This window comes from Scylla paramamosain, chromosome 8 (assembly GCF_035594125.1).
Source record: "Scylla paramamosain isolate STU-SP2022 chromosome 8, ASM3559412v1, whole genome shotgun sequence".
NCBI lineage: Eukaryota > Metazoa > Arthropoda > Malacostraca > Decapoda > Portunidae > Scylla > Scylla paramamosain.
Window position 1 is genome coordinate 16,938,813 of NC_087158.1, and position 141,599 is coordinate 17,080,411.

The 141,599-nt window shown below is 38.7% G+C and overlaps 12 protein-coding genes across 15 annotated transcripts in view; 9 read left to right on the forward strand and 3 right to left on the reverse strand.

Moving 5' to 3' along the window:
• Positions 1–16,028: 16,028 nt before the first annotated feature.
• Positions 16,029–58,817, forward strand: LOC135102874 (uncharacterized). Of its 2 annotated transcripts, XR_010269818.1 has the most exons (8): positions 16,029–16,321; positions 16,510–16,653; positions 50,986–51,044; positions 53,976–54,187; positions 54,641–54,785; positions 55,118–55,274; positions 55,491–55,706; positions 58,463–58,817. XR_010269818.1 is itself a non-coding variant. In XM_064008470.1 (7 exons), the coding sequence occupies exons 4-7, from the start codon at positions 54,093–54,095 to the stop codon at positions 55,499–55,501; spliced, it is 408 nt and encodes a 135-aa protein (XP_063864540.1). In that variant the 5' UTR covers positions 16,029–16,321; positions 16,510–16,653; positions 50,986–51,044; positions 53,976–54,092; the 3' UTR covers positions 55,502–55,916. The 2 variants fall into 2 exon arrangements, 1 of the variants encoding a protein (XP_063864540.1); XM_064008470.1 differs by lacking the exon at positions 58,463–58,817 and having other exon boundaries at positions 55,491–55,916.
• LOC135102550 (uncharacterized) lies at positions 38,437–38,784 on the reverse strand. Its single transcript, XM_064007832.1, has one exon. It carries the CDS (start codon positions 38,782–38,784, stop codon positions 38,437–38,439), a length of 348 nt encoding a protein of 115 aa, XP_063863902.1.
• LOC135102551 (uncharacterized) lies at positions 39,733–40,194 on the reverse strand. The gene has a single exon (XM_064007833.1). The coding sequence runs from the start codon at positions 40,192–40,194 to the stop codon at positions 39,733–39,735; it is 462 nt and encodes a 153-aa protein (XP_063863903.1).
• On the reverse strand, positions 40,438–40,944 carry LOC135102552 (craniofacial development protein 2-like). Its single transcript, XM_064007834.1, has one exon. The coding sequence runs from the start codon at positions 40,942–40,944 to the stop codon at positions 40,438–40,440; it is 507 nt and encodes a 168-aa protein (XP_063863904.1).
• Positions 58,213–63,412, forward strand: LOC135102873 (uncharacterized). Its single transcript, XM_064008469.1, has 5 exons — positions 58,213–58,521; positions 61,469–61,680; positions 62,138–62,280; positions 62,613–62,769; positions 62,986–63,412. The coding sequence occupies exons 2-5, from the start codon at positions 61,586–61,588 to the stop codon at positions 63,014–63,016; spliced, it is 426 nt and encodes a 141-aa protein (XP_063864539.1). The 5' UTR covers positions 58,213–58,521; positions 61,469–61,585; the 3' UTR covers positions 63,017–63,412.
• A 3,833-nt stretch (positions 63,413–67,245) lies between these two features.
• LOC135102877 (uncharacterized) lies at positions 67,246–70,989 on the forward strand. The gene is made up of 5 exons (XM_064008476.1): positions 67,246–67,411; positions 69,046–69,257; positions 69,715–69,857; positions 70,190–70,346; positions 70,563–70,989. The coding sequence occupies exons 1-5, from the start codon at positions 67,391–67,393 to the stop codon at positions 70,657–70,659; spliced, it is 630 nt and encodes a 209-aa protein (XP_063864546.1). The 5' UTR covers positions 67,246–67,390; the 3' UTR covers positions 70,660–70,989.
• On the forward strand, positions 70,754–78,587 carry LOC135102880 (uncharacterized). Its single transcript, XM_064008479.1, has 6 exons — positions 70,754–70,778; positions 73,646–73,704; positions 76,643–76,854; positions 77,313–77,455; positions 77,788–77,944; positions 78,161–78,587. Exons 3-6 carry the CDS (start codon positions 76,760–76,762, stop codon positions 78,255–78,257), a joined length of 492 nt encoding a protein of 163 aa, XP_063864549.1. The 5' UTR covers positions 70,754–70,778; positions 73,646–73,704; positions 76,643–76,759; the 3' UTR covers positions 78,258–78,587.
• LOC135102881 (uncharacterized) lies at positions 78,352–86,157 on the forward strand. The gene is made up of 6 exons (XM_064008481.1): positions 78,352–78,376; positions 81,214–81,272; positions 84,213–84,424; positions 84,883–85,025; positions 85,358–85,514; positions 85,731–86,157. Exons 3-6 carry the CDS (start codon positions 84,330–84,332, stop codon positions 85,825–85,827), a joined length of 492 nt encoding a protein of 163 aa, XP_063864551.1. The 5' UTR covers positions 78,352–78,376; positions 81,214–81,272; positions 84,213–84,329; the 3' UTR covers positions 85,828–86,157.
• A 3,773-nt stretch (positions 86,158–89,930) lies between these two features.
• LOC135102876 (uncharacterized) lies at positions 89,931–96,845 on the forward strand. Of its 2 annotated transcripts, XR_010269819.1 has the most exons (6): positions 89,931–90,258; positions 91,888–92,099; positions 92,558–92,700; positions 93,033–93,189; positions 93,406–93,621; positions 96,491–96,845. XR_010269819.1 is itself a non-coding variant. In XM_064008475.1 (5 exons), exons 1-5 carry the CDS (start codon positions 90,238–90,240, stop codon positions 93,500–93,502), a joined length of 630 nt encoding a protein of 209 aa, XP_063864545.1. In that variant the 5' UTR covers positions 89,931–90,237; the 3' UTR covers positions 93,503–93,832. The 2 variants fall into 2 exon arrangements, 1 of the variants encoding a protein (XP_063864545.1); XM_064008475.1 differs by lacking the exon at positions 96,491–96,845 and having other exon boundaries at positions 93,406–93,832.
• Positions 96,180–116,515, forward strand: LOC135102882 (uncharacterized). Its single transcript, XM_064008482.1, has 15 exons — positions 96,180–96,549; positions 99,483–99,694; positions 100,153–100,295; positions 100,628–100,784; positions 101,001–101,216; positions 104,033–104,091; positions 107,026–107,237; positions 107,696–107,838; positions 108,171–108,327; positions 108,544–108,759; positions 111,584–111,642; positions 114,571–114,782; positions 115,241–115,383; positions 115,716–115,872; positions 116,089–116,515. Exons 12-15 carry the CDS (start codon positions 114,688–114,690, stop codon positions 116,117–116,119), a joined length of 426 nt encoding a protein of 141 aa, XP_063864552.1. The 5' UTR covers positions 96,180–96,549; positions 99,483–99,694; positions 100,153–100,295; positions 100,628–100,784; positions 101,001–101,216; positions 104,033–104,091; positions 107,026–107,237; positions 107,696–107,838; positions 108,171–108,327; positions 108,544–108,759; positions 111,584–111,642; positions 114,571–114,687; the 3' UTR covers positions 116,120–116,515.
• A 7,234-nt stretch (positions 116,516–123,749) lies between these two features.
• Positions 123,750–131,755, forward strand: LOC135102883 (uncharacterized). The gene is made up of 6 exons (XM_064008483.1): positions 123,750–123,873; positions 126,809–126,867; positions 129,811–130,022; positions 130,481–130,623; positions 130,956–131,112; positions 131,329–131,755. The coding sequence occupies exons 3-6, from the start codon at positions 129,928–129,930 to the stop codon at positions 131,357–131,359; spliced, it is 426 nt and encodes a 141-aa protein (XP_063864553.1). The 5' UTR covers positions 123,750–123,873; positions 126,809–126,867; positions 129,811–129,927; the 3' UTR covers positions 131,360–131,755.
• Positions 131,756–135,589: 3,834 nt separating this feature from the next.
• The window catches only part of LOC135102879 (uncharacterized), a 9,428-nt gene continuing 3,418 nt past the window's right edge, over positions 135,590–141,599 (forward strand). Inside the window, exons 1-5 of one of the 2 annotated variants that reach the window (XR_010269820.1) lie at positions 135,590–135,766; positions 137,408–137,619; positions 138,077–138,219; positions 138,552–138,708; positions 138,925–139,140. Coding sequence is in view for 1 of the 2 variants with exons in the window: in XM_064008478.1 (XP_063864548.1) it covers positions 135,746–135,766; positions 137,408–137,619; positions 138,077–138,219; positions 138,552–138,708; positions 138,925–138,955 (564 nt within the window). In the remaining variant the exon portion in view is untranslated. Of the gene's footprint in view, positions 135,767–137,407; positions 137,620–138,076; positions 138,220–138,551; positions 138,709–138,924; positions 139,352–141,599 lie in introns of those variants that run through there. The other variant, XM_064008478.1, reaches the window with a different exon arrangement.

A 141,599-nucleotide genomic window follows, 5' to 3' on the forward strand; every position in this document is an offset into this window, starting at 1 on the left:
GCTGCAGAGAGTGGTCACATCACTCCACCGCGTGTAGGAACACTCACTGGCTTTGTATATACATGTGGCACCCACTATATAGCTATATGAATAGTGCATCAAACCAATCTCATTATGTAACGATGATGATTATACTTTCATAAGCTACATTCAGAATTGTACTACTTTTCTCATTTTTTCCTCATCTTTCCTTTTTATAAATAATCTCCCAAAAATTAGATAGTCAGAAAGACTTTAAATATATATATATATATATATATATATATATATATATATATATATATATATATATATATATATATATATATATATAATCTTTTTTTTGTGTATCAAAAGAAGAGAGAGAGAGAGAGAGAGAGAGAGAGAGAGAGACCTTTCTCTCCATTTCCTTTGCACCTTGGCCCCTCCTCTTCAACTTCAGCTCTGAACCACAGTTGCGCCACCACCGTCTACATCAGTTTGTGCTTAATTCGACACGGACAGGAACAAAATAGCAAAGAACTTAAAATTCCATGGAATGCTGTCTGCCAACATTCACCTTATAAACATCTATAGCCACTTACATTACCATTCGTCAAACATTACACACGTTTGTGCGTGCGCGCATACACATTTTCAGTTTGTTAACTGCCTAAATAATAAACCGTTTATTATCATTATTATTATTACACACACACCGTCTTGACCTCACACGGGAAGGACGTGTGACCTTAGGCGCTCTAGAGCAGCCTCAGTCAGCATGTTGGGCTTTCCCGCCCCCTATTGATAGTGACCTCAGTTTTTTTTTCTGTTTTCAACTTTTAGTTTTTAGTTTTAGGCTCGCCCTGGTGGGATTGTTGTACTTGTGAACACATTTAGCGAGTGCGTGTCGATGCATAAAGAATAATGTGTGCTTCAGTGCAAACGTACGAACGCAACAACGCGACATCTCTGGCCAACAAGATGGACGAGTTGATTGTGACGGTGAGTTCTACTTGTGCGGACATTGTGGCGGTTACTGAGGCGTGGGAGGAGGGGAGGGAGGAGTGGCCGTTTTCTGCCGCTCTGCCCTCAGCCCCTCACACCTCCCTATCGATATTCCTGCCGGAGTAGAAGCCCTGTGGGTGAGAGTTACGTCCCCCTGCCATCCCAGCAACACAGCCTCCATCATCGTGTGCGTAGTGTACCACCCCCCACCCGCGAGCCACCACAGCACAGTTACTCACCTCTCACATCATTGACACTGCTGATGCCCTGAGGGTGAGGTATCCTGCTGCCAAGCTGGTCATCTGTGGGGACTTTAACAGATTAGATATCAGCGATATCCTACACCAGCTACACCTCACCCAGGTCGTGGACTTCCCCACCCACCAGCAAGCCACCCTCGACCTTATATTGACAGACCTGAGCCAGCAGTACTCGTCCCCCAAGCCGCTGCCTCTCATGGGACGGAGCACCCACCTCTCCATACTGTGGACACCCACACCCACCACCTCGATCCCCCGGACAGCTGTTACCAGGACCCACCTTCCCATGCCTGACTCAGCCATGAGGGTGTTTGGGCAGTGGGTGACACAACACCCGTGGACCGAGGTGCTGGATGTGGAGGACGTCCACTTAAAATAGCACAATTACGTCGCCACCATCACAGAAGCCTTCCACCGCTACTTCCCAGCCAAGAGCGTCACAGTGCACCTGTCTGATGCCCCCTGGATGACGCCCCGCATTAAAAGACTCATGCGTCAGTGGACCTGGGCGTTCCACTCCTGCCCGGTCCTATACAGGAAACTAAGAAACAGAGTGATCAGGGAGATTAAGGCTGCCAAGGTAAGCTATTATCCGGACAAGATACACCACCTCAAGCTGACCAACAAAAGACAGTGGTACGCTAAGATCAAAGCTTTGTGTGGCCTACAAAAGCACACTTCATCTCTTCCTTTGCACCTCACACCATCCTGCTAATCTCGCGGCTCCGGAGATGAACGATCACTTTGCCGCTATCTGTCAGACCTTTCATCCCCTCCACACCACTCCGCTTCCTGCATATCTTCCCGTTCCCCTACCCCCATTGTCCAGGCGATGGATGTTTTTAAGAGAATTCTTAAATTTAAACCAAGATCCACCACACCCACTGACCTTCCTATAAAAATTTACAAGGAGTTTGCTGTAGAGCTAGCAACACCGCTATGCTTCATAATAAACGCCTCTCCCAACACTCTTGCCCCGCGGACTGGTAGACATCTTACCCCCCCCATCCCCAAAACTTCCAGTCCACAGTCACTCAATGACCTCAGGCCAGTCTCTATCACCCCTCATCCCTAGCCTTATTTGTGAAGATTTTGTGTATGACTGGGCCTATACCAAAATTTGTAATACAGTGGATATAAAACAGTTTGGTAATATTAAAATCACCTTCACCTCCCATTGCCTGACCAGCTTCCTTGAATTCATCCACAGCCACCTGGACAAGCGAAACACTTCTCTAGCTGTTGCTTTTGTGGACTTCAAAAAGCCTTTGATCTTGTTGATCACATTGTTGTCATCAGTAAGGCAATAAGTCTGGGTCTCCCTCCTAACCTGGTAGCCTGGCTAGCCGACTTCCTCACAGGGAGGCATCAGGCCGTTCGCTATCAGAGTCTCTAATTTCCAACAGCTGACATGTGGGATCCTCCAGGGGACCAAGATGGATCCACTATGCTTCCTCCTCCTCATTGACGACGCCCTCACTGACAGTCCCCCATCGCTGGAAGTATGTGGACGACTGCACCGTGGGCGTCCCAGTCTCCAACAAGAACCCGGACTACTCGCCACTGCAAGCAATTCTGGAATGACTGCAGACGTGGACGGAGGAGAGCAGGATGACCATCAACCACAGCAAAACTGTGGTGATGCATTTCTGTACTCCTCTGTACCAGTGCCCCCTCCTCAACTCACAGTGGACCCTCACCCCCTCCAGGTGGTCCGATGTGCCAGGCTTCTCGGAGTCACGGTGGACGACCAGCTGACCTGGAAGCAGCATGTCGCCAGCACCGTAAGATCCGTTACCTACAGGCTGTACATGCTGCGCAGACTCAGGTCGCTGGGGACGCCGAAAGACGACTTAAGGGGGGTGTACCTCACCTCCATCCTCCCCAAACTCATGTATGCCTCCCCAGCGTGGTCCTCCTCCCTCACACACACTCAACAACTACAGCTGGAGAGTGTGCAGAAAATGGCGTGCAGGGTCATCCTTGGCCCTGCCTACACCACCTATGATGAAGCCCTCACCCCCCCTGAGTCTGTCTAGACTATCCACCAGGCACCGAGAGGCTCTGAAGAAGTTTGGAAGGGGACTGCTGCATCATCCGGTCTCAGACACATGCTGCCGCCTGACGCGCCTCGCCCGGTCCGTGCCACCAGACACCACAACAAGATAACGCCCCTAAAGGCGCCACGCACGGACCGGTACAGACTCAGCGCGATTCCCACCATGGTGCGCGCCATCAATCAATAGTATTTCCCTTCTAGATTAGACTTAGCTTTAGGATTAATGTTAAGTATTTCCCCAACCCCTCCGTACATTTTCAGTTTGTTAACTCCCTTAATAATAAACCGTTTACTATTATTATTATTATTATTACACACATACATCCACTTCTCGATCTAGCTTCCTGACATCAGCGGGTCCTACACTCTCTCTCTCTCTCTCTCTCTCTCTCTCTAGATAAATATATCGATTATCATTATTCTTCATTTTCTTTCCTACTTCATTATTATCAAATGTTACTTAGTTCATATTCGTAACACACCAAATCAGGATCGTCTGTTATCAAAACACTACAATACGATATTTGTTTCATAACCTGAGAACTTCAAGAAAAGCACGAAATTCTGCTAACGGCCTGTTCTCCTCTATCTTGGAATGTTTTTTGTCATATTCCCTTTTCGTGTAGAAGTCGCCGCTCAGTATTGGCTGTAATCACTTCATTTTCTTTACGGTTGTTACATTTACGCCATAAAAATAACTGCCAATCACTGGCAATTAAATTATGTGAAAATAGTAAGCCCTGCTGAGATTCAGCATGGCTTATGAGAAGCATGGCCAGGAGAAGGAGGAAATATAAGGGCAATTACATCAAGGCTGCCGGGGAATCTAATAATTACGAGAAGAACATTTGGAGATGGAAAGTTATTATACAATACACGGAAACGGATAATTTAACATGTCCCGCATACTCTCAAGTGAAAAATTGAGAGACAGATACTGGCTCTAGCTGCGGGAGACAGCGAACGACGTTTTGCTGGAATGGCTTTGATGTGACGGGGAAAAGATTCTTAAAAGTGTGTGTGTGTGTGTGTGTGTGTGTGTGTGTGTGTGTGTGTGCGCGGGCGCCCTTGTACACGTTATCAGTAAATGTCCTCGTCATATCACAAAACGTGCTATACAGGTAAGTTATTATTATTATTATTATTATTATTATTATTATTATTATTATTATTATTATCATTATTATTATTATTATTATTATTATTATTGTTATCATTATTATTATTTTTATTATTAATATTATTATCATTATTATTGTCATTACCATCATTATCATTACTGTTATGGCTGACCGTCACGACCATCGCCACTGCAGCTAAACGACATCCACTCTCCTGGAGATGAGGCTGGACGCTTCAAGGTAAAGCGGAACTAAACAATGCCTCTACGCTGAAGTGATGAATTCATTATTTCCTGTTATACTGCTGTTTCCTGACACTAATTGAACTATTAATTAAATCCTAATATTTCCAGTTTTCATTTCATAATGAATTAAAAGTAATGGCTTCAGAGAGGTCAGCCTAGTTACCATGCCACACGATAAAAAAGAAAAAAAAGTATTGGTGCACTATATGCACGAATCATTCTGACACTACGGAACGAAGGACAGTGAAAAATAATGGCCGACTTAATACACGTTGGTAGCCCAGCTGTCAAGTGAACACGAAGCTGACGGGCAGTATCGATAACGCTGTAACCCCCAGCATGGAGGGCCACGACAGCCCCACGTATCGCATGTGACGTTTCCATGGTGAATGGCATGACCATGCTACGAAGATAACCACGTAAACGTCTTGGCAGTGTATGGCATGTTTTAGGATCGAAGTTAAGAAACAATCGCAGAATGGTTCGAATCTTACGAACAAGTCACAGCCAGGCATGCCATTCCTCCCATAACACCAACGGTTGCTGTAATTTTACTGTAAGGGCATCGGGCACCCTGTGCACCGATACTTTTTTTTACCTTGTGTACATTCGTGGCATTTCTGTCGCTGTCTTGAAGCTGAATGTTAGGCACGTGGCGTATGCGTAACAGTTACATAGGAGACTTCCCTTAAGACCGAAGACCACTTCCACATTCAGAATATTTAAGGTGGTGTAGTGAAAACAGCGTAAATAAATTGACCATGACAGTAATCAGTCTAGTTCAAAGGCACAATTGAGAAGGCTGAGAAAACCTACACAAGAACAGAGTCCTTACAATATTTCCAAACGTGTCACGAAAACGTGTGAAGAGAGAGAGAGAGAGAGAGAGAGAGAGAGAGAGAGAGAGAGAGAGAGAGAGAGAGAGAATTCTTGGAACATTCTCCTCAGGTACGGATTACGTACAATTCCTAAACATCGGACATAGGCACGGACTGTGTATAGAATAGACCATGATCATCGTATAAGTGAACATGAATGCTGCTGTTAATTACACGCAACATTCGTTGATGAAGGAAACAACGTTCTCTCAATAATTGTAGGCTTCAGTTCTGAGGATACGCATGTTAATAAAAACGTTCTCAATTTGCTGTTAAGACCAATTTACGAAGCAAGATAGGGAGACAAAGTTCCTAGATAATCAGAGTCATTTTTTCTTCAATTCTGACAAGAATATTCGCAGTAAAGTCTGGGATTCAAATTCAGGACATTTTTTAAACCTGCCGTGCGCGCTCCTACACCAACGCTCCGCTATATTGAATTGAATTGAACTGAATTTATTGAGTAAGCTCAGACTTTATATAAAATTATGGAGCACAGCTCTCCAGCAAAAGAATACAAACACCATAAATTATATACAGAATTTACATAATATTACATAAGAAAAAAATACATACAAATGAAATACACTGTAAGCAATGGCAAAAAATGAATAAAAAATGTGTATACATATATAATGATACATACTATTACTAATTAAGAAATTAGAAAAACTATTGACCTGTTTTGCACACTATCTAAACATGCGTAGCACCATCCTCAAAAACAAAGATAATTTCTTCATCACACTTGAACTTGTACTTTCCATGAACAAAACATATTTGAATTGTGTTGGCCTATTTGTGTAATAATTTGGTATATACATATTATGTAACCTAACAATTTCCACATCAATACATTCAAAGAGAACATGAAATTCATCTCCTACTACCTTAACATTACACTTGTTACATACCCTATCTTCTTTACTGACACCTTGATACCTACCAACATTTACAGGAAGTCTATTATTACAAGTTCTAAATTTAGTCACTAATAATCTGTCACCCTTTGTTAACTTTTCTAAATATTGTTGTCTGCCAAAATCTGTTTTAAACACCCTATAATTGCTACTTAATGAATTTGCTTCTAAATTATGAAGCCAAGTTACAATCCACTGATCTTTCAATCTCTGTTCCACAGCTTTCTTCATCCATCTTGAATTAGGAACATCTTGCAATAACCACATATCAGACATTCCACAGTCATTGCAAATATTCTTTATACAAGCTAACCATGGAGAAGTATAAAGCCCTAAACTATCCAGCTGCAATAGACATTGGTACATTACATAACACAATTTAGTATTTTTACCTGAAATTAGCCTAGACCAATAACCTAGAATTTTTTTTTCTTTATATAAATATCAAGTGGAAATACACTCAGTTCACCATACACCATGTCATTACAAGTATTCTTATGAACACCCAAAACCTGTTTTAAAAATTTCATGTGCATATACTCTAACTCCCTAGCATTATGATAACCCCAAATTTCAGATGCATAAGTCAATATAGGTAACACTGTGGCAGTAAATAATTCAAGTTGTATATCCACTGGCAAGTCAAACTTCCTACACTTACTTATTAATGAGTACATTGCTCTTGTGGCTGTCTCTTTTAGCTCCAGCTCACCTTTGCGAAACCTCCCATTATAATTTAATAGCACTCCAAGATACTTATACTCTGCCACTACTTCAATTTTTTCACCACCAAATTCAAATTCATAGTTAGATAAATTTTGTCTTCCCCTACTAAACACTCCTACTTTTATTTTGTTACAATTTAACTTCAATTTCCATTCATTACAATATAAATTCAGGGCAACCAATGCCGGCTCCATTCCATCCTCACTGTCACACAAAATAACTGTATCATCTGCATACATAATAACAAATAGTTTAAGATACATGTTTAAGAAATCATCACCAAAATTTACATAACTGCAATTATATTCAATTAATTTACTTTCAATATCATTCACATAAAAAGCAAAAAACAACGGTGATAAATTTTCCCCCTGTCTTACCCCTACATTGCAAACAAAGGTGTCTGAAATCTCCTGGTTAAGCATGACACATGACCTAATATTATTGTACATATTTCTGATTACATTTAGAATTTTCCCTTGCACCTTTTCCTTCACAAGCTTACACCATAAACCCTCACACCATACCATATCAAAGGCTTTTTTTTGTAATCAACAAATGAACAAAATAGCTTTCTCTTCTTCCAGTTAAATAAATCAATTACACATTTCAACAAAAATATGATCCAGAGTGGAATATCCATGTCTGAAGCCTGCTTGTGTTTCATTAATGATAGATAAGGTGTTTGAATAATCATTAAGTCTTTCATTAAGTATGGAAGTAAACAGCTTCCCCATGCAGCTAAGTAAGGTGATGCCCCTGTAATTACTAACATCCTGGATATCTCCTTTTTTTTATAGAGTGGCATTATTGTACCCACCAACCATTCAGCTGGCATAACACCAGTATCAAGTAATTTATTAAACATTTTAACAAAGAGGGGACACAGAAGATGCTTAGTACTTTTAATACATTCATTTAATATCATATCAGATGCTGGGGATTTGTTGTTTTTAACTTCTTAATATTTCTAACTACCTCTTCTTCACTTATAGGATCATTAAGTACTGATAAAATTTCAGCATCCACATGGTCTTCATCATCTGTAATATTCACATCACTATTGTCAGAATTTTTATCACCCACTAGCTGCTCAAAATGCTCATAGAATTTATTTAGTGTTATGGGGATCTGATAAGTTCTTTTCTGACTATCTAAAATTTTCCAATATGCTTCAGGATCATCACTCTTATATTTCCTAAGTTTCTTTATTAAGTTATCCCTCTCCTTATTCTTCAATCTTTTTAGATTTGCTTTATATTTCCTGCTTTTCTCAATCACGTTAAAATTTGCACTACTTCTATGCAAATGATACCTCTGTCTAGTTTTAAGGTATTCCTTTCTAGATGCCCAGCACTCTTTATCATATACCACTGAGGTGGCATTATTGGACTTTTAATGAAAGATATTTTCTTATATGGTGGGAAAGTTGCAAGTGCCGGCTCAATCAGTATTTGTTTTAAATCTAGATTAATATCATCCATGGGTAATTCATCCACTTTTGCAATCAGTTCACTTATCTTAGTTTCATCAATATTACTCACATATAAAAATTGTTTTCCAACATTCCATTTACTTGGCCTTACACTTGATTGTCTTGATTCCTGTGTCTCTCGGTTTACAACAGGCACCGTACTTTGTATCTTACATTTAATTCTTGCATGTAGTCCACAGTGTACATCAGACTACAAAGGTTCATAGTCTAATGTGGCAAAAACTACAACATACTTCATAATCACTGGTGGTCCTAAAAAATAGTCAATAGTTGTATTGTGTGTGGTAGTAGGTTTGCCAATGCTGCAATCCTCCCCTAACCTTCCATTAAATATATAAACTTGGTGTTTCTTACAAACATCCAACAAATTTTTCCCATATGAATTTCTATCTGGGGTTAAGTCTTGGTTTGCTCTAGTCTCAGTTATTCCAAAATCAGTTAAACTTACAGACACAGGGTCCTCAGCAGTATCAGAAGCAACATCAGACATAGTGAGAGTGTGAACATTAAAATCGCCACAAAAAACATGCACATGATCATCATAAGAATAAGTAAGCAAAAAATTGTCCAGCTCATCATAGTGCTCTTCATTACTATATCTAGAGTGTGAGGGGGGAATGTAAACACAGCTTATTACCAGTTCCCTACCAAAATTTACACTACTATCAACTTTAACTGAAAGTAAAGAATCATGTGTTACTAATATGCCTCCACTTAAAACTAATATTTTTCTTGATGGCCATGAATAAACCCCCAGATTTAAACCTGCTTAATTTGCTTCTGTTCTTAAAGAAAATGTCAAAGCCAATATTTTCCATATTATTTTTTACATTAATCATATCAGTATCATCACACTTAGTTTCACATAAACAAGTCACATCATAATCTTTAATAAAGTTAACAAAATCCATAGATAAAAACTTTGACTTGATACAACAGACAGTAAGAGACAACATATTAATATCATCCAAGGGAGGAACAGACTGAACAGTTAATATTATTTACACTAACACCATTATCATGCCCAAGTATGTGCTGTGCCCCAGCACCACCCTAGGCCCTTGTTAAGTTATCTAGATTTAACTTTTTCCAATCAGGAGCAGAAATACCAACCTTTTCTAAGTCATCAGGACAGTTTATAACAACAGGTCTACCCCCATTGTGCAACCATGCAAGAATGCTCCCCTCCCTTGTGGACACATTTTTCACTGTTTCTTGCTCCTTTACCATATTCAACATTTTAGTTCTTAAGGAGGTCATGTCATCATTTATATACACTTTTCTCTGCCTACATTTGAGTTTTTTTTCTTGTTTTGCATAATTTCATTTTTTTTCTTTCGGTGGCAAAACCTCACAATCACTGGCCTACCTCCTTCCCTGGGCCTCCCCAAACGGTGAACAACAGAAATGTCATCCCATATATGATGATGATGATGATGATGAAGACAACGACAACAACAACAACAACAACAACAACAACAACAACAACAACAACAACAACAACAACAACAACAACAATAATAATGGTGACAAAAATTTAAAAAAATCTTTACTCGACCGTGATAGACAGAGTGGCATCCGAGAAAACGGGGAAAATTTATACAACAAAGGACTGGAAGAGCCACTCTGCAGCTTTCAGGTTTTGTGGGGAATATGAAAGCCCATTCTTAAAAAGGATCACAACCTTCCTCTCCCGCCTCTTTTAGTCGACTTTATAAAAATCAAAAACCATACGTAGACGTGTTCTTGTGCCACTAGCCTCCAGATATAGCGTGATAGTAGTATCAATAAATAATGATGGCTGTACTATTGCTACTGCTGCTACTACTACTACTACTACTACTGCTACAACTATTACTATCACCACTACTGCTATTACTGCTACTACTACTATTACTACTACTACTACTACTACTACTACTACTACCAGTAGTAGTAGTAGTAGTAGTAGTAGTAGTAGTAGTAGTTACACCACCACCACCACCACCACCACCAGCACTAGCACTAACAGCAGCACCACCACTACCACCACTACTACCATCAGTAATGTTGTTGATTCTGTTGATGATGGTGATGATGATATCACCACCAGCAGTAGTAACGTTGTTGATGCTGATAATAATGATGATGATGATGATGATGATGATGAGGAGGAGGAGGAGGAGGAGGAGGAGGAGGAGGAGGAGGAGGAGGAGGAAGAGGAGGAGGAAGAGGAGGAGGACAACAACAACAATAACAACACAATAATAATAATAATAATAATAATAATAATAATAACAAAAATGGTGAGGTAAAAATGTAGTTACAAAAAGTCTCGTGATTCATTGATGTGGCAGTTTTTTTTTAAATATGCTTATATCAACGTGTTTAAGAGACTTATTTACAGATGAAACAGTTTATTTTTCCAATAGCAGCTGAATATGGAAGCCATAAGTAAAATGTCTTATAAACATCTCAGAGCGATGTTTTGACTTCAACTCGTCATAACTGCCACACAACTACTTCATTATTGTTTCTACCAAACTTTTACGAGTATATCTGACTTCTGCAACTACTGTCTGAGATACGGAAGATAATATGGAATGCCATCCTCTGGCCGCTGATTATAATGTATAAAAATTTCTCGCTTTCAGAGTGGTCGTAGCCTAGAGAGAGAGAGAGAGAGAGAGAGAGAGAGAGAGAGAGAGAGAGAGAGAGAGAGAGAGAGAGAGAGAGAGAGAGAGAGAGAGAGTAAAATATTAATAAAATAATAATAAAGAAAATATTTATAACATATATAATTTCAAAATATATTTTGATATCTAAGTACCTTTCAAATCACAACAGATTTTGGTGAGTTATAGAATCCTTTATTGGATTTATCATCTCATATGAATTTCAGTTGTTTTTCCTTACAATCACGAATAATTATTTTTGAACTATCATTTTGCTGTTTTGCATTACAATTTGACTACTAAATGAAACCACTATCAAAAGGGCGGAGGTTGGGGAAAGTGGTTGGAGGGATACGAGCGAGTTGGGTCCCGGCCCGTGTCCTGGAAACACTTTTTCAGTGTGGGATCACCTAAAACTCGCTTAGCTAAGTAAGCAGGTATTCATCCATCGCAAACCCACAGCAATATTCATAACTATTTATAACATCTAGCTGCAGGTTCAAAACGCTGTAAACATTCTTGACAGAAAATGTAAACCTAACTTCCTTAGTCTTTCTCCATATGGGAAGTTCTTTAAGGTCAGCACCAGCTTTGTAGCTCTTCTTTATACTACTTCAACTTCCTTTTCATTCTTTTTATTGTATGGGAACCATACCTGATTACCATATTAAAGGTGTGGTTGCACCAATGCTAAAAACAAAGCCCTAAACACTGTCTCATCCAGAGTTGTGAAGTTTCTTCTAATGAGCCCGATCATCCTATTGGACTTCTTCATTTTCACTGATAGGTGAGCGGTGAATTTTAATTCATTAATCATAATTCCCAAATTACTTAAGACTTAAGGTCTTTATCCATAGCATATTGAAAGTTCTCTAATTTTGGTTTTCCAATTCTCATTATGTTACATTTTCTAGGGATGGAACTCCAACATCCACTTGTGTGACCAATTTTTCATTCTTTCAAGATCTGTCAATTTCTCAGTTTTCCTTATCCTTGATTTTTCTAAAAACTCTGGTATCATCTGTATATAAAAACATTTCACTATTAAGCTTAGTCTCTGGAAGGTCATATATATATACGAGTATATATATATATATATATATATATATATATATATATATATATATATATATATATATATATATATATATATATATATATATATATATATATATATATATATATATATATATATATATATATATATATATATATATATATATATATATATATATATATATATATATATATATATATATATATATATATATATATATATATATATATATATGTAATAATGAGCCAAGCACCGACCTCTTGAGAAACTCGCAAACCCATCCAAAAATGTTGCCCCTAATATTATATATCAAGTCTTCTGTGTGGCACCTTGTCAAAAATGCCTTTATAAAATCACAGTAGGCAATGTCTATAGCACATCTAAGATTGCCGCTCATTCATCCAGTACCATGATCAACTGAAGTGCTGTTGAACGGCCATTCATAAAACATACTGTCTATTTCTAATTAGATTGTCTTTTTAGATGTTCCAAACTCTCTCTTATCAAGGATTCCATGAACTTACAGATGACACATGTTAAACTTACTGGTTTATAATCACATGGATCACTATTATCCCCTTTTTGTAGATAGCTGTAATATTTACACTTTCTAGTCTGTAGGTAGTTTGTTGTTCCAAAGCGATAAATCAAATATGAGTCTAAGCGATTAAGCAATTGCATTCCTAACTTCTTTTATAATACGAGGGTGTAATCCTTCTGGGCCAGGCGACTTATCTCTTTGTAGTTTATCGATGACACGACAAATATCTTCGCAGGTGAACTCAGTTTTGAAACCATTCAGGAACGTCTTTAATATCCCGCAAGATAGGTACCTCACCTTCTGGTTCTTTGGTAAAGACTGAACTAAAAAAAAAAAAAAAAGAAAATCCGCTAGAATCGTTGCTTTATCTTTGTCACCTTTTATCTTCATAGCTTTTTTTTTTCACTTGAAGCTTATTTTGGACTGCATATATTTCCAAAATATTTTAGGGTTTGACTTGACATTTTAGGCGATTGTTTTTTTTTCCACATTTTTAATTGCCTTTCTTATCTTTTGTCTCACTTGGTTATTGATTAGGCTGTAATCTTATAGCAGTAGGATGTATTCCCTTTTTTTTTCTTCCTTCATTCCCTTGGTCTCATCCAGTCTGTTTGTTTTTTAGTCCATAGTTTTTTTTTTTTTTTTTTTTTTTTGTTAATTGGTAAGTCATTGTTTGTCCTTTTCCTCAATATATGCATGATTTTAAATTATCTTTTTAGGATACATTCATCTACAGCATCCTGTAGCTTCTTAAATTTTCCCCATATTTCTTCTATGTCGCAGCTGCTTAAATATTCATCCCGATTAACTGCTAGTAGTAATCTGTTTAATTTATCAAAATCTACCCTTTCATATAGGTATATAAATCATTTGCACTTCTTTTCCTGCGGTTCTATAATATCATATGTGAAGTTGAAACCACCGTCTCGCGCGGTCTGTGTGTAAACTACATGTGTGTGTGTGTGTGTGTGTGTGTGCAGAATATATCTATCTAATGTGAAGCGCCGATAATGGTGTGGAGAAAGCAGATATGAGCATTGGCGTTAGGAAAATTTATAGCCAACAGCATGTAATAATATGCACTACAATAAAGGTAATCGTACGTACGCTCTGTACGATATGTTGGGCCTTTTGCCGCGAGGAGACTCACAGAATATTGTTCGTCTGGTGATGTTTACTCGTACTTGATACACTTGATACACGACCCCCAGGTCGAGAAGAGCGAAAATCCAAGATATCCGCAGACAACATGGTTAAGGGCACTAATCTAACCGCAGGGGCTTCGCCTCCCCCAGGAACCACCCTTTAAAGACAACAGACCTAAACCTTAAACTGGAAGGTCCTGGGCGTCGTTGCCCGACCTCCTCTTCAGCACTCGATTCATTTCGGTAAAACACCGTGCGATCTTGAGAAATGTACACCCAAGTCTTCCTGCTCATAGATCTGCACGATAAAATTCCTATATTTAAATGAACATGCACTGCACAGGCCTACCATTTTGACACTGCGGGTAGCTGGCTGACTGCCACGGCAGCCACAGGGCTGCGCGGAATAATACACTCGTAGTGTCCTTTATAAATTTCGCATATTATAGAATGGGCCTCATAATCAAATGACTATAATAAAATGCTTATCATTCAATGGTTTTGATGCAACGCATGACCTGAGGTTACATACGGACAAAAAGGCGACTCTATATATTTTACCTACATATCAACTATTTCCTGGGGTGCATAGCATGTGTTCCACGGCTTAGTGTGTGAAAGGATCCATATTGTACACACAGAAATTGAGGACCGCTCTGGGAGGCACCTCTAATTTCAACGCGGATTTGTGAGGTAACTATAGGAGAGCGCTGTCTAAAACTTTTAGATACACCACAGTAAATATACCATATTATTATGTCTGTGTTCAACGACAAAGTAAAAAGAAATCATCGTAAACATAAACGCTTTTTTTCCCCCTCCCCGATTCCCTGCCGTCCTTCGAGCTTGTTTGAGGGATTTGGTAGTAGGAAGAGGAGGCGGGGGAATGGATTTATTATAAAGAATGTGGGTTACTTGAAGGCAAAAACCAATGATAATCTTGCAGACTTGACGTCAAAACTTTGCATCCTAACTACCTATATAACAATGTTTCTCTGTGGCAGAAAAGATCAGCTTTCCTTTCAGACAGGGTCTATGAATAACCAGTCAGTAAATCTTGCAAGAGGGACAATGCATCATTGACGTGTGTTTATGAAAGGGAATTGCAACCTGTTCCTAGGCTCTTAAGAATATAACTTACAATGAGCTACAAGTTTTTGCACGAGTTATTTAGCTGTTTAATGTCAACTCACCCCTGACTAGCTTAGAAAAGCAGAAAGGTACATCGAAAAGGTGAAACAGGTTTACACCCAAGTAGAAAACAAGCCAAGTAGAAAACATACTAATAATTTTAATTTCTTCCAACAGAGAAGTTGTGAAGTTGCGTATTAAGCATCTCGTTACCTCGTTGGTTATTCATATCACTGACAGAAGCACGTACCTGTTGAGTCACCTGGAAGAAGACAGGGTACTGGACCTTGGCAAGGTGACAAGAAGTTCCATAGATAATCTGGCTGGGTAATTAGTGCCATAGGTAGAACTTCAGTAACAGCAACACCGAATGGTCGAGCGGTCAATAGTTTATTTATTTTTTTTTTTTTTTTGTAGGGTCTGGATGAGTACAATTCAGTGGTTTAAGTGTTTACGTGTATATACACACGGGGTGATGCGGCCAAGTTACCAATATGAGACAGGCCGAGTAAGATTATCATCTGTCAGTAACAAGGGAGAGTCACAACACGAACACTTCTCGCAGTTACGCCAACCAGGAAAAATCTGACGACTGAGTGAGTGTTCCTGGTGATCTGGTGCACTTTATTCACATTTGTTGAAATTATTGTTAGTTATTTTAGTAGTTATAAAGGTTAGAAGTTACATATATAGGTTATACGTACTGAATGGCAACAACAACAGACGCATATCATGTATGAATGAGCTAAGGCTTTATAAAAGAAAGACTGGAAAGGTCCAATTTTAGGTATATAAAGGCTAACTGGTTACAGTTTAGTTCTCTAGTCCACTTCATGAGGGTGTTAGTGTCGACTGGACTGTGGTTACAATCGGCTGATCCTACCATGCCACGTTACTTGGCTATGGCCTGGGTTCCGAAGCTGGAGGTTGATCACTCAGAATCAGAATGATCCTTGTAATTACTACCTGCATCAGCCTGAGGATCCGTTCCTCCACCACCTCCTCGACTGTCCTTCCACCGCTCTCCCAATCACACGACAGTGTACAGGGAGGAGCCATCAACCAGCTCATGTAAACACAGTAAGGGTCGTGGCTGACGCAGACCCAACTTCCCCTCTCCGAGGTAAAGATCACGTACACATTCCTGCACCCTGTTACTCTGTGCTTTTATATGTGTGACCCATGTATGAAGTGTATTCCTGCACCCAGCTACTATATGTGTGTGTGTGACGTGTGCCTATGTGTTTGCTGGTGTCTGTTCGTGTGTTTGTTAGTGCGTGTTCCCTTTTCAACGCATCCGTGTTTTCACAGGAGTGTGTTTGTACCTTAGACACGAGACTTGAGCTTCCTTGAAGGCAATCATGGTGGGCGGAGGACACCCGTATGGCGTGTGGCGCAGGATGCAAGAAATTCATCAACAGTTTTATGTCATCATTTCCCAAAGGATAATGAAAGGTAGGCATGCTAACATTTCTGATTACATAAGTAAATCATGGGCTTGAGGTAGGAATGCTTCTGATATAGAGCTTTTAGTAATGCTGAGCTAAAGATAGATCCTATGCTAAGCTATATTTAGAGTGTGACGTGTCAGGCTAGATGAGGAAGCCCTGTGTTGTGATAGTGACAGAGAGGCCCGGCGGTAAAATATGCTTCAAGCTAGAAATAGGTAAACATGCCATATTAAGTAAGAGGAAGAGGCGACATGCTTTAGCAGTAGAGATAAAGAAAGATAGGTATCTTAAGGAGTATGAGATAGTATACGTAATTCTAACAGTTATTTTAGTTGAGTGCTATATATCTTTATGACGTACCGGACTGGTACTTAGTGTGCGGGTGTTCTGGGGTTTTCTTCAGTAAACTTGGTTTCATCATCGGTCAGATTGCATAGTATACAGGTATCCAGTGACAAGAGGTAAAAACTACAGTTTTGTTCGTACATGTCACCGTGGATGATGAAAATATTACCGTGGATGATGAAAATATTAGATATAGTTAAGTTCGTCTTAGTGTATTTTGATAACGACCTGTGATTTGCAATGGGCCTTGTGAGTGGAAGTTGCAGTGCGTTGTACGCGAGGTTAGGTTATGACTACTGTGAGGTCATGACCTGTTCTGTCAACTGCCTGAAACACTACGACACTGAAGTTGCCGCACCTTTCTCAGATTTTTAATGGTTGTTATACAAGGCCTTTTTGGATCTGTATACGTAATGGCTGATGATTTATAATGATGCGATAAAGGAAGAAATGAATATATAAATTAATTTCATTGTGAGTGAAGTAGAAAAAGAATGAAGCATATTTAGATGCAAATCGCTTGTGATGAGTGCAAAGAAGCTCGATGCAATAGCAATGCTGACAGGTCTCTTTAAACCTCAACCTTGGAATATTGCGCTAAGGAGTTAAATAACAATTGCATGTCTAATTATTGTTGATATACGTAGATAATGAGTAACACATCAGAATAATAATAATAATAATAATAATAATAATAATATTAACAATAATAATAATGATAGAAGTAGTAGTAGGAGGAGGAGGAATAATAGTCCCTGTTCTTGTAGTAATACTAATAGAAGCTCATGTATGATAATAATAATAATTATAATAATAGTAATAATTATTATTATTGTTATTATTATTATTGTTGCACGCTGTAGCAAGTGTTCTCCAAGCAGACAACATTTAAAAAACTAAGGTGAGAAGTTATGACATCCGGTAAGAGCGGAAGTAAAGTTACGTTGCTCTCCTGTGTGTTTAAAGGCGCCACACTTGCTCTACAACTCTGTCCGAAACGCTGCTTGTCGCAGGAAGAAAACGTCACAATCATGATAATTATTTTTTTTTCGGAAAAACGCTTCATGCATAGTCGTGGACATGATGAAAGCAGAATTGTGGTAGCTCTTTGTGTTATTCACACCCGTATTACGAACGTGACTCCAGCAGAGTTACCAACAAGTGATCCGTATGATCACTGATGCTCGGAACACGTGACCAGGTCCAAGATAAAGCAGAAACATGTTAAGAACACGCGTTTAGGGCAAGTGAGGCTGTAAGATGATCAGTGCTGGATTCTTGACCGCTAGCTACATCTTCGCGGTCAGAGCTAGTTCATTAAACATCGATAAGGTAATAAGGCTGACACATCCTTTACTCTTGCTCAAGAAGGTCAATAACTGTTCTCTCATCATTGAAAAATTCATAGCACCGTGGACGTGGCGCGAAACTCGCCATGTCAGTTTTTGGCCCAGGCTGACAACCATGAACAAGCAAGTGTATTGGGTACTTACTACAAGTGACCATAAGCGATTTACGTCGAATCTAATATATATATATATATATATATATATATATATATATATATATATATATATATATATATATATATATATATATATATATATATATATATATATATATATATATATATATATATATATATATATATATATATATATATATATATATATATATATATATATATATATATATATATATATATATATATATATATATATATATATATATATATATATATATATATATATATATATATATATATATATATATATATATATATATATATATATATATATATATATATATATATATATATATATATATATATATATATATATATATATATATATATATATATATATATATATATATATATATATATATATATATATATATATATATATATATATATATATATATATATATATATATATATATATATATATATATATATATATATATATATATATATATATATATATATATATATATATAATATTATATATATATATATATATATATATATATATATATATATATATATATATATATATATATATATATATATATATATATACTCGTATATATATATATATATATATATTACAGTTTTTGTTATTACTATAATCATGAATCTTTCGTGTATATTTTTTGTATATTTATGAATTAATGAATTTACTTCATTTCTTTACGTATTTCTTAACGTATGTATTAGTTAATTGGTTAATCGTCTTCATTTATTTTTACTCCGTCTGTCCAAAAGGTGTGACAGAAAGATCCTGCTCTGTGTTAAAGTGTCGCGACACAAATTTGAAATATTTAGGGAAAATCTGCTAGTCTTCTTTCGCACTCGTACTACAATGCAGGTTCCTACCTATTTTCTGCTTGGTGAACAGGAACTACAACGTGAAAGGACTACTCAAAATAATGTTACCGACACGACAAGAATTCAATCTCTGAACCTCGTGGATGGGCGCCAAACGCTTTAATAAACACCCAAAAACCTGCCGATGGAATTATAATAATAATAATAATAATAATAATAATAAAACTTTGTTACTACTGCTACAATACTATTATTTTTTTTACTATTACTACTACTACTACTACTACTACTACTAATGCTACTACTGTTAAAAGTATTACTGCAGCATAGTTTTGATGTTACCTTGATTTATACAGAAGGAATGTTGGTTAGTGTGATTTGGATTGTAATAATAATAATAATAATAATAATAATAATAATAATAATAATAATAATAATAATAATGATGATGATGATAAGTGGTTTATTGAATGTGCAGCTGTGAGACTGTATATATTAATGATATAAACTTCTTAGTAGTTATAGAGTTGGGATTAGGTTACAGTGACAAGTGAAAGTATTTTACACTCAAAATTGCAAGAAATCATAAGAGCTTAGTGATTGGTGCTTCCCAGGCTAGACTCGGTCTCTCAGGAGAGGGCTGGGGTGTCAGTATCAGTCTCAGGTCAGGGTTCCTCAGTCTCAGGTCAGGGTTCCTAGTGAACGGACGTGTTTAGTGAGCAGTGACCTGACGCTAATATAGCTGGCTAGTGTAGACATGGCGCCTTGTGTTGCTGAGTCGTCTGGTGTTAGTTCTCCTGTTCTCGAGGCCTTCGTTGCGAAGGTCTCAGAGGTGGAGGCTGAGTTCCATCGAAGGATCTCGGAGGTGCAGGCTGAGTTTCGTGAGAGGATCTCAGACCTGCAGTCTGAGTACTGTGAGAGGATCTCAGCACCTGTGGGAGGGTCGTACCCCACCGTCACCTTACCTAGTAAGGCGACGGAGGAGCAGTGGTCGGTGGTGTGCAGGGGACCCCAGAGGGTGAAGGTCCTCAGGGCACCTTGCGCGGAGACGAAGAATCCCTTCAATGTGCTGAAGGAAGGGAAGGAGAAGGAGGTGGACATGGCGGGAGGAGGCAAGAAGGAGGGGGCAGATGCAGTTACCCTGCCCCAAGGTAGAGTGCTTGTGTTTGGAGGTAGTCAGGTTAGGCACTTAGATAGTGCGTTCTGTGCTAGGGATAGGAAGCGTAGGTCGAGGGTGTGTTTGCCGGGGGCCGGGATAGGGAAGGTAGCTGATAGGCTAGACACGTGCTTGGAAAAAGATGGGACCAAGCCCATTGTTTTTCTCAGTGCGGGAGGGAATGACCTTGGTAAGGTCAGGAGAGAGGAGCTTATCGGGAGGTTTCGACAGGCATTGGACAGGATTAGGGACAAGGGAGGGATCCCCGTGGTATGTGGTGTCTTGCTGAGGAGGGGAGTTGGTGCTGAGTGGCTGTCCAGGGCTAATACAGTGAATCGCAGGCTAGCGAATCATTTTAAGAGTAATGGATGGACGTTTATCGACAACAGGGACCTTTTCTATGGTAGAGACACCTTGTACGATGGAGTGCATTTATCACGCCAGGGTGTTCGTGTTTTGGCCGAAACACTCGAGCGGGAGGTAACTGCACTCCAGCACTTTTTTCGTTAGTCGGGAGGGAAGAAGGGGTAGTGAGAAGGCGAGGGGCAAATTAGTTAAATCTAGAAAGGTAGCTAGCTCAGGGAAGGTGAGAAATAGCTTAAGTGTTTACTACACAAACTGTAGAAGTATTCTGAATAAAATAGACTTGCTTAGAAGAATAGCGAGTGTAGAGAAATTTGATATCATTGCTTTTTACTGAAACTTGGTTAGATATGTCAGGAAAAGTATGTAATCCAGAGGTTAAGATAGATAGTTATACAATGTTTTATAAAGATAGGGAAAACAGGAGAGGAGGAGGGAGGCGTCGCGTTATACGTTAGGGACACATTAGTGTTGTATGAACAATAGAATTAAAACAGATAACAAAGCCGAGTCGATATGGGTAGATATTAAGGAAAGATCGCAGTCAGTAGTACTAGGGGTAGTTAACAGACCACCGACCAGTACAGAGGAAATTAACACCTCACTGTGGCAGGAATTAAATAGAGCAGGCAGGTACAGTCAGGTATGCGTGGTAGGAGATTTTAATTTTAGGCATATCGACTGGAGTCTGATTGTGGGTAACAAGGAAGCAGAGGAATTTCTTAAGGTAATTCAGGATAATTTTTTAAAACAGGTAGTCGTAGAACCCACAAGGGGGAATAATATTCTAGATTTAATTCTTACTAACAGGGAGGAAGCAGTCACGCAGGTAGAGGTTGGAGGACAGCTAGGTAACAGTGACCATAGGGAAATTAGGTACAATTTAGAATGAGAAGAAACTGTTAGAAACAAAAACACTAGTAAAATACCTGACTTTAGGAGAGCAGATTTTGAAGAATTAAAAAAGGTACCTCCAAGGAGTGGACTGACAAAGGATGCAGGGTGAGGTCAGGTCAGGGACGGAGTTCAGAGAGATAAGGCAGGATGAGAGAGGTGAGGTGAGGCGTGAGTGTGTAGGACAAGAGGAGGGAAGAAGTGTCCGGAAGGGGAGGAGGAAAGAGGAAGGGGGAGATAGGTGTTATGTTGGAATGTCAGGTCATGCTGAAATGAGAGAGGTGAGGTCAAGGCGAATAGCTGAGGGAGTGGAGAGGATGGTAGGGGCCGCAATGAGGGGATTAGGTGAGGTAAATGTAGATGAATTGTATAAATATTTCGTAGATAAAGTTCATACAGGTCAGTTAGCAAACATCCCGGATAGGACAATAAGATCACAAAAAAATGACCCTAAATGGATGACTGCTAGGTTAAAGCATTATAAGAGAAGTATATATAAGAGATATATAAGGGCAGGTGAAGAAGTTTTAAGGACACAATATAATGAATTAGTTAGAACAGTCAGGAAGTTAACGAGGAAAGCTAAGAACAATTATGAATTAAAGGTAGCCAGCCAGGCGAAGACGGACCCCAAGGGATTTTATCAGGTATACAGGACGAAGAATAAGGATACTATAGGTCCATTAAAGGCAGCAGATGGGGAGCTGGTTAGTTCTGGGGAGGAGATTATTAAACTTCTGAATGAGTATTTTTTAACTGTCTTCACCCAGGAAAACATGCAGGATATGCCAGGTAGTGAACAGGTACAGATCAGGAATCAGTACAGAGGAGAATGACTAAAAGGATACAGGGGATGAGGAGTATTCCTTACGATGCGAGGTTGAAGCTGTTAAATTTACATTCTTGAGAGAGACGTAGGTTAAGAGGGGACCTGATAGAAGTCTTTAAGTGGTATAAGGGTTATAACAAGGGGGATGTAGGCAAAATTCTTAGGATCAGCAACCAGGATTGAACAAGAAATAACGGGTACAAGCTTGAAAAATTTAGGTTTAGGAAGGAGATGGGAAAAAAATTTGTTCTCAGAGTGGTAGATGAGTGGAATGGACTCAGTAATCATGTTGTTAGTGCTAGGACACTAGAGAGCTTTAAGAGAAGATTAGACAAGTTTATGGATGGGGATAACAGATGGAAATAGGTAGGTATATTTCATACAGGGACTGCCACGTGTAAGCCTGGTCGCTTCTTGCAGCTTCCCTTATTTCTTGTGTTCTTATGTCAGGGTGACGGCACGAAGTGCCTGGAGGAAAACTGAAGGTGGGGGTCACCCTCGAGCCTGGGCAGCATTGTGGGCAGTGGTGATGGGGCGGCGAGACAAGGACGGGAGTCCCGGACTTAGATATTGGGCGTAATGCGCGTTGTCCTGCGTGTGGTGTCAGCTGGCTGCTAGGTGGGAGGATGGGGTCGAGGTGTCTGATAAGGGTGGTGGAAGTCAGATCACAGCCTGGGGCACGGGGAGGTGGTTGGGATGATATAAGATGGCATGGTCTCTGTGCTAGTGGATATATTCTCATTCAATATAGTCCCGTATTAAAGAAAACAAGCTTTTTTCCATACTAACATTACAAGAGGAAAGTGACAGAGGCGATATTTACCTAAAGGCTTATCAAGGGTACATGTACTTTTTCTTTATTTTACAAACAATAAATGTGTTGCGGTTACAACAGTCGGTATATTTAAGGCTTCCAACTGGGATCGGAAAAAAAAAAAACCTGAATAGCGAACACGTGTGGTTCCTAGTGACATAAATAGAAGACGAGAATGAACGACGCGACCCTGTATTTTTTTCTGTCCCCCTGTCATTCACTTTTTTTCTGAATTTCGGAGAGAGAGAGAGAGAGAGAGAGAGAGAGAGAGAGAGAGAGAGAGAGAGAGAGAGAGAGAGAGAGAGAGAGGAATTATTTGGCTTTGTTATCTGGTATTAGGTTATCCTTTTCATTTTTTAGATAGTTACTGCATATCTATGTAAAAGTTGTGTGTCCCATTACCACGAGTGCGTGTGATGCGTGTGAGGTATGAGCGTTCATGGGAATGTGTTAATTAAAGGGGTGTACACAGCAGTTCAGTATGTACTGTTAGTGCTACGAATATCATATTGTAAGTTTGCGTGTTTTCCTTTTTATTTATATTCATATATTATTTTTATATTATATAACTATTCACAAATGTAAAGACATAATGTGTGTGTGTGTGTGTGTGTGTGTGGGGCCTAAAACGGTCGTCGCACCCAACACTTTTTTTCTCTCTCTCTTTTTAGTCTAACCGGTCAGTCCCTTCCCTTGGCGACATAGTCTTTTTTTTTTTTTTTCCCCAAGTAACACCTCTGCAGGGTTTCATGCTGCATCCGGGAGCTCCCTGATGCACTCCCCGTTGAGCATAGTATTAATAACAGGCATTTGGATATCTTTCGACCACTTGGCGATAGCTCGGAAAAAGGCCAGCTCGAACTCAAACTTTGATCACCGAGATCACCACGTCTGAGCGCTGGCCACTGGATCATCACTGTGTGTGTGTGTGTGTTATATGTTATTTTTTTTCCATAAACTCCATGCAAGTAAGTGAGAGCAAGCACCTCGGAACTTGCGTCTCTTCCGTGATGAAGCTTGTCTAGTCAGGTACGGAGTTTGCGATTTGCATACTCATATAATGAGCTAGCATAAAAATAACATATTCAAGTTCATACTTTATTCTATGGCTAAATAATTATTTTTCTTTACAAATTCTGTCTTTTCTTTTTTTTTCAATGAACTGCAAGAACACTTAGAATATATATTGAATATTAGTGCTAATCATCAGTACCGGTAGTACATGTAGTTCGCCACATGTCACCCAGCACGTGGGAGGGCGAATGTTAACCGTTCCAATAGTGACTTTCTCATGCTGAAAGCCTCATTTTATGTAACAAATTTCTGCGTACTGTAACTACCAGAATACTAGTCTAGCTTTTGACAACAAATTTTTGGCAACTATTTTGAAATCCGCGTGCGTGTTTTTTGTTCAAGCTCACAAATTTTGATTCGTGCAAACTGTTTCGATGTGCATTTAAACACAACACAGTTAATAAAGCATTCCGGCTTTGTCAAGAATGCAAAAATGACCACGTAGCTGAATCCAGGAGAGGAAGAGAAAGACTTGAAAGTCATTTAGACAAGTGGTCAGTAAAACATGGGATGGATAACAGGCAAGATTGTAAATCAAATAAATATGTATACCGTAAGTTGGCTGATTTTTTTTTCCACAAACTTTGCATGACAAAGGTCCCCGCTCGGTGGGTGTCACGTCTTTTGATACCTGATCACAAAAGCACCAGACCGATTACATCACGGGAAAATTTGACATGCTTTGAGGCAGATCCAGATGGGTTCCATGAAAGTTTCCTAACTCGACGTGAGTGTTTGATTCATCACTGTATTAGAAAGAAAGAGACAATGGGTGCAGTGAAAACGCCCTTCTACATCTGGTTCAGATCTAGTCTCCTCTATAGGGAAGGTGATGGCTTCAGTTTCGGGGGATGAAAATATAGTATTTACTGACTATATTCAAAAGAGCCAAACCATCAGTAGAGTATATTGTGGCAACTCGTTGAGGCAGCAACGAAATGCCATCACGACTAGACTCAAAGAAAAAGTGACGAAAGGGGTCTTGTTTCACCAGAACAGTGCTCCAGTACACACAAGTCTGGGGCTGCAATGGCTCCTGTGCGTGACTGGCTTTGAACCGGTTGATTACCTTCTCTGTCCTCCTGATTGAACTCTATCTGACTATCATCTCTTCCCAACATGGAAAACACTTTGCCGGGAATCAGTACAGCTGTAATGATCACGTCATAGCAGCTGTCATTTACTTTAATGACCAGCAAGACGAATGCTTCTTCACCAAAAAGATCCAAGCACTGCAACACCGATGAAAGAAGTGACTATGTTGAAAAATATACCTCATTGGGTCACATTGAATGATGATATTCTTTCAGAATAACTTTTTTTAGACCCCACCTTCGTGTTCGCTCTCTGTGTCTTCTAAGAGATACAGTCAGTCATCCAACAGCCATTGGTGTGTGTGTATGTATGTATGTATATATATATATATATATATATATATATATATATATATATATATATATATATATATATATATATATATATATAATATTTATTTATTTATTTAGATGTAGTGTGTGCGTGCGTGCGTGCGCGCGCAAAATGTAAGAGGAAATACATGATTCATATCCACCATGCCGGCGAAAAAGTTTGGCAATATAAAAACTGAGTGAAGTCAAAGCAAGCAAAGCAAGCAAGCGAAAGGATTTGAAAATAGTTGCTAAATATTTTGTCGGAATGACATGCGGATAGGACATGATTTAGTACAGTTGAGGATCTGATACTTAGAAACTTGTAACATCTGTATCATTTATAGAACGCTATATAATGTATGAACCACCACGTGCTGAGCAATTGGTGATACTGTGCAACCGCGGGGGACGCACAGTGCTCCTCTGCAATGCGAAGCATCAAGCTTGCATATCTAAGTTTTGTTTAGTTTATTTTTTTTTTTACTTTTTGTTTGCAATGCATAATGTATTAAATTAAGCAAAAGCTAAAGAAGATTTAACTGAACCTCGTGAATGGATACGAAAAAAATCTGTTTATTTCCTTAAACACGAAAGGCATGCCAGAAAATTAACTTGCCAGGAGACAGGGCAAGTGTTCTGAACATGAAAATGTTTTTTTCAACTTAAAACAGCAAATTTCATCTTGAGCATAACACATGGACGTGGTGGAAACCACTCTAAGGAAAAAAAAAAATTAACAAAATTGCACCGCGAAATCATTATACTCATATTTGATGCAGATTTTTTTGCATTTCATGTCTCATGACAAGTACGCTCATGAAAAAACAAGTGATGAAGAATATAAAGTATGAAATACAGCATACAAATCCAGAACATTTCCTACACAAAAGGGAACAACTGGAATAGAAAGTAACTCGGTTGTTTTAAAAAAACAAGTAAGTGATGAGTGACCTTATCCACGGGTCACTCCAAGGCTGCCGTGACCTACAACTGCTATTCGGTTTTGTTCGATTGCATGCTAGATATATGTACATATGCACAGATCTTTTTACAATATGTTCATTGGTGGTGAAATACTTTCATTGTGACTTCAACACAGTCAGATTTTTTTATGATTAAGTTCTTTATATATTGAACCAATATGTAAACCAAGCTCTTCGATTGTTAAATAGTTTTGCCCTCGAAAATTATGGTTGAATACGTGTACTAATATTTTGGTAACAGTTAATAAAAACTCTTATTTCTGAATTAAGATATGATTCGCAGGTAATTTTTAAATATCACAGAGGACAAAGTAGTCTTCTGGTATAACTCAACAAGCTGGTGTTTATAAAAATAATATTCTGTACGTCTATTGAAAAACACACCATGCAAATCTTGAAACGCAAAATTACGAAGTAAGGCGTGGCACGATAGGAGGGTGAACAGCCGATCAGAAAGAGGCTCCGTGGATGGAAAGCCGCACACATGCCATAACTCTTAGGATCTCAGAAGCTGAATGTTTGTTCTTGTGGCTCCAAAACTCAACCTTAGGGTAAATCTAGGTGAGGCCAGCTGGTCTCCTCTGTGAACTTTTAGCTTCAACTCACTCTTCATATGAAGTTTAGTGCTCCCCTAAAGGGTATACCAGCGCTGACAAATGATAAAATTGAATAGAGCTGTGGCTGCACGAGCTGAAGCTGAGAGTCACGAATTTTGCCATTCGTATAACTTCCGGAAGAAGTACACTGCCTTCAAGGTAATCACGTACATATTTAGCAACCATTAGTGTGGGGGTGGGTGGGTGCACACGAACACAATCATTACCTTTGTGTTTCTTAATTTATCAACTCTACTTCCACATTTAGACGCGGCATGCAAAAAATTAAATTAGCAGAATCAAAGTTAAAGCGAGAATAACTGCTTTCATAGCAACCTGCTGGCCTCAGTGTGAAGATTTAGATTCTGAAGAAAGGTAACATTTACATTTTGAATACATAAGTTAAGATTAATTTTATTCACAAGTGTTATTAGCACTGTAAAAGTTGACGTGATAACCACTTCCCTTACACATTTCCGTATCCTTCATCTGCCATTTCCTGCAATTCTCCAACGCTGTTCATTGCTAAAACAATCGGCTCTTCTTGTTCATCTCTATCGCCCTTGCATGGTTCAACCACCCTTTTCAGCATAAGGAGTAAAGTCTATATTAGTTCCCTTTGTTCACTCTAGTCAGCAAGTTAGTGAAACTTCTTTTCTCTTACACGCCACAGTTAATTGTTTTCAAGACTTGGTCCACTATAAACTGTTCTGCTCTTTTTGGTCTCGAAGTAAATCCCTCCTTCATTTGTTCAGGACTTACAAAATTACATTTCCTTACCAAGTCACTAACAGCCTACATGCATCACGCTGTTTCCAACAGATGCAAAATGTGTTTAACTTAAGTGATAGATGTATTTATTTGCGTATGTCGTACCTACCCACACGTCATGATTATGAAAGGCATTAATGTCCTTATTATCCTAAACGGTAAGTTTATGCATGCCCGCACTCATGAGGCCTTAACGTCATTGATTTCGGTTGGCCGTCCCTTGATCAAGGGTTAAAATAATGGACAGAGTTCACAAACAACAAGCCCACATTTCACAGAGGATTACTGAAGATAAACAGCAACATATCTTCGGATCCTTCCTTGCCCGCTTATTTTCCACTCTCTTTAAACAGATCGAATACTGAGTAGATATACGTCCAAACTTGGGCGGGGTGACGCTTCTGCGTCTTATAGTTTGGAAGTCAGGGAATAATGTAAAAAAAAAAAAAAATCAGGTTGAAAGGTCGAGTCCTAAAAAAAATAAGTGCTGCAAAGTTTCCTCCTGCATTGACGTCCAACGTTTACCATCCCCTCCCTCTACGTCTACTAAAGCCCAGACATCCCTGGCTGTGCCAGCATCACTCTCCTCACGGAACAGTATTATTAGCTCATTAATTTGGCACAAACCCTGATTAATCCCAATAGCACTGAATACCTGCCACCACAGTCACCCTCTACATGTCCTGTCCATTACGTAGCAGTCTTCAAAGAACTCGCATCAGAAACTTCCACCGCACTGTTCCCTTGCGACACTGCAGTTTAATGAATAATGAACGTCGGGCTGAATGGGTCGCGTCCGTCACGCTCAGAAGATGAGGATGTGATAAGTCCAACCCATCGATTAATTTGGTTGCAAAACTTCAAATAAACACACACACACACACACACACACACACACACACCTAGATTTGTGCGAGAGAGAGAGAGAGAGAGAGAGAGAGAGAGAGAGAGAGAGAGAGAGAGAGAGAGAGAGAGAGAGAGAGAGAGAGAGGTTTTGCTAAAAGATGAAGATAGTTAAATTTATATATATATATATATATATATATATATATATATATATATATATATATATATATATATATATATATATATATATATATATATATATATATATGTGTGTGTGTGTCCAGCATGTTCCCTGGAGGTGAAAATCCATACAAAATGAATCTGTGGCGAGCACAAATTTTTACAAAGAACAGCTGAGGGTTCAGGCAGTATGATGATATCGAGGGATGGGTAACCCAAGAACTACATCACAGTGCACCTCAGTAGTGCACTATGGTGTAGTATGGAGGATGGAAATGAGAAGCGATGCAGGAAGCCTATAAGGAAATGACAATCTAGAGCTGCTAGGAATGTAAGTGTCAGTGGCGAAAATGAAAACAAAGATCCGAAAGCCTAATGCATGCTAGAACATGATACCCTTTTCCACCTGGTACTTAATTCAAAGAACGACGTACTTTGTGATAATGTGAAACGAAAACCACTGTGGAGTCACAGTACTGAAGGCGGCGTTATTCGAGGTGAATGTTGAGCAGAGTGTTAATGACTGAGTGTGCAAGTTATTCACTATGATCTGGATGGAGGATGGGTGAATGAAAATGACTTCACTATCGCATTATCTTCACGGTTGGCATGCTACGCCGAGGAAGTCTGATTGTTATGAAATGTTATTGTTATTTATGAAATATGGAATAAAGTAATTCAACGCAATACTTTTTTTCAGTCTAAAAGCTAACCGCTAAAACATTCTGTAACGTAAACACGACGTCGATCACACATTCCATTTATATTTATTTATGTTGTTTTTGCACACAAAAAGTCGATACCAAAATAAACAGTCAACATGCAATTTCCATAAACCAAAGTGAACAATGGGGAACGGACAGGCGAATGGGTATTGACAAAGTCCTACCTTTGTGCCGGAGCTGATGACGGAACTCGCTTGCCTTTGTGCACGGCGAGAGAAGAACACACCCTCTCGTTCGCCAAACTTATGGAGCTACAACCTTGTATACACAGCTGGCTGGAGCAGTGCAATATAATGAAATTGTTAGCAGGTTCATTCGACGCCACAGGCAGTTAACGAGGTCTCTCCATGTATTTTTCTTTTTTGGGGTAGAATACTGCACATGCAATTCTCTCGGTGGAATAAGCACTCACACGATCACTAAACAGCTATTCGCGCTTTTAAATGAGTTTTCCTATAGTTATCAGTGAGTTTACAGCGAACAGAATCACCTTTTCTTCCAAATTATTTGCAGACTCTTTTGTAATGACAGCTGTAAATCCCGCGAGGAATTTCAACACTGAATAATCCTGCACTGACAAATTTTGAAGTGCACGTCATAAATAAATTATGTGAAAAAGAAAGCAGTTATCACTATAGCCTTGAAGCATACCATTATTATTATAAGATAGCACAAGACGTGTCCAACCTTGAGTAGCGGCAAGCACAAGAGATGTGCCAAGAGGAGCAGAAGCGCGCGGTGACGTGTTAACAGCACTGCGGCCAGCCGGGAAGTGACCCGCTCCAGTAGCACCACGCTCCAGCCTCAGACAGGGCTCTTCCATACAGTGCAGTGCCTCCCAAACCCCCGCCACCATCGGCTCTCTCTCTCTCTCTCTCTCTCTCTCTCTCTCTCTCTCTCTCTCTCTCTCTCTCTCTCTGCCCATCACTGAAAAAAGATAATAAAATGGCAAATAAGTATTATCAGAGAGAGAGAGAGAGAGAGAGAGAGAGAGAGAGAGAGAGAGAGAGAGAGAGAGAGAGCAGGTTAACGTACGAGTTAATCAGCATGGTCTCTGCTTCTTATTTGGTAACAGTAACTTTATTTATATATCACTTCCATTGATTATGGGCAATATATCAGTAGTGAACGTGGACGTTATAGCGATCGCTCCAGTGTTGCTGGTGACGGACAGCGTCGAGGGTTTCTGGCGGGGTGGTGTGGCTGCGAATCCAGCCACCAATAAATAACAATGTCAGTGGTGCCGTCGGGAGACATCTCGAGGATTTCGTGCAATGAAACAAAAGGAGCAATATTTTCTTCAAGTTTCAGACACGGTGAAGCATTTATTGCACGAGTATAAGGAGTCGGTGAAAGATTGCAGTTTGCCTACATTTTATTCAGTCAATTAACAAGTAAATGCAGTAATGAATGTATTGCCATGGTATTGACCACCGTGATTCAGTTTGATGTGCTTTCGTTTAACCAGTTCGCTTTCACGATCCACCTTATTAGGAGTCAGCCGAGGTGACTAAAAACCTGGGAGTGAAAGTTAGGCACACTGCTATTTCTTGTGCTGAATGCTAAGTATTTATTTATTATTATTATTATTTTTTTTTTTTTTTTTTACGAGAGCACAAACTGCCATTACAAAAGCAACATCCGGAATAGTATTTTTTTCTTTCTTACACGGTGAATGGTAACAACACTGCAATTATCTATAAATAATAGATTAAATAACAATAACTATCAAAGGAAAAACACAAAAGCATTAAAACCATGAATAAGTAGGAAAAGGCAAGAACGACAGAAAACAAAGACATGAAAACGAACTAAGTATTTCATAATGGCTGCGCTCAATAGTTTTTTTAAATCTCTACATTTTTTCCTTTATTTGTCAGCAAGAGGGACTCTTTTCGAAAGTTTATAATTTAGCTTCTTTTAGATACTCTTCCCAAAGCAAAATTTCATGGTATGTTCGCTTACATTATTTATATTATTATTCTCCAAACTCTTAACGCAGGTCAGCAAACACGAACTTGTACACAATAACAACACAGTACTAGCAGTTAGTACTCGTACCTATGTGAATCAGTAAGGTCACACTTTAATAATATCTAACCATATTATGATGGGTTAGATCAGGAAATGCCTGTACCTTATACATTTGTACAGACATGCTCAACTCCCCACTATACCACTAGTTTTTTTGTTCTACCAATTACACACAATTCGCTTGTGAGCAAGACCCACTACTCCTCATAATGTTGTGAAAATTGTTTATTTAATAGTATACTTCCTTGCTGCTTGACGTTTCTTGCCCATGGTGGTTTGAAATATTACTACAACCAGCAGCCTGCTTCTTCCAACGGCGACTTTGTATCCCCGTTTCCTTTCTTGGCTCCTGAATGCGAAGACTTCAGCTGTCTTATATTATATTCATGAGCGACCACATGGAATGGCGAGCGTTTGGGGAGTAGCAATATTATAAAGGAAGCATGCTGTGAGTGGAGAAAATATAAGGCTTTGGGAGGACTCAGGACAGTGAAATGTTAAACCCACCAAATAGCTCAATCCCAAGGCAGAAAAACGAGGAAACCGGATGCTGGAAAGTTAAGAACGCACCGCACTTCCAGGTGACATTTCGAGGCGGATTCCCATATTTTTAAGACACTGTAAAATCACCAATAGAAAAATAGTATTTGCTCAGTCTGTGTCTCAGAAAGGTAATAGGGAGGATGGTATGAGATAAACTATTTGTTACTCATAACTTTATCGCTAGAAACAGTTTTAACTTGTCCCCTTGTTTTAGAGCAGCGATGAAGGTGAGATCTTATGAGGAGCTATGTAAATTTGCCTGATTGTGTAAGACTGAGAAGGATTTCTTAAAAAAAAAAAAGTTAAGTAACAATACTAATATGAAACACAAACTACGGTTTTTTTTTCAGTTTTCAAAAAATACAATCAACTGCTGAGTGATGCTGCCATGTACTGCAGATATTGTATCACTTACTTTGCATTTGTCCGCGATTGTGTCGCTGGAGAGGTGACATGAAGGTACCCATATTATCCTGATATATTTCTAAAGTAATATTGCAAGTCTCAATATTGCATGTTACTGCTAAAATAAAATCGTTCACTTTTTATGCATCGGTTGAGTGACATTGAGATGACATTCCATTTCTTTTTATGATATAATGTGCTTCCTTTCATTGTACTAAATAGATTAAAATAATTTTCATGGAGTAATTCTTTAGATAGGTTCTACTGTAGTAAATACGTAGCTGTTTTCGCTTTAAATTCTCCTGTTGTATATGAAGTAACTTTCCAATCGCCCTCCTCACGCCATTGGATGCCTGAACACCACGAACTCCCTGTTTTTTGTCTGTTCAGTACTATAAACTTAAAGTGCAACAATTAATTATTCACCATATGTGACAACAACGTTTAATACATATATACGTGACACATTTCAATCGAGTCGAATAATATGCAACTAGACAACACGGAATCAAAATATTCTTCACAGGTCATTACCACTTTAAATATATTTGATTAGCAATTAGTGTAAGTTAAGCTAATGTATTTTACACATTTATTTTCCTTTATTTTTAGAAAGGTCATGGAAATCTACTTACACGTAAATAAAACTAACAAAAAAGTCATGCATTCGTCACTCATATGGCGCTAGTATCTTCACCACCAGCACACCACGCACGACAGTTCTCTGGCCTCCTCCATCATGCACACCACGTCCCTGATTCATTCATATTACTGGCTAATTTCTATTCGCTGTGTAGCCACAGAACCGTCAGGTAATATGGGAAAGGCAGAGGCTTTGACGCTCCTTACCTCTCTTTCATCACGAGTTTAAGATGATCCCGCTCTATTCAGGCCCTGAGGGAAGCGGAGCGTTCAAGAAGTGAATCCCTTGATTGTCTGAAGATTAACTCATGTCCTTGAAAGCCGTGGGCGTGATGGAAATTAATCTCCTTGACAGCACGGAATATTTCCTTAGAATGAAGGAGAATGAAAGACAGAGGTGAAGGTTACTTCCGAGGTGATATTTATGGAAAGGGTAGGACAGCGGCCGGTAAGGGCAACAAGACCAACGATGACATTTGGGAAAATTACAGAAAGAGGGGCACAAATTGCGGTGGAAAGCAATGAAAATGATGGCTGATAAGTGAGAGACCCCTTATTTAAGAGTGAAGGGAACTTGAAAATACGGATAAGAATAATGAAGAGACAAGAGAAAGACATTGGCAGGGGTGTGTGTGTGTGTGTGTGTGTGTGTGTGTGTGTGTGTGTAAGAACCTCTTTTAATGGTTGTGGCTTTGTTTAATTTACTGTTAAGTGCAGGGCGAGTGACAGTGCTTGGGTGCGCTTGGCGTGGGGTGCTGCCTGGTGAACCTAGATTGAGGCTGTGTGGCGGCCGCAGTTGAGGTGAGGTGAGGTGAGGAGTGTAGTGTGGAGCAGGGAATTGTTATTTATCAGCTAGGTATCTGCTGATCACATTGTGACTTTTGTGAATGCTTCTAATATCTCATGCACGCCAGTCTAGTACTTTCAATCAGTGATCTACTAGGTCATTTTGGATCATCGCCCACAATACTATTCACACTTCTTTCAACGTGGTACTATTCAAAAGATACCAATAAACAGAGAACCACATAGGTCTGAAAGCATGCCGACCCGGGGGAGCTGACACTGGAATTAAAAAGAGATATGTTTGCATACTATTTTGAAAGAGCCTATTGATAGAGAGGTTCTGTGTATTATTATAATCATACAGACTGCTCAGATGAAACATGTCCCCAAATGGGTACTTTCATCTAGCAGCAAGGAGCGACGTAATTTGGTTATCAATACCATCATACTGCTGACAACAAATTTTAACAGGAAATGTAAGAAATAAAAGATATCTATCCCAATACAACAAAGAACAACAACACTGGGCTTGTAGACGCCTTACTAAAACTGTGGAAAAGACAGAGAGCATGGCACAGTGACATCAGAGAAAAATTAAACTCTGAATGGATGGGGACCAAACTGTGACACAATTTAGTAAAAGAACAACGAAGACTATGTGTTAGCCTTTGTGTCCCTGTAAGGTGCTTCGGCTGTCCACTGCGGCGTCCCGTTCTGCGAATCGGCTCGCCAGTCGTCACTCGGCGTCACCTTGACGCTGCTATCCGTAACCCTGTACAGTCCAGTCATATTAACATAAGTACTGCACCGTGTTTCCGTTGTACCCGGGACATGTTGCTGGCAGCGGTGCCACTAGTACAAATACTCAGAGATGACATCATTTCCCTCTTAACCAGAATGATGGTACTGTGGTCTCCTCCAGTAAGAAATGGCTTTCCATTGTTCCAACAAAACAAGAGTAACTCAACCACATCAGTTTCCCGGGAAGCTCATTGGACGCACACCTTCTCTCGGTAACACTAGTGTACGTGAGCGAGTTACAAGTGATAACAATGATGGAGACACATCAAAGGCTATAAGGCATGATGGTAACCTCATTATAATGTCACGGTGTTATACAGAGGCATCAGTCGTGTACGATACCTCGTTCACCACTACATGCAGCATGGATAATGTAGTGTACTGCATGTGCAAGAAAAAGGAATGATTTACTTGACTGATTTGAAAAGGGAAGGCCCCGCAACATCGCGGATATATGGAATGAAGAATACCATAAAGTATTACCGTCCAGTCTCAGTCACCATCCATCATCATCGAAGGATTCACAGCCACATATCAAAATCCACCCGGAGAAATACTGTATGGGAAAAAAAAAAAGAAAAAAATGAGTTGACGGACAAAAAATAATTCGTTTTATAAAAATAACCATCACGAACACCAAATAACCGAAAACAAAATTCCACAGCTGTTTAAGAAATTGCTTTGGTAGTTTTACGCCCAAATAATAGTTAATTCCGAAGGCTAATAATGTACTTGTAGTAGTGTTGAACATTTGTATGAGTTTCCATCAGATTTCTTTTTACTTGTAAACAAATCAAAAGTGAAACTTGGCTCTCGGTGAGTCAAGCATGGCCAAAATGAGAAGATTGCGGTGTATCTTAAAGCAAATATAACTTGATACTCTAAAGAAAAGGAGAGAGAGAGAGAGAGAGAGAGAATATGTGTAATGTTTGAACTCAAATGGCTTTTTATGACATATGACTACTACCGTATCTTATTTCCCCCCCCCCCCTCTCTCTCTCTCTCTCTCTCTCTGTCGTCGAGTGTGCATGCATCATAACTTCTCACCGCACGTAAGAGAGAAAACAACACTGGACTGGTGCACTGAACCACCTCATTACTCTACCTTTGTTGATGTTTGTATTTGACTCTTCTGCTCCATTTATTGTGCATTTTCATCTATTTACTGGGATGGGTCAGATGGCTGAAGCTGAAGTTAATTATGCAGATAGCGTCACTAATACTGCATTCTCTACCCCTTTCTTCCCGGCGGCCCCTTCGCTTCCACCAAACACCTTCCGCCCACCCCACGGTCCAGATATTGGAAGCTCGTCGTCCCCCACCTCCTCAGCGTCCACTAAATTCCAAGACATCTTCCATATTTTCGCAGCGGATTCATGAGCGTCTGCCTTCGTCACTGGAAACAGAATTCACAGGGACAACCCTTTTGTGTCATCAGCGTCAAGAACTGTTTAGTGTCACGCAACGCGATTATGTATCACAATTTTTCAAACGTACTCTGCTGATTTCGGTGATTTTTTTCTTTTTTCATATATACATTACGAAAAATGTATTACGAAAAATGTATTATCGAAGATTATAATGAAGTTTTCCTTATAGCTCATGTACATATCAGGCAGGGAGACGTGTCCTATAATCTTGCTGTAATCTATTCTGTAAGGGAAGAGTGTCGCCATCCCCTAGCACCTCGGCATTAGAGGGGTTTTGATCCTCCTTCCCGCCCTATTGTGCGTGTTACATAGGAGCCAGGCCGCGAAATCTTTATACATTGCGAAGAGTAACTCGCCCCAACCATTAGCTTGTTAAGAGTAAAGACGCTAAAGAAGTCCCTGTGAATTCCGTTTCTAATGACGAAGGCTGATGCTCATAAATCCGCTGCGAAAATATAGAAGATGTCTTGGAACTTAGTGGACGCTGAGGAGGTGGGGGACGACGAGCCTCCAATATCTGGACCGTGGGGTGGGCGGAAGGTGTTTGGTGGAAGCGAAGGGGCCGCCGGAAGAAAGGGGAAGAAAAATTGGAAAACTAAAGAAAAGAAGAAAAGAAAAGAATCTATATGAGCAGCTTCATTTGCATATATAAGTAAAATATATTTCGATGTTACATAAATTCTACTTACTCTTGTTTCTTTTTTTTTCCATTTGCAGTATACAGCAAACCTTTCGAATATTGTTTTTTTTTTCTTTTTTCCAACCTGCAAAAAATAAGATTCTAAACGCTTTTCTCGGTGATTGCATTCTTACATATCTCTCTGATTTCTTTTCTGTCTTCGAAAAAATTTCCATCTTCATTTTTCCTATATTCTTCTTACCTCTCTTCCTCCATTCATTTTTTCCCTCCACCTTTCCAAAAAAATCCAATACTGTATTCTGACTCCTATTCTCTGATCTTTACAATTCCTTCTCTCCCCTCCTTCATCCCTCTGCTTTTTCCCTCCCTCCATCCCTCCCTTCCTCTCCTCTGGCTTGCTTGACCTTTCATCCTGTCCTCCTGGCCCTCCACGCACTCTTCGTCCCCAATACTGGCGAATTTATTTATCACGGATAGAAAGCCCAACAATGTAGCAGCTGTAAAATCATCTGATGAAAGGAAACACGAGTTCTATAAGCAGATTCAGGATCTGATCGTTACAGCAGCATTCCGATAATTTTAGTTAACTGGAAAGAGGGTAGCTAAACCCTCTCTCCTGTGCTCTTGATCTGGTTCACCCTCACCTCCTCGTTGCGGGAATTGGTCTCTTACTCGCTTCAGCCCCAATGCTCATCTTCTCAGGATAGGCTTAGATCGGATGGTTGTAGGTAAGCCTAACTTTTGCTGGGAAAAGTATTGATTGCAGTGTTGCTTGTATTCAAACTTAGTCACACTATGTTAGGTTACGTAATAATTTAGAGCTTTCCTCAAGAAAGTAAAGTGAATGAGTTTCGTTCGTATTTTGATAACGCTTTACGAGAGTGGTATATATATATATATATATATATATATATATATATATATATATATATATATATATATATATATATATATATATATATATATATATATATATATATATATATATATATATATATATATATATATATATATATATATATATATATATATATATATATATATATATATATATATATATATATATATATATATATATATATATATATATATATATATATATATATACGAGTATATAACTCCATAATAATATAATGTAATCTTCTGCAGCTGCTTCCATGTTCATACGGTGTCGCTGTTCCTCACTAGTTTTTTACCACAAGGCTCTGTCCCCAACCTCCTCTCCACTCAATCCTCTCTTCTTCAGTTCCTCTCCAATGCGATCCTTCAACCTTTTCTTTGGTCTGTCACGTCGTCGTCTTCCCTCCATTTCCATATCCAATATCCTTCTGCCGACATACCCTTCTTCTCGCCTTTTGATATGACCGAACCATCGCATTCTCCTTTCTTGTACTTTCTTTGTCACCTCCGTTACTTTGGCTGTTCCTCTTATAAAATTGTTTCTCACTTTATCTCTCCTTGTCACCCCAAGCATCCACCTTAGCATTCCCATCTCAGCAACCTCCAACTTATTCCTCTGTGCTTTCTTTATTGGCCACATCTCCGCACCATATAACAATGCGGGTCTAACCACCGATTTGAACACTTTCCCTTTTACTCTGGCACTAATTTTTTTCGGTCACAGAGCACTCCAGTTGTTCTTTTCCAGTTCTTCCAACCCGATTAGATATGGTGAATGATCTCTCCATCCAGGCTGCCGTCCGCTGATATATGAGAGCCCAACTATCTGAACTCCTTGATACTCTTTAACTTCATATCTTTCATCCATACTTCGCTCTCCTGTCGACCATTAAAATTCAGATACTCCGTCTTCTCCCTGCTAATTCTCAAACCTCTCCCTTCCAATGCTCCTCGCCACCTCTCCAACTTTCTCTCTACCCCATCTCTACTTTCATCCACCAAGACGATGTCATCCGCGAACAACATGGTCCACGGTGCCGCCTCCTTTATATTTTGAACATTACCATCCATGAGTAGGTTGAACAGATATGGGCTCAGAGAAGATCCCTAGTGCAGACCCAGTCTTACACAGAACTCCTCTATTGTTTCCACACTGCTCCTTACCTTCGTCCTTGAGCCTTCGTACATGTCCTGGATCACTCTCACATATTTCTCTGATGCTCCTTTCCTTCTCATACTAGCCCAAACTTCCTGGCGTGGTACTCTATCATAAGCTTTTCCCAAATCAATAAAAATAAGGTGTAACTCTCTTTACTTCTCCCCATACCTCCCCAGTAGTTGTCTTAGCGCAAAGATTGCATCGGTAGTACTTCTCCCCGGCATAAATCCAAATTGTTCGTCTCCCACCTGTTTCTCCCCTTACTCTTCTCTCGGTTATCCTTTCGTACAGTTTCGTTGTATGAGACATTAATTTAATTCCTCTGTAATTTTTACAGTCCTGTATGTCTCCTTTCTCCTTGTATATTGGGACAATATCGCTGCATCTCCATGCATTTGGGATTTTCTCCTCATAGATCTTATTTACCAATCAGCACAGCCACTCAAGTCCTTCCTCTTCTAAACTCTTCCACACCTCTACAGGTATGTTATCCGGCTCTGTTGTCTCCCCATCGTTCATCCTCCTCAATGCTTGTTTGACTTCCTCCCTTGAAACTGCTGTTGTTCTCCTGTCATTTGGTTCCCCATCCTCCAATACTCCTCTTGCGTTTTCCTCATTCAAAAGTGCCTTGAAATATTCTTTCCATCGCTCTCTTACTTCATTGTTATCAATTAGAACTCTTCCTTCCTTATTTTTAACCTGCTTGATATGCGTAAAATCCTTTGTTGACTTCTCTCTCTGTCTTGCTAGTGCAAATATCCTCTTCTCACCTTCCTTGGTTTCCAATTTATCGTTCATGTCTTCCCTTGCTCTAGCTTTCGCTTGTGCTACTGACCTCTTCGCTTCTTTATTTGCTTCTCTGTAGGCTCTTTCTGCTTCTTCATTTTCCATTCTGTCATATTTTCTTTGCCTCCTTCTTTGCCTTAACTTTCTCTCTCATCTCATTATTCCACCACCAAGATTCCTTATCCGGGGGGGGGGGTCCTTGCCTGATGTTTTCCCACATACTTCTTCCCCTATCTCAATTATGTGCCTGCTGTTTGTTGTCCACCGTGTGTCTGGATCTTCAGCTTCTACCATCCTGTCCAGCACTTTGATTTTAAACTCCGCTTTCAACTCCTCATCCTTCAACCTTCACCATTTAATTCTTGATATTCGTTGTTGTCTACCCCTTCTTTCCTCTTTCATCTCGAAGTCTATCACGATCAGCCTGTGTTGAAGTGCAACACTCTCGCCATTGATAACCTTAAAATTCTTTATTTCCTTCAAGTTATTTCTCCTACACATTAAGAAATCGATCTGACTTTTCCTTCCTCCACTGCAATATGTCCACATCTGATTTTCCTGTTTCTTATAAAAAGTATTCAAGATTGCCATGTCGAAAGCCACTGCAAAATCTACCACCTTTTCACCTTCTTCATTTCTCTCTCCCACACCCCATCCCCCATGTATTCTCTCAATAACATTTCTATTTCTTCCCACATGGCCATTCAAATCACCCCCAAGGATGATTCTCTCTTCCTCACCCATCCCAGTGATTTGTGCACCCATCTTTTCCCAAAAATCCTCTTTCTCCTCAATACTACAGCCGACTTGTGGTGCGTAGGCACTGATGATGTTAATTGTGACTTTTCCATACATTAGCTTAATGCTCATTACTGTCACTACACCTGTTTACATTCACAATGTGTTTCTTCCACTCAGCATCCAATACCACTCCCACACCTCCTCTTCCTTCCTTGTTTACTCCACTGTAAAAGAGCTTGTACCCATCTCCCAGTTCTCTGGCCTTCTTACCTCGCCATCTGGTCTCCTGGACACAAAGGATGTTAATTTTTCTCCTTCATCACATCCGCTACTTCTCTACTCCTTCCCGTCATGCTCCCAACATTTAAGGAACCAACTCTTTGGGCTATCTTCTTTAGCCGTGGCCGCCCAGGACACGGTAGCTTCTCCCACTAATCGCAGCAGCAAGGCGAGGCTCCTGCGCGTCGCATACAGGGGACGCCCTAGCTGTATTCTCATACTCTTGACCTCGCTCCATGGTTTTGGCACAGGTTTTTACAGCTGGATGCCTTTCCTACCGCTAACCCTCCCCATTTATCCGGGCTTGGGACCGGCACTGAGTTGCTCTGGCTTGCTCCCCCAGTGGCTGGGTTCGTAATATTATACGTAATAATATAATGTAATATAATATGAAATTTGTACCTTGAGATTCTAAGAACAACAAATGATAAAATATAAAGCCATTCTCACATCTCTGTCTTTCCTGTTGAACAAAATGTTTCTTTATTGCAGTTTTAAATCTAAATATTGAAGCCATACATTTTATATTGCTTGATAATGAATTCCATTCTTTGATAGTTGCGTTGTAACCATACATTAAGCCTACATTACGGAACAAGAAAGAAGGAACGGAGAAGGATGAAATGAGACAACAAATAGGTAATTATACAAAGATAGTGTATAAACACAGGAAGACATGGAAGAGGGAGCCGTAGATTAGAATCGGGGACCAAAACAACAAAACATGGACGTAGGACACAACAACGAAAGAGGACGATACAACAGGGAATTTCCCAAGTTCACTCTCACTACGTGATGTCACTGTCTGGGCTGCTAGCCTGGAAGTAGTTCCTAACCTTGACTTTCCTATGTAGGTACAAGAAACTCTTCGTCAAAGTAGCAACACCCAAAACTGATGTAGTTATTAAACTTGACAGCAAAATGTATGAGACGTGAAAAACCACCATAGTTATTTCTGTTTTTAAAATTATGATATCTTTAATTATCTTCCAACAAACAAGTTTTTTTTTTATTACTCTTATTTAAATTAAAATAGTTCAATGTGAGTTCTGTCTGGTCTTTTGAAATACTTAGGTTACATTTTAGTCTTAGAAACAGTAATTTTTAGCACGTTAGTATATCTTTTGGTATAAAGTTCATGCAATGCACTGTACATGAAGTGTGAACAAGGCAACTAAGGCCAAGATGAACTCCGAGATGTTATTGTTTTACATTTGAAACACACACAAACTGCTCTGCCAGCGTCTGTTCCCTGCCCTTTCACTGACACTAGAGTACCGAAAGTGGATATTGTATCCAACTAACCCCGTTTTTTAAGGCAGTTCCTGAAACTTCCCTCCTCGCCGCAAACTCGAGCGTAGCTGGCTGTCCTGGCAGAAAATGCACATCTAAGACCAAGGACGTCTTCCGTCCTAAATCTAAGTGACCGAATTAACCTTTTTTTTCGACAAAAAAAAAAATAAAATAAAAAATAAAAAATGAATAAGTTTCTAAGATTTCTACGTAAGTTAAACAATTTTAGAGGCAGGTAAAACTCGTTTTGGGCTATATAGATTTGTTTTATTTTGTGTAAGAGAAAAAAATAATTCAAATACAGAGGTGTTCGGTTTGTGGAAACCTATCTATAGGGCAATATAGATGAACCTCTAATTAATAAATGGTCATTCAGCCGTGGTTTGAACGTTATACTTGGTCCAATAACAAAGTAATTATAACGGTAATAACAATATAAACAACAAAAACAACAACAACGACAACAACAACAACAACATGGCCACTCTACTGGAATGAAATGTGTAATGTTAGTGTAAAACAAAACTTAAAGGGAGAAAATTTTGTGAATAGGAAACCAAATTAAAACATGCCAGATTTAAAAGAGAAGTTGGGCAAATAAAAAAAAAAAATGCATATTAAGGGGACGCGAGGATTGAATGAAGAGAAATACGTTTGCCATTTTCCGGACGTTCCCGAGGTTTGTTCTTGGATGGTGGACTCTCTTAAGGCACCCAAATACCTCGCCATCAGTCAGAGACCTGCATGATTGATTGATTTAGAAAATATCATGACGCATCATCGTGGTCATATGCGCCAGTACAAGAGGCTGAAAAGTAACGAAATGTGGGTAGAGTAAAATAATAATACGAAATGTCAAAATCAAGTAAAGTTGTAGTAATACAAAATCCTAAAAGCAACTGCACTAACCAAAGGCAACAAAAGTGCGAAAACAGACCCACTGAAGTGCGCCAACAAGGGACAATATGATAGTATATAATATGTAAGTTAATTTTCTTCTGTTTTTATTATGATTATTTCTATTGTAATTATTACTATTATTATTTATAATTTATTTATTTGTTTATTCACGAGAGCTTCTCGTCTCTCCAGGCCTCTGTTTGTGGGCTAAGCTTTCTGCGGCCCGCGCTCCACCTCTGACCTCACTGTGACCTCAGAGTTGTATCCGTCCGTGCTCCGTGTAAGGCCCTGGCCCTATTTTTCAACGCTACCTTGTACAGTTATAGTTATGATATACACCAGACTTTACCTTGGTGATTCTTTGGACCTCACCAATACAACATCAACTAACAATGGTGAAGCACGCAAACTAACCAAATAGGTTTATAACCCAGTTACGGTTACTGATATTGGATTAATTTCAGTAACTTTGTTGTGTGTGTGCGTGTGTGTGTGTTTGTGTTTGGCAAGTTACGCTTACCACAATAACAGTGTTACATATTGAGCCGTTTAATTTTGCTTAAAGTAATGAAGACGGATGTATCTCTGATCTTAAAACATAATGGTCGTAAATGGTACTCCAGGCTGCTTCATTCACGGTGGTTCAGAGGGTTGTGTATTACTGGGAGACTCGTTCGAGAAATCTAATAACATGTCCTGCACAAACTTGTATCTGGCAATACTGATATTGTTTTCTTGTACCATATTTTTTTTTTTTTCTGTATTTTCTTTCCAATAGTTTGAGTCGGTGTGGCTTTGCATGAAATGCTAGTAAAGTTTCGGAGTAGTGACGGAAACAGAAATATTAGGAAGGTGATCCCCGTCAGTTCTGGTTGTGTGTGTGTGTGTGTGTAGCTTTGTCTTGGTTCCCCCTCCAATATCATGATTTTAGCCTAATATATAGGTGTTGATAGACCTTTAAAATAATTCAGTATTCTATATATATATATATATATATATATATATATATATATATATATATATATATATATATATATATATATATATATATATATATATATATATATATATATATATATATATATATATATATATATATATATATATATATATATATATATATATATATATATATATATATATATATATTAGGCTTTTCTATATGAATCAGCAAGATGATGTTAACCATTAACAATTTCTTTCGAGTTTGTACGCAGTCTATCGGAAATGGAGGTGTTGGTCATTTTAGTTAGCCTTGACTTGCATACAAAAATAGGATATGAGCTTAAAAGACATCTCGTATATAATAACTTGAGGATGGCGCCATCATGTATATTTTCTCTATTTTCATTTATTTTTATTTTTTTTATTTTGACATACCGATATATAGAAAATGCAAGATTTAATTAAGATAAGGAAAGAAAAAAAGAGCAACGATGCTCGTCGAGGCGGTCAAGTGGTGATTGGTGGTGATGTGTGTGTGGGTCCACCTTTATTCATTGTCACGAACCCCTCACCGAGGCATGTCAGAGGCACGTTTACGGCGACCAGCAAGACCAGACCACACTATACTGAGAAAAACCGGCATGGACATTCGGTATTTGTTAAGTGAGTGCATGTTGAATATATTGAATGTATTTAGATTTTCATTTTAAATATTGTAGGCCTCTGCCACGACACCCACAAACCAACGAAGCATGGCCTCTGGTTTAAACAGCCCCAAACCAGTGGGTAAGAGAGAGAGAGAGAGAGAGAGAGAGAGAGAGAGAGAGAGAGAGAGAGAGAGAGAGAGAGAGAGAGAGAATGTTTGTCATGGTGCAGACTGAATATAAGGACTTTATTAATCACATTCTAGATTTATACACTATTTGAAGGCAGTATCATCCTCTCCATGTCATAAGGATATTTCCTCCAATGCATTGTAAGAGGGTGGTCTCGTATTCTTGTCCGCGAGACTCCCCAAACGTTTCTGCCACGAAGCTTCATGAATTCAATTTACATGTCTCAGTATTGTCTCTCAATATTCCGGACTCGACATCGGGTACGCTATGAAGCATCCTTTAAATGAGGCCATGAAAGGCGTTGCACCGCCATCACCTTAGCAGCGTTTTCAAAACAAGCCTCGGAGGGAATGACAGCAGGAAAATAAAGATACTCTTGAGTGATGTCTATGTGTATAACTCTTGAGACAATTTTTCATAAGCTGTGCTCCAGTATCTAATTTGAAGAAAGATTTTGGAAGTGGTTTGTGTTTTGGAGAAGGTGGACTTCATCTGAGTCCCTGTCTTGTAGGCAGACGCCTTGAAGAAGGATAAATGGTGAATGTAAATCAAATGGTGAAGGATCGTAGGGTTTGACCAAAACGGAATGAAACATTCTGTCTTCCTGAGACCAGAGCTGCAAGACAGCCAGGAAGAGAAATGCGTTGTTGTTACGGTGCCCTTAGAGGATGTATTCCTTCACAGGCAATATTTATCACTTTAGAAAGTCTGTAATTAACTTAGATACAGACAGTGGTAAATGGTCCAAAGATCTCATTAGGAATGACATTAAAAGTAATGTCTCAATGGAAAACGCTTATTTTTAATACTCGCAAGCATTAAAGCACTAGTGATAATAATAGTGTGATGAAGCAGCACACATTACTTATAGAGAAGAAAGTCTACAAAGAAGAAATCTTCGTCCAAGGATTAACAGAAACAAAAATGTTAAAACTACAAAAAGCAATCTCTAAAGACAAGGTATTATGTTCAACAGAAACCAAGAAAAAATAAGATAATTAAAAATAAGTGAAAGGATGGAATCAATAAAAAGTTTGAGAGAACTTGAAGATTTGAAACGGAGAGGTGTAATGATGGTACATAAAAAGCGGTAATGTATTAACATTTGGAAAATTTGGTGTTTACAAATTTCTTTCAGACAACCGTTTTCATGTATAAAATTAATGTGAAAATGTAGTTGTTCATGTGCTGTATATGAACATTCTTTTAGCTACGATAACAAGGAGAAATGTCAAGAATTATATGAGTTGAACTATAAACCCGCGTTACGTGGTTGTCTGTGGAACGGACTTGAGAGGAAGAGGGATGATAATTTTTGTGGCCTCTTAACGCTGAATTGCTAGCAGCAGTAGGCCTATCATGGGTGAGATGTAATGGCTTACGCTTCATCACTGTAGAAAAATACATCACAGTGAGGGTGAAGACATGGTTCAGAATGCATTAAACAGTATTAATTATATCCTCACTGTCGCCAAACATTTATTCTGTATGTTTATTAAAGTTGATTATGCTGACATGACTAACTGAAATGCTAATGTACAGCGTTAATTTGTTACAGTAAGATTTATGTTTGATATACAGAGGCAATGAGAGCATTAATATCATTGAAGCGGAGGTATGAAAAAGCCGATGCCCTCAGGCTTGAATTGCACAACGCACAGGGCCTGTTGGACATGAAGCTTCTTCACCATCCTGCGAATGCTGATCTTGGTCGGCGTAGCCAGTATCGGCCTACTCTTCATCTGTCAGACAGGGATTATCATCATCAAATTGATTAACAAATCCAAACCTAAACATAATTCGTCTAATCTAACCGCCAGTACTACTACTACTACTACTAGTATTACCTCTGATGAATTTATATATATATATATATATATATATATATATATATATATATATATATATATATATATATATATATATATATATATATATATATATATATATATATATATATATATATATATATATATATATATATATATATATATATATATATATATATATATATATATATATATATATATATATATATATATATATATATATATATATATATATATATATATATATATATATATATATATATATATATATATATATATATATATATATATATATATATATATATATATATATATATATATATATATATATATATATATATATATATATATATATATATATATATATATATATATATATATATATATATATATATATATATATATATATATATATATATATATATATATATATATATATATATATATATATATATATATATATATATATATATATATATATATATATATATATATATATATATATATATATATATATATATATATATATATATATATATATATATATATATATATATATATATATATATATATATATATATATATATATATTCCGTGAAGAATGGTCAGTGGAGAGAATCGTTCAGTATTAAAGGAATTTTCTGCATTTCCTTCATCTCTAGGTCTCCAAGAATGGAGATCTCCGTAAAAGGGAAGAGAGTCAGAATGTGCTCCACTTTAGAAGTTAAGTAGTCAAAGAATTTCTCATAGCCATAGGAGTTAAGTGAGAGGTATACAGCACAGATAAATTTAGTTTGAGAGTGATTCTGTAGTTGTAGCCAGATTGTTGAAAACCAAGAAGATTCAAGAGCGTGGGCACGAAAACAGGTTGCGTCATTGCGCACGTAATCTCAACATCCAGCTTTGGATTGAAAATGAGGCTAGAGAAGTAAGAGGGAACAATTCAATTGTCTGAGACACCTGTGATTCAGTGAGGAAAAGAAGAGGTTTATAAGAGGAAAGGTGATGTTCCACAGACTGAAACTAATAAAGAAAAGTTGAGGGAGGATTTCAAGACGCTTAGAGTCGATATCAGATGAACAGTCCGACCTGGGGACTGTGAGAGCACAGGAACACTAGATTTTGAGAGGGCAATAAATTACCGCCCCGTCATAGGAGACAACCATTCGCCATGCGGGAGGTGGGCGGAGCCTGTATCAATGCGCGCGGGCCGAGGTGAGCGGGTCACGACCTTGCCAGGCCTCACTCCCAGCCGGGTCACCCAGCGCCTAAGACGTGTCCTCCTCGACTCCTCCCGAACCAGCCTGCAGAAAGGACAGCGTGGTGCAGCGGTAAGCCGAAGCCCTGACCGACGAAGCTGGCTTTCATAGAAGCAGACTGGAGGAGTGAGTACACCAGTGGAACGCCTTGGGTGAGTTATTTGTGGTAAGGCCTGTTCACAAGATTGCATTTCCAGTCACCCAGCGACCACGTGGTCGTCGCTCCTTGCGCGGCATAGTGATACAGTGCATAGTGCCGGCTAATTACCTCCGTTACCCAGTAACTTAACGTAAGGCTGTGCTCTCACAACGTAAAAGGACCGGGCATTGGCCTCACTTCCGGAGGAATAGGTATTTCTCTCTGTGTGCGGCCCACGCGCCACTGAGTGTAGCCATAGCTAGCCAGGCCTTTGTTGTAGTTACTGTGTAAATATAAGTCAAATATTTATGACTGCTTTCTTTTGAGTGTCCTACCCTAGTCTACCTGGAGACTCAACCAGGAGTCGCATGTGATCGGCAGGTGGTAACGTGTAAAGGAACTCCGATCCATGACAGGGACATTTGTGGTCCCATTCCCAGATGGGGAATCTAAGGCTGGTGTAGGAGTCGCCATGATTTTGAATTATGAGTGAAGGTTGTGTGTGTAATTAGGTGCTTGTAGTTTTGTGTGAAGGAAGAGAGATGTCTTTAGAGGGCAGGGTCTGACTGCCCCCTTGCATTGTGAGACAAAGAGAAACATTCAGTGTGGTCACAGGTGGTTGAAATCACAAGTTCACAGCATCCTCTGTACTAGTGCTTTAGGTGGAGTAATTATCATTTCGGCAGGTGCCTACTGCCTCCTCTTCTATTATGTGTGTGTGTGTGTGTGTTTCACCTGTCACCTATGGTCGTCTACTGGTAACACAGCCAGCCAGCTGTTCTTATACGGAAAGAGGTCATAGCTCATAGTGTGTGTGTGTGTGTGTGTGTTTCACCTGTCACCTATGGTCGTCTACTGGTCACACAGCCAGCCAGTTGTTCTTATACGGAAAGAGGTCATAGCTCATAGTGTGTGTGTGTGTGTGTGTGTGTGTGTGTTGTCTTTTCATTCTACATATGGTGATGGTGTGTGTGTGTGTGTGTGTTGTCTTTTCATTCTACATATGGTGATGGTGTGTGTGTGTGTGTTTTGCCCTGTTTTTCATTTGCCAATCCTTCAGTCTGTCATTATCTGACTGCATGCAATATATGTATGTCTATTTTTTGTTCTTATAGCTTTTAAGTTTTGAAAATGCAACTGTTACTATAAAGATTTTAATCTATCTTATGCCCATGGCTGTGCTCTCTTTAGGTGGTGGTGTTCTACATACATACATATATAAACTTATCTTCTAATCTGTTGATTTGAGATTCCATAACGTAAGTAATATAAAAAAAAATAAATAAATAAAACTCGCTTAAGACAACAAAAAAACACAATATAGAAATATAAAATATACAAAAAAGGGGATTGAAACTTTAAAAAGTAAGGGAAATTAGAAAAACGAACTTCAACAGTTAATGAATCAGAACCCATACACTGGAGGAATGGCGACATGAGATTGAATACTAAGCGTCAGCTCTTGAACACTTTTATTTAAAGTTATTGGAGTGTGTGGGTTGTATGGTGGCTCCATTTTGAGTGGAAATGTTTGACAAAGAGTGCGGGAAGTGTAGGAAGAAGGTAACACGTAGCTCCAGAGGAGTAGCTTGTTAAAAGTGTTACGATTGGTATGATGCTGAGTCGGTTTGGCAAAGGCTAAATGGGGTAGGGGACAGGATTCAGTGCTGGTGTGAATGTTAGCTGGTACGTACAGTCGGCTGCTATGTGCCAGCTCCTGTATACCACTGTTTTGGCTTATATGTACCACTTATCTCTTATCTACCGCTGCTTTGGCTTGTATGTACCAAACAAGGCTGCTTGCTATATACCAGCTACCAAGTAGGGAGGTAAAAAATAATATTGTAAAGAATAAATTAAAAACAAGTATTATAAGCGTAATAAAATACATTAAAAGATAAGACAGAAGCATAAAAAAATAAAACTATTCTCAACCAATAATATCAATAAAGTTCAGCATACATCGACTTAATAAAAGCTTAGTCCTCAGCATGATCCATAACTTCAGTGCACAGGTTTAGAAATGCTTTCGTTTGTGTGTCTGTATGTCTCTCTCTCTCTCTCTCTCTCTCTCTCTCTCTCTCTCTCTCTCTCTCTCTCTCTCTCTCAGTAGTTCCACGGGTTTTCAAGGGTGTTTTTACGGTTCTTGTGACAGATTAACTTCATTTCTACAAATCTAACAGGAAAAACACGCCATTAAAGGCCTGTAATTTAAGTGACACTTTTTTTAAAGATGTTTTTTACAGTTCTATTAACAGATCTACAACATTTCGACTTTATTAACTAGAGAAACACCCTTCAAAACCCTGTCTTTTTGTGGCTGAGAGAGAGAGAGAGAGAGAGAGAGAGAGAGAGAGAGAGAGAGCGAGAGAACATTTTTTAGTTGAGTCTATCCTGCGCTCGTTTGTTTGCTATGGTGACACGGTGCAGCAGTAAGTGATGTTTCCGTTCATAATCATGTAGTGGATGTGGAGTGGAGAAAGGGAAGTGAGGATATTATTTGACATGTTATTTGGTAACATGTGAACTTTTGTGTGTATGTTTGTGGTTGTGGTTGAAGGACCAGTAACAGGTGGCGCTGGGGAAGGAGGGCAGTGGCTGGCTGGCTAGTGTTTTTGTCAGCACTGGTCAGTCTTGCCCCACACGCTCTATTAACCAGTGTTTCCTTATTCCAGGCAGCTTCTCCCTGCATCGAGCACCGCTGAGCAGCACCAGAGAGGCATGAGTATGTAAGGTTAGTCCAGCGTTCCCAGCCACCCCCTAGTCATCCTTCGTCCTCGTTTATTTAGGTTTAATTAGTCGTTTTTTAGGTATTTTTTGAGGTTGATTTATTTTTAGATTTTGTTTACATCGGAGTCTGGAAACAGTTGGAGATTTAGAGAAATATTGAAAGTTCATCAATATGTAAACAATCTGTCAGCTGAGGTAGAGGTCGGGCGTCAGTGTTTTCAGCCTTTATTTGCTTCATCTCTCACTTATTGTAAGCCAAACATATCACAAGATGGGGCCATATGTCTAGCCTTCATATCCGCTGGTCAGATATATCCGCCATTGCCTGGTTTTATTGTCATGAAGAAATAATTGAGGTAATAAGGCAGCCGGCTCCCCCACTCAGGTCGCCCCAGAGGGCCGCCATGATGCATTGTTGCCTGCGCCAACTTGTCGGTTGCAATATTTTTTTTCTATTTTTCTGAATGACTTTATTTAACTTGTATAGTAAGATTTTATGGTTTCTAAAAATATCTTGTTGCTTTTCAAGTGTTTTTCTTGCTTCAGTTAAGTAAATATTCTGAATTTGCTGTTGTTTTATGCGTAAATAAAGGGCGGTTTATACGGTTATTTTTACCCAACCCGATTCTTGGCTCTTTTATTGGAAGCTTTAATAAAGATTTTATTGCTTGAAAAAATCGTTTATGATATTTAATGTATTTTGCGTTCCTATAGAGTTAAGTATGTGGATTTTAAATAGGCTTATGGTCCCGTTAAAAGTGGTGATTTTGTCATTTTTTTACATTTTTATTTATCTGTTTTAGCTTGTAACTAACTTTGCAATGCTTGAAAAAATAGTTCAGATTTTTTAAAGTGTTTTTTTACGTGTGTAAAGTAAAATGGGTAGACTTTTCAGTGTTTTTAATAGTGTCAAAAGTCCAACACTTTTCCATATTTCATATTAATATTTCTTTACAACTGCTCATGCTGGAGATGTTTTGATATTGTGAATATTAATTAGAGTAATTATCAAATCAGAATATATAAGACATTCGAGCCTAGCTTCATTTTTTCTAGAGGTCAATTTCAAAATTAAATACGTTACGTACGTAATCCAGCGGGCTGGCGGCAGGTCGCCCGTGACGTCATCAAGGATCCGGGACTCGCTCGGCTCCAGTGTCTCCTCATCAATATTTACCGTTAATTCCAGTATTTTCTAGGTGTTTCCAGCTGTTTCCAAACTCAGGTGTGTAGGTAGAAGGAGAAAAATTAGAGAAATGGAAGAGGAGGAGGAAGAAATAAGGAGAAATGTAGGAGCAGGTATAACAGGTATAACCAAGATGACAACGTTTAGCTTAGTTTCCCTTCCTGCCCTTCCTTTTTCTGTAATATTTCGTGTGTTTTGGATGTTTTAAGTGTTTTGGGTGTATTTAGGAGTGTTGTGGTGTGTTTTGAAAATGTTTTGGAGGTGTTTAGATGTGCTTGGGATGTATATTTTGCTGTTACCTGAGTGTTTTGGGTGAATTTAGGGTGTTTTAAGTGGGGCAAAAAATGTTTTTCTGTGCATTTTACGTATTATTAGCCATATAGGATGTGTTGAGTATGTTGTGGAGTGTTCTGGGTGGGTTTTGGGGATATATTGATGTGCTGTGATTTTTTTTTTTTTTTTTTTTGTGGATGAGTTTTTTTTTTTTTTTTTTTTTTTTTGTGGGGTCTTTTAGGTGTATTTGAGTGTGTGGTTTGTACTGGGTGCGTTTTGGTGTGTCTTGGTCATATTCGGTGGTGTTTTGGTGTGTTTGAATTAATTTTGGGATTTTTTTGGATGTGCTTTAGATATTTTGAGTGTGGGTGATTTCTTTTTCGCGAGTTTGGGGTGTTGAGAGTGTTTTGTGTGTGTTTGTGTAAATTTGATGGGTATTCTAAGTTGTGGGATGTTTTTGGTGTGTTTTGGATGTTTTCAGCATAATTTGATTGTCTTGGGTGAGTTTTGTGAGTATATCAGGGTATTTTGAGTGTTTAGGATGTTTTTAGTGTGATTTGGGTGTTTTTTTTTTTCTTTTTGTAGTGTTTTGAGGTGTTGTGATATGTTTTCAGTGTGTTTTGGATATTTTAAGCTTGTTTTAGGTGTGATTGAATGAGTTTTCTCATATTTAGGTGTTTTCAATGTCTTCGGTTTGTCTTTGTGAGTTTTGTTAAGGATGTTTTGAGTGTGTTTTGGGGTATTTTGAGTTTTTTTTTTTCGTGTGCGTGTGTGTTTGAGTGAGTTTTGTCCTTTTTAAGGTTGTTACGAGTGTGCTTCAGGTGCGTTTGGGTGAACTTTGTGGATGTCTTGGCGTGTTGTGAGTGTGTTTTGAGGTATTTTGGCCACACACACCCCCAGTAACCCAAATAACGTAACTTAAATGCCAGAACCTCACCAGTTTCACGAATGTACTATTGCTATTGTATTCTAGATAGATATAAGCTGAATTAGTCTCAATATAAACTAAATTATGTCCTGAATACATGCAGTCTGCAGCTGCATTCCCAGTTGGTATGAGATAAATATGTATACCCACTAATACAATATGAATGTGTGTTCCTAGTACATACCAGATGAATATGTGTCCTTAGTAAATGCAAGATTGATTCTGTTTCCAATATAAGTAAAGGTGGATTTGTGTCTTTGGTAGTTGCAGGAAAGCATTTGTTTTCAGTAAATATATTTGAATCTGTGTCCTTTAATAGAAAATAGCTGAATTTGTTTTCCTGGTACATAAAACTGAATCTATTTTAGGGACTAGCAACTCAGTGGGCCTTTTTTTCCCCCATTCCTTTTGTCACTCTAGGCCAGTGCTCCTCTTACATAAAAAAAAAAAAAAAATAAATAAATAAAAATAAATAAATAAATAATTAAAAATAAATAAATAAATAAATCTTCACTAGGTAGTACAAGTTCAATCTATGTCCTCAATAGTTACAAGCTGAATATCTGGGACATTGGTGGCATGTCCTCCTGCCAGACCTACTGGAGGAACTTTTTGAGTGCACTGACATCCTTATCTGGGTGTTGGACGGTGCTGATGGAAACTGCATGAGAGACTGTCAGGGGGAACTGAAAAAACTGGCGGCAAGTGCATCCAGAAGCAGTGCTTTTGTGACGTCATCAATGGCTGCAGTAGTGGAGAGGTAAGGAGACTGTCTTGCTTATGTCACTCGCTCACTCAGTCATTCAAGTTCTCATCTCCTTCATTATTTCATACTAGATTTGTAGATCTTCTTACATTCTGTTGTTGGTGAGTTGATGTTTTTTTTCTTGCAGTAATGGGGAGATGAGGAGACTTCTTTGCTTATGTGACTCACTCATTCACTCAGTGTACTCCTTAACCCACCTTGTTTGTTTCATGCTAGACTTTTGAAATTGTTTAGAGGTTTCTCTAGGACAAAAGATATTGCCATTAAGTAACTCCATTGGATTCTTTTAAATGTCATCCCTAACTGAATTAAATATATTGGTGCTAGTCATCTAACACTAGTGTAGATTTTTATTAACAAGTAAACTCTCAATACCATCATGTAGAGAGTAAAAGTATACAACATTACATCCACAAAGTAATGAAATAAATGCAATCCTTGTGGCAGGATGAGATGGTGCTGCCGTGTGACATTGATGAGTGCCGGGAGAAGAATGGCGGGTGTGGGCACCTCTGTGTCAGCACTGTGGAGCCGAACTACTACTGCCAGAGCCAGCCAGGGCACAAACTTATCAAGAAGTTTAACTGTGAAGGTGAGGACTTGAGTGTCACTCTTCAGTCTGTATTCTCAAACATCTTGGCCCTTCATCTCTACATCTGATAGTCTAAAGAGGAAGTTACTGGGGTTTCCAAGGATGTTTTTATTATTCTTAGGATATTTCAACAAGGATTCTGTCTCATGAGTATGATTAAGATCTGTTATCCACATTTGTATACAGTGATGTGCAGATAGGATACTCTTTAATATTTTGTGTAATTTAGGCTTGTGATATGCATTTCTTATGAGTACAGATATCATTCTTTAACCGCTCTTCTAAACATCCCACCAAATCTGTGTTCCTAAGGGTGTAATTCTCTGCCACAGACATTGATGAGTGTGTGGCACCCAGGTCCTGCTTCCAATATTGCACTAACACCACTGGTGGCTTCCACTACTGCAGTCAGCCTGGCTACCACTGTCACTCTTCCAACTACATGCACTGCAAAGCAGATTCTGGCAATCCCTATCTCATCTCTTATAGGTAATGCAAGTAACTTCAAGCAATGGAAGGGACCTTTTGGGTATTCTGGGACATTCTTATACATTGGGATCCCTACTTCATATCCTCCCAGATAATGTAAATCCCTGTAACCCCAAGCAAGAAGGGGAATGCGTCTTGAAACTGAACTGCATATGCTTAACTGTAGCATTAGTATAGTACAATACAGTACCTCATTTTTATTCCCCACCCACACAGAGCCCATATGAGCAGTCCAGAGACTCCTTAGGTGTTGGTGGAGAAGAATGAGATGACAGTGGATGGTCTTGCAGTCTGGATCCATGGGAACATTTAGTTCACAGACATCTCGGTAAACAAGATCCAGATGATTTCCTGGGATGGCTACTGGACTTGCACCATTGTGACTGATAAACTGGACCTTCCTCATGCCACTGCTGTGAATGCCATTGATGGGTGAGTCTCTTTTCACCTCCTGAGTTTAACAGACACTTGGATCTAGAACTGGATGGTTTTCCTACTTTGTTTATATCATCAGTTATCTCTGTTGTATGAGTTCTGATGGGGATTTAGACTCAAAAAGACCTGTATTCATCCATTTTTATTTGTACTTAAAATGACTCCCGAAAAAAGCACTTTCCTTAAATATAGATGAAATTTCTGTTTCTTTTGTGGTTTAAGTACCTTTGGTTATTGTTCTGTTAACCTCTGCCTTTTCACAACTCGAGGGAGGGGGGTGGTCTTGAGTCATCCACGTTTACAACCATTAAGCTGGGGTGCGGTGGGGGAGAATGTATGTGAGGCCCACGTGTCCGCACCTCTCAGGGAAAATCTGTGTATCTGTGCCAGTTACTTATCAGTCTTCCTCGACAGAACCACTTGTATTGATGGTAAGTACAGCCATCACATATACACAATTGCCCAGAGTGATTATGTCATGAAGTGTAGTGAGTTTCATGTGTATAACTAGAATAGGAACTAAGAGTGTCATTTCCATAAACTGATATGCGAGTTTCATGAATTGTTATATGAACTAGTGAGCTTTAACTGGGGATGTGATAGGTGGAGGTATTCTTTTACTCATAATAATTCTTTCCCACACACATAAACACTTCCCTTAGATTCTTACACTCCTATTTCCTCAGCACAAGCGTAAACAATTAGCCTTTAAGTGAGGGTGTCAAGACGCTTAGCATCGATCTCAGAAGAATAGTCCGTCCTGGGGACATTTGTTGTTCCCTTTCCCAGATGGGGATTCTAAGGCTTGTGTATGAGTTGCCATGATTTTAAATTATGAGTGAAGGTTGTGTGTGTAATTAGATGCTTGTAGTTCTGTGTGAAGGAAGAGAGTAGTCTTTAGAGTGAAGGGTTTGACTGCCCCCTTGTATTGTGAAACACAAAGAGAAACATTCAGTGTGGTCACAGGTGGTTGAAATCACAAGTTCACAGCATCCTCTGATCTAGTACTTTAGGTGGAGTAATTATCATTTTAGCAGGTGCCTACTACCTCCTCTTCTATTAAGTGTGTGTGTGTGTGTGTGTGTGTGTTTCACCTGTCACCTATGCTCGTCTACTGGTCACATAGCCAGCCAGCTGTTCTTATACGGAAAGAGGTCATAGCTCATAGTGTGTCTGTGTGTGTGTGTGTGTTGTCTTTATCTGACTGCATGCAATATATGTATGTCTATTTTTTGTTCTTATAGCTTTTAAGTTTTGAAAATGCAACTGTTACTATAAAGATTTTAATCTATCTTATGCCCATGGCTGTGCTCTCTTTAGGTGTTGTTGTTCTACATACATACATACATAAACTTATCTTCTAACCTGTCGATTTGAGATTCCATAATGTAAGTAATATAAAAAAAATAAATAAATAAAACTTGCTTAAGATAACAAAAAAACACAATACAGAAACATAAAATATTCAAAAAAGGGGATTGAAACTTTAAAAAGTAAGGGAAATTAGAAAAACAGTAAACCAACAGTTTTTGAATCAGAACCCATACACTGGAGGAATGGCAACGTGAGTGTGGGTACTAAGCGTCAGATCTTGAACATTTTTATTTAAAGTTATTGGAGTGTGTGGGTTGTATAGTGGCTCCATTTTGAGTAGAAATGTTTGACAAAGAGTGCGGGAAGTGTAGGAAGAAGGTAACACGTAGCTGGAGAGGAGTAGCTTGTGGAAATTGTTACCATAGTTATGATGCTGAGTCGGTTTGGCAAAGGCTAAATAGGGTAGGGGACAGGATTCAGTGCTGGTGTGAATGTTAGCTGGTACGTACAGTCGGCTGCTATGTGCCAGCTCCTGTGTACCACTGTTTTGGCTTATATGTGCCACTGTAGGGCTGCTATGTACTGGCTCTTATTTACCACTGCTTTGGCTTGTATGTACCAAACAAGGCTGCTATATACCAGCTACCAAGTAGGGAGGTAAAAAATAATATTGTAAAGAATAAATTAAAAACAAGTATTATAAAACTAATAAAACTACATTAAAAGATAAGACAAAACCATAAAAAATTAAAACTATTATCAACCAATAATATCAATAAAGTTCAGCATACTTCGACTTAATAAATGCTTTCATTTGTGTGTCTGTGTGTATGTTTATCTCTCTCTCTCTCTCTCTCTCTCTCTCTCTCTCTCTCTCTCTCTCTCTCTCTCTCTCTCTCTCTCTATCAGGGTTTTCAAGGGTGTTTTTACGGTTCTTGTGACAGATTAACTTCATTTCTACAAATCTAACAGGAGAAAAAACACGCCTTTAAAGGCCTGTAATTTAAGCGACTTTTTTTTTTTTAAAGATGTTTTTTACAGTTCTATTAACAGATCTACAACATTTCGACTTTATTAACTTGAGAAATACCCTTCAAAACCGTTTTTTTTTTGTGTGGCTGTGGCTGTGAGAGAGAGAGAACATTTTAGTTGAGTCTATCCTGCGTTCGTTTGTGTTACGGTGACACGGTGCAGCAGTGAGTGATGTTTCCGTTCATAATCATGTAGTGGGTGTGGAGTGGGGAAAGGAAAATGAGGATATTATTTGACATGTTATTTGATAACATGTGAACTTTTGTGTGTATGTTTGTGGTTGTGGTTGAAGGACCAGTAACAGGTGGCGCTGGGGAAGGAGGGCAGTGGCTGGCTGGCTAGTGTTTTCATCAGCACTGGTCAGTCTTGCCCCATACATTCTATTAAGCAGTGTTTCCTTATTCCAGGCAGCTTCTCCCTGCATCGACCACCGCTGAGCAGCACCAGAGAGGCATGAGTATGTAAGGTTAGTCCAGCATTGCCAGCCACCCCTTAGTCAGCCTTCGTTCTTGTTTATTTAGGTTTAATTAGTCGTTTTTTAGGTATTTTTTGAGGTTGATTTATTTTTAGATTTTGTTTACATCTGAGTCTGGAAACAGTTGGAGATTTAGAGAAATATTGAAAGTTCATCAATATGTAAACAAGCTGTCAGCTGAGGTAGAGGTTGGGAGTCAGTGTTTTCAGCCTTTATTTGCTTCATCTCACACTTATTGTAAGCTAAACATATCACAAGATGGAGCCATATGTCTACCCTTCATATCCGCTGGTCAGATATATCCGCCATTGCCTGGTTTTATTTTCATGAAGAAATAATTGAGGTATTATGGCGGCTGGCTCCCCCTCTCAGGTCGCCCCCGAGGGCCGCTTTGATGCATTGTTGCCTGCGCCAACTTGTTGGTTCCAAGATTTTTTTTCTATTTTTATGAATGACTTTATTTTACATGTATAGTAAGATTTTATGGTTTCTAAAAATCTCTTCTTGCTTTTCAAGTGTTTTTCTTGCTTCAGTTAAGTAAATGTTCTGAATTTGCTGTTGTTTTATGCGTAAATAAAAGGCGGTTTATACGGTTATTTTTACTCAACCCAATTCTTGGCTCTTTTATTTAAAGCTTTAATGAAGATTTTATTGCGTGAAAAAATCGTTTAGGATGTTTAAAGTGTTTTGCGTTCCTATAGAGTTAAGTATGTGGACTTTGAATAGGCTTACGATCCCGTTAAAAGTGGTGATTTTGTCATTTTTTTTCAATTTTTTTATTTCTCTATTTTAGCTTGTAACTAACTTTGCAATGCTTGAAAAAATAGTGCAGATTTTTTAAAGTGTTTTTTTACGTGTGTAAAGTGAAATGGGTGGACTTCTCAGTGTTTTTAATGGTGTCAAAGTTCCAACACTTTTCCATATTTCATACTAATATTTCTTTACAACTGCTCAGGCTGGAGATGTTTTGATATTGTGAATATTAATTAGAGTAATTATCAAATCAGAATATATAAGACATTCGAGCCTAGCTTCATTTTTTCTAGAGGTCAATTTCAAAATTAAATACGTTACGTACGTAATCCAGCGGGCTGGCGGCAGCTCGCCCGTGACGTCATCAAGGATCCGGGACTCGCTCGGCTCCAGTGTCTCCTCATCAATATTTACCGTAAATTCCAGTATTTTCTAGGTGTTTCCAGCTGTTTCCAAACTCAGGTGTGTAGGCAGAAGGAGAAAAATTAGAGAAATGGAAGAGGAGGAAAAAATAATGAGAAATGGAGGAGCAGGCAAAACAGGTATAACCAAGATGACAACGTTTAGCTTAGTTTCCCTTCCTGCCCTTCCTTTTTCTGTAATATTTCGTGTGTTTTGGATGTTTTAAGTGTTTTGGGTGTATTTAGGAGTGTTGTGGTGTGTTTTGAAAATGTTTTGGAGGTGTTTAGATGTGCTTGGGATGTATATTTTGCTGTTACCTGAGTGTTTTGGGTGAATTTAGGGTGTTTTAAGTGAGGCAAAAAATGTTTTTCTGTGTATTTTACGTATTTTTAGCCATATAGGATGTCTTGAGTATGTTTTGGAGTGTTCTATGTGGGTTTTGGGGATATATTGAGGTGCTGTGATTTTTTTTTTTTTTTTTTTTTTTTTTTTTTGGTGTGGATGAGTTTTTGTGTGTGTGGGGTCTTTTAGGTGTATTTGAATGTGTGGTGTGTATTGGGTGCGTTTTGGTGTGTTTTGGTCATATTCGGTGGTGTTGTGGGGTGTGTTTTGGTGTGTTTGAATTAATTTTGGGATTTTTTTGGATGTGCTTTAGATGTTTTGAGTGTGGGTGATTTCTTTTTGGCGAGTTTGGGGTGTTGAGAATCTTTTGTGTGTGTTTGTGTAAATTTGATGGGTATTCTAAGTTGTTGTGGGATGTTTTTGGTGTGTTTTGGATGTTTTCAGCATATTTTCATTATCTTGGGTGAGTTTTTTTTTAGTATATCAGGGTATTTTGAGTGTTTAGGATGTTTTTAGTGTGATTTGGGTGTTTTTTTTTTTCTTTTTGTAGTGTTTTGAGGTGTTGTGATATGTTTTCAGTGTGTTTTGGGTATTTTAAGCTTGTTTTAGGTGTGAATGAATGAGTTTTCTCATATTTAGGTGAGTTTTCAATGTCTTGGATTTGTCTGAGTTTTCTTAAGGATTTTTTAGTGTGTTTTGGGGTGTTTTGAGTCTTTTTTTTTTTCGTGTGTGTGTGTGTGTGTGTGTGTGTGTTTGAGTGAGTTTTGTTGTTTTTTAGGATGTTATGAGTGTGGTTCAGGTGCGTTTGGGTGAACTTTGTGGATGTCTTGGCGTGTTGTGAGTGTGTTTTGAGGTATTTTGGCCACACTCCCCAAGTAACCCAAATAACGTAACTTAAATGCCAGAACCTCACCAGGTTCGTGAATGCACTATTGCTATTGTATTCTAGATAGATATAAGCTGAATTAGTCTCAATAAAAACTAAATTGTGTCCTGAATACATGCAGTCTGCTGCTGCATTCCCAATTGGTATGAGATAAATATGTATTCCCACTAATACAATATGAATGTGTGTTCCTAGTACATACCAGATGAATATGGGTCCCTAGCAAATGCAAGATTGATTCTGTTTCCAATATAAGTAAAGGTGGATTTGTGTCTTTGGTAGTTGCAGGAAAGCATTTGTTTTCAGTAAGTATATTTGAATCTGTGTCTCTTAATAGAAAATAGCTGAATTTGTTTTCCTGGTACATAAAACTGAATCTATTTTAGGGACTAGCAACTCAGTGGGCCTTTTTTTTTTCCCATTCCTTTTGTCACCCTAGGCCAGTGCTCCTCTTACATGAAAATAAATAAATAAAATAAATAAATAAATAAAAATAAATAAATAAATAAATAAATCTTCACTAGGTAGTACAAGCTCAATCTATGTGCTCAACAGTTACAAGCTGAATATCTGGGACATTGGTGGCATGTCCTCCTGCCAGACCTACTGGAGGAACTTTTTGAGTGCACTGACATCCTTATCTGGGTGTTGGACGGTGCTGATGGAAACTGCATGAGAGACTGTCAGGGGGTACTGAAGAAACTGGCAGCAAGTGCATCCAGAAGCAGTGCCTTTGTGACGTCATCAAGGGCTGCAGTAGTGGAGAGGTGAGGAGACTGCCTTGCTTATGTCAATCGCTCACTCAGTCATTCAAGTCCTCATCTCCTTCATTATTTCATACTAGATTTGTAGATCTTCTTACATTCTGTTGTTGGTGAGTTGATGTTTTTTTTCTTGCAGTAATGGGGAGATGAGGAGACTTCTTTGCTTATATAACTCACTCATTCACTCAGTGTACTCCTTAACCCACTTTGTTCCATGCTAGACTTTTGAAATTGTTTGGAGGTTTCTCTAGGACAGAAGATATTGCCATTAAGTAACTCTATTGGATTCTTTGTTTCTGAAAAATGTCATCCCAAACTGAATTAAACATATTGGTGCCAGTCATCTAACACTAGTGTAGATTTTGATTAACAAGTAAACTCTCAATAACATCATGTAGAGAGTAAAAGTATACCGCATTATATCCACACAGTACTGAAATAAATGCCTTCCTTGTGGCAGGATTAGATGGTGCTGCCGTGTGGCATTGATGAGTGCCGGGAGAAGAATGGCGGGTGTGGGCACCTCTGCGTCAGCACTGTGGAGCCGAACTACTACTGCCAGTACCAGCCAGGGTAGATTCATCAAGAAGTTTAACTGTGAAGGTGAGGACTTGAGTGTCACTCTTCAGTCTTTATTCTCAAACATCTTGGCCCTTCATCTCTACATCTGATAGTCTAAAGAGGAAGTTACTGGGGTTTCCAAGGATGTTTTTATTATTCTTAGGATATTTCAACAAGGATTCTGTCTCATGAGTATGATTAAGATCTGTTATCCACATTTGTATACAGTGATGTGCAGATAGGATAGTCTTTAATATTTTGTATAATTTATGCTTGTGATATGCATTTCTTATGAGTACAGATATCATTCTTTAACCGCTCTTCTAAACATCCCACCAAATCTGTGTTCCTGAGGGTGTAATTCTCTGCCACAGACATTGATGAGTGTGTGACGCCCAGGTCCTGCTTCCAATATTGCACTAACACCACTGGTGGCTTCCACTGCTGCAGTCAGCCTGGCTACCGCCGTCACTCTTCCAACTACATGCACTGCATGGCAGATTCTGGCAATCCCTATCTCATCTCTTATAGGTAATGCAAGTAACTTCAAGCAATGGAAGGGACCTTTTGGGTATTCTGGGACATTCTTATACATTGGGATCCCTACTTCATATCCTCCCAGATAATGTAAATCCCTGTAACCCCAAGCAAGAAGGGGAATGTGTCTTGAAACTGAACTGCATATGTTTAACTGTAGTATTAGTATAGTACAATACAGTACCTCATTTCTATTCCCCACCCACACAGAGCCCATATGAGCAGTCCAGAGACTCCTTAGGTGCTGGTGGAGAAGAATGAGATGACAGTGGATGGTCTTGCAGTCTGGATCCATGGGAACATTTAGTTCACAGACATCTCGGTAAACAAGATCCAGATGATTTCCTGGGATGGCTACTGGACTTGCACCATTGTGACTGATAAACTGGACCTTTCTCATGCAACTGCTGTGAATGCCATTGATGGGTGAGTCTCTTTTCACCTCCTGAGTTTAACAGACACTTGGATCTAGAACTGGATGGTTTTCCTACTTTGTTTATATCATCAGTTATCTCTGTTGTATGAGTTCTGATGGGGATTTAGACTCAAAAAGACCTGTATTCATCCATTTTTATTTGTACTTAAAATGACTCCCGAAAAAAGCACTTTCCTTAAATATAGATGAAATTTCTGTTTCTTTTGTGGTTTAAGTACCTTTGGTTATTGTTCTGCTAACCTCTGCCTTTTCACAACTCGAGGGAGGGGGGTGGTCTTGAGTCATCCACGTTTACAACCATTAAGGTGGGGTGCGGTGGGGGAGAATGTATGAGAGGCCCACGTGTCCGCACCTCTCAGGGAAAATCTGTGTATCTGTGCCAGTTACTTATCAGTCTTCCTCGACAGAACCACTTGTATTGATGGTAAGTACAGCTATCACATATACACAATTGCCCAGAGTGATTATGTCATGAAGTGTAGTGAGTTTCATGTGTATAACTAGAATAGGAACTAAGAGTGTCATTTCCATAAACTGATATGTGAGTTTCATGAATTGTTATATGAACTAGTGAGCTTTAACTGGGGATGTGATAGGTGGAGGTATTCTTTTACTCATAATAATTCTTTCCCACACACATAAACACTTCCCTTAGATTCTTACACTCCTATTTCCTCAGCACAAGCATAAACAATTAGCCTTTAAGTGGGGGTGTCAAGACACTTAGCGTCGATCTCAGAAGAACAGTCCGTCCTGGGGACATTTGTTGTTCCCTTTCCCAGATGGGGATTCTAAGGCTTGTGTATGAGTTGCCATGATTTTAAATTATGAGTGAAGGTTGTGTGTGTAATTAGATGCTTGTAGTTCTGTGTGAAGGAAGAGAGTAGTCTTTAGAGTGAAGGGTTTGACTGCCCCCTTGTATTGTGAAACACAAAGAGAAACATTCAGTGTGGTCACAGGTGGTTGAAATCACAAGTTCACAGCATCCTCTGATCTAGTGCTTTAGGTGGAGTAATTATCATTTTAGCAGGTGCCTACTACCTCCTCTTCTATTAAGTGTGTGTGTGTGTGTGTGTTTCACCTGTCACCTATGCTCGTCTACTGGTCACTTAGCCAGCCAGCTGTTCTTATACGGAAAGAGGTCATAGCTCATAGTGTGTGTCTGTGTGTGTGTGTGTGTGTGTGTGTGTGTGTGTGTGTGTTGTCTTTATCTGACTGCATGCAATATATGTATGTCTATTTTTTGTTCTTATAGCTTTTAAGTTTTGAAAATGCAACTGTTACTATAAAGATTTTAATCTATCTTATGCCCATGGCTGTGCTCTCTTTAGGTGTTGTTGTTCTACATACATACATACATAAACTTATCTTCTAATCTGTCGATTTGAGATTCCATAATGTAAGTAATATAAAAAAAAAATAAATAAATAAAACTCGCTTAAGATAACAAAAAAACACAATACAGAAACATAAAATATTCAAAAAAGGGGATTGAAACTTTAAAAAGTAAGGGAAATTAGAAAAACAGGAAACCAACAGTTTTTGAATCAGAACCCATACACTGGAGGAATGGCAACGTGAGGGTGAGTACTAAGCGTCAGATCTTGAACATTAAAAGTTATTGGAGTGTGTGGGTTGTATAGTGGCTCCATTTTGAGTAGAAATGTTTGACAAAGAGTGCGGGAAGTGTAGGAAGAAGGTAACACGTAGCTGGAGAGGAGTAGCTTGTGGAAATTGTTACCATAGTTATGATGCTGAGTCGGTTTGGCAAAGGCTAAATAGGGTAGGGGACAGGATTCAGTGCTGGTGTGAATGTTAGCTGGTACGTACATTCGACTGCTATGTGCCAGCTCCTGTGTACCACTGTTTTGGCTTATATGTGCCACTGTAGGGCTGCTATGTACTGGCTCTTATTTACCACTGCTTTGGCTTGTATGTACCAAACAAGGTTGCTATATACCAGCTACCAAGTAGGGAGGTAAAAAATAATATTGTAAAGAATAAATTAAAAACAAGTATTATAAAACTAATAAAACTACATTAAAAGATAAGACAAAACCATAAAAAATTAAAACTATTGTCAACCAATAATATCAATAAAGTTCAGCATACTTCGACTTAATAAATGCTTTCATTTGTGTGTCTGTGTGTATGTTTATCTCTCTCTCTCTCTCTCTCTCTCTCTCTCTGTCTCTCTCTCTCTCTCTCTCTCTCTCTCTCTCTCTCTCTCTCTCTCTCTCTCTCTCTCTCTCTCTATCTCTATCAGTAGTTCCACGGGTTTTCAATGGTGTTTTTACGGTTCTTGTGCAAGATTAACTTCATTTCTATAAATCTAACAGAAGAAACACGCCTTTAAAGGCCTGTAATTTAAGCGACTTTTTTTTTTAGACGTTTTTTACAGTTCTATTAACAGATCTACAACATTTTGACTTTATTAACTGGAGAAATACCCTTCCAAACCGTTTTTTTTTTTTTTTTTTTGTGGTTGTGGCTGTGAGAGAGAGAGAGAGAGAGAGAGAGAGAGAGAGAGAGAGAGAGAACATTTTAGTTGAGTCTGTCCTGCGTTCGTTTGTGTTACGGTGACACGGTGCAGCAGTGAGTGATGTTTCCGTTCATAATCATGTAGTGGGTGTGGAGTGGGGAAAGGAAAATGAGGATATTATTTGACATGTTATTTGATAACATGTGAACTTTTGTGTGTATGTTTGTGGTTGTGGTTGAAGGACCAGTAACAGGTGGCGCTGGGGAAGGAGGGCAGTGGCTGGCTGGCTAGTGTTTTCATCAGCACTGGTCAGTCTTGCCCCATACATTCTATTAAGCAGTGTTTCCTTATTCCAGGCAGCTTCTCCCTGCATCGACCACCGCTGAGCAGCACCAGAGAGGCATGAGTATGCAAGGTTAGTCCAGCATTGCCAGCCACCCCTTAGTCAGCCTTCGTTCTTGTTTATTTAGGTTTAATTAGTCGTTTTTTAGGTATTTTTTGAGGTTGATTTATTTTTAGATTTTTGTTTACATCTGAGTCTGGAAACAGTTGGAGATTTAGAGAAATATTGAAAGTTCATCAATATGTAAACAAGCTGTCAGCTGAGGTAGAGGTTGGGAGTCAGTGTTTTCAGCCTTTATTTGCTTCATCTCACACTTATTGTAAGCTAAACATATCACAAGATGGAGCCATATGTCTACCCTTCATATCCGCTGGTCAGATATATCCGCCATTGCCTGGTTTTATTTTCATGAAGAAATAATTGAGGTATTATGGCGGCTGGCTCCCCCTCTCAGGTCGCCCCCGAGGGCCGCTTTGATGCATTGTTGCCTGCGCCAACTTGTTGGTTCCAAGATTTTTTTTCTATTTTTATGAATGACTTTATTTTACATGTATAGTAAGATTTTATGGTTTCTAAAAATCTTTTGTTGCTTTTCAAGTGTTTTTCTTGCTTCAGTTAAGTAAATGTTCTGAATTTGCTGTTGTTTTATGCGTAAATAAAAGGCGGTTTATACGGTTATTTTTACTCAACCCAATTCTTGGCTCTTTTATTTAAAGCTTTAATGAAGATTTTATTGCGTGAAAAAATCGTTTAGGATGTTTAAAGTGTTTTGCGTTCCTATAGAGTTAAGTATGTGGACTTTGAATAGGCTTACGATCCCGTTAAAAGTGGTGATTTTGTCATTTTTTTCAATTTTTTTATTTCTCTATTTTAGCTTGTAACTAACTTTGCAATGCTTGAAAAAATAGTGCAGATTTTTTAAAGTGTTTTTTTACGTGTGTAAAGTGAAATGGGTGGACTTCTCAGTGTTTTTAATGGTGTCAAAGTTCCAACACTTTTCCATATTTCATACTAATATTTCTTTACAACTGCTCAGGCTGGAGATGTTTTGATATTGTGAATATTAATTAGAGTAATTATCAAATCAGAATATATAAGACATTCGAGCCTAGCTTCATTTTTTCTAGAGGTCAATTTCAAAATTAAATACGTTACGTACGTAATCCAGCGGGCTGGCGGCAGCTCGCCGTGACGTCATCAAGGATCCGGGACTCGCTCGGCTCCAGTGTCTCCTCATCAATATTTACCGTAAATTCCAGTATTTTCTAGGTGTTTCCAGCTGTTTCCAAACTCAGGTGTGTAGGCAGAAGGAGAAAAATTAGAGAAATGGAAGAGGAGGAAAAAATAAGGAGAAATGGAGGAGCAGGCAAAACAGGTATAACCAAGATGACAACGTTTAGCTTAGTTTACCTTCCTGCCCTTCCTTTTTCTGTAATATTTCGTGTGTTTTGGATGTTTTAAGTGTTTTGGGTGTATTTAGGAGTGTTGTGGTGTGTTTTGAAAATGTTTTGGAGGTGTTTAGATGTGCTTGGGATGTATATTTTGCTGTTACCTGAGTGTTTTGGGTGAATTTAGGGTGTTTTAAGTGAGGCAAAAAATGTTTTTCTGTGTATTTTACGTATTTTTAGCCATATAGGATGTCTTGAGTATGTTTTGGAGTGTTCTATGTGGGTTTTGGGGATATATTGAGGTGCTGTGATTTTTTTTTTTTTTTTTTTTTTTTTTGGTGTGGATGAGTTTTTGTGTGTGTGGGGTCTTTTAGGTGTATTTGAATGTGTGGTGTGTATTGGGTGCGTTTTGGTGTGTTTTGGTCATATTCGGTGGTGTTGTGGGGTGTGTTTTGGTGTGTTTGAATTAATTTTGGGATTTTTTTTGGATGTGCTTTAGATGTTTTGAGTGTGGGTGATTTCTTTTTGGCGAGTTTGGGGTGTTGAGAGTCTTTTGTGTGTGTTTGTGTAAATTTGATGGGTATTCTAAGTTGTTGTGGGATGTTTTTGGTGTGTTTTGGATGTTTTCAGCATATTTTCATTGTCTTGGGTGAGTTTTTTTTAGTATATCAGGGTATTTTGAGTGTTTAGGATGTTTTTAGTGTGATTTGGGTGTTTTTTTTTCTTTTTGTAGTGTTTTGAGGTGTTGTGATATGTTTTCAGTGTGTTTTGGGTATTTTAAGCTTGTTTTAGGTGTGAATGAATGAGTTTTCTCATATTTAGGTGAGTTTTCAATGTCTTGGATTTGTCTGAGTTTTCTTAAGGATTTTTTAGTGTGTTTTGGGGTGTTTTGAGTCTTTTTTTTTTTCGTGTGTGTGTGTGTGTGTGTGTGTGTTTGAGTGAGTTTTGTTGTTTTTTAGGATGTTATGAGTGTGGTTCAGGTGCGTTTGGGTGAACTTTGTGGATGTCTTGGCGTGTTGTGAGTGTGTTTTGAGGTATTTTGGCCACACTCCCCAAGTAACCCAAATAACGTAACTTAAATGCCAGAACCTCACCAGGTTCGTGAATGCACTATTGCTATTGTATTCTAGATAGATATAAGCTGAATTAGTCTCAATAAAAACTAAATTGTGTCCTGAATACATGCAGTCTGCTGCTGCATTCCCAATTGGTATGAGATAAATATGTATTCCCACTAATACAATATGAATGTGTGTTCCTAGTACATACCAGATGAATATGGGTCCCTAGCAAATGCAAGATTGATTCTGTTTCCAATATAAGTAAAGGTGGATTTGTGTCTTTGGTAGTTGCAGGAAAGCATTTGTTTTCAGTAAGTATATTTGAATCTGTGTCTCTTAATAGAAAATAGCTGAATTTGTTTTCCTGGTACATAAAACTGAATCTATTTTAGGGACTAGCAACTCAGTGGCCCTTTTTTTTTCCCATTCCTTTTGTCACCCTAGGCCAGTGCTCCTCTTACATGAAAATAAATAAATAAAATAAATAAATAAATAAAAATAAATAAATAAATAAATAAATCTTCACTAGGTAGTACAAGCTCAATCTATGTGCTCAACAGTTACAAGCTGAATATCTGGGACATTGGTGGCATGTCCTCCTGCCAGACCTACTGGAGGAACTTTTTGAGTGCACTGACATCCTTATCTGGGTGTTGGACGGTGCTGATGGAAACTGCATGAGAGACTGTCAGGGGATACTGAAGAAACTGGCAGCAAGTGCATCCAGAAGCAGTGCCTTTGTGACGTCATCAAGGGCTGCAGTAGTGGAGAGGTGAGGAGACTGCCTTGCTTATGTCACTCGCTCACTCAGTCATTCAAGTCCTCATCTCCTTCATTATTTCATACTAGATTTGTAGATCTTCTTACATTCTGTTGTTGGTGAGTTGATGTTTTTTTTCTTGCAGTAATGGGGAGATGAGGAGACTTCTTTGCTTATATAACTCACTCATTCACTCAGTGTACTCCTTAACCCACTTTGTTCCATGCTAGACTTTTGAAATTGTTTGGAGGTTTCTCTAGGACAGAAGATATTGCCATTAAGTAACTCTATTGGATTCTTTGTTTCTGAAAAATGTCATCCCAAACTGAATTAAACATATTGGTGCCAGTCATCTAACACTAGTGTAGATTTTGATTAACAAGTAAACTCTCAATAACATCATGTAGAGAGTAAAAGTATACCGCATTATATCCACACAGTACTGAAATAAATGCCTTCCTTGTGGCAGGATTAGATGGTGCTGCCGTGTGGCATTGATGAGTGCCGGGAGAAGAATGGCGGGTGTGGGCACCTCTGCGTCAGCACTGTGGAGCCGAACTACTACTGCCAGTACCAGCCAGGGTAGATTCATCAAGAAGTTTAACTGTGAAGGTGAGGACTTGAGTGTCACTCTTCAGTCTTTATTCTCAAACATCTTGGCCCTTCATCTCTACATCTGATAGTCTAAAGAGGAAGTTACTGGGGTTTCCAAGGATGTTTTTATTATTCTTAGGATATTTCAACAAGGATTCTGTCTCATGAGTATGATTAAGATCTGTTATCCACATTTGTATACAGTGATGTGCAGATAGGATAGTCTTTAATATTTTGTATAATTTATGCTTGTGATATGCATTTCTTATGAGTACAGATATCATTCTTTAACCGCTCTTGTAAACATCCCACCAAATCTGTGTTCCTGAGGGTGTAATTCTCTGCCACAGACATTGATGAGTGTGTGGCGCCCAGGTCCTGCTTCCAATATTGCACTAACACCACTGGTGGCTTCCACTGCTGCAGTCAGCCTGGCTACCGCCGTCACTCTTCCAACTACATGCACTGCATGGCAGATTCTGGCAATCCCTATCTCATCTCTTATAGGTAATGCAAGTAACTTCAAGCAATGGAAGGGACCTTTTGGGTATTCTGGGACATTCTTATACATTGGGATCCCTACTTCATATCCTCCCAGATAATGTAAATCCCTGTAACCCCAAGCAAGAAGGGGAATGTGTCTTGAAACTGAACTGCATATGTTTAACTGTAGTATTAGTATAGTACAATACAGTACCTCATTTCTATTCCCCACCCACACAGAGCCCATATGAGCAGTCCAGAGACTCCTTGGGTGCTGGTGGAGAAGAATGAGATGACAGTGGATGGTCTTGCAGTCTGGATCCATGGGAACATTTAGTTCACAGACATCTCGGTAAACAAGATCCAGATGATTTCCTGGGATGGCTACTGGACTTGCACCATTGTGACTGATAAACTGGACCTTTCTCATGCAACTGCTGTGAATGCCATTGATGGGTGAGTCTCTTTTCACCTCCTGAGTTTAACAGACACTTGGATCTAGAACTGGATGGTTTTCCTACTTTGTTTATATCATCAGTTATCTCTGTTGTATGAGTTCTGATGGGGATTTAGACTCAAAAAGACCTGTATTCATCCATTTTTATTTGTACTTAAAATGACTCCCGAAAAAAGCACTTTCCTTAAATATAGATGAAATTTCTGTTTCTTTTGTGGTTTAAGTACCTTTGGTTATTGTTCTGCTAACCTCTGCCTTTTCACAACTCGAGGGAGGGGGGTGGTCTTGAGTCATCCACGTTTACAACCATTAAGGTGGGGTGCGGTGGGGGAGAATGTATGAGAGGCCCACGTGTCCGCACCTCTCAGGGAAAATCTGTGTATCTGTGCCAGTTACTTATCAGTCTTCCTCGACAGAACCACTTGTATTGATGGTAAGTACAGCTATCACATATACACAATTGCCCAGAGTGATTATGTCATGAAGTGTAGTGAGTTTCATGTGTATAACTAGAATAGGAACTAAGAGTGTCATTTCCATAAACTGATATGTGAGTTTCATGAATTGTTATATGAACTAGTGAGCTTTAACTGGGGATGTGATAGGTGGAGGTATTCTTTTACTCATAATAATTCTTTCCCACACACATAAACACTTCCCTTAGATTCTTACACTCCTATTTCCTCAGCACAAGCATAAACAATTAGCCTTTAAGTGGGGGTGTCAAGACACTTAGCGTCGATCTCAGAAGAACAGTCCGTCCTGGGGACATTTGTTGTTCCCTTTCCCAGATGGGGATTCTAAGGCTTGTGTATGAGTTGCCATGATTTTAAATTATGAGTGAAGGTTGTGTGTGTAATTAGATGCTTGTAGTTCTGTGTGAAGGAAGAGAGTAGTCTTTAGAGTGAAGGGTTTGACTGCCCCCTTGTATTGTGAAACACAAAGAGAAACATTCAGTGTGGTCACAGGTGGTTGAAATCACAAGTTCACAGCATCCTCTGATCTAGTGCTTTAGGTGGAGTAATTATCATTTTAGCAGGTGCCTACTACCTCCTCTTCTATTAAGTGTGTGTGTGTGTGTGTGTTTCACCTGTCACCTATGCTCGTCTACTGGTCACTTAGCCAGCCAGCTGTTCTTATACGGAAAGAGGTCATAGCTCATAGTGTGTGTCTGTGTGTGTGTGTGTGTGTGTGTGTGTGTGTGTGTGTGTTGTCTTTATCTGACTGCATGCAATATATGTATGTCTATTTTTTGTTCTTATAGCTTTTAAGTTTTGAAAATGGAACTGTTACTATAAAGATTTTAATCTATCTTATGCCCATGGCTGTGCTCTCTTTAGGTGTTGTTGTTCTACATACATACATACATAAACTTATCTTCTAATCTGTCGATTTGAGATTCCATAATGTAAGTAATATAAAAAAAAAATAAATAAATAAAACTCGCTTAAGATAACAAAAAAACACAATACAGAAACATAAAATATTCAAAAAAGGGGATTGAAACTTTAAAAAGTAAGGGAAATTAGAAAAACAGGAAACCAACAGTTTTTGAATCAGAACCCATACACTGGAGGAATGGCAACGTGAGGGTGAGTACTAAGCGTCAGATCTTGAACATTAAAAGTTATTGGAGTGTGTGGGTTGTATAGTGGCTCCATTTTGAGTAGAAATGTTTGACAAAGAGTGCGGGAAGTGTAGGAAGAAGGTAACACGTAGCTGGAGAGGAGTAGCTTGTGGAAATTGTTACCATAGTTATGATGCTGAGTCGGTTTGGCAAAGGCTAAATAGGGTAGGGGACAGGATTCAGTGCTGGTGTGAATGTTAGCTGGTACGTACATTCGACTGCTATGTGCCAGCTCCTGTGTACCACTGTTTTGGCTTATATGTGCCACTGTAGGGCTGCTATGTACTGGCTCTTATTTACCACTGCTTTGGCTTGTATGTACCAAACAAGGTTGCTATATACCAGCTACCAAGTAGGGAGGTAAAAAATAATATTGTAAAGAATAAATTAAAAACAAGTATTATAAAACTAATAAAACTACATTAAAAGATAAGACAAAACCATAAAAAATTAAAACTATTGTCAACCAATAATATCAATAAAGTTCAGCATACTTCGACTTAATAAATGCTTTCATTTGTGTGTCTGTGTGTATGTTTATCTCTCTCTCTCTCTCTCTCTCTCTCTCTCTGTCTCTCTCTCTCTCTCTCTCTCTCTCTCTCTCTCTCTCTCTCTCTCTCTCTCTATCTCTATCAGTAGTTCCACGGGTTTTCAAGGGTGTTTTTACGGTTCTTGTGCAAGATTAACTTCATTTCTATAAATCTAACAGAAGAAACACGCCTTTAAAGGCCTGTAATTTAAGCGACTTTTTTTTTTTTTTTTTTTTTTTTTTTTTTTTTTTTTTTTTGAAGACGTTTTTTACAGTTCTATTAACAGATCTACAACATTTTGACTTTATTAACTGGAGAAATACCCTTCCAAACCGTTTTTTTTTTTTTTTTTGTGGTTGTGGCTGTGAGAGAGAGAGAGAGAGAGAGAGAGAGAGAGAGAGAGAGAGAGAACATTTTAGTTGAGTCTGTCCTGCGTTCGTTTGTGTTACGGTGACACGGTGCAGCAGTGAGTGATGTTTCCGTTCATAATCATGTAGTGGGTGTGGAGTGGGGAAAGGAAAATGAGGATATTATTTGACATGTTATTTGATAACATGTGAACTTTTGTGTGTATGTTTGTGGTTGTGGTTGAAGGACCAGTAACAGGTGGCGCTGGGGAAGGAGGGCAGTGGCTGGCTGGCTAGTGTTTTCATCAGCACTGGTCAGTCTTGCCCCATACATTCTATTAAGCAGTGTTTCCTTATTCCAGGCAGCTTCTCCCTGCATCGACCACCGCTGAGCAGCACCAGAGAGGCATGAGTATGTAAGGTTAGTCCAGCATTGCCAGCCACCCCTTAGTCAGCCTTCGTTCTTGTTTATTTAGGTTTAATTAGTCGTTTTTTAGGTATTTTTTGAGGTTGATTTATTTTTAGATTTTTGTTTACATCTGAGTCTGGAAACAGTTGGAGATTTAGAGAAATATTGAAAGTTCATCAATATGTAAACAAGCTGTCAGCTGAGGTAGAGGTTGGGAGTCAGTGTTTTCAGCCTTTATTTGCTTCATCTCACACTTATTGTAAGCTAAACATATCACAAGATGGAGCCATATGTCTACCCTTCATATCCGCTGGTCAGATATATCCGCCATTGCCTGGTTTTATTTTCATGAAGAAATAATTGAGGTATTATGGCGGCTGGCTCCCCCTCTCAGGTCGCCCCCGAGGGCCGCTTTGATGCATTGTTGCCTGCGCCAACTTGTTGGTTCCAAGATTTTTTTTCTATTTTTATGAATGACTTTATTTTACATGTATAGTAAGATTTTATGGTTTCTAAAAATCTTTTGTTGCTTTTCAAGTGTTTTTCTTGCTTCAGTTAAGTAAATGTTCTGAATTTGCTGTTGTTTTATGCGTAAATAAAAGGCGGTTTATACGGTTATTTTTACTCAACCCAATTCTTGGCTCTTTTATTTAAAGCTTTAATGAAGATTTTATTGCGTGAAAAAATCGTTTAGGATGTTTAAAGTGTTTTGCGTTCCTATAGAGTTAAGTATGTGGACTTTGAATAGGCTTACGATCCCGTTAAAAGTGGTGATTTTGTCATTTTTTTCAATTTTTTTATTTCTCTATTTTAGCTTGTAACTAACTTTGCAATGCTTGAAAAAATAGTGCAGATTTTTTAAAGTGTTTTTTTACGTGTGTAAAGTGAAATGGGTGGACTTCTCAGTGTTTTTAATGGTGTCAAAGTTCCAACACTTTTCCATATTTCATACTAATATTTCTTTACAACTGCTCAGGCTGGAGATGTTTTGATATTGTGAATATTAATTAGAGTAATTATCAAATCAGAATATATAAGACATTCGAGCCTAGCTTCATTTTTTCTAGAGGTCAATTTCAAAATTAAATACGTTACGTACGTAATCCAGCGGGCTGGCGGCAGCTCGCCCGTGACGTCATCAAGGATCCGGGACTCGCTCGGCTCCAGTGTCTCCTCATCAATATTTACCGTAAATTCCAGTATTTTCTAGGTGTTTCCAGTTGTTTCCAAACTCAGGTATGTAGGCAGAAGGAGAAAAATTAGAGAAATGGAAGAGGAGGAAAAAATAAGGAGAAATGGAGGAGCAGGCAAAGCAGGTATAACCAAGATGACAACGTTTAGCTTAGTTTCCCTTCCTGCCCTTCCTTTTTCTGTAATATTTCGTGTGTTTTGGATGTTTTAAGTGTTTTGGGTGTATTTAGGAGTGTTGTGGTGTGTTTTGAAAATGTTTTGGAGGTGTTTAGATGTGCTTGGGATGTATATTTTGCTGTTACCTGAGTGTTTTGGGTGAATTTAGGGTGTTTTAAGTGAGGCAAAAAATGTTTTTCTGTGTATTTTACGTATTTTTAGCCATATAGGATGTCTTGAGTATGTTTTGGAGTGTTCTATATGGGTTTTGGGGATATATTGAGGTGCTGTGATTTTTTTTTTTTTTTTTTTTTTTTTTGGTGTGGATGAGTTTTTGTGTGTGTGGGGTCTTTTAGGTGTATTTGAATGTGTGGTGTGTATTGGGTGCGTTTTGGTGTGTTTTGGTCATATTCGGTGGTGTTGTGGGGTGTGTTTTGGTGTGTTTGAATTAATTTTGGGATTTTTTTGGATGTGCTTTAGATGTTTTGAGTGTGGGTGATTTCTTTTTGGCGAGTTTGGGGTGTTGAGAGTCTTTTGTGTGTGTTTGTGTAAATTTGATGGGTATTCTAAGTTGTTGTGGGATGTTTTTGGTGTGTTTTGGATGTTTTCAGCATATTTTCATTGTCTTGGGTGAGTTTTTTTTAGTATATCAGGGTATTTTGAGTGTTTAGGATGTTTTTAGTGTGATTTGGGTGTTTTTTTTTTTCTTTTTGTAGTGTTTTGAGGTGTTGTGATATGTTTTCAGTGTGTTTTGGATATTTTAAGCTTGTTTTAGGTGTGATTGAATGAGTTTTCTCATATTTAGGTGAGTTTTCAATGTCTTGGATTTGTCTGAGTTTTCTTGAGGATTTTTTAGTGTGTTTTGGGGTGTTTTGAGTCTTTTTTTTTTCGTGTGTGTGTGTGTGTGTGTGTTTGAGTGAGTTTTGTTGTTTTTTAGGATGTTATGAGTGTGGTTCAGGTGCGTTTGGGTGAACTTTGTGGATGTCTTGGCGTGTTGTGAGTGTGTTTTGAGGTATTTTGGCCACACTCCCCCAGTAACCCAAATAACGTAACTTAAATGCCAGAACCTCACCAGGTTCGTGAATGCACTATTGCTATTGTATTCTAGATAGATATAAGCTGAATTAGTCTCAATAAAAACTAAATTGTGTCCTGAATACATGCAGTCTGCTGCTGCATTCCCAATTGGTATGAGATAAATATGTATTCCCACTAATACAATATGAATGTGTGTTCCTAGTACATACCAGATGAATATGGGTCCCTAGCAAATGCAAGATTGATTCTGTTTCCAATATAAGTAAAGGTGGATTTGTGTCTTTGGTAGTTGCAGGAAAGCATTTGTTTTCAGTAAGTATATTTGAATCTGTGTCTCTTAATAGAAAATAGCTGAATTTGTTTTCCTGGTACATAAAACTGAATCTATTTTAGGGACTAGCAACTCAGTGGGCCTTTTTTTTTCCCATTCCTTTTGTCACCCTAGGCCAGTGCTCCTCTTACATGAAAATAAATAAATAAAATAAATAAATAAATAAAAATAAATAAATAAATAAATAAATAAATCTTCACTAGGTAGTACAAGCTCAATCTATGTGCTCAACAGTTACAAGCTGAATATCTGGGACATTGGTGGCATGTCCTCCTGCCAGACCTACTGGAGGAACTTTTTGAGTGCACTGACATCCTTGTCTGGGTGTTGGACGGTGCTGATGGAAACTGCATGAGAGACTGTCAGGGGGTACTGAAGAAACTGGCAGCAAGTGCATCCAGAAGCAGTGCCTTTGTGACGTCATCAAGGGCTGCAGTAGTGGAGAGGTGAGGAGACTGCCTTGCTTATGTCACTCGCTCACTCAGTCATTCAAGTCCTCATCTCCTTCATTATTTCATACTAGATTTGTAGATCATCTTAACATTCTGTTGTTGGTGAGTTGATGTTTTTTTTCTTGCAGTAATGGGGAGATGAGGAGACTTCTTTGCTTATATAACTCACTCATTCACTCAGTGTACTCCTTAACCCACTTTGTTCCATGCTAGACTTTTGAAATTGTTTGGAGGTTTCTCTAGGACAGAAGATATTGCCATTAAGTAACTCTATTGGATTCTTTGTTTCTGAAAAATGTCATCCCAAACTGAATTAAACATATTGGTGCCAGTCATCTAACACTAGTGTAGATTTTGATTAACAAGTAAACTCTCAATAACATCATGTAGAGAGTAAAAGTATACCGCATTATATCCACACAGTACTGAAATAAATGCCTTCCTTGTGGCAGGATTAGATGGTGCTGCCGTGTGGCATTGATGAGTGCCGGGAGAAGAATGGCGGGTGTGGGCACCTCTGCGTCAGCACTGTGGAGCCGAATTACTACTGCCAGTACCAGCCAGGGTAGACTCATCAAGAAGTTTAACTGTGAAGGTGAGGACTTGAGTGTCACTCTTCAGTCTTTATTCTCAAACATCTTGGCCCTTCATCTCTACATCTGATAGTCTAAAGAGGAAGTTACTGGGGTTTCCAAGGATGTTTTTATTATTCTTAGGATATTTCAACAAGGATTCTGTCTCATGAGTATGATTAAGATCTGTTATCCACATTTGTATACAGTGATGTGCAGATAGGATAGTCTTTAATATTTTGTATAATTTATGCTTGTGATATGCATTTCTTATGAGTACAGATATCATTCTTTAACCGCTCTTGTAAACATCCCACCAAATCTGTGTTCCTGAGGGTGTAATTCTCTGCCACAGACATTGATGAGTGTGTGGCGCCCAGGTCCTGCTTCCAATATTGCACTAACACCACTGGTGGCTTCCACTGCTGCAGTCAGCCTGGCTACCGCCGTCACTCTTCCAACTACATGCACTGCATGGCAGATTCTGGCAATCCCTATCTCATCTCTTATAGGTAATGCAAGTAACTTCAAGCAATGGAAGGGACCTTTTGGGTATTCTGGGACATTCTTATACATTGGGATCCCTACTTCATATCCTCCCAGATAATGTAAATCCCTGTAACCCCAAGCAAGAAGGGGAATGTGTCTTGAAACTGAACTGCATATGTTTAACTGTAGTATTAGTATAGTACAATACAGTACCTCATTTCTATTCCCCACCCACACAGAGCCCATATGAGCAGTCCAGAGACTCCTTGGGTGCTGGTGGAGAAGAATGAGATGACAGTGGATGGTCTTGCAGTCTGGATCCATGGGAACATTTAGTTCACAGACATCTCGGTAAACAAGATCCAGATGATTTCCTGGGATGGCTACTGGACTTGCACCATTGTGACTGATAAACTGGACCTTTCTCATGCAACTGCTGTGAATGCCATTGATGGGTGAGTCTCTTTTCACCTCCTGAGTTTAACAGACACTTGGATCTAGAACTGGATGGTTTTCCTACTTTGTTTATATCATCAGTTATCTCTGTTGTATGAGTTCTGATGGGGATTTAGACTCAAAAAGACCTGTATTCATCCATTTTTATTTGTACTTAAAATGACTCCCGAAAAAAGCACTTTCCTTAAATATAGATGAAATTTCTGTTTCTTTTGTGGTTTAAGTACCTTTGGTTATTGTTCTGCTAACCTCTGCCTTTTCACAACTCGAGGGAGGGGGGGTGGTCTTGAGTCATCCACGTTTACAACCATTAAGGTGGGGTGCGGTGGGGGAGAATGTATGAGAGGCCCACGTGTCCGCACCTCTCAGGGAAAATCTGTGTATCTGTGCCAGTTACTTATCAGTCTTCCTCGACAGAACCACTTGTATTGATGGTAAGTACAGCTATCACATATACACAATTGCCCAGAGTGATTATGTCATGAAGTGTAGTGAGTTTCATGTGTATAACTAGAATAGGAACTAAGAGTGTCATTTCCATAAACTGATATGTGAGTTTCATGAATTGTTATATGAACTAGTGAGCTTTAACTGGGGATGTGATAGGTGGAGGTATTCTTTTACTCATAATAATTCTTTCCCACACACATAAACACTTCCCTTAGATTCTTACACTCCTATTTCCTCAGCACAAGCATAAACAATTAGCCTTTAAGTGGGGGTGTCAAGACACTTAGCGTCGATCTCAGAAGAACAGTCCGTCCTGGGGACATTTGTTGTTCCCTTTCCCAGATGGGGATTCTAAGGCTTGTGTATGAGTTGCCATGATTTTAAATTATGAGTGAAGGTTGTGTGTGTAATTAGATGCTTGTAGTTCTGTGTGAAGGAAGAGAGTAGTCTTTAGAGTGAAGGGTTTGACTGCCCCCTTGTATTGTGAAACACAAAGAGAAACATTCAGTGTGGTCACAGGTGGTTGAAATCACAAGTTCACAGCATCCTCTGATCTAGTGCTTTAGGTGGAGTAATTATCATTTTAGCAGGTGCCTACTACCTCCTCTTCTATTAAGTGTGTGTGTGTGTGTGTGTGTGTGTGTTTCACCTGTCACCTATGCTCGTCTACTGGTCACTTAGCCAGCCAGCTGTTCTTATACGGAAAGAGGTCATAGCTCATAGTGTGTGTCTCTGTGTGTGTGTGTGTGTGTGTGTGTGTGTGTTGTCTTTATCTGACTGCATGCAATATATGTATGTATTTTTTGTTCTTATAGCTTTTAAGTTTTGAAAATGCAACTGTTACTATAAAGATTTTAATCTATCTTATGCCCATGGCTGTGCTCTCTTTAGGTGTTGTTGTTCTACATACATACATACATAAACTTATCTTCTAATCTGTCGATTTGAGATTCCATAATGTAAGTAATATAAAAAAAAATAAATAAATAAAACTCGCTTAAGATAAAAAAAAAACACAATACAGAAACATAAAATATTCAAAAAAGGGGATTGAAACTTTAAAAAGTAAGGGAAATTAGAAAAACAGGAAACCAACAGTTTTTGAATCAGAACCCATACACTGGAGGAATGGCAACGTGAGGGTGAGTACTAAGCGTCAGATCTTGAACATTAAAAGTTATTGGAGTGTGTGGGTTGTATAGTGGCTCCATTTTGAGTAGAAATGTTTGACAAAGAGTGCGGGAAGTGTAGGAAGAAGGTAACACGTAGCTGGAGAGGAGTAGCTTGTGGAAATTGTTACCATAGTTATGATGCTGAGTCGGTTTGGCAAAGGCTAAATAGGGTAAGGGACAGGATTCAGTGCTGGTGTGAATGTTAGCTGGTACGTACATTCGGCTGCTATGTGCCAGCTCCTGTGTACCACTGTTTTGGCTTATATGTGCCACTGTAGGGCTGCTATGTACTGGCTCTTATTTACCACTGCTTTGGCTTGTATGTACCAAACAAGGTTGCTATATACCAGCTACCAAGTAGGGAGGTAAAAAATAATATTGTAAAGAATAAATTAAAAACAAGTATTATAAAACTAATAAAACTACATTAAAAGATAAGACAAAACCATAAAAAATTAAAACTATTGTCAACCAATAATATCAATAAAGTTCAGCATACTTCGACTTAATAAATGCTTTCATTTGTGTGTCTGTGTGTATGTTTATCTCTCTCTCTCTCTCTCTCTCTCTCTCTCTCTCTCTCTCTCTCTCTCTCTCTCTCTCTCTCTCTCTCTCTCTCTCTCTCTCTCTCTCTCTCTCTCTCTATCAGTAGTTCCACGGGTTTTCAAGGGTGTTTTTACGGTTCTTGTGCAAGATTAACTTCATTTCTATAAATCTAACAGAAGAAACACGCCTGTAATTTAAGCGACTTTTTTTTTAAGACGTTTTTTACAGTTCTATTAACAGATCTACAACATTTTGACTTTATTAACTGGAGAAATACCCTTCCAAACCGTTTTTTCTTTTTTTGTGGTTGTGGCTGTGAGAGAGAGAGAGAGAGAGAGAGAGAGAGAGAGAGAGAGAGAGAGAGAGAGAACATTTTAGTTGAGTCTATCCTGCGTTCGTTTGTGTTACGGTGACACGGTGCAGCAGTGAGTGATGTTTCCGTTCATAATCATGTAGTGGGTGTGGAGTGGGGAAAGGAAAATGAGGATATTATTTGACATGTTATTTGATAACATGTGAACTTTTGTGTGTATGTTTGTGGTTGTGGTTGAAGGACCAGTAACAGGTGGCGCTGGGGAAGGAGGGCAGTGGCTGGCTGGCTAGTGTTTTCATCAGCACTGGTCAGTCTTGCCCCATACATTCTATTAAGCAGTGTTTCCTTATTCCAGGCAGCTTCTCCCTGCATCGACCACCGCTGAGCAGCACCAGAGAGGCATGAGTATGTAAGGTTAGTCCAGCATTGCCAGCCACCCCTTAGTCAGCCTTCGTTCTTGTTTATTTAGGTTTAATTAGTCGTTTTTTAGGTATTTTTTGAGGTTGATTTATTTTTAGATTTTGTTTACATCTGAGTCTGGAAACAGTTGGAGATTTAGAGAAATATTGAAAGTTCATCAATATGTAAACAAGCTGTCAGCTGAGGTAGAGGTTGGGAGTCAGTGTTTTCAGTCTTTATTTGCTTCATCTCACACTTATTGTAAGCTAAACATATCACAAGATGGAGCCATATGTCTACCCTTCATATCCGCTGGTCAGATATATCCGCCATTGCCTGGTTTTATTTTCATGAAGAAATAATTGAGGTATTATGGCGGCTGGCTCCCCCTCTCAGGTCGCCCCCGAGGGCCGCTTTGATGCATTGTTGCCTGCGCCAACTTGTTGGTTCCAAGATTTTTTTTTCTATTTTTATGAATGACTTTATTTTACATGTATAGTAAGATTTTATGGTTTCTAAAAATCTCTTGTTGCTTTTCAAGTGTTTTTCTTGCTTCAGTTAAGTAAATGTTCTGAATTTGCTGTTGTTTTATGCGTAAATAAAAGGCGGTTTATACGGTTATTTTTACTCAACCCAATTCTTGGCTCTTTTATTTAAAGCTTTAATGAAGATTTTATTGCGTGAAAAAATCGTTTAGGATGTTTAAAGTGTTTTGCGTTCCTATAGAGTTAAGTATGTGGACTTTGAATAGGCTTACGATCCCGTTAAAAGTGGTGATTTTGTCATTTTTTTCAATTTTTTTATTTCTCTATTTTAGCTTGTAACTAACTTTGCAATGCTTGAAAAAATAGCGCAGATTTTTTAAAGTGTTTTTTTATGTGTGTAAAGTGAAATGGGTGGACTTCTCAGTGTTTTTAATGGTGTCAAAGTTCCAACACTTTTCCATATTTCATACTAATATTTCTTTACAACTGCTCAGGCTGGAGATGTTTTGATATTGTGAATATTAATTAGAGTAATTATCAAATCAGAATATATAAGACATTCGAGCCTAGCTTCATTTTTTCTAGAGGTCAATTTCAAAATTAAATACGTTACGTACGTAATCCAGCGGGCTGGCGGCAGCTCGCCCGTGACGTCATCAAGGATCCGGGACTCGCTCGGCTCCAGTGTCTCCTCATCAATATTTACCGTAAATTCCAGTATTTTCTAGGTGTTTCCAGTTGTTTCCAAACTCAGGTGTGTAGGCAGAAGGAGAAAAATTAGAGAAATGGAAGAGGAGGAAAAAATAAGGAGAAATGGAGGAGCAGGCAAAGCAGGTATAACCAAGATGACAACGTTTAGCTTAGTTTCCCTTCCTGCCCTTCCTTTTTCTGTAATATTTCGTGTGTTTTGGATGTTTTAAGTGTTTTGGGTGTATTTAGGAGTGTTGTGGTGTGTTTTGAAAATGTTTTGGAGGTGTTTAGATGTGCTTGGGATGTATATTTTGCTGTTACCTGAGTGTTTTGGGTGAATTTAGGGTGTTTTAAGTGAGGCAAAAAATGTTTTTCTGTGTATTTTACGTATTTTTAGCCATATAGGATGTCTTGAGTATGTTTTGGAGTGTTCTATGTGGGTTTTGGGGATATATTGAGGTGCTGTGATTTTTTTTTTTTTTTTTTTTTTTTTTGGTGTGGATGAGTTTTTGTGTGTGTGGGGTCTTTTAGGTGTATTTGAATGTGTGGTGTGTATTGGGTGCGTTTTGGTGTGTTTTGGTCATATTCGGTGGTGTTGTGGGGTGTGTTTTGGTGTGTTTGAATTAATTTTGGGATTTTTTTGGATGTGCTTTAGATGTTTTGAGTGTGGGTGATTTCTTTTTGGCGAGTTTGGGGTGTTGAGAGTCTTTTGTGTGTGTTTGTGTAAATTTGATGGGTATTCTAAGTTGTTGTGGGATGTTTTTGGTGTGTTTTGGATGTTTTCAGCATATTTTCATTGTCTTGGGTGAGTTTTTTTTAGTATATCAGGGTATTTTGAGTGTTTAAGATGTTTTTAGTGTGATTTTGGTGTTTTTTTTTTCTTTTTGTAGTGTTTTGAGGTGTTGTGATATGTTTTCAGTGTGTTTTGGATATTTTAAGCTTGTTTTAGGTGTGATTGAATGAGTTTTCTCATATTTAGGTGAGTTTTCAATGTCTTGGATTTGTCTGAGTTTTCTTGAGGATTTTTTAGTGTGTTTTGGGGTGTTTTGAGTCTTTTTTTTTTCGTGTGTGTGTGTGTGTGTGTGTGTTTGAGTGAGTTTTGTTGTTTTTTAGGATGTTATGAGTGTGGTTCAGGTGCGTTTGGGTGAACTTTGTGGATGTCTTGGCGTGTTGTGAGTGTGTTTTGAGGTATTTTGGCCACACTCCCCCAGTAACCCAAATAACGTAACTTAAATGCCAGAACCTCACCAGGTTCGTGAATGCACTATTGCTATTGTATTCTAGATAGATATAAGCTGAATTAGTCTCAATAAAAACTAAATTGTGTCCTGAATACATGCAGTCTGCTGCTGCATTCCCAATTGGTATGAGATAAATATGTATTCCCACTAATACAATATGAATGTGTGTTCCTAGTACATACCAGATGAATATGGGTCCCTAGCAAATGCAAGATTGATTCTGTTTCCAATATAAGTAAAGGTGGATTTGTGTCTTTGGTAGTTGCAGGAAAGCATTTGTTTTCAGTAAGTATATTTGAATCTGTGTCTCTTAATAGAAAATAGCTGAATTTGTTTTCCTGGTACATAAAACTGAATCTATTTTAGGGACTAGCAACTCAGTGGGCCTTTTTTTTTTCCCATTCCTTTTGTCACCCTAGGCCAGTGCTCCTCTTACATGAAAATAAATAAATAAAATAAATAAATAAATAAAAATAAATAAATAAATAAATAAATAAATCTTCACTAGGTAGTACAAGCTCAATCTATGTGCTCAACAGTTACAAGCTGAATATCTGGGACATTGGTGGCATGTCCTCCTGCCAGACCTACTGGAGGAACTTTTTGAGTGCACTGACATCCTTGTCTGGGTGTTGGACGGTGCTGATGGAAACTGCATGAGAGACTGTCAGGGGGTACTGAAGAAACTGGCAGCAAGTGCATCCAGAAGCAGTGCCTTTGTGACGTCATCAAGGGCTGCAGTAGTGGAGAGGTGAGGAGACTGCCTTGCTTATGTCACTCGCTCACTCAGTCATTCAAGTCCTCATCTCCTTCATTATTTCATACTAGATTTGTAGATCTTCTTAACATTCTGTTGTTGGTGAGTTGATGTTTTTTTTCTTGCAGTAATGGGGAGATGAGGAGACTTCTTTGCTTATATAACTCACTCATTCACTCAGTGTACTCCTTAACCCACTTTGTTCCATGCTAGACTTTTGAAATTGTTTGGAGGTTTCTCTAGGACAGAAGATATTGCCATTAAGTAACTCTATTGGATTCTTTGTTTCTGAAAAATGTCATCCCAAACTGAATTAAACATATTGGTGCCAGTCATCTAACACTAGTGTAGATTTTGATTAACAAGTAAACTCTCAATAACATCATGTAGAGAGTAAAAGTATACCGCATTATATCCACACAGTACTGAAATAAATGCCTTCCTTGTGGCAGGATTAGATGGTGCTGCCGTGTGGCATTGATGAGTGCCGGGAGAAGAATGGCGGGTGTGGGCACCTCTGCGTCAGCACTGTGGAGCCGAATTACTACTGCCAGTACCAGCCAGGGTAGACTCATCAAGAAGTTTAACTGTGAAGGTGAGGACTTGAGTGTCACTCTTCAGTCTTTATTCTCAAACATCTTGGCCCTTCATCTCTACATCTGATAGTCTAAAGAGGAAGTTACTGGGGTTTCCAAGGATGTTTTTATTATTCTTTGGATATTTCAACAAGGATTCTGTCTCATGAGTATGATTAAGATCTGTTATCCACATTTGTATACAGTGATGTGCAGATAGGATAGTCTTTAATATTTTGTATAATTTATGCTTGTGATATGCATTTCTTATGAGTACAGATATCATTCTTTAACCGCTCTTGTAAACATCCCACCAAATCTGTGTTCCTGAGGGTGTAATTCTCTGCCACAGACATTGATGAGTGTGTGGCGCCCAGGTCCTGCTTCCAATATTGCACTAACACCACTGGTGGCTTCCACTGCTGCAGTCAGCCTGGCTACCGCCGTCACTCTTCCAACTACATGCACTGCATGGCAGATTCTGGCAATCCCTATCTCATCTCTTATAGGTAATGCAAGTAACTTCAAGCAATGGAAGGGACCTTTTGGGTATTCTGGGACATTCTTATACATTGGGATCCCTACTTCATATCCTCCCAGATAATGTAAATCCCTGTAACCCCAAGCAAGAAGGGGAATGTGTCTTGAAACTGAACTGCATATGTTTAACTGTAGTATTAGTATAGTACAATACAGTACCTCATTTCTATTCCCCACCCACACAGAGCCCATATGAGCAGTCCAGAGACTCCTTGGGTGCTGGTGGAGAAGAATGAGATGACAGTGGATGGTCTTGCAGTCTGGATCCATGGGAACATTTAGTTCACAGACATCTCGGTAAACAAGATCCAGATGATTTCCTGGGATGGCTACTGGACTTGCACCATTGTGACTGATAAACTGGACCTTTCTCATGCAACTGCTGTGAATGCCATTGATGGGTGAGTCTCTTTTCACCTCCTGAGTTTAACAGACACTTGGATCTAGAACTGGATGGTTTTCCTACTTTGTTTATATCATCAGTTATCTCTGTTGTATGAGTTCTGATGGGGATTTAGACTCAAAAAGACCTGTATTCATCCATTTTTATTTGTACTTAAAATGACTCCCGAAAAAAGCACTTTCCTTAAATATAGATGAAATTTCTGTTTCTTTTGTGGTTTAAGTACCTTTGGTTATTGTTCTGCTAACCTCTGCCTTTTCACAACTCGAGGGAGGGGGGTGGTCTTGAGTCATCCACGTTTACAACCATTAAGGTGGGGTGCGGTGGGGGAGAATGTATGAGAGGCCCACGTGTCCGCACCTCTCAGGGAAAATCTGTGTATCTGTGCCAGTTACTTATCAGTCTTCCTCGACAGAACCACTTGTATTGATGGTAAGTACAGCTATCACATATACACAATTGCCCAGAGTGATTATGTCATGAAGTGTAGTGAGTTTCATGTGTATAACTAGAATAGGAACTAAGAGTGTCATTTCCATAAACTGATATGTGAGTTTCATGAATTGTTATATGAACTAGTGAGCTTTAACTGGGGATGTGATAGGTGGAGGTATTCTTTTACTCATAATAATTCTTTCCCACACACATAAACACTTCCCTTAGATTCTTACACTCCTATTTCCTCAGCACAAGCATAAACAATTAGCCTTTAAGTGGGGGTGTCAAGACACTTAGCGTCGATCTCAGAAGAACAGTCCGTCCTGGGGACATTTGTTGTTCCCTTTCCCAGATGGGGATTCTAAGGCTTGTGTATGAGTTGCCATGATTTTAAATTATGAGTGAAGGTTGTGTGTGTAATTAGATGCTTGTAGTTCTGTGTGAAGGAAGAGAGTAGTCTTTAGAGTGAAGGGTTTGACTGCCCCCTTGTATTGTGAAACACAAAGAGAAACATTCAGTGTGGTCACAGGTGGTTGAAATCACAAGTTCACAGCATCCTCTGATCTAGTGCTTTAGGTGGAGTAATTATCATTTTAGCAGGTGCCTACTACCTCCTCTTCTATTAAGTGTGTGTGTGTGTGTGTGTGTGTGTTTCACCTGTCACCTATGCTCGTCTACTGGTCACTTAGCCAGCCAGCTGTTCTTATACGGAAAGAGGTCATAGCTCATAGTGTGTGTCTCTGTGTGTGTGTGTGTGTGTGTGTGTGTGTGTGTGTTGTCTTTATCTGACTGCATGCAATATATGTATGTCTATTTTTTGTTCTTATAGCTTTTAAGTTTTGAAAATGCAACTGTTACTATAAAGATTTTAATCTATCTTATGCCCATGGCTGTGCTCTCTTTAGGTGTTGTTGTTCTACATACATACATACATAAACTTATCTTCTAATCTGTCGATTTGAGATTCCATAATGTAAGTAATATAAAAAAAAATAAATAAATAAAACTCGCTTAAGATAAAAAAAAAACACAATACAGAAACATAAAATATTCAAAAAAGGGGATTGAAACTTTAAAAAGTAAGGGAAATTAGAAAAACAGGAAACCAACAGTTTTTGAATCAGAACCCATACACTGGAGGAATGGCAACGTGAGGGTGAGTACTAAGCGTCAGATCTTGAACATTAAAAGTTATTGGAGTGTGTGGGTTGTATAGTGGCTCCATTTTGAGTAGAAATGTTTGACAAAGAGTGCGGGAAGTGTAGGAAGAAGGTAACACGTAGCTGGAGAGGAGTAGCTTGTGGAAATTGTTACCATAGTTATGATGCTGAGTCGGTTTGGCAAAGGCTAAATAGGGTAAGGGACAGGATTCAGTGCTGGTGTGAATGTTAGCTGGTACGTACATTCGGCTGCTATGTGCCAGCTCCTGTGTACCACTGTTTTGGCTTATATGTGCCACTGTAGGGCTGCTATGTACTGGCTCTTATTTACCACTGCTTTGGCTTGTATGTACCAAACAAGGTTGCTATATACCAGCTACCAAGTAGGGAGGTAAAAAATAATATTGTAAAGAATAAATTAAAAACAAGTATTATAAAACTAATAAAACTACATTAAAAGATAAGACAAAACCATAAAAAATTAAAACTATTGTCAACCAATAATATCAATAAAGTTCAGCATACTTCGACTTAATAAATGCTTTCATTTGTGTGTCTGTGTGTATGTTTATCTCTCTCTCTCTCTCTCTCTCTCTCTCTCTCTCTCTCTCTCTCTCTCTCTCTCTCTCTCTCTCTCTCTCTCTCTCTCTCTCTCTCTCTCTCTCTCTCTCTCTCTCTCTCTCTCTCTCTCTCTCTCTCTCTCTCTCTCTCTCTCTCTCTCTCTCTCTCTCTCTCTCTCTCTCTCTCTATCAGTAGTTCCACGGGTTTTCAAGGGTGTTTTTACGGTTCTTGTGCAAGATTAACTTCATTTCTATAAATCTAACAGAAGAAACACGCCTGTAATTTAAGCGACTTTTTTTTTTTTTTTTTTTTTTTTTTTTTTTTTTTTTTTGAAGACGTTTTTTACAGTTCTATTAACAGATCTACAACATTTTGACTTTATTAACTGGAGAAATACCCTTCCAAACCGTTTTTTTCTTTTTTTGTGGTTGTGGCTGTGAGAGAGAGAGAGAGAGAGAGAGAGAGAGAGAGAGAGAGAGAGAGAGAGAACATTTTAGTTGAGTCTATCCTGCGTTCGTTTGTGTTACGGTGACACGGTGCAGCAGTGAGTGATGTTTCCGTTCATAATCATGTAGTGGGTGTGGAGTGGGGAAAGGAAAATGAGGATATTATTTGACATGTTATTTGATAACATGTGAACTTTTGTGTGTATGTTTGTGGTTGTGGTTGAAGGACCAGTAACAGGTGGCGCTGGGGAAGGAGGGCAGTGGCTGGCTGGCTAGTGTTTTCATCAGCACTGGTCAGTCTTGCCCCATACATTCTATTAAGCAGTGTTTCCTTATTCCAGGCAGCTTCTCCCTGCATCGACCACCGCTGAGCAGCACCAGAGAGGCATGAGTATGTAAGGTTAGTCCAGCATTGCCAGCCACCCCTTAGTCAGCCTTCGTTCTTGTTTATTTAGGTTTAATTAGTCGTTTTTTAGGTATTTTTTGAGGTTGATTTATTTTTAGATTTTGTTTACATCTGAGTCTGGAAACAGTTGGAGATTTAGAGAAATATTGAAAGTTCATCAATATGTAAACAAGCTGTCAGCTGAGGTAGAGGTTGGGAGTCAGTGTTTTCAGCCTTTATTTGCTTCATCTCACACTTATTGTAAGCTAAACATATCACAAGATGGAGCCATATGTCTACCCTTCATATCCGCTGGTCAGATATATCCGCCATTGCCTGGTTTTATTTTCATGAAGAAATAATTGAGGTATTATGGCGGCTGGCTCCCCCTCTCAGGTCGCCCCCGAGGGCCGCTTTGATGCATTGTTGCCTGCGCCAACTTGTTGGTTCCAAGATTTTTTTTTCTATTTTTATGAATGACTTTATTTTACATGTATAGTAAGATTTTATGGTTTCTAAAAATCTCTTGTTGCTTTTCAAGTGTTTTTCTTGCTTCAGTTAAGTAAATGTTCTGAATTTGCTGTTGTTTTATGCGTAAATAAAAGGCGGTTTATACGGTTATTTTTACTCAACCCAATTCTTGGCTCTTTTATTTAAAGCTTTAATGAAGATTTTATTGCGTGAAAAAATCGTTTAGGATGTTTAAAGTGTTTTGCGTTCCTATAGAGTTAAGTATGTGGACTTTGAATAGGCTTACGATCCCGTTAAAAGTGGTGATTTTGTCATTTTTTTCAATTTTTTTTATTTCTCTATTTTAGCTTGTAACTAACTTTGCAATGCTTGAAAAAATAGCGCAGATTTTTTAAAGTGTTTTTTTACGTGTGTAAAGTGAAATGGGTGGACTTCTCAGTGTTTTTAATGGTGTCAAAGTTCCAACACTTTTCCATATTTCATACTAATATTTCTTTACAACTGCTCAGGCTGGAGATGTTTTGATATTGTGAATATTAATTAGAGTAATTATCAAATCAGAATATATAAGACATTCGAGCCTAGCTTCATTTTTTCTAGAGGTCAATTTCAAAATTAAATACGTTACGTACGTAATCCAGCGGGCTGGCGGCAGCTCGCCCGTGACGTCATCAAGGATCCGGGACTCGCTCGGCTCCAGTGTCTCCTCATCAATATTTACCGTAAATTCCAGTATTTTCTAGGTGTTTCCAGCTGTTTCCAAACTCAGGTGTGTAGGCAGAAGGAGAAAAATTAGAGAAATGGAAGAGGAGGAAAAAATAAGGAGAAATGGAGGAGCAGGCAAAACAGGTATAACCAAGATGACAACGTTTAGCTTAGTTTCCCTTCCTGCCCTTCCTTTTTCTGTAATATTTCGTGTGTTTTGGATGTTTTAAGTGTTTTGGGTGTATTTAGGAGTGTTGTGGTGTGTTTTGAAAATGTTTTGGAGGTGTTTAGATGTGCTTGGGATGTATATTTTGCTGTTACCTGAGTGTTTTGGGTGAATTTAGGGTGTTTTAAGTGAGGCAAAAAATGTTTTTCTGTGTATTTTACGTATTTTTAGCCATATAGGATGTCTTGAGTATGTTTTGGAGTGTTCTATGTGGGTTTTGGGGATATATTGAGGTGCTGTGATTTTTTTTTTTTTTTTTTTTTTTTTTTTGGTGTGGATGAGTTTTTGTGTGTGTGGGGTCTTTTAGGTGTATTTGAATGTGTGGTGTGTATTGGGTGCGTTTTGGTGTGTTTTGGTCATATTCGGTGGTGTTGTGGGGTGTGTTTTGGTGTGTTTGAATTAATTTTGGGATTTTTTTGGATGTGCTTTAGATGTTTTGAGTGTGGGTGATTTCTTTTTGGCGAGTTTGGGGTGTTGAGAGTCTTTTGTGTGTGTTTGTGTAAATTTGATGGGTATTCTAAGTTGTTGTGGGATGTTTTTGGTGTGTTTTGGATGTTTTCAGCATATTTTCATTGTCTTGGGTGAGTTTTTTTTAGTATATCAGGGTATTTTGAGTGTTTAGGATGTTTTTAGTGTGATTTGGGTGTTTTTTTTTTCTTTTTGTAGTGTTTTGAGGTGTTGTGATATGTTTTCAGTGTGTTTTGGATATTTTAAGCTTGTTTTAGGTGTGAATGAATGAGTTTTCTCATATTTAGGTGAGTTTTCAATGTCTTGGATTTGTCTGAGTTTTCTTAAGGATTTTTTAGTGTGTTTTGGGGTGTTTTGAGTCTTTTTTTTTTTCGTGTGTGTGTGTGTGTGTGTGTTTGAGTGAGTTTTGTTTTTTAGGATGTTATGAGTGTGGTTCAGGTGCATTTGGGTGAACTTTGTGGATGTCTTGGCGTGTTGTGAGTGTGTTTTGAGGTATTTTGGCCACACTCCCCAAGTAACCCAAATAACGTAACTTAAATGCCAGAACCTCACCAGGTTCGTGAATGCACTATTGCTATTGTATTCTAGATAGATATAAGCTGAATTAGTCTCAATAAAAACTAAATTGTGTCCTGAATACATGCAGTCTGCTGCTGCATTCCCAATTGGTATGAGATAAATATGTATTCCCACTAATACAATATGAATGTGTGTTCCTAGTACATACCAGATGAATATGGGTCCCTAGCAAATGCAAGATTGATTCTGTTTCCAATATAAGTAAAGGTGGATTTGTGTCTTTGGTAGTTGCAGGAAAGCATTTGTTTTCAGTAAGTATATTTGAATCTGTGTCTCTTAATAGAAAATAGCTGAATTTGTTTTCCTGGTACATAAAACTGAATCTATTTTAGGGACTAGCAACTCAGTGGGCCTTTTTTTTTCCCATTCCTTTTGTCACCCTAGGCCAGTGCTCCTCTTACATGAAAATAAATAAATAAAATAAATAAATAAATAAAAATAAATAAATAAATAAATAAATCTTCACTAGGTAGTACAAGCTCAATCTATGTGCTCAACAGTTACAAGCTGAATATCTGGGACATTGGTGGCATGTCCTCCTGCCAGACCTACTGGAGGAACTTTTTGAGTGCACTGACATCCTTATCTGGGTGTTGGACGGTGCTGATGGAAACTGCATGAGAGACTGTCAGGGGGTACTGAAGAAACTGGCAGCAAGTGCATCCAGAAGCAGTGCCTTTGTGACGTCATCAAGGGCTGCAGTAGTGGAGAGGTGAGGAGACTGCCTTGCTTATGTCACTCGCTCACTCAGTCATTCAAGTCCTCATCTCCTTCATTATTTCATACTAGATTTGTAGATCTTCTTAACATTCTGTTGTTGGTGAGTTGATGTTTTTTTTCTTGCAGTAATGGGGAGATGAGGAGACTTCTTTGCTTATATAACTCACTCATTCACTCAGTGTACTCCTTAACTCACTTTGTTCCATGCTAGACTTTTGAAATTGTTTGGAGGTTTCTCTAGGACAGAAGATATTGCCATTAAGTAACTCTATTGGATTCTTTGTTTCTGAAAAATGTCATCCCAAACTGAATTAAACATATTGGTGCCAGTCATCTAACACTAGTGTAGATTTTGATTAACAAGTAAACTCTCAATAACATCATGTAGAGAGTAAAAGTATACCGCATTATATCCACACAGTACTGAAATAAATGCCTTCCTTGTGGCAGGATTAGATGGTGCTGCCGTGTGGCATTGATGAGTGCCGGGAGAAGAATGGCGGGTGTGGGCACCTCTGCGTCAGCACTGTGGAGCCGAACTACTACTGCCAGTACCAGCCAGGGTAGACTCATCAAGAAGTTTAACTGTGAAGGTGAGGACTTGAGTGTCACTCTTCAGTCTTTATTCTCAAACATCTTGGCCCTTCATCTCTACATCTGATAGTCTAAAGAGGAAGTTACTGGGGTTTCCAAGGATGTTTTTATTATTCTTAGGATATTTCAACAAGGATTCTGTCTCATGAGTATGATTAAGATCTGTTATCCACATTTGTATACAGTGATGTGCAGATAGGATAGTCTTTAATATTTTGTATAATTTATGCTTGTGATATGCATTTCTTATGAGTACAGATATCATTCTTTAACCGCTCTTGTAAACATCCCACCAAATCTGTGTTCCTGAGGATGTAATTCTCTGCCACAGACATTGATGAGTGTGTGGCGCCCAGGTCCTGCTTCCAATATTGCACTAACACCACTGGTGGCTTCCACTGCTGCAGTCAGCCTGGCTACCGCCGTCACTCTTCCAACTACATGCACTGCATGGCAGATTCTGGCAATCCCTATCTCATCTCTTATAGGTAATGCAAGTAACTTCAAGCAATGGAAGGGACCTTTTGGGTATTCTGGGACATTCTTATACATTGGGATCCCTACTTCATATCCTCCCAGATAATGTAAATCCCTGTAACCCCAAGCAAGAAGGGGAATGTGTCTTGAAACTGAACTGCATATGTTTAACTGTAGTATTAGTATAGTACAATACAGTACCTCATTTCTATTCCCCACCCACACAGAGCCCATATGAGCAGTCCAGAGACTCCTTGGGTGCTGGTGGAGAAGAATGAGATGACAGTGGATGGTCTTGCAGTCTGGATCCATGGGAACATTTAGTTCACAGACATCTCGGTAAACAAGATCCAGATGATTTCCTGGGATGGCTACTGGACTTGCACCATTGTGACTGATAAACTGGACCTTTCTCATGCAACTGCTGTGAATGCCATTGATGGGTGAGTCTCTTTTCACCTCCTGAGTTTAACAGACACTTGGATCTAGAACTGGATGGTTTTCCTACTTTGTTTATATCATCAGTTATCTCTGTTGTATGAGTTCTGATGGGGATTTAGACTCAAAAAGACCTGTATTCATCCATTTTTATTTGTACTTAAAATGACTCCCGAAAAAAGCACTTTCCTTAAATATAGATGAAATTTCTGTTTCTTTTGTGGTTTAAGTACCTTTGGTTATTGTTCTGCTAACCTCTGCCTTTTCACAACTCGAGGGAGGGGGGTGGTCTTGAGTCATCCACGTTTACAACCATTAAGGTGGGGTGCGGTGGGGGAGAATGTATGTGAGGCCCACGTGTCCGCACCTCTCAGGGAAAATCTGTGTATCTGTGCCAGTTACTTATCAGTCTTCCTCGACAGAACCACTTGTATTGATGGTAAGTACAGCCATCACATATACACAATTGCCCAGAGTGATTATGTCATGAAGTGTAGTGAGTTTCATGTGTATAACTAGAATAGGAACTAAGAGTGTCATTTCCATAAACTGATATGTGAGTTTCATGAATTGTTATATGAACTAGTGAGCTTTAACTGGGGATGTGATAGGTGGAGGTATTCTTTTACTCATAATAATTCTTTCCCACACACATAAACACTTCCCTTAGATTCTTACACTCCTATTTCCTCAGCACAAGCATAAACAATTAGCCTTTAAGTGGGGGTGTCAAGACACTTAGCGTCGATCTCAGAAGAACAGTCCGTCCTGGGGACATTTGTTGTTCCCTTTCCCAGATGGGGATTCTAAGGCTTGTGTATGAGTTGCCATGATTTTAAATTATGAGTGAAGGTTGTGTGTGTAATTAGATGCTTGTAGTTCTGTGTGAAGGAAGAGAGTAGTCTTTAGAGTGAAGGGTTTGACTGCCCCCTTGTATTGTGAAACACAAAGAGAAACATTCAGTGTGGTCACAGGTGGTTGAAATCACAAGTTCACAGCATCCTCTGATCTAGTGCTTTAGGTGGAGTAATTATCATTTTAGCAGGTGCCTACTACCTCCTCTTCTATTAAGTGTGTGTGTGTGTGTGTGTGTGTGTTTCACCTGTCACCTATGCTCGTCTACTGGTCACTTAGCCAGCCAGCTGTTCTTATACGGAAAGAGGTCATAGCTCATAGTGTGTGTCTGTGTGTGTGTGTGTGTGTGTGTGTGTTGTCTTTATCTGACTGCATGCAATATATGTATGTCTATTTTTTGTTCTTATAGCTTTTAAGTTTTGAAAATGCAACTGTTACTATAAAGATTTTAATCTATCTTATGCCCATGGCTGTGCTCTCTTTAGGTGTTGTTGTTCTACATACATACATACATAAACTTATCTTCTAATCTGTCGATTTGAGATTCCATAATGTAAGTAATATAAAAAAAAAATAAATAAATAAAACTCGCTTAAGATAACAAAAAAACACAATACAGAAACATAAAATATTCAAAAAAGGGGATTGAAACTTTAAAAAGTAAGGGAAATTAGAAAAACAGGAAACCAACAGTTTTTGAATCAGAACCCATACACTGGAGGAATGGCAACGTGAGGGTGAGTACTAAGCGTCAGATCTTGAACATTAAAAGTTATTGGAGTGTGTGGGTTGTATAGTGGCTCCATTTTGAGTAGAAATGTTTGACAAAGAGTGCGGGAAGTGTAGGAAGAAGGTAACACGTAGCTGGAGAGGAGTAGCTTGTGGAAATTGTTACCATAGTTATGATGCTGAGTCGGTTTGGCAAAGGCTAAATAGGGTAGGGGACAGGATTCAGTGCTGGTGTGAATGTTAGCTGGTACGTACAGTCGGCTGCTATGTGCCAGCTCCTGTGTACCACTGTTTTGGCTTATATGTGCCACTGTAGGGCTGCTATGTACTGGCTCTTATTTACCACTGCTTTGGCTTGTATGTACCAAACAAGGTTGCTATATACCAGCTACCAAGTAGGGAGGTAAAAAATAATATTGTAAAGAATAAATTAAAAACAAGTATTATAAAACTAATAAAACTACATTAAAAGATAAGACAAAACCATAAAAAATTAAAACTATTGTCAACCAATAATATCAATAAAGTTCAGCATACTTCGACTTAATAAATGCTTTCATTTGTGTGTCTGTGTGTATGTTTATCTCTCTCTCTCTCTCTCTCTCTCTCTCTCTCTCTCTCTCTCTCTCTCTCTCTCTCTCTCTCTCTCTCTCTCTCTCTCTCTCTCTCTCTCTCTCTCTCTCTCTCTCTCTCTCTCTCTATCAGTAGTTCCACGGGTTTTCAAGGGTGTTTTTACGGTTCTTGTGCAAGATTAACTTCATTTCTATAAATCTAACAGAAGAAACACGCCTTTAAAGGCCTGTAATTTAAGCGACTTTTTTTTTTTTTTTTTTTTTTTTTTTTTTTTTTTTTTTTGAAGACGTTTTTTACAGTTCTATTAACAGATCTACAACATTTTGACTTTATTAACTGGAGAAATACCCTTCCAAACCGTTTTTTTTTTTTTTGTGGTTGTGGCTGTGAGAGAGAGAGAGAGAGAGAGAGAGAGAGAACATTTTAGTTGAGTCTATCCTGCGTTCGTTTGTGTTACGGTGACACGGTGCAGCAGTGAGTGATGTTTCCGTTCATAATCATGTAGTGGGTGTGGAGTGGGGAAAGGAAAATGAGGATATTATTTGACATGTTATTTGATAACATGTGAACTTTTGTGTGTATGTTTGTGGTTGTGGTTGAAGGACCAGTAACAGGTGGCGCTGGGGAAGGAGGGCAGTGGCTGGCTGGCTAGTGTTTTCATCAGCACTGGTCAGTCTTGCCCCATACATTCTATTAACCAGTGTTTCCTTATTCCAGGCAGCTTCTCCCTGCATCGACCACCGCTGAGCAGCACCAGAGAGGCATGAGTATGTAAGGTTAGTCCAGCATTGCCAGCCACCCCTTAGTCAGCCTTCGTTCTTGTTTATTTAGGTTTAATTAGTCGTTTTTTAGGTATTTTTTGAGGTTGATTTATTTTTAGATTTTGTTTACATCTGAGTCTGGAAACAGTTGGAGATTTAGAGAAATATTGAAAGTTCATCAATATGTAAACAAGCTGTCAGCTGAGGTAGAGGTTGGGAGTCAGTGTTTTCAGCCTTTATTTGCTTCATCTCACACTTATTGTAAGCTAAACATATCACAAGATGGAGCCATATGTCTACCCTTCATATCCGCTGGTCAGATATATCCGCCATTGCCTGGTTTTATTTTCATGAAGAAATAATTGAGGTATTATGGCGGCTGGCTCCCCCTCTCAGGTCGCCCCCGAGGGCCGCTTTGATGCATTGTTGCCTGCGCCAACTTGTTGGTTCCAAGATTTTTTTTCTATTTTTATGAATGACTTTATTTTACATGTATAGTAAGATTTTATGGTTTCTAAAAATCTCTTGTTGCTTTTCAAGTGTTTTTCTTGCTTCAGTTAAGTAAATGTTCTGAATTTGCTGTTGTTTTATGCGTAAATAAAAGGCGGTTTATACGGTTATTTTTACTCAACCCAATTCTTGGCTCTTTTATTTAAAGCTTTAATGAAGATTTTATTGCGTGAAAAAATCGTTTAGGATGTTTAAAGTGTTTTGCGTTCCTATAGAGTTAAGTATGTGGACTTTGAATAGGCTTACGATCCCGTTAAAAGTAGTGATTTTGTCATTTTTTTCAATTTTTTTATTTCTCTATTTTAGCTTGTAACTAACTTTGCAATGCTTGAAAAAATAGTGCAGATTTTTTAAAGTGTTTTTTTACGTGTGTAAAGTGAAATGGGTGGACTTCTCAGTGTTTTTAATGGTGTCAAAGTTCCAACACTTTTCCATATTTCATACTAATATTTCTTTACAACTGCTCAGGCTGGAGATGTTTTGATATTGTGAATATTAATTAGAGTAATTATCAAATCAGAATATATAAGACATTCGAGCCTAGCTTCATTTTTTCTAGAGGTCAATTTCAAAATTAAATACGTTACGTACGTAATCCAGCGGGCTGGCGGCAGCTCGCCCGTGACGTCATCAAGGATCCGGGACTCGCTCGGCTCCAGTGTCTCCTCATCAATATTTACCGTAAATTCCAGTATTTTCTAGGTGTTTCCAGCTGTTTCCAAACTCAGGTGTGTAGGCAGAAGGAGAAAAATTAGAGAAATGGAAGAGGAGGAAAAAATAAGGAGAAATGGAGGAGCAGGCAAAACAGGTATAACCAAGATGACAACGTTTAGCTTAGTTTCCCTTCCTGCCCTTCCTTTTTCTGTAATATTTCGTGTGTTTTGGATGTTTTAAGTGTTTTGGGTGTATTTAGGAGTGTTGTGGTGTGTTTTGAAAATGTTTTGGAGGTGTTTAGATGTGCTTGGGATGTATATTTTGCTGTTACCTGAGTGTTTTGGGTGAATTTAGGGTGTTTTAAGTGAGGCAAAAAATGTTTTTCTGTGTATTTTACGTATTTTTAGCCATATAGGATGTCTTGAGTATGTTTTGGAGTGTTCTATGTGGGTTTTGGGGATATATTGAGGTGCTGTGATTTTTTTTTTTTTTTTTTTTTTGGTGTGGATGAGTTTTTGTGTGTGTGGGGTCTTTTAGGTGTATTTGAATGTGTGGTGTGTATTGGGTGCGTTTTGGTGTGTTTTGGTCATATTCGGTGGTGTTGTGGGGTGTGTTTTGGTGTGTTTGAATTAATTTTGGGATTTTTTTGGATGTGCTTTAGATGTTTTGAGTGTGGGTGATTTCTTTTTGGCGAGTTTGGGGTGTTGAGAGTCTTTTGTGTGTGTTTGTGTAAATTTGATGGGTATTCTAAGTTGTTGTGGGATGTTTTTGGTGTGTTTTGGATGTTTGCAGCATATTTTCATTGTCTTGGGTGAGTTTTTTTTAGTATATCAGGGTATTTTGAGTGTTTAGGATGTTTTTAGTGTGATTTGGGTGTTTTGTTTTTTTTTCTTTTTGTAGTGTTTTGAGGTGTTGTGATATGTTTTCAGTGTGTTTTGGATATTTTAAGCTTGTTTTAGGTGTGATTGAATGAGTTTTCTCATATTTAGGTGAGTTTTCAATGTCTTGGATTTGTCTGAGTTTTCTTAAGGATTTTTTAGTGTGTTTTGGGGTGTTTTGAGTCTTTTTTTTTTTCGTGTGTGTGTGTGTGTGTGTGTTTGAGTGAGTTTTGTTGTTTTTTAAGATGTTATGAGTGTGGTTCAGGTGCGTTTGGGTGAACTTTGTGGATGTCTTGGCGTGTTGTGAGTGTGTTTTGAGGTATTTTGGCCACACTCCCCCAGTAACCCAAATAACGTAACTTAAATGCCAGAACCTCACCAGGTTCGTGAATGCACTATTGCTATTGTATTCTAGATAGATATAAGCTGAATTAGTCTCAATAAAAACTAAATTGTGTCCTGAATACATGCAGTCTGCTGCTGCATTCCCAATTGGTATGAGATAAATATGTATTCCCACTAATACAATATGAATGTGTGTTCCTAGTACATACCAGATGAATATGGGTCCCTAGCAAATGCAAGATTGATTCTGTTTCCAATATAAGTAAAGGTGGATTTGTGTCTTTGGTAGTTGCAGGAAAGCATTTGTTTTCAGTAAGTATATTTGAATCTGTGTCTCTTAATAGAAAATAGCTGAATTTGTTTTCCTGGTACATAAAACTGAATCTATTTTAGGGACTAGCAACTCAGTGGGCCTTTTTTTTTCCCATTCCTTTTGTCACCCTAGGCCAGTGCTCCTCTTACATGAAAATAAATAAATAAAATAAATAAATAAATAAAAATAAATAAATAAATAAATAAATCTTCACTAGGTAGTACAAGCTCAATCTATGTGCTCAACAGTTACAAGCTGAATATCTGGGACATTGGTGGCATGTCCTCCTGCCAGACCTACTGGAGGAACTTTCTGAGTGCACTGACATCCTTATCTGGGTGTTGGACGGTGCTGATGGAAACTGCATGAGAGACTGTCAGGGGGTACTGAAGAAACTGGCAGCAAGTGCATCCAGAAGCAGTGCCTTTGTGACGTCATCAAGGGCTGCAGTAGTGGAGAGGTGAGGAGACTGCCTTGCTTATGTCACTCGCTCACTCAGTCATTCAAGTCCTCATCTCCTTCATTATTTCATACTAGATTTGTAGATCTTCTTAACATTCTGTTGTTGGTGAGTTGATGTTTTTTTTCTTGCAGTAATGGGGAGATGAGGAGACTTCTTTACTTATATAACTCACTCATTCACTCAGTGTACTCCTTAACCCACTTTGTTCCATGCTAGACTTTTGAAATTGTTTGGAGGTTTCTCTAGGACAGAAGATATTGCCATTAAGTAACTCTATTGGATTCTTTGTTTCTGAAAAATGTCATCCCAAACTGAATTAAACATATTGGTGCCAGTCATCTAACACTAGTGTAGATTTTGATTAACAAGTAAACTCTCAATAACATCATGTAGAGAGTAAAAGTATACCGCATTATATCCACACAGTACTGAAATAAATGCCTTCCTTGTGGCAGGATTAGATGGTGCTGCCGTGTGGCATTGATGAGTGCCGGGAGAAGAATGGCGGGTGTGGGCACCTCTGCGTCAGCACTGTGGAGCCGAACTACTACTGCCAGTACCAGCCAGGGTAGACTCATCAAGAAGTTTAACTGTGAAGGTGAGGACTTGAGTGTCACTCTTCAGTCTTTATTCTCAAACATCTTGGCCCTTCATCTCTACATCTGATAGTCTAAAGAGGAAGTTACTGGGGTTTCCAAGGATGTTTTTATTATTCTTAGGATATTTCAACAAGGATTCTGTCTCATGAGTATGATTAAGATCTGTTATCCACATTTGTATACAGTGATGTGCAGATAGGATAGTCTTTAATATTTTGTATAATTTATGCTTGTGATATGCATTTCTTATGAGTACAGATATCATTCTTTAACCGCTCTTCTAAACATCCCACCAAATCTGTGTTCCTGAGGGTGTAATTCTCTGCCACAGACATTGATGAGTGTGTGGCGCCCAGGTCCTGCTTCCAATATTGCACTAACACCACTGGTGGCTTCCACTGCTGCAGTCAGCCTGGCTACCGCCGTCACTCTTCCAACTACATGCACTGCATGGCAGATTCTGGCAATCCCTATCTCATCTCTTATAGGTAATGCAAGTAACTTCAAGCAATGGAAGGGACCTTTTGGGTATTCTGGGACATTCTTATACATTGGGATCCCTACTTCATATCCTCCCAGATAATGTAAATCCCTGTAACCCCAAGCAAGAAGGGGAATGTGTCTTGAAACTGAACTGCATATGTTTAACTGTAGTATTAGTATAGTACAATACAGTACCTCATTTCTATTCCCCACCCACACAGAGCCCATATGAGCAGTCCAGAGACTCCTTAGGTGCTGGTGGAGAAGAATGAGATGACAGTGGATGGTCTTGCAGTCTGGATCCATGGGAACATTTAGTTCACAGACATCTCGGTAAACAAGATCCAGATGATTTCCTGGGATGGCTACTGGACTTGCACCATTGTGACTGATAAACTGGACCTTTCTCATGCAACTGCTGTGAATGCCATTGATGGGTGAGTCTCTTTTCACCTCCTGAGTTTAACAGACACTTGGATCTAGAACTGGATGGTTTTCCTACTTTGTTTATATCATCAGTTATCTCTGTTGTATGAGTTCTGATGGGGATTTAGACTCAAAAAGACCTGTATTCATCCATTTTTATTTGTACTTAAAATGACTCCCGAAAAAAGCACTTTCCTTAAATATAGATGAAATTTCTGTTTCTTTTGTGGTTTAAGTACCTTTGGTTATTGTTCTGCTAACCTCTGCCTTTTCACAACTCGAGGGAGGGGGGTGGTCTTGAGTCATCCACGTTTACAACCATTAAGGTGGGGTGCGGTGGGGGAGAATGTATGTGAGGCCCACGTGTCCGCACCTCTCAGGGAAAATCTGTGTATCTGTGCCAGTTACTTATCAGTCTTCCTCGACAGAACCACTTGTATTGATGGTAAGTACAGCCATCACATATACACAATTGCCCAGAGTGATTATGTCATGAAGTGTAGTGAGTTTCATGTGTATAACTAGAATAGGAACTAAGAGTGTCATTTCCATAAACTGATATGTGAGTTTCATGAATTGTTATATGAACTAGTGAGCTTTAACTGGGGATGTGATAGGTGGAGGTATTCTTTTACTCATAATAATTCTTTCCCACACACATAAACACTTCCCTTAGATTCTTACACTCCTATTTCCTCAGCACAAGCATAAACAATTAGCCTTTAAGTGGGGGTGTCAAGACACTTAGCGTCGATCTCAGAAGAACAGTCCGTCCTGGGGACATTTGTTGTTCCCTTTCCCAGATGGGGATTCTAAGGCTTGTGTATGAGTTGCCATGATTTTAAATTATGAGTGAAGGTTGTGTGTGTAATTAGATGCTTGTAGTTCTGTGTGAAGGAAGAGAGTAGTCTTTAGAGTGAAGGGTTTGACTGCCCCCTTGTATTGTGAAACACAAAGAGAAACATTCAGTGTGGTCACAGGTGGTTGAAATCACAAGTTCACAGCATCCTCTGATCTAGTGCTTTAGGTGGAGTAATTATCATTTTAGCAGGTGCCTACTACCTCCTCTTCTATTAAGTGTGTGTGTGTGTGTGTGTGTGTGTGTGTTTCACCTGTCACCTATGCTCGTCTACTGGTCACTTAGCCAGCCAGCTGTTCTTATACGGAAAGAGGTCATAGCTCATAGTGTGTGTCTGTGTGTGTGTGTGTGTGTTGTCTTTATCTGACTGCATGCAATATATGTATGTCTATTTTTTGTTCTTATAGCTTTTAAGTTTTGAAAATGCAACTGTTACTATAAAGATTTTAATCTATCTTATGCCCATGGCTGTGCTCTCTTTAGGTGTTGTTGTTCTACATACATACATACATAAACTTATCTTCTAATCTGTCGATTTGAGATTCCATAATGTAAGTAATATAAAAAATAAATAAATAAATAAAACTCGCTTAAGATAACAAAAAAACACAATACAGAAACATAAAATATTCAAAAAAGGGGATTGAAACTTTAAAAAGTAAGGGAAATTAGAAAAACAGGAAACCAACAGTTTTTGAATCAGAACCCATACACTGGAGGAATGGCAACGTGAGGGTGAGTACTAAGCGTCAGATCTTGAACATTAAAAGTTATTGGAGTGTGTGGGTTGTATAGTGGCTCCATTTTGAGTAGAAATGTTTGACAAAGAGTGCGGGAAGTGTAGGAAGAAGGTAACACGTAGCTGGAGAGGAGTAGCTTGTGGAAATTGTTACCATAGTTATGATGCTGAGTCGGTTTGGCAAAGGCTAAATAGGGTAGGGGACAGGATTCAGTGCTGGTGTGAATGTTAGCTGGTACGTACAGTTGGCTGCTATGTGCCAGCTCCTGTGTACCACTGTTTTGGCTTATATGTGCCACTGTAGGGCTGCTATGTACTGGCTCTTATTTACCACTGCTTTGGCTTGTATGTACCAAACAAGGTTGCTATATACCAGCTACCAAGTAGGGAGGTAAAAAATAATATTGTAAAGAATAAATTAAAAACAAGTATTATAAAACTAATAAAACTACATTAAAAGATAAGACAAAACCATAAAAAATTAAAACTATTGTCAACCAATAATATCAATAAAGTTCAGCATACTTCGACTTAAAAATGCTTTCATTTGTGTGTCTGTGTGTATGTTTATCTCTCTCTCTCTCTCTCTCTCTCTCTCTCTCTCTCTCTCTCTCTCTCTCTCTCTCTCTCTCTCTATCAGTAGTTCCACGGGTTTTCAAGGGTGTTTTTACGGTTCTTGTGCAAGATTAACTTCATTTCTATAAATCTAACAGAAGAAACACGCCTTTAAAGGCCTGTAATTTAAGCGACTTTTTTTTTTTTTTTTTTTTTTTTTTTTTTTTTTGAAGACGTTTTTTACAGTTCTATTAACAGATCTACAACATTTTGACTTTATTAACTGGAGAAATACCCTTCCAAACCGTTTTTTTTTTTTTTTTGTGGTTGTTGCTGTGTGAGAGAGAGAGAGAGAGAGAGAGAGAGAGAGAGAGAACATTTTAGTTGAGTCTATCCTGCGTTCGTTTGTGTTACGGTGACACGGTGCAGCAGTGAGTGATGTTTCCGTTCATAATCATGTAGTGGGTGTGGAGTGGGGAAAGGAAAATGAGGATATTATTTGACATGTTATTTGATAACATGTGAACTTTTGTGTGTATGTTTGTGGTTGTGGTTGAAGGACCAGTAACAGGTGGCGCTGGGGAAGGAGGGCAGTGGCTGGCTGGCTAGTGTTTTCATCAGCACTGGTCAGTCTTGCCCCATACATTCTATTAACCAGTGTTTCCTTATTCCAGGCAGCTTCTCCCTGCATCGACCACCGCTGAGCAGCACCAGAGAGGCATGAGTATGTAAGGTTAGTCCAGCATTGCCAGCCACCCCTTAGTCAGCCTTCGTTCTTGTTTATTTAGGTTTAATTAGTCGTTTTTTAGGTATTTTTTGAGGTTGATTTATTTTTAGATTTTGTTTACATCTGAGTCTGGAAACAGTTGGAGATTTAGAGAAATATTGAAAGTTCATCAATATGTAAACAAGCTGTCAGCTGAGGTAGAGGTTGGGAGTCAGTGTTTTCAGCCTTTATTTGCTTCATCTCACACTTATTGTAAGCTAAACATATCACAAGATGGAGCCATATGTCTACCCTTCATATCCGCTGGTCAGATATATCCGCCATTGCCTGGTTTTATTTTCATGAAGAAATAATTGAGGTATTATGGCGGCTGGCTCCCCCTCTCAGGTCGCCCCCGAGGGCCGCTTTGATGCATTGTTGCCTGCGCCAACTTGTTGGTTCCAAGATTTTTTTTCTATTTTTATGAATGACTTTATTTTACATGTATAGTAAGATTTTATGGTTTCTAAAAATCTCTTGTTGCTTTTCAAGTGTTTTTCTTGCTTCAGTTAAGTAAATGTTCTGAATTTGCTGTTGTTTTATGCGTAAATAAAAGGCGGTTTATACGGTTATTTTTACTCAACCCAATTCTTGGCTCTTTTATTTAAAGCTTTAATGAAGATTTTATTGCGTGAAAAAATCGTTTAGGATGTTTAAAGTGTTTTGCGTTCCTATAGAGTTAAGTATGTGGACTTTGAATAGGCTTACGATCCCGTTAAAAGTAGTGATTTTGTCATTTTTTTCAATTTTTTTATTTCTCTATTTTAGCTTGTAACTAACTTTGCAATGCTTGAAAAAATAGTGCAGATTTTTTAAAGTGTTTTTTTACGTGTGTAAAGTGAAATGGGTGGACTTCTCAGTGTTTTTAATGGTGTCAAAGTTCCAACACTTTTCCATATTTCATACTAATATTTCTTTACAACTGCTCAGGCTGGAGATGTTTTGATATTGTGAATATTAATTAGAGTAATTATCAAATCAGAATATATAAGACATTCGAGCCTAGCTTCATTTTTTCTAGAGGTCAATTTCAAAATTAAATACGTTACGTACGTAATCCAGCGGGCTGGCGGCAGCTCGCCCGTGACGTCATCAAGGATCCGGGACTCGCTCGGCTCCAGTGTCTCCTCATCAATATTTACCGTAAATTCCAGTATTTTCTAGGTGTTTCCAGCTGTTTCCAAACTCAGGTGTGTAGGCAGAAGGAGAAAAATTAGAGAAATGGAAGAGGAGGAAAAAATAAGGAGAAATGGAGGAGCAGGCAAAACAGGTATAACCAAGATGACAACGTTTAGCTTAGTTTCCCTTCCTGCCCTTCCTTTTTCTGTAATATTTCGTGTGTTTTGGATGTTTTAAGTGTTTTGGGTGTATTTAGGAGTGTTGTGGTGTGTTTTGAAAATGTTTTGGAGGTGTTTAGATGTGCTTGGGATGTATATTTTGCTGTTACCTGAGTGTTTTGGGTGAATTTAGGGTGTTTTAAGTGAGGCAAAAAATGTTTTTCTGTGTATTTTACGTATTTTTAGCCATATAGGATGTCTTGAGTATGTTTTGGAGTGTTCTATGTGGGTTTTGGGGATATATTGAGGTGCTGTGATTTTTTTTTTTTTTTTTTTTTTGGTGTGGATGAGTTTTTGTGTGTGTGGGGTCTTTTAGGTGTATTTGAATGTGTGGTGTGTATTGGGTGCGTTTTGGTGTGTTTTGGTCATATTCGGTGGTGTTGTGGGGTGTGTTTTGGTGTGTTTGAATTAATTTTGGGATTTTTTTGGATGTGCTTTAGATGTTTTGAGTGTGGGTGATTTCTTTTTGGCGAGTTTGGGGTGTTGAGAGTCTTTTGTGTGTGTTTGTGTAAATTTGATGGGTATTCTAAGTTGTTGTGGGATGTTTTTGGTGTGTTTTGGATGTTTGCAGCATATTTTCATTGTCTTGGGTGAGTTTTTTTTTACTATATCAGGGTATTTTGAGTGTTTAGGATGTTTTTAGTGTGATTTGGGTGTTTTGTTTTTTTTTCTTTTTGTAGTGTTTTGAGGTGTTGTGATATGTTTTCAGTGTGTTTTGGATATTTTAAGCTTGTTTTAGGTGTGATTGAATGAGTTTTCTCATATTTAGGTGAGTTTTCAATGTCTTGGATTTGTCTGAGTTTTCTTAAGGATTTTTTAGTGTGTTTTGGGGTGTTTTGAGTCTTTTTTTTTTTCGTGTGTGTGTGTGTGTGTGTGTTTGAGTGAGTTTTGTTGTTTTTTAAGATGTTATGAGTGTGGTTCAGGTGCGTTTGGGTGAACTTTGTGGATGTCTTGGCGTGTTGTGAGTGTGTTTTGAGGTATTTTGGCCACACTCCCCCAGTAACCCAAATAACGTAACTTAAATGCCAGAACCTCACCAGGTTCGTGAATGCACTATTGCTATTGTATTCTAGATAGATATAAGCTGAATTAGTCTCAATAAAAACTAAATTGTGTCCTGAATACATGCAGTCTGCTGCTGCATTCCCAATTGGTATGAGATAAATATGTATTCCCACTAATACAATATGAATGTGTGTTCCTAGTACATACCAGATGAATATGGGTCCCTAGCAAATGCAAGATTGATTCTGTTTCCAATATAAGTAAAGGTGGATTTGTGTCTTTGGTAGTTGCAGGAAAGCATTTGTTTTCAGTAAGTATATTTGAATCTGTGTCTCTTAATAGAAAATAGCTGAATTTGTTTTCCTGGTACATAAAACTGAATCTATTTTAGGGACTAGCAACTCAGTGGGCCTTTTTTTTTCCCATTCCTTTTGTCACCCTAGGCCAGTGCTCCTCTTACATGAAAATAAATAAATAAAATAAATAAATAAATAAAAATAAATAAATAAATAAATAAATCTTCACTAGGTAGTACAAGCTCAATCTATGTGCTCAACAGTTACAAGCTGAATATCTGGGACATTGGTGGCATGTCCTCCTGCCAGACCTACTGGAGGAACTTTCTGAGTGCACTGACATCCTTATCTGGGTGTTGGACGGTGCTGATGGAAACTGCATGAGAGACTGTCAGGGGGTACTGAAGAAACTGGCAGCAAGTGCATCCAGAAGCAGTGCCTTTGTGACGTCATCAAGGGCTGCAGTAGTGGAGAGGTGAGGAGACTGCCTTGCTTATGTCACTCGCTCACTCAGTCATTCAAGTCCTCATCTCCTTCATTATTTCATACTAGATTTGTAGATCTTCTTAACATTCTGTTGTTGGTGAGTTGATGTTTTTTTTCTTGCAGTAATGGGGAGATGAGGAGACTTCTTTACTTATATAACTCACTCATTCACTCAGTGTACTCCTTAACCCACTTTGTTCCATGCTAGACTTTTGAAATTGTTTGGAGGTTTCTCTAGGACAGAAGATATTGCCATTAAGTAACTCTATTGGATTCTTTGTTTCTGAAAAATGTCATCCCAAACTGAATTAAACATATTGGTGCCAGTCATCTAACACTAGTGTAGATTTTGATTAACAAGTAAACTCTCAATAACATCATGTAGAGAGTAAAAGTATACCGCATTATATCCACACAGTACTGAAATAAATGCCTTCCTTGTGGCAGGATTAGATGGTGCTGCCGTGTGGCATTGATGAGTGCCGGGAGAAGAATGGCGGGTGTGGGCACCTCTGCGTCAGCACTGTGGAGCCGAACTACTACTGCCAGTACCAGCCAGGGTAGACTCATCAAGAAGTTTAACTGTGAAGGTGAGGACTTGAGTGTCACTCTTCAGTCTTTATTCTCAAACATCTTGGCCCTTCATCTCTACATCTGATAGTCTAAAGAGGAAGTTACTGGGGTTTCCAAGGATGTTTTTATTATTCTTAGGATATTTCAACAAGGATTCTGTCTCATGAGTATGATTAAGATCTGTTATCCACATTTGTATACAGTGATGTGCAGATAGGATAGTCTTTAATATTTTGTATAATTTATGCTTGTGATATGCATTTCTTATGAGTACAGATATCATTCTTTAACCGCTCTTCTAAACATCCCACCAAATCTGTGTTCCTGAGGGTGTAATTCTCTGCCACAGACATTGATGAGTGTGTGGCGCCCAGGTCCTGCTTCCAATATTGCACTAACACCACTGGTGGCTTCCACTGCTGCAGTCAGCCTGGCTACCGCCGTCACTCTTCCAACTACATGCACTGCATGGCAGATTCTGGCAATCCCTATCTCATCTCTTATAGGTAATGCAAGTAACTTCAAGCAATGGAAGGGACCTTTTGGGTATTCTGGGACATTCTTATACATTGGGATCCCTACTTCATATCCTCCCAGATAATGTAAATCCCTGTAACCCCAAGCAAGAAGGGGAATGTGTCTTGAAACTGAACTGCATATGTTTAACTGTAGTATTAGTATAGTACAATACAGTACCTCATTTCTATTCCCCACCCACACAGAGCCCATATGAGCAGTCCAGAGACTCCTTAGGTGCTGGTGGAGAAGAATGAGATGACAGTGGATGGTCTTGCAGTCTGGATCCATGGGAACATTTAGTTCACAGACATCTCGGTAAACAAGATCCAGATGATTTCCTGGGATGGCTACTGGACTTGCACCATTGTGACTGATAAACTGGACCTTTCTCATGCAACTGCTGTGAATGCCATTGATGGGTGAGTCTCTTTTCACCTCCTGAGTTTAACAGACACTTGGATCTAGAACTGGATGGTTTTCCTACTTTGTTTATATCATCAGTTATCTCTGTTGTATGAGTTCTGATGGGGATTTAGACTCAAAAAGACCTGTATTCATCCATTTTTATTTGTACTTAAAATGACTCCCGAAAAAAGCACTTTCCTTAAATATAGATGAAATTTCTGTTTCTTTTGTGGTTTAAGTACCTTTGGTTATTGTTCTGCTAACCTCTGCCTTTTCACAACTCGAGGGAGGGGGGTGGTCTTGAGTCATCCACGTTTACAACCATTAAGGTGGGGTGCGGTGGGGGAGAATGTATGTGAGGCCCACGTGTCCGCACCTCTCAGGGAAAATCTGTGTATCTGTGCCAGTTACTTATCAGTCTTCCTCGACAGAACCACTTGTATTGATGGTAAGTACAGCCATCACATATACACAATTGCCCAGAGTGATTATGTCATGAAGTGTAGTGAGTTTCATGTGTATAACTAGAATAGGAACTAAGAGTGTCATTTCCATAAACTGATATGTGAGTTTCATGAATTGTTATATGAACTAGTGAGCTTTAACTGGGGATGTGATAGGTGGAGGTATTCTTTTACTCATAATAATTCTTTCCCACACACATAAACACTTCCCTTAGATTCTTACACTCCTATTTCCTCAGCACAAGCATAAACAATTAGCCTTTAAGTGGGGGTGTCAAGACACTTAGCGTCGATCTCAGAAGAACAGTCCGTCCTGGGGACATTTGTTGTTCCCTTTCCCAGATGGGGATTCTAAGGCTTGTGTATGAGTTGCCATGATTTTAAATTATGAGTGAAGGTTGTGTGTGTAATTAGATGCTTGTAGTTCTGTGTGAAGGAAGAGAGTAGTCTTTAGAGTGAAGGGTTTGACTGCCCCCTTGTATTGTGAAACACAAAGAGAAACATTCAGTGTGGTCACAGGTGGTTGAAATCACAAGTTCACAGCATCCTCTGATCTAGTGCTTTAGGTGGAGTAATTATCATTTTAGCAGGTGCCTACTACCTCCTCTTCTATTAAGTGTGTGTGTGTGTGTGTGTGTGTGTTTCACCTGTCACCTATGCTCGTCTACTGGTCACTTAGCCAGCCAGCTGTTCTTATACGGAAAGAGGTCATAGCTCATAGTGTGTGTCTGTGTGTGTGTGTGTGTGTGTGTGTGTGTTGTCTTTATCTGACTGCATGCAATATATGTATGTCTATTTTTTGTTCTTATAGCTTTTAAGTTTTGAAAATGCAACTGTTACTATAAAGATTTTAATCTATCTTATGCCCATGGCTGTGCTCTCTTTAGGTGTTGTTGTTCTACATACATACATACATAAACTTATCTTCTAATCTGTCGATTTGAGATTCCATAATGTAAGTAATATAAAAAAAAATAAATAAATAAAACTCGCTTAAGATAACAAAAAAACACAATACAGAAACATAAAATATTCAAAAAAGGGGATTGAAACTTTAAAAAGTAAGGGAAATTAGAAAAACAGGAAACCAACAGTTTTTGAATCAGAACCCATACACTGGAGGAATGGCAACGTGAGGGTGAGTACTAAGCGTCAGATCTTGAACATTAAAAGTTATTGGAGTGTGTGGGTTGTATAGTGGCTCCATTTTGAGTAGAAATGTTTGACAAAGAGTGCGGGAAGTGTAGGAAGAAGGTAACACGTAGCTGGAGAGGAGTAGCTTGTGGAAATTGTTACCATAGTTATGATGCTGAGTCGGTTTGGCAAAGGCTAAATAGGGTAGGGGACAGGATTCAGTGCTGGTGTGAATGTTAGCTGGTACGTACAGTTGGCTGCTATGTGCCAGCTCCTGTGTACCACTGTTTTGGCTTATATGTGCCACTGTAGGGCTGCTATGTACTGGCTCTTATTTACCACTGCTTTGGCTTGTATGTACCAAACAAGGTTGCTATATACCAGCTACCAAGTAGGGAGGTAAAAAATAATATTGTAAAGAATAAATTAAAAACAAGTATTATAAAACTAATAAAACTACATTAAAAGATAAGACAAAACCATAAAAAATTAAAACTATTGTCAACCAATAATATCAATAAAGTTCAGCATACTTCGACTTAAAAATGCTTTCATTTGTGTGTCTGTGTGTATCTCTCTCTCTCTCTCTCTCTCTCTCTCTCTCTCTCTCTCTCTCTCTCTCTCTCTCTCTCTCTCTCTATCAGTAGTTCCACGGGTTTTCAAGGGTGTTTTTACGGTTCTTGTGCAAGATTAACTTCATTTCTATAAATCTAACAGAAGAAACACGCCTTTAAAGGCCTGTAATTTAAGCGACTTTTTTTTTTTTTTTTTTTTTTTTTTTTTTTTTTTTGAAGACGTTTTTTACAGTTCTATTAACAGATCTACAACATTTTGACTTTATTAACTGGAGAAATACCCTTCCAAACCGTTTTTTTTTTTTTGTGGTTGTTGCTGTGTGAGAGAGAGAGAGAGAGAGAGAGAGAGAGAGAGAGAGAGAGAGAACATTTTAGTTGAGTCTATCCTGCGTTCGTTTGTGTTACGGTGACACGGTGCAGCAGTGAGTGATGTTTCCGTTCATAATCATGTAGTGGGTGTGGAGTGGGGAAAGGAAAATGAGGATATTATTTGACATGTTATTTGATAACATGTGAACTTTTGTGTGTATGTTTGTGGTTGTGGTTGAAGGACCAGTAACAGGTGGCGCTGGGGAAGGAGGGCAGTGGCTGGCTGGCTAGTGTTTTCATCAGCACTGGTCAGTCTTGCCCCATACATTCTATTAACCAGTGTTTCCTTATTCCAGGCAGCTTCTCCCTGCATCGACCACCGCTGAGCAGCACCAGAGAGGCATGAGTATGTAAGGTTAGTCCAGCATTGCCAGCCACCCCTTAGTCAGCCTTCGTTCTTGTTTATTTAGGTTTAATTAGTCGTTTTTTAGGTATTTTTTGAGGTTGATTTATTTTTAGATTTTGTTTACATCTGAGTCTGGAAACAGTTGGAGATTTAGAGAAATATTGAAAGTTCATCAATATGTAAACAAGCTGTCAGCTGAGGTAGAGGTTGGGAGTCAGTGTTTTCAGCCTTTATTTGCTTCATCTCACACTTATTGTAAGCTAAACATATCACAAGATGGAGCCATATGTCTACCCTTCATATCCGCTGGTCAGATATATCCGCCATTGCCTGGTTTTATTTTCATGAAGAAATAATTGAGGTATTATGGCGGCTGGCTCCCCCTCTCAGGTCGCCCCCGAGGGCCGCTTTGATGCATTGTTGCCTGCGCCAACTTGTTGGTTCCAAGATTTTTTTTCTATTTTTATGAATGACTTTATTTTACATGTATAGTAAGATTTTATGGTTTCTAAAAATCTCTTGTTGCTTTTCAAGTGTTTTTCTTGCTTCAGTTAAGTAAATGTTCTGAATTTGCTGTTGTTTTATGCGTAAATAAAAGGCGGTTTATACGGTTATTTTTACTCAACCCAATTCTTGGCTCTTTTATTTAAAGCTTTAATGAAGATTTTATTGCGTGAAAAAATCGTTTAGGATGTTTAAAGTGTTTTGCGTTCCTATAGAGTTAAGTATGTGGACTTTGAATAGGCTTACGATCCCGTTAAAAGTGGTGATTTTGTCATTTTTTTCAATTTTTTTATTTCTCTATTTTAGCTTGTAACTAACTTTGCAATGCTTGAAAAAATAGTGCAGATTTTTTAAAGTGTTTTTTTACGTGTGTAAAGTGAAATGGGTGGACTTCTCAGTGTTTTTAATGGTGTCAAAGTTCCAACACTTTTCCATATTTCATACTAATATTTCTTTACAACTGCTCAGGCTGGAGATGTTTTGATATTGTGAATATTAATTAGAGTAATTATCAAATCAGAATATATAAGACATTCGAGCCTAGCTTCATTTTTTCTAGAGGTCAATTTCAAAATTAAATACGTTACGTACGTAATCCAGCGGGCTGGCGGCAGCTCGCCCGTGACGTCATCAAGGATCCGGGACTCGCTCGGCTCCAGTGTCTCCTCATCAATATTTACCGTAAATTCCAGTATTTTCTAGGTGTTTCCAGCTGTTTCCAAACTCAGGTGTGTAGGCAGAAGGAGAAAAATTAGAGAAATGGAAGAGGAGGAAAAAATAAGGAGAAATGGAGGAGCAGGCAAAACAGGTATAACCAAGATGACAACGTTTAGCTTAGTTTCCCTTCCTGCCCTTCCTTTTTCTGTAATATTTCGTGTGTTTTGGATGTTTTAAGTGTTTTGGGTGTATTTAGGAGTGTTGTGGTGTGTTTTGAAAATGTTTTGGAGGTGTTTAGATGTGCTTGGGATGTATATTTTGCTGTTACCTGAGTGTTTTGGGTGAATTTAGGGTGTTTTAAGTGAGGCAAAAAATGTTTTTCTGTGTATTTTACGTATTTTTAGCCATATAGGATGTCTTGAGTATGTTTTGGAGTGTTCTATGTGGGTTTTGGGGATATATTGAGGTGCTGTGATTTTTTTTTTTTTTTTTTTTTTTGGTGTGGATGAGTTTTTGTGTGTGTGGGGTCTTTTAGGTGTATTTGAATGTGTGGTGTGTATTGGGTGCGTTTTGGTGTGTTTTGGTCATATTCGGTGGTGTTGTGGGGTGTGTTTTGGTGTGTTTGAATTAATTTTGGGATTTTTTTGGATGTGCTTTAGATGTTTTGAGTGTGGGTGATTTCTTTTTGGCGAGTTTGGGGTGTTGAGAGTCTTTTGTGTGTGTTTGTGTAAATTTGATGGGTATTCTAAGTTGTTGTGGGATGTTTTTGGTGTGTTTTGGATGTTTGCAGCATATTTTCATTGTCTTGGGTGAGTTTTTTTTAGTATATCAGGGTATTTTGAGTGTTTAGGATGTTTTTAGTGTGATTTGGGTGTTTTGTTTTTTTTTCTTTTTGTAGTGTTTTGAGGTGTTGTGATATGTTTTCAGTGTGTTTTGGATATTTTAAGCTTGTTTTAGGTGTGATTGAATGAGTTTTCTCATATTTAGGTGAGTTTTCAATGTCTTGGATTTGTCTGAGTTTTCTTAAGGATTTTTTAGTGTGTTTTGGGGTGTTTTGAGTCTTTTTTTTTTTCGTGTGTGTGTGTGTGTTTGAGTGAGTTTTGTTGTTTTTTAAGATGTTATGAGTGTGGTTCAGGTGCGTTTGGGTGAACTTTGTGGATGTCTTGGCGTGTTGTGAGTGTGTTTTGAGGTATTTTGGCCACACTCCCCCAGTAACCCAAATAACGTAACTTAAATGCCAGAACCTCACCAGGTTCGTGAATGCACTATTGCTATTGTATTCTAGATAGATATAAGCTGAATTAGTCTCAATAAAAACTAAATTGTGTCCTGAATACATGCAGTCTGCTGCTGCATTCCCAATTGGTATGAGATAAATATGTATTCCCACTAATACAATATGAATGTGTGTTCCTAGTACATACCAGATGAATATGGGTCCCTAGCAAATGCAAGATTGATTCTGTTTCCAATATAAGTAAAGGTGGATTTGTGTCTTTGGTAGTTGCAGGAAAGCATTTGTTTTCAGTAAGTATATTTGAATCTGTGTCTCTTAATAGAAAATAGCTGAATTTGTTTTCCTGGTACATAAAACTGAATCTATTTTAGGGACTAGCAACTCAGTGGGCCTTTTTTTTTCCCATTCCTTTTGTCACCCTAGGCCAGTGCTCCTCTTACATGAAAATAAATAAATAAAATAAATAAATAAATAAAAATAAATAAATAAATAAATAAATCTTCACTAGGTAGTACAAGCTCAATCTATGTGCTCAACAGTTACAAGCTGAATATCTGGGACATTGGTGGCATGTCCTCCTGCCAGACCTACTGGAGGAACTTTTTGAGTGCACTGACATCCTTGTCTGGGTGTTGGACGGTGCTGATGGAAACTGCATGAGAGACTGTCAGGGGGTACTGAAGAAACTGGCAGCAAGTGCATCCAGAAGCAGTGCCTTTGTGACGTCATCAAGGGCTGCAGTAGTGGAGAGGTGAGGAGACTGCCTTGCTTATGTCACTCGCTCACTCAGTCATTCAAGTCCTCATCTCCTTCATTATTTCATACTAGATTTGTAGATCTTCTTAACATTCTGTTGTTGGTGAGTTGATGTTTTTTTTCTTGCAGTAATGGGGAGATGAGGAGACTTCTTTGCTTATATAACTCACTCATTCACTCAGTGTACTCCTTAACCCACTTTGTTCCATGCTAGACTTTTGAAATTGTTTGGAGGTTTCTCTAGGACAGAAGATATTGCCATTAAGTAACTCTATTGGATTCTTTGTTTCTGAAAAATGTCATCCCAAACTGAATTAAACATATTGGTGCCAGTCATCTAACACTAGTGTAGATTTTGATTAACAAGTAAACTCTCAATAACATCATGTAGAGAGTAAAAGTATACCGCATTATATCCACACAGTACTGAAATAAATGCCTTCCTTGTGGCAGGATTAGATGGTGCTGCCGTGTGGCATTGATGAGTGCCGGGAGAAGAATGGCGGGTGTGGGCACCTCTGCGTCAGCACTGTGGAGCCGAACTACTACTGCCAGTACCAGCCAGGGTAGACTCATCAAGAAGTTTAACTGTGAAGGTGAGGACTTGAGTGTCACTCTTCAGTCTTTATTCTCAAACATCTTGGCCCTTCATCTCTACATCTGATAGTCTAAAGAGGAAGTTACTGGGGTTTCCAAGGATGTTTTTATTATTCTTAGGATATTTCAACAAGGATTCTGTCTCATGAGTATGATTAAGATCTGTTATCCACATTTGTATACAGTGATGTGCAGATAGGATAGTCTTTAATATTTTGTATAATTTATGCTTGTGATATGCATTTCTTATGAGTACAGATATCATTCTTTAACCGCTCTTCTAAACATCCCACCAAATCTGTGTTCCTGAGGGTGTAATTCTCTGCCACAGACATTGATGAGTGTGTGGCGCCCAGGTCCTGCTTCCAATATTGCACTAACACCACTGGTGGCTTCCACTGCTGCAGTCAGCCTGGCTACCGCCGTCACTCTTCCAACTACATGCACTGCATGGCAGATTCTGGCAATCCCTATCTCATCTCTTATAGGTAATGCAAGTAACTTCAAGCAATGGAAGGGACCTTTTGGGTATTCTGGGACATTCTTATACATTGGGATCCCTACTTCATATCCTCCCAGATAATGTAAATCCCTGTAACCCCAAGCAAGAAGGGGAATGTGTCTTGAAACTGAACTGCATATGTTTAACTGTAGTATTAGTATAGTACAATACAGTACCTCATTTCTATTCCCCACCCACACAGAGCCCATATGAGCAGTCCAGAGACTCCTTAGGTGCTGGTGGAGAAGAATGAGATGACAGTGGATGGTCTTGCAGTCTGGATCCATGGGAACATTTAGTTCACAGACATCTCGGTAAACAAGATCCAGATGATTTCCTGGGATGGCTACTGGACTTGCACCATTGTGACTGATAAACTGGACCTTTCTCATGCAACTGCTGTGAATGCCATTGATGGGTGAGTCTCTTTTCACCTCCTGAGTTTAACAGACACTTGGATCTAGAACTGGATGGTTTTCCTACTTTGTTTATATCATCAGTTATCTCTGTTGTATGAGTTCTGATGGGGATTTAGACTCAAAAAGACCTGTATTCATCCATTTTTATTTGTACTTAAAATGACTCCCGAAAAAAGCACTTTCCTTAAATATAGATGAAATTTCTGTTTCTTTTGTGGTTTAAGTACCTTTGGTTATTGTTCTGCTAACCTCTGCCTTTTCACAACTCGAGGGAGGGGGGTGGTCTTGAGTCATCCACGTTTACAACCATTAAGGTGGGGTGCGGTGGGGGAGAATGTATGTGAGGCCCACGTGTCCGCACCTCTCAGGGAAAATCTGTGTATCTGTGCCAGTTACTTATCAGTCTTCCTCGACAGAACCACTTGTATTGATGGTAAGTACAGCCATCACATATACACAATTGCCCAGAGTGATTATGTCATGAAGTGTAGTGAGTTTCATGTGTATAACTAGAATAGGAACTAAGAGTGTCATTTCCATAAACTGATATGTGAGTTTCATGAATTGTTATATGAACTAGTGAGCTTTAACTGGGGATGTGATAGGTGGAGGTATTCTTTTACTCATAATAATTCTTTCCCACACACATAAACACTTCCCTTAGATTCTTACACTCCTATTTCCTCAGCACAAGCATAAACAATTAGCCTTTAAGTGGGGGTGTCAAGACACTTAGCGTCGATCTCAGAAGAACAGTCCGTCCTGGGGACATTTGTTGTTCCCTTTCCCAGATGGGGATTCTAAGGCTTGTGTATGAGTTGCCATGATTTTAAATTATGAGTGAAGGTTGTGTGTGTAATTAGATGCTTGTAGTTCTGTGTGAAGGAAGAGAGCAGTCTTTAGAGTGAAGGGTTTGACTGCCCCCTTGTATTGTGAAACACAAAGAGAAACATTCAGTGTGGTCACAGGTGGTTGAAATCACAAGTTCACAGCATCCTCTGATCTAGTGCTTTAGGTGGAGTAATTATCATTTTAGCAGGTGCCTACTACCTCCTCTTCTATTAAGTGTGTGTGTGTGTGTGTGTGTGTGTTTCACCTGTCACCTATGCTCGTCTACTGGTCACTTAGCCAGCCAGCTGTTCTTATACGGAAAGAGGTCATAGCTCATAGTGTGTGTCTGTGTGTGTGTGTGTGTGTGTGTGTGTGTTGTCTTTATCTGACTGCATGCAATATATGTATGTCTATTTTTTGTTCTTATAGCTTTTAAGTTTTGAAAATGCAACTGTTACTATAAAGATTTTAATCTATCTTATGCCCATGGCTGTGCTCTCTTTAGGTGTTGTTGTTCTACATACATACATACATAAACTTATCTTCTAATCTGTCGATTTGAGATTCCATAATGTAAGTAATATAAAAAAAAATAAATAAATAAAACTCGCTTAAGATAACAAAAAAACACAATACAGAAACATAAAATATTCAAAAAAGGGGATTGAAACTTTAAAAAGTAAGGGAAATTAGAAAAACAGGAAACCAACAGTTTTTGAATCAGAACCCATACACTGGAGGAATGGCAACGTGAGGGTGAGTACTAAGCGTCAGATCTTGAACATTAAAAGTTATTGGAGTGTGTGGGTTGTATAGTGGCTCCATTTTGAGTAGAAATGTTTGACAAAGAGTGCGGGAAGTGTAGGAAGAAGGTAACACGTAGCTGGAGAGGAGTAGCTTGTGGAAATTGTTACCATAGTTATGATGCTGAGTCGGTTTGGCAAAGGCTAAATAGGGTAGGGGACAGGATTCAGTGCTGGTGTGAATGTTAGCTGGTACGTACAGTTGGCTGCTATGTGCCAGCTCCTGTGTACCACTGTTTTGGCTTATATGTGCCACTGTAGGGCTGCTATGTACTGGCTCTTATTTACCACTGCTTTGGCTTGTATGTACCAAACAAGGTTGCTATATACCAGCTACCAAGTAGGGAGGTAAAAAATAATATTGTAAAGAATAAATTAAAAACAAAGTATTATAAAACTAATAAAACTACATTAAAAGATAAGACAAAACCATAAAAAATTAAAACTATTGTCAACCAATAATATCAATAAAGTTCAGCATACTTCGACTTAAAAATGCTTTCATTTGTGTGTCTGTGTGTATCTCTCTCTCTCTCTCTCTCTCTCTCTCTCTCTCTCTCTCTCTCTCTCTCTCTCTCTCTCTCTCTATCTCTATCAGTAGTTCCACGGGTTTTCAAGGGTGTTTTTACGGTTCTTGTGCAAGATTAACTTCATTTCTATAAATCTAACAGAAGAAACACGCCTTTAAAGGCCTGTAATTTAAGCGACTTTTTTTTTTTTTTTTTTTTTTTTTTTTTTTTTTTGAAGACGTTTTTTACAGTTCTATTAACAGATCTACAACATTTTGACTTTATTAACTGGAGAAATACCCTTCCAAACCGTTTTTTTTTTTTTTGTGGTTGTTGCTGTGTGAGAGAGAGAGAGTGAGAGAGAGAGAGAGAGAGAGAGAGAGAGAGAACATTTTAGTTGAGTCTATCCTGCGTTCGTTTGTGTTACGGTGACACGGTGCAGCAGTGAGTGATGTTTCCGTTCATAATCATGTAGTGGGTGTGGAGTGGGGAAAGGAAAATGAGGATATTATTTGACATGTTATTTGATAACATGTGAACTTTTGTGTGTATGTTTGTGGTTGTGGTTGAAGGACCAGTAACAGGTGGCGCTGGGGAAGGAGGGCAGTGGCTGGCTGGCTAGTGTTTTCATCAGCACTGGTCAGTCTTGCCCCATACATTCTATTAACCAGTGTTTCCTTATTCCAGGCAGCTTCTCCCTGCATCGACCACCGCTGAGCAGCACCAGAGAGGCATGAGTATGTAAGGTTAGTCCAGCATTGCCAGCCACCCCTTAGTCAGCCTTCGTTCTTGTTTATTTAGGTTTAATTAGTCGTTTTTTAGGTATTTTTTGAGGTTGATTTATTTTTAGATTTTGTTTACATCTGAGTCTGGAAACAGTTGGAGATTTAGAGAAATATTGAAAGTTCATCAATATGTAAACAAGCTGTCAGCTGAGGTAGAGGTTGGGAGTCAGTGTTTTCAGCCTTTATTTGCTTCATCTCACACTTATTGTAAGCTAAACATATCACAAGATGGAGCCATATGTCTACCCTTCATATCCGCTGGTCAGATATATCCGCCATTGCCTGGTTTTATTTTCATGAAGAAATAATTGAGGTATTATGGCGGCTGGCTCCCCCTCTCAGGTCGCCCCCGAGGGCCGCTTTGATGCATTGTTGCCTGCGCCAACTTGTTGGTTCCAAGATTTTTTTTCTATTTTTATGAATGACTTTATTTTACATGTATAGTAAGATTTTATGGTTTCTAAAAATCTCTTGTTGCTTTTCAAGTGTTTTTCTTGCTTCAGTTAAGTAAATGTTCTGAATTTGCTGTTGTTTTATGCGTAAATAAAAGGCGGTTTATACGGTTATTTTTACTCAACCCAATTCTTGGCTCTTTTATTTAAAGCTTTAATGAAGATTTTATTGCGTGAAAAAATCGTTTAGGATGTTTAAAGTGTTTTGCGTTCCTATAGAGTTAAGTATGTGGACTTTGAATAGGCTTACGATCCCGTTAAAAGTGGTGATTTTGTCATTTTTTTCAATTTTTTTATTTCTCTATTTTAGCTTGTAACTAACTTTGCAATGCTTGAAAAAATAGTGCAGATTTTTTAAAGTGTTTTTTTACGTGTGTAAAGTGAAATGGGTGGACTTCTCAGTGTTTTTAATGGTGTCAAAGTTCCAACACTTTTCCATATTTCATACTAATATTTCTTTACAACTGCTCAGGCTGGAGATGTTTTGATATTGTGAATATTAATTAGAGTAATTATCAAATCAGAATATATAAGACATTCGAGCCTAGCTTCATTTTTTCTAGAGGTCAATTTCAAAATTAAATACGTTACGTACGTAATCCAGCGGGCTGGCGGCAGCTCGCCCGTGACGTCATCAAAGATCCGGGACTCGCTCGGCTCCAGTGTCTCCTCATCAATATTTACCGTAAATTCCAGTATTTTCTAGGTGTTTCCAGCTGTTTCCAAACTCAGGTGTGTAGGCAGAAGGAGAAAAATTAGAGAAATGGAAGAGGAGGAAAAAATAAGGAGAAATGGAGGAGCAGGCAAAACAGGTATAACCAAGATGACAACGTTTAGCTTAGTTTCCCTTCCTGCCCTTCCTTTTTCTGTAATATTTCGTGTGTTTTGGATGTTTTAAGTGTTTTGGGTGTATTTAGGAGTGTTGTGGTGTGTTTTGAAAATGTTTTGGAGGTGTTTAGATGTGCTTGGGATGTATATTTTGCTGTTACCTGAGTGTTTTGGGTGAATTTAGGGTGTTTTAAGTGAGGCAAAAAATGTTTTTCTGTGTATTTTACGTATTTTTAGCCATATAGGATGTCTTGAGTATGTTTTGGAGTGTTATATGTGGGTTTTGGGGATATATTGAGGTGCTGTGATTTTTTTTTTTTTTTTTTTTTTTTTGGTGTGGATGAGTTTTTGTGTGTGTGGGGTCTTTTAGGTGTATTTGAATGTGTGGTGTGTATTGGGTGCGTTTTGGTGTGTTTTGGTCATATTCGGTGGTGTTGTGGGGTGTGTTTTGGTGTGTTTGAATTAATTTTGGGATTTTTTTGGATGTGCTTTAGATGTTTTGAGTGTGGGTGATTTCTTTTTGGCGAGTTTGGGGTGTTGAGAGTCTTTTGTGTGTGTTTGTGTAAATTTGATGGGTATTCTAAGTTGTTGTGGGATGTTTTTGGTGTGTTTTGGATGTTTTCAGCATATTTTCATTGTCTTGGGTGAGTTTTTTTTAGTATATCAGGGTATTTTGAGTGTTTAGGATGTTTTTAGTGTGATTTGGGTGTTTTTTTTTCTTTTTGTAGTGTTTTGAGGTGTTGTGATATGTTTTCAGTGTGTTTTGGGTATTTTAAGCTTGTTTTAGGTGTGAATGAATGAGTTTTCTCATATTTAGGTGAGTTTTCAATGTCTTGGATTTGTCTGAGTTTTCTTAAGGATTTTTTAGTGTGTTTTGTGGTGTTTTGAGTCTTTTTTTTTTTCGTGTGTGTGTGTGTGTGTGTGTGTGTGTGTGTTTGAGTGAGTTTTGTTGTTTTTTAGGATGTTATGAGTGTGGTTCAGGTGCGTTTGGGTGAACTTTGTGGATGTCTTGGCGTGTTGTGAGTGTGTTTTGAGGTATTTTGGCCACACTCCCCCAGTAACCCAAATAACGTAACTTAAATGCCAGAACCTCACCAGGTTCGTGAATGCACTATTGCTATTGTATTCTAGATAGATATAAGCTGAATTAGTCTCAATAAAAACTAAATTGTGTCCTGAATACATGCAGTCTGCTGCTGCATTCCCAATTGGTATGAGATAAATATGTATTCCCACTAATACAATATGAATGTGTGTTCCTAGTACATACCAGATGAATATGGGTCCCTAGCAAATGCAAGATTGATTCTGTTTCCAATATAAGTAAAGGTGGATTTGTGTCTTTGGTAGTTGCAGGAAAGCATTTGTTTTCAGTAAGTATATTTGAATCTGTGTCTCTTAATAGAAAATAGCTGAATTTGTTTTCCTGGTACATAAAACTGAATCTATTTTAGGGACTAGCAACTCAGTGGGCCTTTTTTTTTCCCATTCCTTTTGTCACCCTAGGCCAGTGCTCCTCTTACATGAAAATAAATAAATAAAATAAATAAATAAATAAAAATAAATAAATAAATAAATAAATAAATCTTCACTAGGTAGTACAAGCTCAATCTATGTGCTCAACAGTTACAAGCTGAATATCTGGGACATTGGTGGCATGTCCTCCTGCCAGACCTACTGGAGGAACTTTTTGAGTGCACTGACATCCTTGTCTGGGTGTTGGACGGTGCTGATGGAAACTGCATGAGAGACTGTCAGGGGGTATTGAAGAAACTGGCAGCAAGTGCATCCAGAAGCAGTGCCTTTGTGACGTCATCAAGGGCTGCAGTAGTGGAGAGGTGAGGAGACTGCCTTGCTTATGTCACTCGCTCACTCAGTCATTCAAGTCCTCATCTCCTTCATTATTTCATACTAGATTTGTAGATCTTCTTAACATTCTGTTGTTGGTGAGTTGATGTTTTTTTTCTTGCAGTAATGGGGAGATGAGGAGACTTCTTTGCTTATATAACTCACTCATTCACTCAGTGTACTCCTTAACCCACTTTGTTCCATGCTAGACTTTTGAAATTGTTTGGAGGTTTCTCTAGGACAGAAGATATTGCCATTAAGTAACTCTATTGGATTCTTTGTTTCTGAAAAATGTCATCCCAAACTGAATTAAACATATTGGTGCCAGTCATCTAACACTAGTGTAGATTTTGATTAACAAGTAAACTCTCAATAACATCATGTAGAGAGTAAAAGTATACCGCATTATATCCACACAGTACTGAAATAAATGCCTTCCTTGTGGCAGGATTAGATGGTGCTGCCGTGTGGCATTGATGAGTGCCGGGAGAAGAATGGCGGGTGTGGGCACCTCTGCGTCAGCACTGTGGAGCCGAATTACTACTGCCAGTACCAGCCAGAGTAGACTCATCAAGAAGTTTAACTGTGAAGGTGAGGACTTGAGTGTCACTCTTCAGTCTTTATTCTCAAACATCTTGGCCCTTCATCTCTACATCTGATAGTCTAAAGAGGAAGTTACTGGGGTTTCCAAGGATGTTTTTATTATTCTTAGGATATTTCAACAAGGATTCTGTCTCATGAGTATGATTAAGATCTGTTATCCACATTTGTATACAGTGATGTGCAGATAGGATAGTCTTTAATATTTTGTATAATTTATGCTTGTGATATGCATTTCTTATGAGTACAGATATCATTCTTTAACCGCTCTTGTAAACATCCCACCAAATCTGTGTTCCTGAGGGTGTAATTCTCTGCCACAGACATTGATGAGTGTGTGGCGCCCAGGTCCTGCTTCCAATATTGCACTAACACCACTGGTGGCTTCCACTGCTGCAGTCAGCCTGGCTACCGCCGTCACTCTTCCAACTACATGCACTGCATGGCAGATTCTGGCAATCCCTATCTCATCTCTTATAGGTAATGCAAGTAACTTCAAGCAATGGAAGGGACCTTTTGGGTATTCTGGGACATTCTTATACATTGGGATCCCTACTTCATATCCTCCCAGATAATGTAAATCCCTGTAACCCCAAGCAAGAAGGGGAATGTGTCTTGAAACTGAACTGCATATGTTTAACTGTAGTATTAGTATAGTACAATACAGTACCTCATTTCTATTCCCCACCCACACAGAGCCCATATGAGCAGTCCAGAGACTCCTTGGGTGCTGGTGGAGAAGAATGAGATGACAGTGGATGGTCTTGCAGTCTGGATCCATGGGAACATTTAGTTCACAGACATCTCGGTAAACAAGATCCAGATGATTTCCTGGGATGGCTACTGGACTTGCACCATTGTGACTGATAAACTGGACCTTTCTCATGCAACTGCTGTGAATGCCATTGATGGGTGAGTCTCTTTTCACCTCCTGAGTTTAACAGACACTTGGATCTAGAACTGGATGGTTTTCCTACTTTGTTTATATCATCAGTTATCTCTGTTGTATGAGTTCTGATGGGGATTTAGACTCAAAAAGACCTGTATTCATCCATTTTTATTTGTACTTAAAATGACTCCCGAAAAAAGCACTTTCCTTAAATATAGATGAAATTTCTGTTTCTTTTGTGGTTTAAGTACCTTTGGTTATTGTTCTGCTAACCTCTGCCTTTTCACAACTCGAGGGAGGGGGGTGGTCTTGAGTCATCCACGTTTACAACCATTAAGGTGGGGTGCGGTGGGGGAGAATGTATGAGAGGCCCACGTGTCCGCACCTCTCAGGGAAAATCTGTGTATCTGTGCCAGTTACTTATCAGTCTTCCTCGACAGAACCACTTGTATTGATGGTAAGTACAGCTATCACATATACACAATTGCCCAGAGTGATTATGTCATGAAGTGTAGTGAGTTTCATGTGTATAACTAGAATAGGAACTAAGAGTGTCATTTCCATAAACTGATATGTGAGTTTCATGAATTGTTATATGAACTAGTGAGCTTTAACTGGGGATGTGATAGGTGGAGGTATTCTTTTACTCATAATAATTCTTTCCCACACACATAAACACTTCCCTTAGATTCTTACACTCCTATTTCCTCAGCACAAGCATAAACAATTAGCCTTTAAGTGGGGGTGTCAAGACACTTAGCGTCGATCTCAGAAGAACAGTCCGTCCTGGGGACATTTGTTGTTCCCTTTCCCAGATGGGGATTCTAAGGCTTGTGTATGAGTTGCCATGATTTTAAATTATGAGTGAAGGTTGTGTGTGTAATTAGATGCTTGTAGTTCTGTGTGAAGGAAGAGAGTAGTCTTTAGAGTGAAGGGTTTGACTGCCCCCTTGTATTGTGAAACACAAAGAGAAACATTCAGTGTGGTCACAGGTGGTTGAAATCACAAGTTCACAGCATCCTCTGATCTAGTGCTTTAGGTGGAGTAATTATCATTTTAGCAGGTGCCTACTACCTCCTCTTCTATTAAGTGTGTGTGTGTGTGTGTGTGTGTGTTTCACCTGTCACCTATGCTCGTCTACTGGTCACTTAGCCAGCCAGCTGTTCTTATACGGAAAGAGGTCATAGCTCATAGTGTGTGTCTCTGTGTGTGTGTGTGTGTGTGTGTGTGTGTGTGTGTTGTCTTTATCTGACTGCATGCAATATATGTATGTCTATTTTTTGTTCTTATAGCTTTTAAGTTTTGAAAATGCAACTGTTACTATAAAGATTTTAATCTATCTTATGCCCATGGCTGTGCTCTCTTTAGGTGTTGTTGTTCTACATACATACATACATAAACTTATCTTCTAATCTGTCGATTTGAGATTCCATAATGTAAGTAATATAAAAAAAAATAAATAAATAAAACTCGCTTAAGATAAAAAAAAAACACAATACAGAAACATAAAATATTCAAAAAAGGGGATTGAAACTTTAAAAAGTAAGGGAAATTAGAAAAACAGGAAACCAACAGTTTTTGAATCAGAACCCATACACTGGAGGAATGGCAACGTGAGGGTGAGTACTAAGCGTCAGATCTTGAACATTAAAAGTTATTGGAGTGTGTGGGTTGTATAGTGGCTCCATTTTGAGTAGAAATGTTTGACAAAGAGTGCGGGAAGTGTAGGAAGAAGGTAACACGTAGCTGGAGAGGAGTAGCTTGTGGAAATTGTTACCATAGTTATGATGCTGAGTCGGTTTGGCAAAGGCTAAATAGGGTAAGGGACAGGATTCAGTGCTGGTGTGAATGTTAGCTGGTACGTACATTCGGCTGCTATGTGCCAGCTCCTGTGTACCACTGTTTTGGCTTATATGTGCCACTGTAGGGCTGCTATGTACTGGCTCTTATTTACCACTGCTTTGGCTTGTATGTACCAAACAAGGTTGCTATATACCAGCTACCAAGTAGGGAGGTAAAAAATAATATTGTAAAGAATAAATTAAAAACAAGTATTATAAAACTAATAAAACTACATTAAAAGATAAGACAAAACCATAAAAAATTAAAACTATTGTCAACCAATAATATCAATAAAGTTCAGCATACTTCGACTTAATAAATGCTTTCATTTGTGTGTCTGTGTGTATGTTTATCTCTCTCTCTCTCTCTCTCTCTCTCTCTCTCTCTCTCTCTCTCTCTCTCTCTCTCTCTCTCTCTCTCTCTCTGTCTGTCTCTCTCTCTCTCTCTCTCTCTCTCTCTCTCTCTCTCTCTCTCTCTCTCTCTCTCTCTCTCTCTCTCTCTCTCTCTCTCTCTCTCTCTCTATCAGTAGTTCCACGGGTTTTCAAGGGTGTTTTTACGGTTCTTGTGCAAGATTAACTTCATTTCTATAAATCTAACAGAAGAAACACGCCTGTAATTTAAGCGACTTTTTTTTTTTTTTTTTTTTTTTTTTTTTTTTTTTTTTTGAAGACGTTTTTTACAGTTCTATTAACAGATCTACAACATTTTGACTTTATTAACTGGAGAAATACCCTTCCAAACCGTTTTTTTCTTTTTTTGTGGTTGTGGCTGTGAGAGAGAGAGAGAGAGAGAGAGAGAGAGAGAGAGAGAGAGAGAGAACATTTTAGTTGAGTCTATCCTGCGTTCGTTTGTGTTACGGTGACACGGTGCAGCAGTGAGTGATGTTTCCGTTCATAATCATGTAGTGGGTGTGGAGTGGGGAAAGGAAAATGAGGATATTATTTGACATGTTATTTGATAACATGTGAACTTTTGTGTGTATGTTTGTGGTTGTGGTTGAAGGACCAGTAACAGGTGGCGCTGGGAAGGAGGGCAGTGGCTGGCTGGCTAGTGTTTTCATCAGCACTGGTCAGTCTTGCCCCATACATTCTATTAAGCAGTGTTTCCTTATTCCAGGCAGCTTCTCCCTGCATCGACCACCGCTGAGCAGCACCAGAGAGGCATGAGTATGTAAGGTTAGTCCAGCATTGCCAGCCACCCCTTAGTCAGCCTTCGTTCTTGTTTATTTAGGTTTAATTAGTCGTTTTTTAGGTATTTTTTGAGGTTGATTTATTTTTAGATTTTGTTTACATCTGAGTCTGGAAACAGTTGGAGATTTAGAGAAATATTGAAAGTTCATCAATATGTAAACAAGCTGTCAGCTGAGGTAGAGGTTGGGAGTCAGTGTTTTCAGCCTTTATTTGCTTCATCTCACACTTATTGTAAGCTAAACATATCACAAGATGGAGCCATATGTCTACCCTTCATATCCGCTGGTCAGATATATCCGCCATTGCCTGGTTTTATTTTCATGAAGAAATAATTGAGGTATTATGGCGGCTGGCTCCCCCTCTCAGGTCGCCCCCGAGGGCCGCTTTGATGCATTGTTGCCTGCGCCAACTTGTTGGTTCCAAGATTTTTTTTTCTATTTTTATGAATGACTTTATTTTACATGTATAGTAAGATTTTATGGTTTCTAAAAATCTCTTGTTGCTTTTCAAGTGTTTTTCTTGCTTCAGTTAAGTAAATGTTCTGAATTTGCTGTTGTTTTATGCGTAAATAAAAGGCGGTTTATACGGTTATTTTTACTCAACCCAATTCTTGGCTCTTTTATTTAAAGCTTTAATGAAGATTTTATTGCGTGAAAAAATCGTTTAGGATGTTTAAAGTGTTTTGCGCTCCTATAGAGTTAAGTATGTGGACTTTGAATAGGCTTACGATCCCGTTAAAAGTGGTGATTTTGTCATTTTTTTCAATTTTTTTATTTCTCTATTTTAGCTTGTAACTAACTTTGCAATGCTTGAAAAAATAGCGCAGATTTTTTAAAGTGTTTTTTTATGTGTGTAAAGTGAAATGGGTGGACTTCTCAGTGTTTTTAATGGTGTCAAAGTTCCAACACTTTTCCATATTTCATACTAATATTTCTTTACAACTGCTCAGGCTGGAGATGTTTTGATATTGTGAATATTAATTAGAGTAATTATCAAATCAGAATATATAAGACATTCGAGCCTAGCTTCATTTTTTCTAGAGGTCAATTTCAAAATTAAATACGTTACGTACGTAATCCAGCGGGCTGGCGGCAGCTCGCCCGTGACGTCATCAAGGATCCGGGACTCGCTCGGCTCCAGTGTCTCCTCATCAATATTTACCGTAAATTCCAGTATTTTCTAGGTGTTTCCAGCTGTTTCCAAACTCAGGTGTGTAGGCAGAAGGAGAAAAATTAGAGAAATGGAAGAGGAGGAAAAAATAAGGAGAAATGGAGGAGCAGGCAAAACAGGTATAACCAAGATGACAACGTTTAGCTTAGTTTCCCTTCCTGCCCTTCCTTTTTCTGTAATATTTCGTGTGTTTTGGATGTTTTAAGTGTTTTGGGTGTATTTAGGAGTGTTGTGGTGTGTTTTGAAAATGTTTTGGAGGTGTTTAGATGTGCTTGGGATGTATATTTTGCTGTTACCTGAGTGTTTTGGGTGAATTTAGGGTGTTTTAAGTGAGGCAAAAAATGTTTTTCTGTGTATTTTACGTATTTTTAGCCATATAGGATGTCTTGAGTATGTTTTGGAGTGTTCTATGTGGGTTTTGGGGATATATTGAGGTGCTGTGATTTTTTTTTTTTTTTTTTTTTTTTTGGTGTGGATGAGTTTTTGTGTGTGTGGGGTCTTTTAGGTGTATTTGAATGTGTGGTGTGTATTGGGTGCGTTTTGGTGTGTTTTGGTCATATTCGGTGGTGTTGTGGGGTGTGTTTTGGTGTGTTTGAATTAATTTTGGGATTTTTTTGGATGTGCTTTAGATGTTTTGAGTGTGGGTGATTTCTTTTTGGCGAGTTTGGGGTGTTGAGAGTCTTTTGTGTGTGTTTGTGTAAATTTGATGGGTATTCTAAGTTGTTGTGGGATGTTTTTGGTGTGTTTTGTATGTTTGCAGCATATTTTCATTGTCTTGGGTGAGTTTTTTTTAGTATATCAGGGTATTTTGAGTGTTTAGGATGTTTTTAGTGTGATTTGGGTGTTTTTTTTTTCTTTTTGTAGTGTTTTGAGGTATTGTGATATGTTTTCAGTGTGTTTTGGATATTTTAAGCTTGTTTTAGGTGTGATTGAATGAGTTTTCTCATATTTAGGTGAGTTTTCAATGTCTTGGATTTGTCTGAGTTTTCTTAAGGATTTTTTAGTGTGTTTTGGGGTGTTTTGAGTCTTTTTTTTTTTCGTGTGTGTGTGTGTGTGTGTGTGTGTGTGTGTTTGAGTGAGTTTTGTTGTTTTTTAGGATGTTATGAGTGTGGTTCAGGTGCGTTTGGGTGAACTTTGTGGATGTCTTGGCGTGTTGTGAGTGTGTTTTGAGGTATTTTGGCCACACTCCCCCAGTAACCCAAATAACGTAACTTAAATGCCAGAACCTCACCAGGTTCGTGAATGCACTATTGCTATTGTATTCTAGATAGATATAAGCTGAATTAGTCTCAATAAAAACTAAATTGTGTCCTGAATACATGCAGTCTGCTGCTGCATTCCCAATTGGTATGAGATAAATATGTATTCCCACTAATACAATATGAATGTGTGTTCCTAGTACATACCAGATGAATATGGGTCCCTAGCAAATGCAAGATTGATTCTGTTTCCAATATAAGTAAAGGTGGATTTGTGTCTTTGGTAGTTGCAGGAAAGCATTTGTTTTCAGTAAGTATATTTGAATCTGTGTCTCTTAATAGAAAATAGCTGAATTTGTTTTCCTGGTACATAAAACTGAATCTATTTTAGGGACTAGCAACTCAGTGGGCCTTTTTTTTTCCCATTCCTTTTGTCACCCTAGGCCAGTGCTCCTCTTACATGAAAATAAATAAATAAAATAAATAAATAAATAAAAATAAATAAATAAATAAATAAATCTTCACTAGGTAGTACAAGCTCAATCTATGTGCTCAACAGTTACAAGCTGAATATCTGGGACATTGGTGGCATGTCCTCCTGCCAGACCTACTGGAGGAACTTTTTGAGTGCACTGACATCCTTGTCTGGGTGTTGGACGGTGCTGATGGAAACTGCATGAGAGACTGTCAGGGGGTACTGAAGAAACTGGCAGCAAGTGCATCCAGAAGCAGTGCCTTTGTGACGTCATCAAGGGCTGCAGTAGTGGAGAGGTGAGGAGACTGCCTTGCTTATGTCACTCGCTCACTCAGTCATTCAAGTCCTCATCTCCTTCATTATTTCATACTAGATTTGTAGATCTTCTTAACATTCTGTTGTTGGTGAGTTGATGTTTTTTTTCTTGCAGTAATGGGGAGATGAGGAGACTTCTTTGCTTATATAACTCACTCATTCACTCAGTGTACTCCTTAACCCACTTTGTTCCATGCTAGACTTTTGAAATTGTTTGGAGGTTTCTCTAGGACAGAAGATATTGCCATTAAGTAACTCTATTGGATTCTTTGTTTCTGAAAAATGTCATCCCAAACTGAATTAAACATATTGGTGCCAGTCATCTAACACTAGTGTAGATTTTGATTAACAAGTAAACTCTCAATAACATCATGTAGAGAGTAAAAGTATACCGCATTATATCCACACAGTACTGAAATAAATGCCTTCCTTGTGGCAGGATTAGATGGTGCTGCCGTGTGGCATTGATGAGTGCCGGGAGAAGAATGGCGGGTGTGGGCACCTCTGCGTCAGCACTGTGGAGCCGAACTACTACTGCCAGTACCAGCCAGGGTAGACTCATCAAGAAGTTTAACTGTGAAGGTGAGGACTTGAGTGTCACTCTTCAGTCTTTATTCTCAAACATCTTGGCCCTTCATCTCTACATCTGATAGTCTAAAGAGGAAGTTACTGGGGTTTCCAAGGATGTTTTTATTATTCTTAGGATATTTCAACAAGGATTCTGTCTCATGAGTATGATTAAGATCTGTTATCCACATTTGTATACAGTGATGTGCAGATAGGATAGTCTTTAATATTTTGTATAATTTATGCTTGTGATATGCATTTCTTATGAGTACAGATATCATTCTTTAACCGCTCTTCTAAACATCCCACCAAATCTGTGTTCCTGAGGGTGTAATTCTCTGCCACAGACATTGATGAGTGTGTGGCGCCCAGGTCTTGCTTCCAATATTGCACTAACACCACTGGTGGCTTCCACTGCTGCAGTCAGCCTGGCTACCGCCGTCACTCTTCCAACTACATGCACTGCATGGCAGATTCTGGCAATCCCTATCTCATCTCTTATAGGTAATGCAAGTAACTTCAAGCAATGGAAGGGACCTTTTGGGTATTCTGGGACATTCTTATACATTGGGATCCCTACTTCATATCCTCCCAGATAATGTAAATCCCTGTAACCCCAAGCAAGAAGGGGAATGTGTCTTGAAACTGAACTGCATATGTTTAACTGTAGTATTAGTATAGTACAATACAGTACCTCATTTCTATTCCCCACCCACACAGAGCCCATATGAGCAGTCCAGAGACTCCTTAGGTGCTGGTGGAGAAGAATGAGATGACAGTGGATGGTCTTGCAGTCTGGATCCATGGGAACATTTAGTTCACAGACATCTCGGTAAACAAGATCCAGATGATTTCCTGGGATGGCTACTGGACTTGCACCATTGTGACTGATAAACTGGACCTTTCTCATGCAACTGCTGTGAATGCCATTGATGGGTGAGTCTCTTTTCACCTCCTGAGTTTAACAGACACTTGGATCTAGAACTGGATGGTTTTCCTACTTTGTTTATATCATCAGTTATCTCTGTTGTATGAGTTCTGATGGGGATTTAGACTCAAAAAGACCTGTATTCATCCATTTTTATTTGTACTTAAAATGACTCCCGAAAAAAGCACTTTCCTTAAATATAGATGAAATTTCTGTTTCTTTTGTGGTTTAAGTACCTTTGGTTATTGTTCTGCTAACCTCTGCCTTTTCACAACTCGAGGGAGGGGGGTGGTCTTGAGTCATCCACGTTTACAACCATTAAGGTGGGGTGCGGTGGGGGAGAATGTATGTGAGGCCCACGTGTCCGCACCTCTCAGGGAAAATCTGTGTATCTGTGCCAGTTACTTATCAGTCTTCCTCGACAGAACCACTTGTATTGATGGTAAGTACAGCCATCACATATACACAATTGCCCAGAGTGATTATGTCATGAAGTGTAGTGAGTTTCATGTGTATAACTAGAATAGGAACTAAGAGTGTCATTTCCATAAACTGATATGTGAGTTTCATGAATTGTTATATGAACTAGTGAGCTTTAACTGGGGATGTGATAGGTGGAGGTATTCTTTTACTCATAATAATTCTTTCCCACACACATAAACACTTCCCTTAGATTCTTACACTCCTATTTCCTCAGCACAAGCATAAACAATTAGCCTTTAAGTGGGGGTGTCAAGACACTTAGCGTCGATCTCAGAAGAACAGTCCGTCCTGGGGACATTTGTTGTTCCCTTTCCCAGATGGGGATTCTAAGGCTTGTGTATGAGTTGCCATGATTTTAAATTATGAGTGAAGGTTGTGTGTGTAATTAGATGCTTGTAATTCTGTGTGAAGGAAGAGAGTAGTCTTTAGAGTGAAGGGTTTGACTGCCCCCTTGTATTGTGAAACACAAAGAGAAACATTCAGTGTGGTCACAGGTGGTTGAAATCACAAGTTCACAGCATCCTCTGATCTAGTGCTTTAGGTGGAGTAATTATCATTTTAGCAGGTGCCTACTACCTCCTCTTCTATTAAGTGTGTGTGTGTGTGTGTGTGTTTCACCTGTCACCTACTCGTATGCTCGTCTACTGGTCACTTAGCCAGCCAGCTGTTCTTATACGGAAAGAGGTCATAGCTCATAGTGTGTGTCTGTGTGTGTGTGTGTGTGTGTGTGTGTGTTGTCTTTATCTGACTGCATGCAATATATGTATGTCTATTTTTTGTTCTTATAGCTTTTAAGTTTTGAAAATGCAACTGTTACTATAAAGATTTTAATCTATCTTATGCCCATGGCTGTGCTCTCTTTAGGTGTTGTTGTTCTACATACATACATACATAAACTTATCTTCTAATCTGTCGATTTGAGATTCCATAATGTAAGTAATATAAAAAAAAAAATAAATAAATAAAACTCGCTTAAGATAACAAAAAAACAATACAGAAACATAAAATATTCAAAAAAGGGGATTGAAACTTTAAAAAGTAAGGGAAATTAGAAAAACAGGAAACCAACAGTTTTTGAATCAGAACCCATACACTGGAGGAATGGCAACGTGAGGGTGAGTACTAAGCGTCAGATCTTGAACATTAAAAGTTATTGGAGTGTGTGGGTTGTATAGTGGCTCCATTTTGAGTAGAAATGTTTGACAAAGAGTGTGGGAAGTGTAGGAAGAAGGTAACACGTAGCTGGAGAGGAGCAGCTTGTGGAAATTGTTACGATAGTTATGATGCTGAGTCGGTTTGGCAAAGGCTAAATAGGGTAGGGGACAGGATTCAGTGCTGGTGTGAATGTTAGCTGGTACGTACAGTCGGCTGCTATGTGCCAGCTCCTGTGTACCACTGTTTTGGCTTATATGTGCCACTGTAGGGCTGCTATGTACTGGCTCTTTTTTACCACTGCTTTGGCTTGTATGTACCAAACAAGGTTGCTATATACCAGCTACCAAGTAGGGAGGTAAAAAATAATATTGTAAAGAATAAATTAAAAACAAGTATTATAAAACTAATAAAACTACATTAAAAGATAAAACAAAACCATAAAAAATTAAAACTATTGTCAACCAATAATATCAATAAAGTTCAGCATACTTCGACTTAATAAATGCTTTCATTTGTGTGTCTGTGTGTATGTTTATCTCTCTCTCTCTCTCTCTCTCTCTCTCTCTGTCTCTCTCTCTCTCTCTCTCTCTCTCTCTCTCTCTCTCTCTCTCTCTCTCTCTCTCTCTCTCTCTCTCTCTCTCTCTCTATCAGTAGTTCCACGGGTTTTCAAGGGTGTTTTTACGGTTCTTGTGCAAGATTAACTTCATTTCTATAAATCTAACAGAAGAAACACGCCTTTAAAGGCCTGTAATTTAAGCGACTTTTTTTTTTTTTTTTTTTTTTTTTTTTTTTTTTTTTTTTTTGAAGACGTTTTTTACAGTTCTATTAACAGATCTACAACATTTTGACTTTATTAACTGGAGAAATACCCTTCCAAACCGTTTTTTTTTTTTTGTGGTTGTGGCTGTGTGAGAGAGAGAGAGAGAGAGAGAGAGAGAGAGAGAGAGAACATTTTAGTTGAGTCTATCCTGCGTTCGTTTGTGTTACGGTGACACGGTGCAGCAGTGAGTGATGTTTCCGTTCATAATCATGTAGTGGGTGTGGAGTGGGGAAAGGAAAATGAGGATATTATTTGACATGTTTTTTGATAACATGTGAACTTTTGTGTGTATGTTTGTGGTTGTGGTTGAAGGACCAGTAACAGGTGGCGCTGGGGAAGGAGGGCAGTGGCTGGCTGGCTAGTGTTTTCATCAGCACTGGTCAGTTTTGCCCCATACATTCTATTAACCAGTGTTTCCTTATTCCAGGCAGCTTCTCCCTGCATCGACCACCGCTGAGCAGCACCAGAGAGGCATGAGTATGTAAGGTTAGTCCAGCATTGCCAGCCACCCCTTAGTCAGCCTTCGTTCTTGTTTATTTAGGTTTAATTAGTCGTTTTTTAGGTATTTTTTGAGGTTGATTTATTTTTAGATTTTGTTTACATCTGAGTCTGGAAACAGTTGGAGATTTAGAGAAATATTGAAAGTTCATCAATATGTAAACAAGCTGTCAGCTGAGGTAGAGGTTGGGAGTCAGTGTTTTCAGCCTTTATTTGCTTCATCTCACACTTATTGTAAGCTAAACATATCACAAGATGGAGCCATATGTCTACCCTTCATATCCGCCATTGCCTGGTTTTATTTTCATGAAGAAATAATTGAGGTATTATGGCGGCTGGCTCCCCCTCTCAGGTCGCCCCCGAGGGCCGCTTTGATGCATTGTTGCCTGCGCCAACTTGTTGGTTCCAAGATTTTTTTTCTATTTTTATGAATGACTTTATTTTACATGTATAGTAAGATTTTATGGTTTCTAAAAATCTCTTCTTGCTTTTCAAGTGTTTTTCTTGCTTCAGTTAAGTAAATGTTCTGAATTTGCTGTTGTTTTATGCGTAAATAAAAGGCGGTTTATACGGTTATTTTTACTCAACCCAATTCTTGGCTCTTTTATTTAAAGCTTTAATGAAGATTTTATTGCGTGAAAAAATCGTTTAGGATGTTTAAAGTGTTTTGCGTTCCTATAGAGTTAAGTATGTGGACTTTGAATAGGCTTACGATCCCGTTAAAAGTGGTGATTTTGTCATTTTTTTCAATTTTTTTATTTCTCTATTTTAGCTTGTAACTAACTTTGCAATGATTGAAAAAATAGTGCAGATTTTTTAAAGTGTTTTTTTACGTGTGTAAAGTGAAATGGGTGGACTTCTCAGTGTTTTTAATGGTGTCAAAGTTCCAACACTTTTCCATATTTCATACTAATATTTCTTTACAACTGCTCAGGCTGGAGATGTTTTGATATTGTGAATATTAATTAGAGTAATTATCAAATCAGAATATATAAGACATTCGAGCCTAGCTTCATTTTTTCTAGAGGTCAATTTCAAAATTAAATACGTTACGTACGTAATCGAGCGGGCTGGCGGCAGCTCGCCCGTGACGTCATCAAGGATCCGGGACTCGCTCGGCTCCAGTGTCTCCTCATCAATATTTACCGTAAATTCCAGTATTTTCTAGGTGTTTCCAGCTGTTTCCAAACTCAGGTGTGTAGGCAGAAGGAGAAAAATTAGAGAAATGGAAGAGGAGGAAAAAATAAGGAGAAATGGAGGAGCAGGCAAAACAGGTATAACCAAGATGACAACGTTTAGCTTAGTTTCCCTTCCTGACCTTCCTTTTTCTGTAATATTTCGTGTGTTTTGGATGTTTTAAGTGTTTTGGGTGTATTTAGGAGTGTTGTGGTGTGTTTTGAAAATGTTTTGGAGGTGTTTAGATGTGCTTGGGATGTATATTTTGCTGTTACCTGAGTGTTTTGGGTGAATTTAGGGTGTTTTAAGTGAGGCAAAAAATGTTTTTCTGTGTATTTTACGTATTTTTAGCCATATAGGATGTCTTGAGTATGTTTTGGAGTCTTCTATGTGGGTTTTGGGGATATATTGAGGTGCTGTGATTTTTTTTTTTTTTTTTTTTTTTTTGGTGTGGATGAGTTTTTGTGTGTGTGGGGTCTTTTAGGTGTATTTGAATGTGTGGTGTGTATTGGGTGCGTTTTGGTGTGTTTTGGTCATATTCGGTGGTGTTGTGGGGTGTGTTTTGGTGTGTTTGAATTAATTTTGGGATTTTTTTGGATGTGCTTTAGATGTTTTGAGTGTGGGTGATTTCTTTTTGGCGAGTTTGGGGTGTTGAGAGTCTTTTGTGTGTGTTTGTGTAAATTTGATGGGTATTCTAAGTTGTTGTGGGATGTTTTTGGTGTGTTTTGGATGTTTGCAGCATATTTTCATTGTCTTGGGTGAGTTTTTTTTAGTATATCAGGGTATTTTGAGTGTTTAGGATGTTTTTAGTGTGATTTGGGTGTTTTTTTTTTTTCTTTTTGTAGTGTTTTGAGGTGTTGTGATATGTTTTCAGTGTGTTTTGGGTATTTTAAGCTTGTTTTAGGTGTGAATGAATAAGTTTTCTCATATTTAGGTGAGTTTTCAATGTCTTGGATTTGTCTGAGTTTTCTTAAGGATTTTTTAGTGTGGTTTGGGGTGTTTTGAGTCTTTTTTTTTCGTGTGTGTGTGTGTGTGTGTGTGTGTGTGTGTGTTTGAGTGAGTTTTGTTGTTTTTTAGGATGTTATGAGTGTGGTTCAGGTGCGTTTGGGTGAACTTTGTGGATGTCTTGGCGTGTTGTGAGTGTGTTTTGAGGTATTTTGGCCACACTCCCCAAGTAACCCAAATAACGTAACTTAAATGCCAGAACCTCACCAGGTTCGTGAATGCACTATTGCTATTGTATTCTAGATAGATATAAGCTGAATTAGTCTCAATAAAAACTAAATTGTGTCCTGAATACATGCAGTCTGCTGCTGCATTCCCAATTGGTATGAGATAAATATGTATTCCCACTAATACAATATGAATGTGTGTTCCTAGTACATACCAGATGAATATGGGTCCCTAGCAAATGCAAGATTGATTCTGTTTCCAATATAAGTAAAGGTGGATTTGTGTCTTTGGTAGTTGCAGGAAAGCATTTGTTTTCAGTAAGTATATTTGAATCTGTGTCTCTTAATAGAAAATAGCTGAATTTGTTTTCCTGGTACATAAAACTGAATCTATTTTAGGGACTAGCAACTCAGTGGGCCTTTTTTTTTCCCATTCCTTTTGTCACCCTAGGCCAGTGCTCCTCTTACATGAAAATAAATAAATAAAATAAATAAATAAATAAAAATAAATAAATAAATAAATAAATCTTCACTAGGTAGTACAAGCTCAATCTATGTGCTCAACAGTTACAAGCTGAATATCTGGGACATTGGTGGCATGTCCTCCTGCCAGACCTACTGGAGGAACTTTTTGAGTGCACTGACATCCTTATCTGGGTGTTGGACGGTGCTGATGGAAACTGCATGAGAGACTGTCAGGGGATACTGAAGAAACTGGCAGCAAGTGCATCCAGAAGCAGTGCCTTTGTGACGTCATCAAGGGCTGCAGTAGTGGAGAGGTGAGGAGACTGCCTTGCTTATGTCACTCGCTCACTCAGTCATTCAAGTCCTCATCTCCTTCATTATTTCATACTAGATTTGTAGATCTTCTTACATTCTGTTGTTGGTGAGTTGATGTTTTTTTTCTTGCAGTAATGGGGAGATGAGGAGACTTCTTTGCTTATATAACTCACTCATTCACTCAGTGTACTCCTTAACCCACTTTGTTCCATGCTAGACTTTTGAAATTGTTTGGAGGTTTCTCTAGGACAGAAGATATTGCCATTAAGTAACTCTATTGGATTCTTTGTTTCTGAAAAATGTCATCCCAAACTGAATTAAACATATTGGTGCCAGTCATCTAACACTAGTGTAGATTTTGATTAACAAGTAAACTCTCAATAACATCATGTAGAGAGTAAAAGTATACCGCATTATATCCACACAGTACTGAAATAAATGCCTTCCTTGTGGCAGGATTAGATGGTGCTGCCGTGTGGCATTGATGAGTGCCGGGAGAAGAATGGCGGGTGTGGGCACCTCTGCGTCAGCACTGTGGAGCCGAACTACTACTGCCAGTACCAGCCAGGGTAGACTCATCAAGAAGTTTAACTGTGAAGGTGAGGACTTGAGTGTCACTCTTCAGTCTTTATTCTCAAACATCTTGGCCCTTCATCTCTACATCTGATAGTCTAAAGAGGAAGTTACTGGGGTTTCCAAGGATGTTTTTATTATTCTTAGGATATTTCAACAAGGATTCTGTCTCATGAGTATGATTAAGATCTGTTATCCACATTTGTATACAGTGATGTGCAGATAGGATAGTCTTTAATATTTTGTATAATTTATGCTTGTGATATGCATTTCTTATGAGTACAGATATCATTCTTTAACCGCTCTTGTAAACATCCCACCAAATCTGTGTTCCTGAGGGTGTAATTCTCTGCCACAGACATTGATGAGTGTGTGGCGCCCAGGTCCTGCTTCCAATATTGCACTAACACCACTGGTGGCTTCCACTGCTGCAGTCAGCCTGGCTACCGCCGTCACTCTTCCAACTACATGCACTGCATGGCAGATTCTGGCAATCCCTATCTCATCTCTTATAGGTAATGCAAGTAACTTCAAGCAATGGAAGGGACCTTTTGGGTATTCTGGGACATTCTTATACATTGGGATCCCTACTTCATATCCTCCCAGATAATGTAAATCCCTGTAACCCCAAGCAAGAAGGGGAATGTGTCTTGAAACTGAACTGCATATGTTTAACTGTAGTATTAGTATAGTACAATACAGTACCTCATTTCTATTCCCCACCCACACAGAGCCCATATGAGCAGTCCAGAGACTCCTTAGGTGCTGGTGGAGAAGAATGAGATGACAGTGGATGGTCTTGCAGTCTGGATCCATGGGAACATTTAGTTCACAGACATCTCGGTAAACAAGATCCAGATGATTTCCTGGGATGGCTACTGGACTTGCACCATTGTGACTGATAAACTGGACCTTTCTCATGCAACTGCTGTGAATGCCATTGATGGGTGAGTCTCTTTTCACCTCCTGAGTTTAACAGACACTTGGATCTAGAACTGGATGGTTTTCCTACTTTGTTTATATCATCAGTTATCTCTGTTGTATGAGTTCTGATGGGGATTTAGACTCAAAAAGACCTGTATTCATCCATTTTTATTTGTACTTAAAATGACTCCCGAAAAAAGCACTTTCCTTAAATATAGATGAAATTTCTGTTTCTTTTGTGGTTTAAGTACCTTTGGTTATTGTTCTGCTAACCTCTGCCTTTTCACAACTCGAGGGAGGGGGGTGGTCTTGAGTCATCCACGTTTACAACCATTAAGGTGGGGTGCGGTGGGGGAGAATGTATGTGAGGCCCACGTGTCCGCACCTCTCAGGGAAAATCTGTGTATCTGTGCCAGTTACTTATCAGTCTTCCTCGACAGAACCACTTGTATTGATGGTAAGTACAGCCATCACATATACACAATTGCCCAGAGTGATTATGTCATGAAGTGTAGTGAGTTTCATGTGTATAACTAGAATAGGAACTAAGAGTGTCATTTCCATAAACTGATATGTGAGTTTCATGAATTGTTATATGAACTAGTGAGCTTTAACTGGGGATGTGATAGGTGGAGGTATTCTTTTACTCATAATAATTCTTTCCCACACACATAAACACTTCCCTTAGATTCTTACACTCCTATTTCCTCAGCACAAGCATAAACAATTAGCCTTTAAGTGGGGGTGTCAAGACACTTAGCGTCGATCTCAGAAGAACAGTCCGTCCTGGGGACATTTGTTGTTCCCTTTCCCAGATGGGGATTCTAAGGCTTGTGTATGAGTTGCCATGATTTTAAATTATGAGTGAAGGTTGTGTGTGTAATTAGATGCTTGTAGTTCTGTGTGAAGGAAGAGAGTAGTCTTTAGAGTGAAGGGTTTGACTGCCCCCTTGTATTGTGAAACACAAAGAGAAACATTCAGTGTGGTCACAGGTGGTTGAAATCACAAGTTCACAGCATCCTCTGATCTAGTGCTTTAGGTGGAGTAATTATCATTTTAGCAGGTGCCTACTACCTCCTCTTCTATTAAGTGTGTGTGTGTGTGTGTGTTTCACCTGTCACCTATGCTCGTCTACTGGTCACTTAGCCAGCCAGCTGTTCTTATACGGAAAGAGGTCATAGCTCATAGTGTGTGTCTGTGTGTGTGTGTGTGTGTGTGTGTGTTGTCTTTATCTGACTGCATGCAATATATGTATGTCTATTTTTTGTTCTTATAGCTTTTAAGTTTTGAAAATGCAACTGTTACTATAAAGATTTTAATCTATCTTATGCCCATGGCTGTGCTCTCTTTAGGTGTTGTTGTTCTACATACATACATACATAAACTTATCTTCTAATCTGTCGATTTGAGATTCCATAATGTAAGTAATATAAAAAAAAAATAGATAAATAAAACTCGCTTAAGATAACAAAAAAACACAATACAGAAACATAAAATATTCAAAAAAGGGGATTGAAACTTTAAAAAGTAAGGGAAATTAGAAAAACAGGAAACCAACAGTTTTTGAATCAGAACCCATACACTGGAGGAATGGCAACGTGAGGGTGAGTACTAAGCGTCAGATCTTGAACATTAAAAGTTATTGGAGTGTGTGGGTTGTATAGTGGCTCCATTTTGAGTAGAAATGTTTGACAAAGAGTGCGGGAAGTGTAGGAAGAAGGTAACACGTAGCTGGAGAGGAGTAGCTTGTGGAAATTGTTACGATAGTTATGATGCTGAGTCGGTTTGGCAAAGGCTAAATAGGGTAGGGGACAGGATTCAGTGCTGGTGTGAATGTTAGCTGGTACGTACAGTCGGCTGCTATGTGCCAGCTCCTGTGTACCACTGTTTTGGCTTATATGTGCCACTGTAGGGCTGCTATGTACTGGCTCTTATTTACCACTGCTTTGGCTTGTATGTACCAAACAAGGTTGCTATATACCAGCTACCAAGTAGGGAGGTAAAAAATAATATTGTAAAGAATAAATTAAAAACAAGTATTATAAAACTAATAAAACTACATTTAAAGATAAGACAAAACCATAAAAAATTAAAACTATTGTCAACCAATAATATCAATAAAGTTCAGCATACTTCAACTTCATAAATGCTTTCATTTGTGTGTCTGTGTGTATGTTTCTCTCTCTCTCTCTCTCTCTCTCTCTCTCTCTCTCTCTCTCTCTCTCTCTCTCTCTCTCTCTCTCTCTCTCTCTCTCTATCAGTAGTTCCACGGGTTTTCAAGGGTGTTTTTATGATTCTTGTGACAGATTAACTTCTTTTCAAAAAATATAACAGGAGAAACACGCCTTTAAAGGATTGTAATTTAAGTGACACTTTTTTTTATGATGTTTTGTACAGTTCTATTAACATATCTACAACATTTCGACTTTATTAACTGGAGAAACACCCTTCAAAACCCTGGTTTTTTTGTGTCTGACAGAGA

Excerpts from the sequence above, each read along its gene's own strand:
- LOC135102882 (XM_064008482.1), top strand. The coding sequence starts at position 114,688 with ATGAGAGACTGTCAGGGGGTACTGAAGAAACTGGCAGCAAGTGCATCC. Across the intron at positions 114,783-115,240 it reads AGGGCTGCAGTAGTGGAGAG|GATTAGATGGTGCTGCCGTG; the intron begins GTGAGGAGACTG and ends TCCTTGTGGCAG. Across the intron at positions 115,873-116,088 it reads CCCTATCTCATCTCTTATAG|AGCCCATATGAGCAGTCCAG; the intron begins GTAATGCAAGTA and ends CCACCCACACAG.
- LOC135102877 (XM_064008476.1), top strand. The coding sequence starts at position 67,391 with ATGGAGGAGCAGGCAAAACAG. Across the intron at positions 67,412-69,045 it reads TGGAGGAGCAGGCAAAACAG|TTACAAGCTGAATATCTGGG; the intron begins GTATAACCAAGA and ends TGTGCTCAACAG. Across the intron at positions 69,258-69,714 it reads AGGGCTGCAGTAGTGGAGAG|GATTAGATGGTGCTGCCGTG; the intron begins GTGAGGAGACTG and ends TCCTTGTGGCAG.
- LOC135102876 (XM_064008475.1), top strand. The coding sequence starts at position 90,238 with ATGGAGGAGCAGGCAAAACAG. Across the intron at positions 92,100-92,557 it reads AGGGCTGCAGTAGTGGAGAG|GATTAGATGGTGCTGCCGTG; the intron begins GTGAGGAGACTG and ends TCCTTGTGGCAG. Across the intron at positions 92,701-93,032 it reads CAAGAAGTTTAACTGTGAAG|ACATTGATGAGTGTGTGGCG; the intron begins GTGAGGACTTGA and ends TCTCTGCCACAG.
- LOC135102874 (XM_064008470.1), top strand. The coding sequence starts at position 54,093 with ATGAGAGACTGTCAGGGGGAACTGAAAAAACTGGCGGCAAGTGCATCC. Across the intron at positions 54,188-54,640 it reads ATGGCTGCAGTAGTGGAGAG|GATGAGATGGTGCTGCCGTG; the intron begins GTAAGGAGACTG and ends TCCTTGTGGCAG. Across the intron at positions 54,786-55,117 it reads CAAGAAGTTTAACTGTGAAG|ACATTGATGAGTGTGTGGCA; the intron begins GTGAGGACTTGA and ends TCTCTGCCACAG.
- LOC135102873 (XM_064008469.1), top strand. The coding sequence starts at position 61,586 with ATGAGAGACTGTCAGGGGGTACTGAAGAAACTGGCAGCAAGTGCATCC. Across the intron at positions 62,281-62,612 it reads CAAGAAGTTTAACTGTGAAG|ACATTGATGAGTGTGTGACG; the intron begins GTGAGGACTTGA and ends TCTCTGCCACAG. Across the intron at positions 62,770-62,985 it reads CCCTATCTCATCTCTTATAG|AGCCCATATGAGCAGTCCAG; the intron begins GTAATGCAAGTA and ends CCACCCACACAG.
- LOC135102881 (XM_064008481.1), top strand. The coding sequence starts at position 84,330 with ATGAGAGACTGTCAGGGGGTACTGAAGAAACTGGCAGCAAGTGCATCC. Across the intron at positions 84,425-84,882 it reads AGGGCTGCAGTAGTGGAGAG|GATTAGATGGTGCTGCCGTG; the intron begins GTGAGGAGACTG and ends TCCTTGTGGCAG. Across the intron at positions 85,515-85,730 it reads CCCTATCTCATCTCTTATAG|AGCCCATATGAGCAGTCCAG; the intron begins GTAATGCAAGTA and ends CCACCCACACAG.
- LOC135102883 (XM_064008483.1), top strand. The coding sequence starts at position 129,928 with ATGAGAGACTGTCAGGGGGTACTGAAGAAACTGGCAGCAAGTGCATCC. Across the intron at positions 130,023-130,480 it reads AGGGCTGCAGTAGTGGAGAG|GATTAGATGGTGCTGCCGTG; the intron begins GTGAGGAGACTG and ends TCCTTGTGGCAG. Across the intron at positions 131,113-131,328 it reads CCCTATCTCATCTCTTATAG|AGCCCATATGAGCAGTCCAG; the intron begins GTAATGCAAGTA and ends CCACCCACACAG.
- LOC135102550 (XM_064007832.1), bottom strand. The coding sequence starts at position 38,784 with ATGTGGCCAATAAAGAAAGCACAGAGGAATAAGTTGGAGGTTGCTGAG.
- LOC135102880 (XM_064008479.1), top strand. The coding sequence starts at position 76,760 with ATGAGAGACTGTCAGGGGGTACTGAAGAAACTGGCAGCAAGTGCATCC. Across the intron at positions 77,456-77,787 it reads CAAGAAGTTTAACTGTGAAG|ACATTGATGAGTGTGTGGCG; the intron begins GTGAGGACTTGA and ends TCTCTGCCACAG. Across the intron at positions 77,945-78,160 it reads CCCTATCTCATCTCTTATAG|AGCCCATATGAGCAGTCCAG; the intron begins GTAATGCAAGTA and ends CCACCCACACAG.
- LOC135102551 (XM_064007833.1), bottom strand. The coding sequence starts at position 40,194 with ATGGAAAATGAAGAAGCAGAAAGAGCCTACAGAGAAGCAAATAAAGAA.
- LOC135102552 (XM_064007834.1), bottom strand. The coding sequence starts at position 40,944 with ATGTATGGAAAAGTCACAATTAACATCATCAGTGCCTACGCACCACAA.